Source organism: Camellia sinensis, chromosome 2, assembly GCF_055761805.1.
Source record: "Camellia sinensis isolate YWXY chromosome 2, ASM5576180v1, whole genome shotgun sequence".
Taxonomy (NCBI): domain Eukaryota; kingdom Viridiplantae; phylum Streptophyta; class Magnoliopsida; order Ericales; family Theaceae; genus Camellia; species Camellia sinensis.
In genome coordinates, this window is record NC_138962.1 from 198,635,115 (window position 1) to 198,779,293 (window position 144,179).

A 144,179-nucleotide genomic window follows, 5' to 3' on the forward strand; every position below is an offset into this window, starting at 1 on the left:
ACCAATACTAGGAGAGAAACTCTAAGGCAAGGCCGAATGTTTGCATTAGTGCTTGGTAATGTACAGAACACGAAGTCAGTGGTGTCAGGTATGATCTCTATTTGTGCTCAATGTGCCTATGTGTTGATAGATTCTGGTTCTACACATTTTTTTGTATCACATGCCTTTTCTCAGAAATTAACTCGACCCTTAGAACCATTGAATTATCTACACCATCTGGGGGCTCTATGTTATGTGCTTATGTGTATCCTACGTGTGAGATTATGGTTGGGGATATGTTATTATATGCTAATTTGTTACCGTTGGAAATTACTCATTTTGATTGTATTCTAGGTATGGATTGGTTGATGAAATACTATGCCACCATTGATTGTGTGAATAAATCTGTCATGTTTTAACACCCAGTATGCCTGATTTCATCTTTATTGGGAATGGGATAGTTCCTCTGCCGTACTTGATTTCATATATGAAAGCCAGAAAATTGTTAAAAAAAAAGGTGTCGAGACTATTTGTGTTGTGTACTGACTGTATCTTCAGATAGTGCTGATGTGGAAACTATTTCTGTAGTCTGTGAATTTCCTAATATATTTCCTAATGACCTACCTGGAGAGTTAATTGATAGGGAAATTGAATTCACCATTGATGTAGTATCCAGGACACAACTAATTTTTAAGGCCTTTTATAGGATGTCAACCTCTGAACTCAAAGAATTGAAAGTTCAACTCCAAGAATTGCTAGACAAGAAATTCATCCGACCGAGCACTTCACCTTGGAGTGCCCTAGTTTTGTTTGTTAAGAAGAAAGATGGGTCCCTAAGGTTATGTATAGATTACAGGGAATTGAATAGAGTAACTATCAATAATAAATATCCATTTCCCTGAATAGATGATTTATTTGACCAACTCCAGGGAGCCCAAGTATTTTCCAACATTGATCTTAGATTGGGCTATCATCAATTGAAGGTTAAGGTAGAAGACATTTAGAAAACTAATTTCTGGACTAGATACGGGCACTATGAATTTTTAGTGATGCCATTTGGGGTAACGAATGCACCTGCAACTTTTATGGGCTTAATAAACAGGGTTTTCAAACAATTTCTTGATGAATTTATCGTTGTATTTATTGATGATATACTGATTTACTCCAAAAGCAGGGAAGAACAAGAAAATCATCTAAGAACTGCCTTGCAAATCCTGAGAGAAGAGAAATTGTATGCAAAACTTTCCAAATGTGAATTTTGGTTTCACAATGTAACATTTATGGGACATGTAATCAACAAAGATGGCATATCAGTAGTCCCACAAAAGATTGAAGCCATTGTAGATTGGCTGTAGCTCGACTTTTTCCGCGCCCCCTTTTGAAAGGCGAAATAATTCCTACAGTTTGGACTCCGCGGTTCTGAATCTAATCACACAAGTGCAATGTGAAATTGATAAACACCAAAGAGTCTAAATCCAGTAAATCTTTTTGGAAAATCGATTTTAAACCAAAAATGCCAAAAATGGACTGTTTTGCCAGATACAGAGTCGCCACCTAAATATTTTTTGTTTTGGAAAAATTTAAGAAACTCATGACTCGTGCCAAAGGCCACGTGTCCATCATCACCAAGATTGCCTCAACTCGGGAACTTAGGTACGAGAGGGGAAGGTCGTGAATGAATTTAAGAACCCCTACTTGCCTGATCAAAGATCGGCCTCTACTAATTATGTTATGATTTTTATTTACATTATATGCTCTTATTCTGGTTTATTAGGCTAGCATTACTATGTGATGCGCACACACAAGCATAGACTAAATTTGCAAGAATTGGAACCCCAAGTCATGTTTGTTTTGAAAATTGTTTTGACAAGCATGCAAGAAATATGAACATTGCTCAAATTATTCCAATTCAAGCCACAAGCCTTCATCCACAGGCATTCAAGCAGTTATAGCACTTAAGCAATTAGCCTCATGGCAAGCATGCTAAACATGGAACAATCACACGCATGCAATATACTAAAACGAGTAAAGGCTCACCTAGTACTTCAAGCCAAAAAAGAAATGAGTTAGAAAAATGCATGATTCCTAACTATGCAATATGACTAATACAACACATGCGATATGCAATTTAAATAGGTACGGCTACTAATATGGCATACGAATAAATGAAATAGCATGTGGTCTAAACATGTATTCAAAGAAGTATTTAAACTAATAATGCAGTTAGAATAATGAACCGAGCCTCGGTGCATGTAATACAAATGGATGCAAACATGGATTATGCTAAACAAAACATAATGTCTCTAAACTAACCATCATAAGCTAGTAAATAAAAGAAAGAAAGACGTGGGATTGGAAGACATACACATTATTACAAGTTTGTGCTCTCACGAAGAAGAGTCCGAATAAATAAACTAACTAATTAACTAAAACAAATCCAAACTAATTAATTAATTATTACAAAACGAAATGAATAAACTAACTAAGCTATTTAACTAATTCTTACAACAACATATGAATTAACTAACTATTCTAGTGAATTAATGATTACAACATCACAACTAGCTAACTACTTTAACTAATTAAATAATTACAAGATAAGTGCATTTAAAAGAAGTAAGTAAGCTAAAAAATTAATTACTAAGCTAACTATCCCGCCTTGGGTAGTGAGGGATGTTCATGCGCATGCTCAGTTTTCACCCGAAAAGGCCACTGTTTTGCTTCCAAAGAGCCCCTGTTGCATAGAGAACACATACACTTTTGCCCACTTCCAGAATAACTCTGCCTTGCCTCACAAACACATTGCTAAATTTTGCATTAGTGGCCGGTCAGCCAATGATGAGGGCTGCCGTCTACCAATGATAGCTGGCCGGCCATCCATCAATGGTGGTCTGCCGGCCACCTGCCGGCCATGGAAAGTGGCCTACCGGCCACTGCTGCCTAGTTTATCTTGTTGCAACAGAGGACAAACAAAGCATGCACAGGATATATTCAAGGGTTTGTTTGCACAACTCACCCCTCCTTTTTATGAGCAAATCAAAGAAGTAATGAACTTGGTTCACAAACCACCAACTCAAGCAATTTCATTGCATGATGGCTTATGAACCAAAGTGTGCAATTTCAATAAATGCAACAAAATAAGACTCTAACCTCTCCCTTTTCACGAAAGAATCAAGGAAAGCGGTGACCTTGGAAACTTGAATCATTTCATCACTAATGAGTATGAAATGGCCCAAGCTTCCATGTGTTCAATTAGTGTCCGATTGAACACAACACTTTTTATTATCTTTGCACCATTTTAGTCCCAAGTTTTAATTACTTCCTTTTAATTACCTTTCAATTATTTAATTCAATTGAGTCCAATAGTGAGTTTAAGTCCTCTAAATGGAAAGAGGGCTCAAACCACAAGTTGTTTTAGGGATGAAAGAGACATCATACCATTGGTAATGAACTCCAAAGGGATTAAACCATTAAGCATGACACATCAATCTCATGCTTTAAACAACAAGTTATTTGAACCACTTTCAAAGAAAAACAAAAGCCAAGAAATAAGAGAGGTTGCAGAGATGATTAAGTGTGATCACAAATGTGGAAAGCCATAAATAAACGCAATTAACTCAAACAAGATAGTGTTTAAGGCGTAGAACACCAAATTCATGAGGACAATTACAATATAAGAATGCAAAACAAAGCTCAAATAGTCCTAAAACAATCCTAAAACATGCTAGAATTAAAATAAAAATAACTAGATTAATATGCCAAAATATAGTACAAACTGGGCTAGTCAGCAAGACATAAGGAGGGGAGGCTAACCCCTCCAAATTTGAACTTCAAAATATAATTTTGGCCACTGAAAAAGCTCTAAAAACAATGTTGAAAAGCTCAAAAACAGATAGTAAAAGAGTGGGAAACACAAGGGTAAAGGCCTCAAAAACAAGGTGCAAAGAATGGTGGAACACCCCTTAACCTTTAATGGCTTTAGAACCCAAGTTTCAGCACAAAAAATACAAAAGTTTTACAGCCTAAAAACACTTGGAAAATAGTAAGAAAAAGAGTAGTTAAAGCAAGCAAAAAGGTAAAGCCTTATACCTTTGAAGAGAAAAACCAATTCCAAGCAATAAAACTAAGCAAACACACCCTCTAGAGCTCCGACAAGGCTCAAAAATACCTCACCTCAAAAATGAAGAGATTTTGTTAAGGATGTATAGGCAAAGTTTAAGGATTTGTAGGCAAAAGTGTAAGAATTTGCTAGAGAGAGAGAGAGAATTGTAAAGAAAGAGGAAAAATTTTGTTCTAAAATGTTTCCAACCTTAAAACATGAGAAGGAGGTCTCCTATATATAGAAAACATGAATTCTTCTCAAGAATATCCAGCCCTACACGTGGGGGCAGATGCATGCATCTGTGTAAACAGCTGGCACAGTTGTCACAAAATATCTGCAAAAGAAACTGGTGGCCGGCTGGCCATCACTGGTGGCCAGCAAGCCACATCAATGGTCAGCAGCCAAAAGGTAATGGCTCACAGCCTAAAAAGGTGGCCGACAGGCCACCAGAAGCTGCAGGCTTAAAGAACCAAGGCTTGGTCCAAGAATAAAGGCAACAAAAGCTGTGGTATTCCGTTGAGGACTTCGAGCACTTTGACGAGCACATAAACTCATCATCGGGTGTGCATGCGATGACTTCCAAGTCATAAGGGCTGTAAAAAATGGGGTGTCTACATTGGCCAAGACCAACTAATGTGTCAGAAATTAGAAGCTTTCTAGGACTTGCTGGCTACTATCGCAGATTTGTGAAATATTTCTCAAAACTTGTCATGCCATTGACACAGTTGACTTAGAAAAATACACCATTCGATTGGACTGATCAAAGGAAGTCTGCCTTCCAAGAGTTAAAGACCAGGTTAATAACTGCACCAATTTTGACTTTGCCAAATGGTACTGATAGGTTTCAAATGTATAGTGACGCTTTGTACAAAGGTTTAGGGTGTGTGTTGATGCCAAATGGGAAAATGATTGCTTATGCTTCTTGGTAACATTGACCACATGAAAAAAAACTATCCAATCCACGACCTTAAACTTGCAGCTGTGGTTTTTACTTTGAAAATATGGCGTCATTATTTGTATGGTACAACTTGTGAGGTGTATACTGATCATAAAAGTTTAAAATATTTCTTTACCCAAAAAGAACTGAACATGAGATAGAAAAGATGGCTAGAATTCATCAAAGACTATGACCTGCAAATCCTATATCATCTAGGGAAGGCAAATACCGTTGCAGATGCATTAAGCCAAAAATCTATTGGAAATTTGTCGTGTTTGCTCACCGACCAAAAAGAACTGTTATGTGACTTGAAAAGAGATGGAATCGAAATTGTGTTGCGTGAACAAGGTGAAGTCTTAGCTGTTATTTTTGCGCATCCTGCAATTATTGAAGAGCTTAGAGAGAAACAACTACAAGATGCATTTCTGAAGAAGATTCTGGATGAAATTGACTCAAAACCGAGGCTGGATTTGTGTTTGACAATGATGTATTGAAATTTCAAAACTAACTTTGTGTACCAGAGTGTTTTGATTTGAGGAAACTAATTATGGCTGAAGCTCACAATTCAAAATTTGCTATGCATCTAGGTAATATGAAAATGTACAAAGATTTGAAGCAAAATTTCTGGTGGCCTGGAATGAAGAAAAAGTATTGCTGACCATGTGGCTAGATGCTTGTATTGCCAACAAGTTAAAGCCGAACATCAATGACCCACTGGATTGCTTCAGCCGCTTCCAATACTGGAATGGAAATAGGAACATATTACCATGGACTTCATCATAGGATTGCCTCGCTCTTCTTGAGGTATGGACTCTATTTAGGTAATTGTTGATCGATAGGCTAAATCCGCACATTTCTTACCTCTCAAAACTTTTTATAATGTGGATAAATTGGCTAACATGTATGTGAATAAGATTATGAGATTATATGGTGTGCTAGTGTCTATTGTATCTGACAGAGATCCTAAGTTCACTTCAAGATTCTAGCAGAGTCTACAGTAAGCTTTGGGAACTAAGTTAAGACTGAGCAGTGCATATCACCCACAGACAGATGGTCAATTAGAAAGAACAATACAGACTTTGGAGGATATGCTTAAAATGCATGTCTTAGATTTCTAAGGCAATTGGGAAACCTACTTACCATTGACCGAATTTGTGTATAACAGCAGCTATCACTCAAGTATTGGAATGGCTCCTTATGAAGCTCTGTATGGTAGAAAATGTCATTCTTCAATTTGTTGGGCCAAGGTAGATAACAAACCTTTATTGGGACTGGAACTTATGCAAGAAACGACAGAAAATGTGAAATTAATTCAACAAAGATTAAAAACTACATAAAGTCACCAAAAGAGTTATGCAGATGTCCGAAGAAGAGACAAAGAATATGAAGTCGGGGACCACGTGTTTATCAAAGTGACTCTAATGAAAGGTAAACTCGGTTTGGTGTGAAAGGGAAACTGGCGCCAAGATATGTTGGGCCATATGAAATTCTTAAGAAGATCAATCCAGCGACGTATTGGGTAGCTTTACTGCCGGTCATAGAACATATGCATAATTTTTTTCATGTTTCGATGCTTCGAGACTATTTACGAGATCTACTTCATGTCGTTGAGCCAACATATATGCTCTTAAAGGACGACTACACATATGAAGAGAAGCCAATTCAGATTGTGAATCGCATGATTAAAAGATTAAGGAACAAAGAAATACCCCTAGTGAAAGTTGATTGGCAAAATCATGGAGGGACATATGCAACATGGGAGACGAAAGAGGATATGATGAAAAGATAGCCAGACTTGTTTCCTTTAGATCTGGTATTCTTCCAAAATGAAGGTAATTCGAGTTTGGAGAACCAAACTCTTTAAGGGGGAAAAACTGTAATAACCTCAACCCGTGATTAGCTTAAAACATATGATTATGAATGCCTAATAAGTCATTAAAATGAAATTCTAAATTAATCACATGTGTATTGCATTATTTGTGCTTATATCTGTCCGCGTAAGAATATTCGTTTGTGTTCTACGTTGTTCTGTGAATTGAAGGCCTTATCAGCATCTGATCCCAAAATTGAATTGGTTTCTATGTTAGTTAGAATTTTTAGAATTTTATGGTAGGTTTCATTAAAATTTGATTCGGAACGAATAAATTAGAATAAATGATCCCACTTAGTTATCTTTAACTCCAATTAATTAAGCTTCATTAACTAAGCCTATATAAGACTAGTATGTGCTTAGACTCATCTCTTTTCATATCTTTGAACCTACTCAATCAAACAAAATGTCAGAGAGGGAGAGAAAGGAGAAGACTTGAGCTCAAGCTAAGGGGTTTGCTAGGAAGTAAAGGGCTTGGACTTCGAAACTCAAGAATTAAGCCTCTAGCCTTCAATTCGGAAAGCCTAGATAAGAAGTCAATCCTTAGATTGCACAAATATGATGTCTAGACCGCGAATTCAAGAAAATTTAGTTACGTAATACAAGAATTGAGCATGATTCATGCATGCATGCATTTTCATCACATTTTGAGTTTGAATTTCAATCAAATCTCACATGCATGTGTCTATCTTGACTTTGTTTTAAGAACTCATCACATTTTTTACCATTTGACCTTAATTGATCATGTTTTGGAGAGTTTAAGTTCATAACAATTCATGCATGTCATGTTCATATCATGTTCTTAAGTTTCAAGTTGAATTTTGAACGATTGGCAAGCTTTTGGGTCTTGATTTTGCGAAATGGTTTTGAATTCTTGATGTTTGACAAGTTTACAAAAGTTTCCTTAAGTTTTTTGGCCCAAAAGAAAAAACTTTATTTATAGCTTTGATTTTGAGCTTTCGACTTGATCCCAGAAATCTGTCTCTCCGCTTGAGCAACAGATCCTGTATTCGAGTGACCACTTTGTGTTTTGCACTTCCGCTCGAGCGACCAAAATTTGGCTCAAACGTAAAATGCATGCTCCTAGAAGTTTTCATGATTTGCAGACCGCTCGAGCGACAAAAGTTGCGCCCAAGCGAAGACCCTAGTCTCACGCTCAAGTGACTGTCAAGCAAAAAATTCACACCACCAGCGCTTTTGCAAAGTTTACAGACCGCTTGAGCGAAGGAAGTTGTGCTCGAGCTAAGGCCCTGTTTTCAATAAATTTTGTTAAGTGTTCAAAGTGCATTTTGGCACCCTCATTTCATCATAGGCATTCTTAGGCCATAGTCAAGACACAATAATGAAGATAAGAAGTAGAAGCACACCAAGATAAGAAAGAGCTACGTTAATGATTTTGGGTGTGTAATTCAGTATGTATTCGCTCTGTGTCTGTATAGGTCATGTGCCACAAGTTATCTAATTTTTCTGCTCTGTCTAATTGCTTTAGAGCCATCTGTGAGTAATAACTTTGTAAAGCTATATTTACATTTAAGTATTTTCTTATATGATATGATATGACAAAAAATGCTCTATTCTCTGATATGTTACGTTCTGAATCAATGAATGATTGTCCATATATTGAAAAGTATTTGTGGCATCCTTTGCACAAAGCCCTTGCCCAAATGTAATAATACTGCGGTCTATGAGCACAAAGCCCTTGCCCGGGGGTAACAATACCGTTGTCTCATGGCCCTCGCTCGAGGGTAACAATACTGCCGCTCAAGTATGTTATCTGTTCCCGATACCGGAGGTTCCTTCATGGAACTGGTCAAGTATGACTCTTTATGCTCTGTATCTGATCTGTTAGCACTAATGGGTGTACCACGTATGATTATCTATGAATCTGGACAAGTACATGCTTCTGAATTCTGAATAAGAATATGAATTTGTTTCGATTTTCTGAATCTGATATGAGACATCATTTATTAACCTTTTACTTTGTTATTATTCACGAGGCTTCCACTCACTATTTATATTATATATGTAGGTGAGCAGGCGCGTGACTAGGCCTAAGCTGCTGCCTAGAGAGTTTTGGATTAGCCAGCCACCATGCCTCCTGGGGAGGTTCCCATTTAAAAATTCAAGTTTTGTGAACCATGTCAATGACGTTTTGTTATCTTTTTTTTTTTTCTTTTTTTTTCTGTTTATCTGTATGCTCAGCTAAGTCCCTTATGATATTACTTGTACAGTGATGCAAGACTTAAGGAAGTTTGACGTTACTTATGTATGTATAAATTTTAGTTTTGAAGTTTCTGTTCCATGTATGTCTACACAACTCAATGGACTATGTATATTTCATATATTTGCTTCTGCAACACCTTATTATGTTAATCTATTCATAGGCCTTTAGTAATCCAAGGAATACTAGCCGGTTATGACACTAAACATATAGGGACGGGTTTGGGTTATGACAGCACGTGCGAAAATGCCTCTACATGTGCAATTTTTGAAAAATGTTCAGCTTGCTTTGCTCTGTTTTCCGCACTTAAGAAAACCCCTTCCGCACATGTAGTTTTGGTCCAAAATCTGTTTGAAAATCTACCCTGTTTTTGAAATCCAATTTTCCAAGAACCAATTCCATTTTCATGAAAATCAAGACCAAAAACACTTTAAAAACATATGAAGTAAAACATCTTCATCTTCCAACAAACAATCAAAGCTCAATTCTCATATAAGAAGACAACACCTTAAAGTAATTCCCAAAATCATGACACAAACACTTTTGGGTTCTAATCCTCAAAGCTATGGTGTTTCCTCTTTAAATTTCAAGAACCATGCAAGAAAATAAGTATAGAAAGAAGAAATTCATGAACTCATGTCATACATATGAGAATTCTTGGATGACAAACTCAATGGAATGATATGTATACATGCATATATGTAATGATCATCTTCTCTACTTCATTTACACCATTCATGATTTGTTCCCAAAGTTTAAGAGAAGTTTATGAGTGCAAAACTCACCTAAAGTTTTGAATTGGCAAGAATCCTAAGTTGCCTCTTTCAATCCTCATGCCTTTAGCTAGATTTCAAGCCACTTCCTTCAATTCTTACTCCCCTAAAGTATTGATCTCAAGTCTCTCTCTATCTCTCACTCTCTCTTTACGTTTTTCTTCTTCAAGATGAAGATGATTAAAATTCTCGAATGTTGGTGAGGCAATATAGGCTCATATGTATATATATAATATTGAATTAAATTAATTTAATTCATTTTGAATCAGATTTTTATAAAACTTCATATTTGGTCCTAAAAATCATTCTGATTATAAATATGCATTTCGTTCTGGTTTCTGACGCTCCTAAGGTCTTCAATTTGCAGTGTAAAGTTGCAATTCCAATGAATTTTTCCATAATCAACAGATATAGATTCAAATTCTTATAAGTCACATCAAACTCATAAGTAATTTAGACAAAAAGATGCAATTAGACGTTTATTAAATCAAATACATGTCCAGGTCGTCACATTGTCCCCACCTTAGAAAGTTTGGTCCTCCAAACTTAGATCATCACGTCACAAATTAAATTTGGGTTCCATTTCTCATGTCAAAACTCAAATTTCGGTCATATAGAAGTTCAATCAAATTGTTCCATAGTCAAAACCCAAAAGTTCAATATTCCAACAAGCAAACAAACAACATTTCTTAGTCCTTCCCAAAATTCAATAACATGAGGCGACGCATTTCAATACATGTCATACGCACAAGTCATTTATGTCGTTCACAATTTTCCTTTCCTATAGTCTCAAATTCTAATTTCAATAACATAGAAGCAGCCATTTTCTAAACGACCAATCCCATGATAGTAAAAGTCGTACCCAAGCAATCATTCTTCAACAATACATGTATTCCCCAATCAATCGGAGGTATAATCCAAGTACGGTCCATATCATAATTACATAATTTGCCATTAATATTTCACATAAGGTCAAGGTTAATATTCAACTAACGGCATCCAATCAGATACATGTTCGGTTCCATCATTTGCAAATAAACTTTGTTCCAAGGGTTAGAATCAATCCATTCAGGTGAACAGTCAACAGTTTTCTAATTGTTCTGGATTTATCTATTCTCATGGTTATATCAGAATCATAGCATAATGGTTCCAAACGTACACAATAGCACTACACCTCAGTCAATCACAATATATGTTCCCACGTCTATTCATTTATGTATAACGGGTCACATCAAATCATCTAAATATTGTATAAGGGACCAATCAGTAGGTTCTCAATATTCACAAGTTTCAACACTTTCTATAAAGTTCTATCCCATCAGTTCTAATAACATTTCACACATCAGTAAGGTCAGACATGAAGCATAGATTCATAATTCCGCAAGTTCTATACGTTGAATAATTCAAGGTATATCATGCAAGTTCTTTGTTCTAATCATGCAGTGAGTTCCCAACTATATATCCAATCAAAGAGCATATAATGTCACATTAATGTTCACATAAATATTTTGCACATGATTAAGATAATAGCTACATCAACTTTCTCATTATTTTGGGTCTTTTCTGCAACTAGGGTATAAACCCTTCCTTGTCTAAGGTTACTCCCCTCCGCAGTAGCAGTTGCATTTGTTCTTGGGGTCATTGTTGATCCAATCCCACTGGTAACAAGTCTTTCATTGCTTGGGTGGTCTTTGTGGACAAGATTTTGCTAAGTGTTCTTTTTGTCCACACCTGAAACAAACTTCAGATAGGCGGCGACAGATGCCCCAATGTTGCTTCCCACACTCTTTACAATTTAGTATATCTTTGCTCCTTTTACTTTCTCGGCTTGTCGTGTCAAAAGTTCTTGAATTTGATTTTTCATTTATGGAGGCTGTTGAATCACTGATCATTTCAACTTTTTGTTTCTTACTCTCACATTCGGATGTTGATGTTGACTTGGACATTTTGAATGCGGCAATATTTGCCTCAGACATCAAAGCTTTATCAAGCACATCTACATACCTTGACAATTTCAAAATATTGACCCCGATCAAGTACTTCAACATTAAGCCCACCCTTAAATTTTCTCACCTTTTTATAGTTGGTGTCAACCATATGAGGTGCATAACAGGCTAATTCGGTGAATTTGGCTTCATATTCAGCCACAGTTATTTTTCCCTTGATGGGCCATTTCACACACCAAAATTAAACACTAAACTATACCAAATTTCTTAGAATAATAGTAAGTCCAGGTGTCGATCCACAGGGACAATTATGAAATTAAACTAATTTAAATACTAAATTCCTAAATTAATTTTGATAAAAAGATTGAAGGATTTATAAACTAATAATAATTAGATTAAACAAAGCGAATAAACTAGCAATCATAAATGAAGATGAATTTATTGATTTGGAAAAAAACTTAGGGCAATGAGTTCACCACTAATTATGTAAATAAGGTTTCAATTTGAAATCAATTATGCTACGGTTCAAACGGGATAATGCTTCGCAACTCTAAGTTCGAAGCATTTATCAAGAAAATCATTACGTTCAATGTACGTGCATGAACCATCTCAAGTAGTACGAATCATTCGCTCTAAACTACGGTAGCGACACGACTCGGCCCTCGTAGTATGGTTCGTCTCATACCTTGAATATGAAAGAATAGAAAACTATTGTATGGAAAGCATTCAACAATCACAGAAAGCCGAATGCTTGAAGAAATAGTGGAAAATATATATATGAAACTTGTAAAACACCATACAATTGTTCAAACCTTTACATAATCAAAAACCAAAAAGAAAACCGAATTACATAGCTAGGGTTTCATCAAAACCCTAGAAAAGAATAGTATAGTCATTCATGGAGGAGTGGGAAGAGGTGGAAGAGATGGAACCCTCCATGGAAATTTGGTTTGAAAATTGAGAATCACCTTTTTCCAAACCCTAGCCTCCTCTTTCTCTTGGAATTTTCAACCCCTAATCCAGCCTTTTTTTCTATCTTTTTATACCTCTATAATTTTTTCCCACATTCAAAATATTAAGAAAACTTCCTGAGATAGGGCCGCACAGCGAGAATTGCCACTGCACGTGCGGCGAGGGTTCTGTACATGAGGGAATGGGCCTCCATATGTGCAATTTCTTTAGGGCACTAGGTGTGAAAACACCCCTACAGGGTTAATAACTTGAGCTGAAAAGGCTACAAATTCGAACAAGTCATTTTCCTTATTTTTCTTTAACTAATGCAATGTCTAGGTTCATTAAGCTTTCTAATTAACCCTTATAGCAAGTATTGGGCCAATGACTCCCAAACTAGATAGTTTTAGGGCACTGGGTGTAGAGACACTCCTACGGGCTTAATTACTCGAGTTAAAGAGGCTACGAACCCAAAATAGTTAAGTGTTTTTTTTTTTATTATTGGGCTAGGCCACACGTGCGCCGGAGATGGCCGCACGTGCAGTGGGTCTGTTGGGTTGGTACATGCCCAGTTTTTTTTTTTTTTTTATAGTTATTGTTGTTGTATGAAAGGATGACAATGATGAACATGACGTTGAATGAATCTCAAAAACAACCATTAAACTACTAGATTACAAGTGAAAACTAAGAAATCTAAAAAAAAAGAGGGTGATTGCCTTAAAATATATATATATATATATATATATATATGAAGAAAAGAAAGGAAGAAGATGACATAAATCCGCTAGAAAAAATAGCTACTGGAAGGTCGCCAGTTGGAAAAATATGGTGATGTGCCGGTGCAAGGTGGTGGTGAGTGAAAGTGGAAGAAAAAGTTGGTGACGGTGAGGTTAGATGGAGTTTGTGTGTGGGGGGGTTAAGAGAGAGAGAGAAAGAGAGAGAGAGAGAGAGAGAAGAAGAAGAAAAAGAAGAGGATAAGGGGTAGAGAGAGAGTGTAGTTAGGAAAGTGAGGAGGGTCAACAAGTCGGTCTAGGGTTTTCTCAAGGAAATTTTCATTATTTTTTTATTTTTTTTAAGAAATAAATAAAAAAAATAAGTAAATAAAAATTTTAAAAATAAATAAAATAAAATCTACTGGTTTTATTATTATTATTATTATTATTATTTATAGAGAAATCAAATAAGTAAAAATTAAATAAATAAATAAAAAGTAAATAAAGAAACTACACAATTATTTATTTATTTATTTATTTTATTTTTTGAAATAAGTAAATAAATAAAATAAAATAAAATACAATCTGCAGATTTTTAAATTTTTTTTTGGAAACAGGCCGCTCGTGCGCCCATTTGGGCCACACAAGTGCTGATTTTTGGGTTGGGCCGCTCCTGCGACTCTTGCACAGAATTTTTTTGGCCTAGGTCGCTCGTGCGGTGGAACCCCTTTTTTTTATTTATTTTTATTTTTTGAATTAGGCCGCTCATGCACCCAATGGAGTTGCACGAGCGTTGAATTTTGGCCACTCCAACTGGATTTGCGTAGAATGCTTTTGAGCTTGGACTGCTCATTTGCCCAGTCCTTATGCTCATGCGCCCGTGTGGTCTGCTGCAAATTTTTTTTTTTTTTAATAAAAACTCAATCGCAATCCAAATAAAAATTTAAACCATTTATGCCTTCAATGCTAGGGGTGGGTGCGGGTCAGTTGCGGCCACGAAACCTCCAATCCGCCATCCGTTCGCCAGATTGGCGGATTGGAGAAAATCAATCCGCATCCGTCTGCCAATCCAGCGGATGTGGATTGACCGGATTGGCGGTTTGGCGGATGGATGCGAATCGGTTTGGCGGTTTGAAATTTTATAAATTTTCAACATAGTTTAATTTGTGCACTTCCTCAAAAAAAAAAAGTATTACAGTCAATGACTTAAAAAAGTATTATAATTACTGCATGCATCATCCAAATAAAGAAAGTTTGAAACTTTAGAATATCGCAATCACTGCATGCCTCATCCACATAAAATATTACAATCTGTGGTTCTTAAAATATAAAAACAATTCAAACCATCAAAACCATGAGCAGAGCAATAGTAGAGATTGCATGTCTCTGTATTGTTACATTTATATATGTTTTTTAAAACAAAAACCAATCAGCATATGTTATATTTTCTATTTATTACTTTTAGAGTTAGATTTAAAAACCAAAAAATATAGATAAATAATATTTTTATTTTTTTCAATTCAAAAAATATATCCAAGTTGAAAACTTTTTTTAAACAGAATATTTGAACTCTTTTTCAATTGAAAACACAAACAAAATATTTAAACAAATTGAAAACACAAAGTCTTATAAATTACTAAGGGTGCTCACGGTTTGGCGGTTCGGGCGGCCAAAGGAAGTTCAAATCCACCATCCGTCCGCCAAATTGGCGGATTGGAGAAAATCAATCCGCAACCGTCCGGTCATCATCACGTATCCGTCCAAAATACGGTGGATCGGTATATCCACTGCTCACCCCTATTCAATGCACATCTGAAATAAAAAATATAACATCAAAAATATCAAAATGCGTAACAAAAGTATAATCTTCACGCGAAAACCACGGGTAGTACTTTTCTGCCTAACAGTGTTTGTAACTTTTCCTATTCTCCAACAGGGTGACAGACTAGGATGATTCGGTTTCCAGAATTGAGGCGCGTAAAGCTAACTCGACCTATGGGTCTGCCATACAGAGTCCAAGCCGGGGTGGTTTTGAAACGATCTCCACACCCCTAGGTATTTAAACCAGACTCTAGTCTCGGAAATTCCAAACCTTTACGTTCTAGGCTTTGCCATTCGAACTCTAGTTCCCACCGTCTAAGTTGGCCTCCTAGGAACTCACTACAAACACAGTTAGGTGGCTATGCCAGACCGTCAGATGCCGTTTGGGCACGGAAAACACAAAAGGAATTACACCTGTAGGGGATTTAAAGTCTTCTAGACTCCAAACAACTACTATGGAAGATATATTGGGTCTGTCAAGTGGACGACGTTAATCATCTCCCCTTTCTCAATACCATCCACATAGTGTTTCAATCTTTGGCCATTGACCTTGAAGGTCATACCACCTTGTGGATTTTCAATTTCAACCGCCCCATGCGGAAAGACTTCCATAACCTCATATGGGCCATCCCACCGTGACCGAAGTTTACCTGGAAACAACGGCAATTTAGCATTGAACAGCCACACTTGTTGGTGAGGCTCGAAGGACTTACGAGAAATGTGTTTATCATGAAATTCCTTAGTCTTAGCCTTGTAAATTTTGGAACTCTCATACGCATCATTGCAGAGCTTCTCTAACTCATTAAGTTGGAGTTTCCAGTGGTCACCAGCTTTGGCCATATCAAAATTAAACTTTCTAATGGCTCACAAAGCTCGGTGTTCTAACTCGACAGAGAGATGGCACGATTTTCCAAACACAATCCTATATGGGGACATCCCGATGGGTGTCTTATATGCAGTGCGATAGGCCCAAAGTGCATCAACCAACCTAGGGGACCAATCTTTCCTATCGGGCCTCACAATTTTCTCGAGGATGTGTTTAACCTCCTTATTAGAAACTTCTACCTAACCACTAGTCTGAGGATGGTAGGGAGTGCCAACTTTGTGTGTAATGATATATTTGCGCACTAATGCCTCGAAGAATCGGTTACAAAAATGTTTGCCACCGTCACTAATTATGGCATATGGAAACCCAAAATGACAAAAAATGGTCTCATGGAGGAATTTAACCACAACTTTGTGGTCATTCGTTCTGGTGGCCACTGCCTCCACCCACTTAGAGACATAGTCCACAGCCACCAAAATGTATTCAAATCCAAAAGATTGTGGAAAGGGACCCATAAAGTCGATGCCCCAAGCATAAAAAATCTCAACAATCAAAATAGGGGTCATCGGCATCATATCTCTCCGTAACATAGAGCCCATTCGTTGACAATGCTCACAAGCTCTACAGAAGTTACGGGCATCTTTGAAGATAAAGGGCCAGTAGAACCCACATTGTATAACCTTGGCGGCCATTTTTTGCTCACTAAAATGGCCACCACATGCATGAGAGTGACAAAATGTGAGAATTCTATGGGTTTCACTCTCAGGCACACAACACCGAATCACTTGATCCAGACGATACTTGAACAATTCTAGGTTTTCCCGGAAATAGTGCTTGACTTGTGAGAAAAATCGGTCTTTGCCTTGCTTAGACCAAGTTTTCAGAATTTGACCAACCGCCAAGTAATTCACTATGTGGGCAAACCACGGGAGGGTTGCATGTGATACCGCAAGAAGTTACTCGTTAGGAAATGAGTCGTGCAAGGCTAAGGGATCACTTGTGTGCTCAATAAAGATGCGAGATAAATGATCCGCAATTACATTCTCGAATCCTTTTTTGTCTCGGATTTCTAGGTCAAACTCCTGAAGGAGTAGAATCCACTTAATTAACCTAGGTTTAGTCTCTTGTTTAGACAATAAGTACCGCAAAGCGGCATGGTCAATGAACACATTGACTTTAGACCCTAGGAGGTAGGACTAGAACTTATCAAGTGAAAAGACAACAGCTAGTAACTCTTTCTCAGTGGTAATGTAGTTTAATTGAGCATCAGAAAGAGTACGACTAGCATAGGATATAACATGGGGCACTTTATTCACCCTTCGGCCCAAGACGGCATCGAGGGCATAATCAGATGCATCGCACATGATTAAAGAAAGGGACCACTCCGGAGATTGCATGATAGGGGTAGTAGAAAGGGCCGCTCGCAGTGTTTCAAAGGCTTTAAGACATGCCTCATCAAAGACAAAAGATGCGTCCTTAGTAAGTAAACTACACAAAGGATGGGATATTTTACTAAAATCCCTAATGAATCGATGGTAAAAAACTGCGTGCCCTAGGAAAGACCTAACTTGATACACATAAGTGGGTGGAGGAAAGCCTACAATGAGGTCAACCTTAGCTTTGTCAACCTCCATACCTCGAGGGGACACAATGTGTCCTAACACTATACCCTTGCAAACCATAAAATCGCTCTTCTCCTAACTCAAAACAAGGTTTGTCTCCACACATCGAGTAAGTACTTTAGTTAAGTTCTGAAGACGTTCCTCAAAAGACGACCCAAACACGAAAAAGTCATCCATGAAAACCTTTAAAAATTCCTTCACCATGTCAGAGAAGATAGCCATCATGCACCGTTGAAAGGTCGTTAGTGCATTGCAAAGCCCAAAGGGCATTCGACAATAGGCAAAAGTGCCAAAAGGACGTGTGAAGGTGGCCTTTTCTTGGTCAGCGGGGTACACCGGGACTTAATTATACCCCAAGTAACCATCAAGAAAACAATGAAAATCCTGCCCTACTAACCTCTCAAGAATTTGATCAATAAATAGCAAAGGAAAATGGTACTTCCTAGTCATAGAATTTATTTGCCTGTAATAAATGCATACTCGCCACCCAGTAGTGGTTCATGTGGGAACTAACTCTCCTCATTCATTCTCAACAACAGTGAGACCCGATTTCTTGGGCACCACTTGCATGGGACTCACCCACTTGCTATCTGAGATGGGGTATATAATACCCGCATCCAACAATTTTAATACCTCATTTTTCACCGCCTCTTTCATATTGGGATTAAGCCTCCGTTGCATTTCATGAGAAGGTTTGGTGTCCTCCTCTAAATGTATATAATGCATGCACACAGAGGGATCTATCCCTCGTAAATCAGCCACCAACCACCCTATAGCACTCCGATGTGTCATGAGAACACTCATTAATTGACTCTCCTACTCTGCAGTCAAGTTAGATGCAATGATGACAGGTAAAGTATCCTTAGGCCCTAAAAATGCATACTTGAGTGTGGCCGGGAGTGGCTTCAACTCAAGTGTAGACGGTGTGACTAAGGATGGTATGGCAGGCTCTCTAGAGAGAGGATGAAGGGACTCAAACCGGGCTTTCCAAGGAGGAAAATCCGGTGTAGAAGAAGAATTAAGTAAAGCATTCACCTCCCTCACTAACCCGTCAATATCAAAATTTTCAAACCCAAAATAAGCTAAACAAGCGTCTAGAGGGTCCTCGACAAGAATGGAGTGTAAAGCCTCCTCCACAATCCCATCCACAAGATTCACAAATAAACACTCCTCTCTCTCATGGGGCTGTTGGGATGTTTGTAAAACATTAAGTTTCACTTGCACATTCCCAAATGAAACTTCCATAACCCCGGTACGACAATTTATGCATGCATTGGCCGTAGCCAAGAAAGATTGACCTAAGATCACCGGGATTTGCTTCCTAGAGCTGACTACCAGTTCCATATCTAAGACCAAAAAGTCAACAAGAAAATAAAACATATCGACCTTTACTAGCACATTCTCAATCATGCCACGTGGCACTTTGAGGGATCGGTCAGCCAATTGGAGAGTAACAGTAGTGGGCTTCAACTCGCCAAGCCCAAATTCCTCGTACACAAAGTACGACAACAAATTGACACTAGCCCCTAAATCTAACAAGGCCCTATCAATGAAATGGTCCCCTATAGTGCATTCAATGGTTAGGGCACCTAGGTCTTTAAGCTTAGGGAATGTGTCATTCAACAAGATAGAGCTTACTTGCTCCGTGAGTACGACCTTTTGGGACACGTGTGTCCTAGATTTACGCTTTTGCATACAAAGGTCCTTCAAAAATTTAGCATAGAAGGGTACTTGCTTAATCGCCTCCAACAAGGGGAGGTTGATTTTAACTTGTTTAAAAACCTACATCATCGCTTCCATGGATGTCGCCTTCTTATTAAAAGGGGACGGTATATCAAGGCATTGGGCAAAGGGTGCCTTAGGCACATATGGTGCCTTAGGCTCATGTGAAGTACTAGGGATTAAGTCATCCCCCTTAAGTGTTTCTCCCTCACCCTTGCTCTCATTGAGTGTACCACCGTGGTCACCCTTCTTAGCCCTAGTTGCATCAGACGCAACTGGCTGAGGATCTAACTCCCTCCCACTTCTCAAGGTAATCGCCGCTATGATAGTGTGTTCATGTAAATTAAGGCGTACTCATGATAAGTGTACTAATACTATAACCACAAGAAACTTTCCTAGTGCAAACATCACATGCGAGTATTTACCCAATAAACCCTTTTCATACAAGTCTACTATGTTCTCCAATTAACATATGCTTATATCACCATCTTACTAGCAACAAGTCAACATCAAGTGAAGTAATGCAATCAAGTGAAGCAGGTATAAACATGAATTATGAATTAGGAACCAAGTAGAAGTACACAAAATAAACTACCCTCATCCCCCAACTTGAATATGACATTGTCCTCAATGGAAACAAATGCGAAATAAATAGGAAAGAGAGAGAGAATATTATCAGAGATTGTAGGTACACATCTAGCTAGGCAATTATTAACATAACACACACAATTTTTTCTTTTTTGAAGAGAAATAAATAATAATAATAATAATAATAATAAAAACATTAAAAATTTACAATAAAGAAATCTTTTTTTTTTTTTCGACCTGCCGCACATGCAGGAGAACACACCGCACGTGCGGCGACACATGCGCACCAGCCCCTGCTCGTGCATATAAAGCATTAACAAACTTTGTTTTAGGAATTAACCCGCACGTGTAGGACCCAGGCCACATGGGCGGGTTTTTTTTTTTTTATAAAGAAATTTATTGTCTTCAGCCAAATATCAACACAAACTTATTTTTGCCTTTTCTTCCAATTTATGAGATATGGATCCTTATAATGAAAATAAACCAACTTGTCCAACAGTGCGGGACTAGGTTGTAAATGACTTATGGGAAGAAGATTCACAGAGTGGAGAAATATGTGTGTGAAAAGTATAGTGTGTAAAGAAATCTCATGAGTGGACACAATAAGATCAAAACCAAAAATAAAATCCCATCCATGCTAATTTACTTTATCACTATAATTTTCTACAGTTAAATTCCTTTTAATTTCTTCCACATGAGAGGCCAAAACTATGGGGAGAGTTTCTGTCACATCTATGGGTGCAACGGTAGGCTCAAATGACAAAAATACTAACTTCATATCAGTTGTTGGATCATTGGATAGATGTGTTGTGGCTTCACTATGTTCAATTTGCAACTCTTTTTCAAAATTATCACGACATGCACTCTTATGAAAGTCTTGAATGAGTTGGTCAAAAGAAATTCACACCTCAGCTAGGAACATCTAAAAATTTTCTCCTGACCACATTGTGTCTACAAATTGACTTGTTTGAGAGTTCAACCCATTATAAAAGAAAGCAATGAGTTGAGTTATTTTGTAGCCATGTTGTGGACAAACATCTACATAGCTCATGTATCTCTCCCAACAATGACAAAATAACTCATCCACTTCCTAAGTAAAATTTAATATTTTTCTTTTGAGAAGAGTGAGGTCAAATGGAGGTTGTGATTCTTTCCATTTAAAATAAGCCAACATATTTACCCAATTCGGGGTGGCAAGAATGGCGCCCGTGCATACACCACTCACACACACACACTAGGTTTCGACTCTTGTGCGCTAAGTTATGAAAGCAAAATACCAAAAGAGAAAATACTCACAGCGATTTAACGAAAATGCTTTACTTGTCTTAGGGGTGCTTGACATGTAGAACGTTGTCTCCAATCTCCACTTGAGCTCTCTATATTTAGCACTTTGGTGCTTTGCTTGCAAGTATTTGTCCTTTTTTTTTTGACACTTTAGTGCTGTAGTTTGTTTTTAAAGCTTGGTTGGGTTCCGCTCGCACTTCGATGATAGCTCCAATTGCAAAAACTCTACACACTAAGCAACATGAAAGCATAAAATCCTAAACTAAAAATTAAAATAAGAATATAACTTTAAATTAATTAATTTCACCAGAAGTCCCCGGCAACAGCGCCAAAATTTGATGGGTCGTTTCATACACCAAAAATAAGTACTAAACTATACCAAATTCTTTAGAATAATGGTAAGTCCAGGTATCGATCCACTGGGACAATTATGAAATTAAACTAATTTAATTGCTAGATTCCTAAATTAATTTTGATTAAAAAAATTGATGGATATTATGACTAAACAAGAATTAAATGAAATTGAATAATTATATTGGCAATTAAAATTAGGGTTTGACATATTAATTTTTGAGAAAAATCCTAACGCAACGAATTCACCACTAACCACATAAATGAGATTTAACATCAACCAATAATTACAATCCGGTTTGAAATACCCAATATTTCACAACTACAAGTTTGAAATATTGATCAACAAGGTTGTTACATTCAACGTACAGGCACAAATCTCCCGAGTAGCACGAGGTGTTTTCCCTAAACTATGGTAGCAACACGACCCGTCTCTCGTAGCATGACTCATCTCATACTTTGAACACAAACACAAAGAAAACTAATGTATGGAAAACATTAGACAATCACAGATAGTAAAATACTTGAAGAGATGAAAGGAACAATTATTAAAAACTTATAAATCATCCATACATTGATTCAAACCAATTCACAATCAAAGCTTATGAAAAATCCTATTACATGCTAGGGTTTCATCAAAACCCTAGAAAAGAATAACTTAGCCACTCATGGAGGAGTGAAAAGAGGTGGAAGAGATGGAAAAGGTGGAAGCCCCCATGAAAGTTCTCTTTGAAGCTTGAGGAAAAACCACCTCTTCAAAACCCTAGCCTCTCTTTCTTTAGAATAATTTTTGAACCTGTTTATAGCCCTTTTTTTCTTCCTTTTTTTAACAGCAGAATAGACTAAAAATTTCACGCACTCAACAATAGGTGGGCCATTCAAGCGCCCGTGTGGGCCGCTCGAGCGGTGATGGGCTGCAAGTGCAGTAGGGCTTGGCCGCACATGCGGTGAGGTGGCAGGCCGAGGTTTTTCGTTCCTCGCATGGAGAATCTATTTTCGTGCATTTTTTGATTGAATTTGTGCGTATCTGCCAAATCTGTACAAGTGCACAAAACACATCATCTCCACTAAATAAACAAAATTGAAAGACTAAAAATGTAACTTAAGTGGCCTCAATGTGGTACTTTTCGGCCTACATCAGCCCTGCTTAAGTTGTTCAAATTCAGAAACTTTTCGATCTCAAATGCATCGTGGAAAGTATTTTTCAAAGAAAATCTCTTTGAACTAATCCCATGTCAAGTCTCTATTCCCGTCTCGAACAAGTATCCACCATTTTCTAACTTCTTCTTTCAAAGTAAAGGTCGCTAACAGAACTTTATGTATTTCGGTACATGGAAATACTTCGAAGATCTATTCAGTTTCCAGTATCCAGGCCTCTACTTTTAATGGTTCAATACCTCCCAAAAATTCTGGCAGCTTCATTTTCTTGTATTTCTGTGCAAGAGCTATAATGTCATCATTATTTAGCTCAATTTGGACCGGAGGTGGTGGAAGAGGTGGAAATTGTTGTCTCTGTTGTTGTTGTTGTCTCACCAGTTCAGTTAAAACCTCCACCATTCTTTTTAACCTATCTATTCTTGCATCTATACATCTTGCATTCTCCATCGGTCTATGCATAACCCAAGGTAACAATAAACATAAGGGAAAGTTCTCACAACTTCCATTTTCATGGTCAGTTCCAGATACGTTCATAGTATTCAGTTTCATTTCATTTTATTACATTACATTTTGCTTCAGATATGTTCATATAATTCCACACACACTCACACATGTTAATGCAATGCCCTAATTTCTTTTCTAGGACAGCCTATAACTCAATTGGACACGTGCGTGGGTAAATTAACTCATGCTTTGATACCATTATGTCATGACCCGTACCCTACTGTAGACACCCCATTTTTGACCGACCTTGAGACTCAGACGTCACCAGTTGAGTGCTTGGTGATATTACATAAAGTGCTCGTTCAGAAGTTTCAGAGTCTCGGCTGCGAGCCCTGCCTCCGGACTTCCGAACCCTCTTCTGTGCCTTGCCTCGGTTTGCGAACCAGGCTCGGTTTTCTCTGTTTCTTTTCCTGAGGGGAGGGAGAGGTCCCGTAGACCATCTCTCAGTGGCTGTGGGCTACATTTTGTGGCTGTAGGCCATTTTGCCCATTTCGGAGCCCGGTTCCCGGTTTTCGGAGCCGTCAGCCCGTGTGCCTCGGTTCGGGACCGCTTAACCACCTCCGTTTGCCCCATTCTTTGGCATACTTCTTATTTGCTCCCTTTTGAGGGACACTGAGGTCTGAGAGGCCCACTTTGTGCTCGAGTGCCACTTTCGGTGCTTAACAAGCAGTTTTTGGGGCCTCGAACTGCGCGTTTTGGCCCCCGAACATTCGTTTTGCATCGGTTTTCATTCATTTTTGGCAAGTACCTTTGTTTCATCACCAGGAAGGCCGTAGAAGGGTGGGAGGCCAGCAATTGTTTTAGCAACCAGTTATATATCCTCCGGCGCCCTCCGACGCCCTCCGACGCCCGTTTTTCTCACTTCCAAGCCAATGTTGAACACCCTTGGGCCTTTTTCTTGAACTTTTAACCACATATTTGTGATGTACACACATGGGAGGACACCAAAAGTTGGTGCCCGGCTAGTAATTCCACCTGACCCTTTTGAACCCTTCCTAAAATTGGCCTATTCTCTCTCCTGTTTTACAGTTGACAATTTTGAACCACAGGGTTGTGTTGAGGACACTTGGGAGGACACCAATCTGGGGTGGCCGGCCATTAATTCACCTTGACCCTTTTGACCCTTGGCCGGCCGGCCATGGGGGGTAGCCGGCCAGCCACCTGAAGCTCCAAAAACTAGCCGGCCACGATCCTTACAATGTGTACATTACAGCTGTACACTTTTTTCCCCCAAAAAACCTGTATCCAGGGGGACAACTTTTGGGGGGAAACTTGGCTTGTTTTCCTCCCACTTTTTCCCTCCATTTCTCCCCCTATTTGGTGTATATACTTGGCTGGCCAGGTCTGTGATAAGGGTTACAAAAAATTCCTTTAAGAGCTTTGGCATCATAGCTCCCTGTATCTCTCTCATTTCCTCAAAAATTCCTAAGTCCTACACCTCATTTCTTCATCACCAACAAGCACCACCACCACTACTCCATTTCCAGCAGCTTGGAGAGCTTTCTAGCAGCTAGGAGACATCACTTCTCAAGCCAAGAAGCATCCAAAGACTTGTCTTCAAGGGTAAGCATCATTTCCCCTCTTTTGAGCTCAATTTTGCAACATTTTCTAGCCTCTTTTCTTACTGTTTTGAGCTCCGACCAAAACTGAAAAGGTCATTTTCTTGAGCTCATTTTCTTATTTCATTAAGGGCTCAACACTTTTTGAGCCCCCCCATATTGCACTTGCTTCAATACCCTCTTGAATGCCATTATCTTGCATAATATTTTTGGCCTATGTGTGATCTGTTTTGGAGCATGATGTAAACTGTAAGTGAGATTATTTTGAGCCCCTCTTCAACATTGGAGAAGGGATCATCATTGTTTGGGACCTCCATGTGCCACTTGTCATTATACCCCTCTTTGGTCCCCATTTTTGCATGCTTTGGAAGCCCACTGTGCTTCTGTTTTTGGTCTTTTTACAGAACTTAAAATAGTCTTATTTTGGCCCATTCTTCATGTTTCATTAAGGGCCTTTCATGGTTTGAGGCATCTTTTATACACTTCATGTTATATCTCTCATTTGGTCCCCATTTTTGCATGCTTTGGAAGCCCATTGTGCTTCTGTTTTTAGGTTCTTTTTAGAACTGAAAATAGTCTTATTTTGGCCCATTCTTCATGTTTCATTAATGGCCTTTCATGGTTTGAGACATCTTTTATACACTTCATGTTATATCTCTCTTTTGGGCCTCATTTTTGCATAGCATTTTGGACATATTTGCATACTGTTTTGGGTCCGGCCATCAACTGTAAAATGCTTTATTTTTGGCCCCTCTTCAACATTGTTGAAGGACCCATTTGTGTTTAAGGCCAGCAACCACTACTTGCTTCTTTGGCCATCTTTTGGCCCATTTCTTGCATGAGAATTTAGCCATACCTGTGCTGGTTTTTGTGGTTTTCCATAAACTGTAAAAGATCATATTTTGGGCCCCTCTTCAACTTTGTTGAAGGGCCTTAATCTGTTTGGGGTCAGCAGTTGTGAGTTGTTTCATTATCTCACATTTAGGGCCATTTTTGCATGCTATTTTTGCCCTATTTGTGTTTGCTGTTTGGCCATGCTTTGAACTGTAAAAATGCTTATCTAGGGGCTTCCTTTCTTCTGTATTTTCATCTCATGTTCAAATTGTGCATGCATTGCATAGCTATAGGCCATTTCATGCGCCAAAATCCATGTTTCGGGGCTCGTTCCATGTATCGGGTTTCATTTTACCGGGTTTCGGGGCTGTTTTGCATCTCATTTTACCTCTGGTTTTTGCATTATCATATATCATATTCCATGTCTTTGCCATGTCTCATTAGAGTGGCATTTCGGTGCCTAAAGGTCGGTCCTCGGTTTGCGTGCACGCATTTCGAGTTGTCTTGTTTTCATCTGATGGCCTCCTGTGTGAGTGTGGCTGAGGCTCTCTCATGTTGGTGTAAGCCCATTATTGCATTGCGTATGCCATTTCATCCATAGCATTGTGTATGCTCGGTTGTGTATTACCTTATTGCATTGCGTATGCCATTTCATCCATAGCATTGTGTATGCTCGGTTGTGTATTACCTTATTGCATTGTGTATGCCATTCCATAACATTGTGTATGTTAGGATTGTATCTTAGTTGCATTTCATGCATGTCATGCATATTGCATCATGTTCGGGATAGGAGTTAGCCCGGGCACGGGAAACGAGGTGCGTTTCGTACTCCGAGTGACGGAACGTGTCTCAATTCCCTAGTCACCGACACTCCGGATCATCCATGATGGAGTTAGGTTCTTGTCGTGTTTATATATGCATTCATTCTACATTGAATTGCACAATTCTACCCCTCGGCCATCATGCATCGATATGCGTGATTGGTGGCACGAGGATCGAGGCATGCATATATTTGTGAAAATACATTGCCATGCCCCTTTCTTGCTCTCTGTTGCAGCAAAATGAAGAATCGGCAACTTTTCGAAGCTTGGCATGCATTTCAAGAAAAGGTGTAAACAGAGGCTAATTGGGGCATCGTCATGGATTTCCGCCCAAAGGCAACCCGGGCATGCATCATTCATCATCCGGAATGGAATCCAGGCAGTCCCTGGCTTGCATGCCAGTTTATTTATTTTCTTAGTTAATTTGTTAATTAATTAGGAATTTGTACATTATTTGGACTGTATTATTTGGACTGTAATATTCTTTTATTCGGGACTGTATATTTATTCGGACCCTCTGTGCGAGGGCATAATTGTAATAAGTGTGCGTGAGTGTGATGTATGTCTTCCAACCCTACGTCTTTCTTCCCTTTTATTTACCTGCTTATGATGGTTAGATTAGGGCATATTTCAATTAGCATACAGTATGACAGCATGTTTGCATCATTCATCTGTTTTGCATGTACCGGGCTCGGCTCATCATACTAACTGCATTTGTATTTCAATTCCAAGTTGAATACATGTTAGTTGTAGCATTCCATATGCCATGTTTAGAATAGCCGAGCCTGCTATAGTTTGCATTCTTGCATGTGTTGCATTAGGCATTTCTGTATACTTAGGATTCATGCATGATTTCTAATGAGTTTTTATTTTGGCTTGGAGTACTCGGTGAGTTTTATGCTTTAGCATCCTTGCATGCGTGTGAGTGACTGGCATGAATAGCATGCTTACCATGAGGCTATATGCTTATGTGATATAACTGCCTGAATGCCTGTGGGTGAAGGTTGGGTTACTTGGATTGGAATAAATCATCAACTGTTTGTTTTAAGCCCACTAGATAGTGGCAAAACCATCTTTTCTAAGCCCACCTGCGGGTGGCAAAATCTGCATCTTTAAGCCTACTTGCGAGTAGCAAACCATCTTTCAAAAACAAACATGAAATTTTTGTTCCAATTCAGGTGACCCAGTCTATACTTGTATGCTGTGCGCATCACATAGTAACCTAGGCTAATAACCGGAATAAGAACACATAATGTTTTCAAAAATAGATATCATGGTTAGTAGAGGCCGATCTTGGATCGGGCGAGTAGGGGTGCTCACGAAGTGACCTTCCCCAATCGTACCCAAGTTCCCGAGCCGAGGCAACTTTGGTGATGACGGACACGTGGCCTTAGGCAAACGAGTCAGGGTTTCCTAAATTTCCCCAAAATAAAACATTTAGGTGGCGACTCTGTATCTGGCAAAGCAGTCCATGTTTGGCACTTCTTTCAAAAATCTGTTTTCTCAAAACGATTTGCCGGATTTGGACTCTTTGGTTCAGACTTAGAACCGTGACAATTTTAGAGTCCTGAGCTGTAGTGACCCCAAATGAACAGAACGGGAGCTCGTTCTTCCCGGGGCGATCGGGGACGTCTACAGTTTCTGGCGACTCCGCTGGGGATTTAGAGAACTTGACTTGAACTCGTGATAGCTGTTTTTGACTACACTTGTGTGTTTCTTTGCATTGCATTTGCATTGGTGCGCCTAGGACACCGTGTTTGCCATCTGCTATTCCTGAACGGTTTGCCGGAGGCTTGTCTTTTCAAGGCATGACCATAAGGCTGACCGGTTGTGGGCTCTGCTAGTATGGGAACACAAACCCCGGTTTTATCGGGGCACCCTCTTTGACCATTCGACCTAGTGCATATTCGGATCCATAGTGACCATTACAAACTAGGACAGGTTGCTTACCCGTTTATAGGTTGTTTGAAAACCGCTGCGTGCGTAGTGAGACACTAGCTCCTGACAAAATAGGACAGAGAAACCCTACCCCAACATAGGGGTGTTTTGGCTCTCACTTACTTGTTATGTGCTTTTGGGGTGCGTCTCCATACGAATGCATGTATCAGTTTACAGGGTTTGGGCATCAGGCCTGCGGGCGTCAGTTCAGTATTGTGAGTATCAGGCCTGCGGGCATCAGTCAGTATTTGAGAATCAGTTATCTGCGGGTATCAGATTCAGATTTGAGGACAGTGATTCAGGGATAATAATCAGTGTTGGAGGACAGTGTGTATTCAGCTTATCGACTGTGTGTTGTTATGCCAGACTGTGTGTCATGCATTTATTTTAAGCTGTTATGCTGTCCGTTTATCTGTTTATTTATTTCCTTTTCGCTTTATTTATCTTTTGCTAGGGCAGTTCCAGCACAATTGCTTCCAACCCAGCAGACATTCCCCAAGCACTTTGGACACGAGGTCGTTGACTCAATCGATCCGAGGATCTAATTGACGGACAGCCAGTGTTCCATTCTCTACCCCCGATTATCAGGCAGAGACCGAGGAAGCACAGTGTATCCGAGCAGAGGACTACCCCGTCAGTGGACAGTCAGATTGGGATCCCAATTACTGCTATAGAAATAGACTTGGCAATAGTTCAGACGAACCAAGGCAGTATGGCAACACCGACAGGAGTCGAGGAAATGATGCGTCAGATGCAAGAAACCATGAGAGCCATGCAACAGGACGCCATTCGTCGGGATGAGTTTGCCAAACAGCAGGCTGAAATCATGGCCCAGCAGGCCGAACTGATTACCAGACTGCAACAGCAGAATGCGGCATCTGCTTCACATCAAGTCCCTCCTCCGCCAGGGGCTCCACTACCCGAGCAGGCACCTACTGTTCAGAACGCTCTCCCTACCACCCAAAACACTGTGCCAAATCTCCAAAACTTACAGGAGGACACGAATCTTCCAACGGGGCCAGCTCCGCCCCCGCTTCCACCACAACTGTCCAAGACCCATACACCCAATCACCCGAACTCTCCCTTCGAGTTCGAGGTTGATCATACAGCTCTGAAATTGAGCAAGCTTGAGAAGCTCTTCAAGAAATCCCAAGGGGTAAGGGCTATCCCGGACATTGAGGACGGGTACACCGACGTGGCCGTAACATTGCCCGATAGGTTCAAAATGCCGCAAATCGACCGTTTCGACGGGTTTGGCGACCCCATGGTCCATCTTCGGCTATTCTCAGACATCCTGCGGCCAATGGGCCTAACCCAACCACAGAAGCTTTCACTGTTCGGCCGAACCCTGTCGGGTGTGGCCGCCCACTGGTACGCGAAGTTAGAGGATGATGTGAAGAAGAATTGGGATGAAATGGCTGAGGCCTTCGTCGCACAATACTCGTACAACACTCAAATCGAGATTACAACTCATGATCTCGAAACGACAAGGCAAGAGCCCAAGGAAGCTTTCTCAGACTTTGTAACCCGATGGAGGGCAAAGGCGTCAATGATGACTTTAAGGCCCACTGACAAGGACCAAATCCAGATGATTGTGCGCAATCTCCAACCAAAGTTGATGCAGAGAATGATTGTAATCCCCTTTCCCACTTTCTCAGATTTACACGAGATGGGGGTACAAATCGAAGACGCAATGAAACAAGGTCTGTTTGACCAGGATAGGGAGCAACCGAGGAGGACCTTCAACCGTAACAACAATGCAGGCCCGAGTGGCGCTACAAACGCAAGAGCCTCGGAAGTTAGCATGGTCGCCACCATTCCCCCTCCCCTTCCAAGGCCCATGGCTGCCACACCCTTCTCCGGTGCATCCGGAAGCAATGCTCAAACCTCCAAATACCCCCCCAGAGGCCAAAGAACCTTTACCCCATTATACATGCCTTTGTCTAAGGCTCTGGGGGTCTTGATCAGAAAGGGGCATCTGAAACCCCTAGAGCCGAGGCCATTGCCGAACCCACTCCCTCCCTCTCACAACCCGGCCAAGTACTGCGCATATCACCAGCAGCATGGCTATGATACCGACCAATGTTATAGGGTGCGTCACGAGATTCAAGACCTCGTCGACAAAAATGTGATTTTGCCGCCAGAAAAACCCAACGTCACAACCAACCCCCTCCCTACACACAACCAAACTCCACCGCCCAAAAGAGTCAACTTTATCCAGACTGGGGTCGTATCTTACGATCCTAGCATCTATATCACTCCCACCCATCTACCCAAGCCAGAGGTGTACCTCCCCGACTGCACTGACTTTTTGTGCATGTTGGACATCTCCACAACCCAACCGGAGCCGACGGTGGTGGCCATCGAAGATGGGGAAAGGCAGACTTCAGGAGAGAATGGGGTTATTGAATCTGGGACTGGACAAAGTTTTGCCAGGGGAGCCTATGATCCAAGCGAGTACATCCTATCAACAAGCCAGATTGGGCTGGGTATAGAATTGCCAGAGACAGGAGAATTGTGTATGATCCGGGGGGATGGATCTGGGCTAGGGGCAGATAATCTGATAGCTGTAGAGGAGGACTTTGCCAACCTGCAATTTTTCGATGATCAAGAATCAGGGGATGCAGCAATCAACTGGTTCGACTATGAGGAATCGGCAGAGGCCACTGGATGGCTCGATGATCAACCAGATGTAGTGGGAGAATCCCAGCCAGAACAGGGCCCGGCAGGGGCGAGAGTATCAACTGTGGCCGGAAGGGCCGGAAGTCAAGTTATATTGCCGGAGAGCGCCGGTACAAAGAATTTCGCTCTAGACGGAAGCATTGTGGATGCAAAAAATACTGAACAACAAGCTGCACCGGTGCAGATAAAACAACAAGGTTCTGAGAGAACCGGAAAAGCTAAGATCCATGAAGGGATCGAAAGTTCTACGGGCACAAGAACGGAGAATGCTGTGGGCATACAGACTGAAAGTGCTGTGAGCACGAACATGCCCGAACCGGACGGGTGCCTTTTGAACGCCAGTGGAATGTGGTGGGAGGACGATGACTTATGTCTTGCCCACACGGATGAAGATTGGGGAAGTAATCAACCGGATAACACTTGGTACCTCGATGAGGTGGATCACATGACGAGAAGCGGGCGGTACTTCAAGCCCCCGCACCTAGACCAACCCGAGGCATCCGGGAAGGATAGAGAAGCGGAGAAACAGAAGGAGAAGCAGATTGAAGAGGAAGCTGTGCTGAAACAGCTAAAGAAGATACAAGCAGACATCTCCATCTGGGGACTGCTTATGGCATCAAGAGTACATAGGCAAGCTGTCCTATCTGCTATGGACAAGTCCAAACTCTCCATAGATACCACCCCTGAACAGCTGGTTGGGCTGGTTTTTCCGGGAGGAGGTTCCCCGGCATTAACCTTTTCGGACAAGGAATTACTTCCTGAGGGCACAAATCATAACAAACCCCTCTACATTTCCGTGGAATGTAGAGATAAGTGGATACCGGTGGCACTTGTTGATACTGGGTCTGCTATTAATGTCTGCCCGACTAGAACAGCGTATACAATCGGGTTGAAGCCCGCGGACTTCGTCCCGACCACTCAAGTAATCAGAGCATACGATAATACCAGCAGGGAAGTGATGGGGACTGTCAGAATTCAAACCAAGGTTGGTCCAGGACAACACAACATTGAATTTCATGTCTTGGACGTTCCCGTAACCTTTAACTTACTTTTGGGGCGACCGTGGTTGCACCAGGTCAAGGTAGTCTCTTCCACTCTACATCAGATGCTGAAATACCCTCACGGGAAGGGGATAGCAATTGTTTTTGGGAATTCATCAATCCATCCGCCGCTGGAAGTGTCCACACCTGTCTTGGAGATCGAGCACGGCACGGAGGATGTGTTTTTATCGGGGTTCACTTTGGCTGAGGCTCGAGTGGTACAGAATGTCATGGCTGTGAATGAGGGGGTGTACGTCAGTGCTCAATCTGTCTACCTCATGAACAAGCTACAGCACATCCCCGGAATGGGATTGGGAAGAAGCGGCCGGAAAGGCGTCGCGGCATTGGCCGAAGTGCCACACAACCCTCACACCTTTGGATTGGGTTATCTGCCCACCAAAGAGGACTGGGTGAGGAAGGGAAAAGAGATGGCTAGAAGAGCCAGAGCAAAGAAGGCTGGGAAGCCGTTTGAGTTAATGCATAGGCCCATTTGGGGTACCCTAAACGGACGCTTCGTCCAGGAGGGGGAAGACTTTCCATTTTGCGGCTTCCCAGAACCATGGCTGAACGCGGAGAGAAAGCGCGTGCCTGGTTTCGAGATCTTCTTCGACTTGCAATTACCTGGGGATGACATTGCCGAAGAGCAGACAGACCCACCAACTGAGGTTGAGCAGTGTAAAGCAGTGGATTCTGAGAGCACCGAACTTGAGATGGGGGTAGCACCGGCGTGTCTACTTTCAGATCCTTCGATCGACCAAAAGTGCTTGGGGGATAACTCCTCGGTTTCCATGATTGGAGATGAAACAGCTGCGGGCTTTCCAGCGACTATCTTGGATGCATCTATCGCACCCTCTCTCACTTGGCAGTACGAGGAGGGATTTTTGTCCAGCAACACCGGGTCAGGTAGTGAGCCGGAATCTGATTCCACCGAGTCCTGTGAGTCGGAATCAGGTTCCAGCTCGACTGAGTCTGAGTCTGGTAATCCTGGGGATGATAACCCGGATGCCACAGTTGTGTCCAGGTCGTCTTTTTCTTTCTCATTTGAGTCTGTTGTAACCGAGAATTCGGACGATTTGGTTGAGCTTAATGAGAATCAAGTAACTGTGGTTTCTGAGTACTTTTCTGTGCCCTTAATTTATTGCATAAATTCAGACTTTCAAAATTTTGATGAAAACGACGAGGACGAAGTTCCTCCGATTTTGCAACGTCTAATTGAACAGAAGCAAGAGAGATTTGTCAAACCCTTAACAGATGAAATCATTACCGTGAACATTGGTACTGAGGAGGACCCGCGGCTGGTCCAGATCGGGCCCACGCTATCTTCGGAGGAACGCGAGCGCTTAGTCGCTTTATTAAAAGATTTCAAAGATGTTTTCGCGTGGTCCTACGAAGACATGCCTGGGATCGATCCTGAGATTGTACAGCACCGGATCCCCCTTGACCCCGAAGCCCGACCTGTTAAGCAAAAACTCAGAAGGATCCGCCCCAACTGGGCTCTCAAGATTAAAGAGGAGGTCACCAAGCAGATCGATGCAGGCTTCCTGCTGGTATCCGAATACCCGACTTGGTTGGCCAACATCGTTCCAGTGCCGAAGAAGGATGGTAGGATCCGGGTATGCGTGGATTTCAGGGATTTGAACAGAGCTAGTCCGAAGGACGACTTTCCCTTACCGCATATTGATGAGTTGGTGGATTTTACAGCAGGGCATGCTTTACTTTCATTCATGGATGGCTTCTCAGGGTACAATCAAATAGTAATGGCACCAGAAGACAGAGAAAAGACTGCATTCACCACCCCGTGGGGGACTTACTGCTACAGGGTAATGCCGTTTGGGTTGAAGAATGCCGGAGCTACTTATCAACGGGCCGCGACCACGATATTACACGACATGATCCACAAAGAGGTTGAGGTGTATGTGGACGACATGATTGTCAAGTCCAAGGAAAGAGAGGGCCACTACACCGCCTTGCAAAAGTTCTTCCAAAGGATCAGGGAATTCCGGTTGCGGCTAAATCCTTCGAAATGTACTTTCGGTGTTACAGCGGGAAAAATGCTTGGGTTTCTGATTACACAAAGAGGCATCGAGGTCGACCCTTCAAAAATCAAGGCCATCTTAGAAATGCCACCACCAAGGACTGAAAAGGATGTGCGAGGCTTTCTGGGTAAAGTGCAATTCATAAGACGGTTTATCTTAAAATTAACCTTGACTTGTGAACCACTTTTTGGTCTCCTGAAGAAAGGCAAGAAGTTCCAATGGGATGGCCGATGCCAAGTTGCGTTTGAACAGATCAAAGAATATCTTCAGAACCCGCCCGTGTTGTCGCCACTAGAGCCAGGGAAACCGTTGATTTTGTACCTTTCAGTGACTGAGACTACGATGGGCTGCATGCTCGCACAAGAATCGGAGGATAAGGTGGAGAGGGCCATCTACTATCTAAGCAAGAAGATGTTGGACTACAAGACCCGCTACACTTCGCTCGAGAAGGCTTGCTTAGCTTTGGTATGGGCTACCAGGAAGCTGCGGCACTACTTGTTAGCTCATTCCGTCATGTTGGTTTCACGATTGGATCCCATCAAGTACCTTTTCGAGAAACCAGCACTTACGGGTAGGCTAGCTCGTTGGCTGCTGTTGCTCTCCGAATTCGACCTGAAGTATGTGACATGCAAGTCAGTCAAAGGAAGAGCAGTAGCGGAGTTCCTTGCTGACCACCTGGTTGAGGGGGATGAAGCAGTTGAGTACCTATTCCCAGATGAAGCCATTTTGCACATCGACGATGAATATTGGACGATGTACTTTGACGGAGCATCAAATCAGTACGGGTATGGGATAGGAGTGTTGCTGATAGCACCCGACAATTCCCGTATCCCTCTAGCCTTCAAACTCCGGTTCAAAGTCTCGAACAACGAAGCAGAGTATGAGGCGTGCATTGCCGGCCTAGAAGCGGCCTTAGAACTAGGGCCAAGACGTTTGGACGTCATCGGGGATTCAAACCTCGTTGTATCTCAAGCAAACGGAGACTGGAAAGTCAAGGAAGAAAAGATGATGATGTACCACCAGACCTTGGACTTGTTAATTCCTCGGTTTGAAAAACTAAACTTTGCTCATCTTCCAAGAGAGAACAACAGGTTCGCAGATTCTCTAGCAACTCTATCTTCCATGATAGACATCCCATTCGGAATCCGGATGCGTCCAGTCGTCATTGACCAGAAATTTGCGCCAGCCTATGAGTCGATCACCGCTATAGATGAAGTTCAAGACGAGAACCCCTGGTATTATGACATTTGGAATTTTCTAGAAAAGGAAGCATACTCGCCAGGGGTAAATGCCAAGGATAAAAGGGCAATCAGAAGAATGGTCGTCCAGTTCATCATCTGTGGGGATAAACTGTATAAGAGGGGTCATCTGGGAATGCACAAGCTGTGTGTTGAAGCCAAGGAATCGAAGCGCCTGATGGAGGCCATCCATGGAGGAGAATGCGGTGCGCATATGAACGGAGTAATGCTAGCACAGAAGATCCTCAGACAGGGTTATTACTGGTCCACCATGGAGGAGGATTGTATTAGTTTTGTTCGGCGATGCCACAAGTGTCAGATTCATGCAAACCGCATGAACATCCCGCCGTCAAAGCTGTACAACATGACTTCGCCATGGCCATTTTCAGTTTGGGGAATCGATGTGATCGGGGCTGTCACTCCGAAAGGGTCAAATGGGCATGAGTTCATCCTGGTTGCGATAGACTATTTCACGAAGTGGGTCGAGGCCCAATCGTATGCGGTGTTGAAGGCGTCACACGTTGCAAAGTTTATCAGGAACAACATCATTTGTCGCTATGGGGTCCCGAACGAGATAATTTCAGATAATGGTTCCCACTTCAAGAAGGAAGTGATAGACTTGTTGGAGAAATACAACATGGCTTTCCATAAGTCATCTACATACCGGCCGCAAACCAACGGAGCGGTCGAGGCCGCCAACAAGAATATCAAACACATACTGCAGAAGATGGTAGAAACCTACTGGGATTGGCCAGATAAGCTGTCATTCGCTCTGTGGGGCTACAGGACTTCAATAAGAACTTCTACCGGGGCCACTCCGTATTCATTGGTTTATGGGATGGAGGCTGTTCTACCTATTGAGATTGAGGTTCCGTCATTACGAGTATTGGCTGAGTGTCAAATAGCCGAGGCAGATTGGCAGCAGAGCAGATTTGAGGAACTCATGCTTTTTGACGAAAGAAGACTGAAAGCACTGTACCACATTCAAGGCTATCAACGCAGAATTGCACGGGCTTTCAACAAGAAGGTTAAGTACAGGAACCTAAAAGAAGGAGATTTGGTGCTCAAGGACAACCGAGCTCCCATCCACGACCCAAGGGGCAAGTTCAAGCCCAATTGGATTGGTCCTGACATCATCAAAGCTATCTGGTCAGGTGGAGCTGTGGTTCTGATGGATCTAGATGGCCTAGAGTTTTCCCAACCAATCAACATGGACAAGTTGAAGAAATATTACCCTTGAGAGGCTCGCTAGGCCGAAAACCCAAAAGGGCGACCTAGGCAAAAGTTAGAGCACAAAAAATTAGAAAATATAAAAACTGAGCTCGCAAGGTTGAAAATCCGCAAAGGGCGGCCTTGGCAAAAGTTAGAGCGCAAAAAGAGAGTAAAAATACTCGAGTGAACCTAAGCCTGAACTACGTAAGGCTTGATTCCCATCTTTGGGATACGTAGGCAACTTCACCTTGAAGTTCAGCCATAAAATTTTCCCCGATCAACTTTGTCCATTTTGACCATCTCGGTCATCTTTATCCATCAGCATTTATCGCGATCTCCGGTACAGTGCTATTCAGACTAGGGGCAACTTTCCGTTGCCGCGACGGTGCAAAAGCTATTCAGACTAGGGGCAACTTTCCGTTGCCATGCAGTGCCGCGATACTCTTCAAACTAGGGGCAACTTTCCAGTTGCAGGGATCTGGGGTTGTGCATCTCAGTGCAGATCTTCGACGTGTCCAGTTCTGATCCATATCGAAAATGGTTTTGAAAAGTTTTAATAAAAGTTGACTTTGTTCAAATTAATCTCTTTACAACCAAGACCATTTTTTGACCAAAGCGGAAAATTTTCAGTACCACAACTTTCAATTTCATTGATTTCAACAGAGTTCTCCTGCTCTTGCATACAATCGAAGTTGCTTTTTATTAAATTCATAAAGAAAACTTGAAAGTACTACTAAAGCAATAAATTCGGGGCATAGTCAAGTCAAGTATCCCTGCGCCCCCTCCCAGGGCTGGTCGAAGCATCTGACGCCAAGCTAGGCCCAACCTGTGCCTCCTCGTTAAGCCAGTCCAAGCACTCGTCAGACAAAGTGCAACTGAAAGTGGGAGCAGGAGCCAGGAGCTCTCTAGTCCTCCATGTTGTGGCATATCGGGCAAGCTGTGCACCTCGGACCGGGAAAGCAGCCAGGTACTCAATCCCCTCTGGTGGGCAAATCTGATCATGACCGAACTGGCGCAGGAACCGGAACGGAAAGTAGAATACACAGTGGGTTAGACCAATCAACTGGATCCCAATCAGCCGGGACATGCTATAGCTCATTGCCGGGAGATTGAGCCAAGGACAACGCCAAGCAATATGATCTGCGGACAAGTTGCACATCCAGTCAAACCACCACCCTTCGTCAAGGGCATCGACTAGGCGCTGTCGAAAGAAATAGCCTAGAGCTGAGTAGGCTGGGCAAGAGTCCACAACCTGCAATTTGTCCATTAACCATACTTGGGGGAGGGATGGAAAATGAGAGAATAAAGAATAGAGAGATGTACGGTGAGAGAAAAGTGAGAAAAGGGTTTTGTGAGAAAAACCGAGCCTGAGGGCCGAGTGATGTGAGCAAATACATATGTGAGATTGGGTGGGAAACATTACCTGCAGCAGCAGTGGACTCCCAGCAAATCTAGTCGTCTCCCGGCGATAGACAAAATCCAAACCCATCAGCGTCTCGGCCAAGGTCATGGCGATACAACTCTTTCCTTCTCTCAAACCTTGGGCAACTTCAATCAGGCGAATGCTAGCTCCGCCGAAGCCCGAGGAAAGCAGAAAGTGAGACAGCAAGCACAAGCAAAGGGCATGTTGCCGAAAACCTTGCCAATAATGGTTGCTGCGGTCACCGGCGTCAGAAAAGCGATGGATCAAGCCAAGGATATCCAGTTCCCCGCTACAGATCAGAGATCGAGCATCATGCGCGGTGAGTCCACACATCCGCCCTAAAGCCTGGGCATGGCCAAAGCGGAGCTGGGGCAAGATCTCTTCATGACTTTCAGACTCCATCAAAACCTGAAAGTCTTCAAAAGTTGGACATACCTCTTGACCACTGAAGCTAAAGACGTGCGTCACCGGGTTCCAAAACCTCGCCGCGGCATGGAGAAAAGGGAGATGTAGCCGAGTACGGCTCAGCGTGAATAGTACATTCAAGCCGAAACCCCAGAAGTTCAGCTTTTCCGAGCCGTCTAGAGAAGAGATCCAAGATGTGAGATTTTCTGTAAGAAACGCCTCCATTTCTTGTGCAAAGTAATGATGAAATGAATGTTCCCGAAGTTAAGGCTTTTATAGAGGGAAAAACACAATTCAGGAGGACACGTGTCGAAAATTGGACGGCTGCAGGGATAAGTGGCCGGCCGGCCACCTTTTCTAGCTGGCCGGCCACATTTCTCCTTTCCTACACAAAAAACTGGCCGGTGGCCCCCCTATCTGCAATAAAAGTGGCCGGCCATGCTCAGTGTATGCCTTTGGCCCTGTTTTACCCTCCGAGGGAAAGTTTCAAGCATTTCCGTGCAACGGATGTGTCAAAAGCCTCTATTTCCCTCTGTCTCGGATGCGTTCCGGTGCCCAGATCGTCCGAAGTACACTTCACTTTGTTTTTCGAGTTGTTATTTTGCTTATCGAGTTGTTGTTTTGTTTATCGAGTTGTCGTTTTGCTTATCGAGTTGTTTGTCGAGCTGTCGTATTTCATGTTTTTGAGTTGTTACTCTTTGTTTAAGCTTTTTGTTTAAGTCTTGCTTATCGAATTGTCAACATTATTGCATTTTGTTTATCGAGTTGTAAACTTGCTAGGGTTCTGTTATATCTTAGTAAGTTGAGTTGCTTAGTTTGTTGCGTCGGTTCACTACCTGAGTTGGTGATTACACAATGCACATTCCCATTCAATTTCATTTTTTGTGCAAAATAAAACGATGCGATACGATGTTAAAAGTCTAAAATACAAATACCTTTTCAAAAGTTGTTTCATTCCATCATGATTTACAACAAACAAAGGCATAAGTTTTACAGAAAATGAAACTGTCTAACAATATGCAAAGTGCTACAAACTACTAGCAAAAAGGAAAATAAAGCAGGAAACAGCAGTATCAATGCCCTCGGGAGCGGGAATGGGAGGCACTCCTTATCCTCTTCTGCGGGACAACCTCTGCACCATCATCATCATCCGGGTCGGAGCTGTCGTCCTCAGGATCCTCCTCAGCCTCGCCTCCGCTCCCAGAACCAAGACCGGAGTCCCCCTCCTCAGCAGATGTCTCTGACTGACGGTCTGTAACCTCCTCCTCCTCCTCCTCATCGGGCTCCGCCTCTACAACAGGTGCCCTGCGTCTACGAGAGGACCCTCCTCGAGCTCCTCGGAAAGGCCTGGGTGGCCCAGCTCCATGAAAAGGCCTGGATGGCCCAGCTCCCTGAGAAGGCCTGGATGGCCCAGCTCCCTGAAAAGGCCCAGATGGCCCAGCTCCCCAAGAAGGCCCAGGTGGCCTGGCCCGCGGCTGAGCGTACACAGGAGGCATCTGAAAGTGAAGAGTTCAATACATCAGTCTCAATATGTACATCAGATGCAGATGCAAGCAAAAAAGGGCTACATGAAGTGAGTGCATGTAAACACAGTGTACAGGTGGGGTGTGTGTCAGATGTGCTCTACACAAATAGCCTACCAATGCAGTAGAAATCAGCATGTCATCAGAAGTATGATAAATGCCAGATAATTGAAAGGTACCTGAAAGCCCATGACAGACAACTGTGCCTCCCTCCGCAAGACCATGCCCTTGAGTGAGGTTACCAATCCGACCACCTCCTCCACGTACTCTCTAGGTGGCTGCAAATACAAGCTCAAATCATCAACGAATAAAAGAGTGTCTAAAGCATTTGAATAACAGATGAAAAGCAGTAGAACATACCAGCGGTGAGTCGGGATCAATGGCATATCGATGACCGGGCATCGGAGGCTCAATCGGGATCGGAGTCGGAGAGGTAGCCCCTAACTGCCACCCCATCAGCTCAGTCGGCATATCCGGCCACCCAAGATGAGAAAAAGTCGGTGGAATCGGGGGAACCGGTCTACCCCCACCTCTAGATGTACTAACCCTACCAGTGGAAGGGGCGTCTGCAGCCCGAGCCCGAGCCTGGCTCGAAGATGGCATACCAGTAGGCCTCGTCATCGGGGTGCGAACTCCTATCAATGGAGGCATCAGGTATGTATGACGGTAAGTGGCGTAGTCCCCCTCCTCGAGGTGTAACAAAGCATCAGTACCTAGCATGGCACTGACTACATCCTGGGAAGAGAACCTATCAGCAGTCCATATACTGACCGGGGGTGCTGTGGGAGGGTCCTGAGAAAGGTACCCCACACCTGACGTAAAAAGCGTTCCCCCAGAAACCATGCTCTACCAACCGGTCCTTCGAGCAGGAGCCTGTACTGGGAGGTGCCCGATCCTCCGGCATACTGAAATCGGAGACCATCACCCAAGGGTGCCCAGGGCTGCCATGTGATCTGCGGATAACAAGTGCATAAACCAATCAGAAATCGAGAATATGCGTGGCAAATCAAAGATGAAACTGGAAGGGACTGAGATTCTGAAGTACCTCCGATGGGCGCACAGTGTCAAAATACTGCCACAGATGAAGGAGAGTCTCTCGGGGTCTCGGCCGGTGCTAGCCCTCGAACACCAGTGAGTATGGGGTCATGAGGGGCCCTGCCACCTCCAACTCTGGGGCTAACGTCGGAAAATACACGTAGACCCACAACTGAGAAAAGCAGTGCAGAATGTAAATACAAAGTGCTGAAGGCAAAATACAGACTGTAAAGTGCGTTGTGTGTGCAATGTACAAGTAATGAGGAGCAGAAATGCAAATCAAGAGGACAGAAAGTACCTCCCAGGCTCTCCAATAACCGCCAAGTAAGTCTCCCTGCCCGCGGGAGGTCGCGCTCATATAGCAGTAAAGGGTAGCTAGGCCGACGCCACCCCAGTCGTAACGACTAACCTGTGATAGGTCAACCAGGGCGCTCAACAGATACAACCCAACCGTGTTCCCTCTATTGGCGAACAGAGTAGTCCCGAAGAGGAACATAAGAAAACCGCGGGCATACTGCTCTGTCTCCTCAGGAGTCCCAGGCTCCATCTCCGCCCTCTGAAAATGGGAAGAGAACCAAGTGTATCGGACTCTCCCAGAAGCCCTGTCAATAGGCGGGCGGACCCCCAGCAAATGAATCCAAGCGGCCTCCCATTCGCCCATGTCCTCGTCATAAGGAATGGACCAACCTCCTATGTCCAGGCCGGTCAATACAGCGAAGTCTAGCGGGGTCATAGTCAAATCCCCAGTGGCGGAAAAATGAAAGGAGTTGGTGGTGTCCCACCATCTCTCCACCAAGGCTGCCATCAGTGTCCTCCTGGCAGGACAACGCGATAATCCCATGCAGAAGGCCCCGAACCCCGCCAGGTCTACTAAATCCCGGACAGCCTCCGGGAGCTCTGTATACCAATCTCTCGCGGCGGTGGAGCCATATCCCCGCACATTGCGAGCACCAACCTACATTCAGAATGGATACATGTGTCAGTATAAAAATGAATGAGCTGTGTGCCAATGAAATGAATGAGCTCTGTGCCAATGAAATGAATGAGCTGTGTGCCAATGAAGTGAATAAGCTGTGTGCAAGTAAATGGGCTGCGTGTTCAGAAAATCAGAGTTTGGGCGGTGTGTTCTACTCTCAATCTGTGTGGGCTGTGTGTTCACCATCAATTTGGGCTGCGTGCTCAGAAAATCAGAGTTTGGGCTGTGTGTTCTACTCTCAATCAGTGTGGGCTGTGTGTTCACTTTCAACTTGGGCTGCGTGTTCAGAAAATCAGAGTTTGGGTTATGTGTTCAACTCTCAATCAGTGTGGGCTGTGTGTTCACCATCAATTTGGGCTGCGTGTTCAGAAAATCAGAGTTTGGGCTGTGTGTTCTACTCTCAATCAGTGTGGGCTGTGTGTTCACCTTCAACTTGGGTTGCGTGTTCAGAAAATCAGAGTTTAGGCTGCGTGTTCTACTCTTAGTCAGTGTGTGCTGTGTGTTCACCTTCAAATTCGGGCTGTGTGTTCGACAAATCAGTGTTTGAGCCGTGTGTTCACTTCTTAACTAATGTGTGCCGTGCGTTCGCAATCAATTAATGAGCCGAGTGTTCAGAAATTCAAGTGTTTAAGTACTATGTCATAGGCTAAACTGTGTGTTCAAGCATGGCAAAAGCACAAAATGCACGAAAAATGCAGAAAATAAAGTAAATACCTCTCGTGCCTCATAGGAGAGGTGATGCTCTGGCTCTCGCAGAAGTAGATCTCCGGGTGCTCGATCATCAAAATCAGTAAAGTGACGAAAAGTGGCCCGAGGAAGAATATGTGCCGGCGGGGCATACCTCTCGGGAATAAAGGGTCGAACCCTCGGAGGCAAAGTCATAACATCAAAATCATCCCCGGCACCCGGAGAGCCTCCACCACGAGGAAAATTACCCGCCATTTCAACAAATCTGCAAAAGGAGCAAAAATGAGCCAAAATTGGAAAAAGTCAACAAAAGTCAACTCTCGGGAAATGAAAAAGTCAACAAAAGTCAACTCCCGAGAAAATCTTCTAAATATTGAGACAAACTCACCTCAAGTGGCGAAAATGAGAAAAGAAGCCCCGAAACCAAAATTTAATCAGTTCAAAGTGCTTGAAACTGAATGTCTTCGTGAAAACAACTTGCGTGGGGCGTTGGAAAACACGTATAGGACCCGGATCTGAGAAAGAAAATGGTTTGGGAAGCAAGAGGAGAAGATTACGTGGCTGATGTTATGAGCTCAAAACGTTTGGGTGAGAGGATATATATAGAAGAAAGGGAAAAGATCAAATTACCCACGGATTTGGGCAGATGGCCGGCCGGCCACCTTTTCTAGCCGGCCGGCTATTCTCTTTTTGAAAAACTAGCCGGCCACCTCCCCTTGGGAAAATAACTAGCCGGCCATGTTTCCCACATGCTCACCTAGCTCTCTGCAAATTTTGAGGAAGATTGGAGTTCCCGGGACCTGAAAAAGTTCAAGAAAAGAGCACTTTCTGTCGCGAAATTGCTCCGCCGGAACCCTAGCTTCAAGTTCTGACATGTGTCTCATCATTATTCATTGAAATCAAGATGTATCCTTTTTGAATGTGTTGTAGCCTTTCCAGGAAGTGAATCGGAGGCAGTGATCGAGTCGCCTTCGCCGAAACACGCGTTTCCTTGCTCGTCATTTCGTAACAAACAGGCACCTTGATTTATGCTCGTTTTGCACTATCATGCACATAACTTGCATTCTCATGAGCATACTTGCATTATTATGCACATTTCTTGATATTGCCATACCTCTGTGCTTGAGCATGCGTTGTCACGCACGTTTCCTTTCTCGCATCGCGATGCATTCACTCGCCGGCACTGCGTGTGTCAAGCTTTCGAAATCGCATTGAATATATGTTGTTAGCATATCGTGCTTGTTGAATTTCTCTCTTTTGCAGGCACGATATTGTATATACGGTTCATTTGAGACTAGTGCGACCAGACGAATCGCGCAGGTATCGTATCCTCTCCGTGTGAGACGCGACGAGAATTAAATAATTCTCCGCATTCTTAACTGCATGAAATGTAGTTGTTGCTTTGTATTCTTGCTTAAAACTGTTGCATCTATTTGCGAATATTTGCTTCATTACAGCTTGCTGCATTTGCATGATCATTGAGTTACCTCCGGCTCTGTGCATATCGCTTTGCATCTTGCCCCCTTGCCTGCGGGCACATCTCTGTTTATCTTGTATGTTTGTGTAAGTCTTCGGCCTTGTCAAAAATGGGTCGTCTCCGGGCTTTGACATTCACTCCCGTCACTTATGACTTTCGAGTTCTGTCAAAGAGGGGCAACTGTAGACACCCGATTTTTGACCGACCTTGAGACTCAGACGTCACCAGTTGAGTGCTTGGTGATATTTCATAAAGTGCTCGTTCAGAAGTTTCAGAGTCTCGGTTGCGAGCCCTGCCTCCGAACTTCCGAACCCTCTTCTGTGCCTTGCCTCGGTTTGCGAACCAGGCTCGGTTTTCTCTATTTCTTTTCCTGAGGGGAGGGAGAGGTCTCGTAGACCATCTCACAGTGGCCGTGGGCTACACTTTGAGGCTGTAGGCCATTTTGCCCATTTCGGAGCCCGGTTCCCGGTTTTTGGAGCCGTCAGGCCGTGTGCCTCGGTTCGGGACCGCTTAACCACCTCCGTTTGCCCCATTTTTTGGCATACTTCTTATTTGCTCCCTTTTGAGGGACACTGAGGTCTGAGAGGCCCACTTCGTGGTCGAGTGCCACTTTCAGTGCTTAACAAGCAGTTTTCGGGGCCCCGAACTGCGCGTTTTGGCCCCCGAACATTCGTTTTGCATCGGTTTTCGTTCATTTTTGGCAGGTACCTCTGTTTCATCACCAAGAAGGCCGTAGAAGGGTGGGAGGCCAGCAATTGTTTCAGCAACCAGTTATATATCCTCCGGCGCCCTTCGACGCCCGTTTTTCTCACTTCCAAGCCAATGTTGAACACTCTTGGGCCTTTTTCTTGAACTTTTAACCACATATTTGTGATGTACACACATGGGAGGACACCAAAAGTTGGTGCCCGGCCAGTAATTCCACCTGACCCTTTTGAACCCTTCCTAAAATTGGCCTATTCTCTCTCCTGTTTTACAGTTGACAATTTTGAACCATAGGGTTGTGTTGAGGACACCTGGGAGGACACCAATCTGTGGTGGCCGGCCATTAATTCACCTTGACCCTTTTGACCCTTGGCCGGCCGGCCATGGGGGGTGGCCGGCCGGCCACCTGAAGCTCCAAAAACTAGCCGGCGATGATCCTTACAATGTATACATTACAGCTGTACACTTTTTTTCCCCAAAAAACCTGTATCCGGGGGGACAACTTTTGGAGGGAAACTTGGATTGTTTTCCTCCCACTTTTTCCCTCCATTTCTCCCCCTATTTGGTGTATATACTTGGCTGGCCAGGTCTGTGATAAGGGTTACAAAAAATTCCCTTAAGAGCTTTGGCATCATAGCTCCCTCTATCTCTCTCATTTCCTCAAAAATTCCTAAGTCCTACACCTCATTTCTTCATCACCACCAAGCACCACCACCACTACTCCATTTCCAGCAGCTTGGAGAGCTTTCGAGCAGCTAGCAGACATCACTTCTCAAGCCAAGAATCATCCAAAGACTTGTCTTCAAGGGTAAGCATCATTTCCCCTCTTTTGAGCTCAATTTTGCAACATTTTTCTAGCCTCTTTTCTTACTGTTTTGAGCTCCGACCAAAACTGAAAAGGTCATTTTCTTGAGCTCATTTTCTTATTTCATTAAGGGCTCAACACTGTTTGAGCCCCCCATATTGCACTTGCTTCAATACCCTCTTGAATGCAATTATCTTGCATAATATTTTTGGCCTATGTGTGATCTGTTTTGGAGCATGATGTAAATTGTAAGTGAGCTTATTTTGAGCCTCTCTTCAACATTAGAGAAGGGATCATCACTGTTTGGGACCTCCATGTGCCACTTGTCATTATACCCCTCTTTGGTCCCCATTTTTGCATGCTTTGGCAGCCCACTGTGCTTCTGTTTTTGGTCTATTAACAGAACTTAAAATAGTCTTATTTTGGCCCATTCTTCATGTTTCATTAAGGGCCTTTCATGGTTTGAGGCATCTTTTATACACTTCATGTTGTATCTCTCCTTTGGTCCCCATTTTTGCATGCTTTGGAAGCCCATTGTGCTTCTGTTTTTAGGTTCTTTTCAGAACTGAAAATAGTCTTATTTTGGACCATTCTTCATGTTTCATTAAGGGCCTTTCATGGTTTGAGACATATTTTATACACTTCATGTTATATCTCTCTTTTGGGCCTCATTTTTGCATAGCATTTTGGACATATTTTCATACTGTTTTGGGTCCGGCCATCAACTGTAAAATGCTTTATTTTTTGCCCCTCTTCAACATTGTTGAAGGGCCCATTTGTGTTTAAGGCCAGCAACCACTACTTGCTTCTTTGGCCATCTTTTGGCCCATTTCTTGCATGAGAATTTAGCCATACCTGTGCTGGTTTTTGTGGTTTTCCATAAACTGTAAAAGATCATATTTTGGGCCCCTCTTCAACTTTGTTGAAGGGCCTTAATCTGTTTGGGGTCAGCAGTTGTGAGTTGTTTCATTATCTCACATTTAGGGCCATTTTTGCATGCTATTTTTGCCCTATTTGTGTTTGCTGTTTGGCCATGCTTTGAACTGTAAAAATGCTTATCTAGGGGCTGCCTTGCTTCTGTATTTTCATCTCATGTTCAAATTCTGCATGCATTGCATAGCTATAGGCCATTTCATGCGCCAAAATCCATGTTTCGGGGCTCGTTCCATGTATCGGGTTTCATTTTACCGGGTTTCGGGGCTGTTTTGCATCTCATTTTACCTCTGGTTTCTGCATTATCATATATCATATTCCATGTCTTTGCCATGTCTCATTAGAGTGGCATTTCGGTGCCTGAAGGTCGGTGCTCGATTTGCGTGCACGCGTGCACGCATTTCGAGTTGTCTTGTTTTCATCTGATGGCCTCCTGTGTGAGTGTGGCTGAGGCTCTCTCATGTTGGTGTAAGCCCATTATTGCATTGCGTATGCCATTTCATCCATAGCATTGTGTATGCTCGGTTGTGTATTACCTTTTTGCATTGCGTATGCCATTTCATCCATAGCATTGTGTATGCTCGGTTGTGTATTACCTTATTGCATTGTGTATGCCATTCCATAACATTGTGTATGTTAGGATTGTATCTTAGTTGCATTTCATGCATGTCATGCATATTGCATCGTGTTCGGGATAGGAGTTAGCCCGGGCACGGGAAACGAGGTGCGTTTCGTACTCCGAGTGACGGAACGTGTCTCAATTCCCTAGTCACTGACACTCCGGATCATCCATGATGGAGTTAGGTTCTTGTCGTGTTTATATATGCATTCATTCTACATTGAATTGCACAATTCGACCCCTCGGCCATCATGCATCGATATGCGTGATTGGTGGCACGAGGATCGAGGCATGCATATATCTATGAAAATACATTGCAATGCCTCTTTCCTGCTCTCTGTTGCAGCAAAATGAAGAATCGACAACTTTTCAGAGCTTGGCACGCATTTCAAGAAAAGGTGTAAACAGAGGCTAATTGGGGCATCGTCATGGATTTCCGCGCAAAGGCAACCCGGGCATGCATCATTCATCATCCGGAATGGAATCAAGGCAGTCCCTGGCTTGCATGCCAGTTTATTTATTTTCTTAGTTAATTTGTTAATTAATTAGGAATTTGTACATTATTTGGACTGTATTATTTGGACTGTAATATTCTTTTATTCGGGACTGTATAGTTATTCGGACCCTCTGTGCGAGGGCATAATTGTAATAGGTGTGCGTGAGTGTGATGTATGTCTTCCAACCCCACGTCTTTCTTCCCTTTTATTTACCTGCTTATGATGGTTAGATTAGGGCATATTTCAATTAGCATACAGTATGACAGCATGTTTGCATCATTCATCTGTTTTGCATGCACCGGGCTCGGCGCATCATACTAACTGCATTTGTATTTCAATTCCAAGTTGAATACATGTTAGTTGTAGCATTCCATATGCCATGTTTAGAATAGCCGAGCCTGCTATAGTTTGCATTCTTGCATGTGTTGCATTAGGCATTTCTGTATACTTAGGATTCATGCATGATTTCTAATGAGTTTTTATTTTGGCTTGGAGTACTCGGTGAGCTTTATGCTTTAGCATCCTTGCATGCGTGTGAATGACTGCCATGAATAGCATGCTTACCATGAGGCTATATGCTTATGTGATATAACTGCCTGAATGCCTGTGGGTGAAGGTTGGGTTACTTGGATTGGAATAAACCATCAACTGTTTGTTTTAAGCCCACTAGATAGTGGCAAAACCATCTTTTCTAAGCCCACCTGCGGGTGGCAAAATCTGCATCTTTAAGCCTACTTGCGAGTAGCAAACCATCTTTCAAAAACAAATATGAAATGTTTTGTTCCAATTCAGGTGACCCAGTCTATACTTGTATGCTGTGCGCATCACATAGTAACCTAGGCTAATAACCGGAATAAGAACACATAATGTTTTCAAAAATAGATATCATGGTTAGTAGAGGCCGATCTTGGATCGGGCGAGCAGGGGTGCTCACGAAGTGACCTTCCCCAATCGTACCCAAGTTCCCGAGCCAAGGCAACTTTGGTGATGACGGACACGTGGCCTTAGGAAAACGAGTCAGGGTTTCCTAAATTTCCCCAAAATAAAACATTTAGGTGGCGACTCTGTATCTGGCAAAGCAGTCCATGTTTGGCACTTCTTTCAAAAATCTGTTTTCTCAAAACGATTTGTCGGATTTGGACTCTTTGGTTCAGACTTAGAACCGTGACAATTTTAGAGTCCTGAGCTATAGTGACCCCAAATGAATAGAACGGGAGCTCGTTCCTCCCGGGGCGTTCGGGGACGTCTACACCTACCCCGTAAGGGCTGGTGAGGTGACTAGGAGGCACCAAAACTCGTAGGGCTTTAAAGGATGGCTCGACTCTCTCCTTAAGTTGGTTCTCCATATTGCTCACATATACATATATATAAAACAGCGAGGTAAAGCGCAGTGAATAACATTAACGTAAAGAGGTTAGTAAACGAATACCATATATCTCTTAAACATAATACAAATCGTATCAAAATCATTCTCATTATCAGAACATAATAGTGGTATATCCAGTAGAACATATCACATATTGTCTTCTGACTAGAGTAATCGGTTCTGAATACCAATTAAACACAAATCACCACAACGAAGTGGCTAACGAGGTCTCGTAATTACATATCTGTCATGGACCCTGTAGACACCCCATTTTTGACCGACCTTAAGACTTGAACGTCATCGACTAAGCGCTCGGTGATGGTGCATATTGTGCTCGTTCTGAGGTTACAAAGTTTCGACTGAGAGCCTTGCCTCCGGACTTTGGGACTCTTTTGTGCTTCGCCTCAGTTTGTGAACCAGGTTCTATTTTCTCTTCCCGAAGGGAGGGAGAGGTCTCATAGACCATCTCTCAATGGCCGTAGGCTACGTTTCGTGGTCGTGGGCCATTTTTCCCATTTGGAGACCAGTTTCCAGTTTTCGGAGCCGTCGGCCGTGTGCCTTGGTTCGGGACCGCTTAACTACCTCTGTTTGCTCCGGTTTTTGGCACACACCTTGTTCCCTCTCCCTAGAGGGACACTGTCACCCGGGAGACTATCTTTGTGGTGGCACGCCACCTTCGGTGCATAACAGCCTGTTTTTCGGGGCACCCGGCTGCGCGTTTTGGCCCCTGAACCTTCGTTTTGCATTGGTGTGGGTTCATTTTTGGCATGGACCCTAGTTTCTTTGTTATGAAGGTGGTACTATGGTGGGAGACCACCTTTCTCTTCACCGCCCAATTTTCTTGTTAGAGAGGTGGTCTCCCTCACTTTTGGGCCATAATTTCTGGTCTCCCATACCACCATTGTCTTGCATTCATCTGGGAAGCCACCTATTTGGTATGGCCGACCACCTTTGGTGCTTGACCCTTTTGACCCCTTGGTCTCCCTCACTTTTGAGCCACATTTTCTGGTCTCCCATACCACCACTGTGTCGCATTCACCTGAGAGGCCACCTTTTTGGCATAGTCGACCACCTTTTCTTGTTGACCCTTTTGACCCCTAGTTGGCCGACCAGGGGAAGTGGTCGGCCGACCACTTGAACTGGTTCAAGTGGTCGGCCAGCCATCTCCTTTTTGGCCTTCCTGAGTTGCATACAGTTGTGCCAGCTGGGAAGCATTTGCCCCATCCTCTGAGATTTAACCCTTTTGTTTGTCTTCTTAAGGAAGCTTTGGCCCTTTTTGCTTAGCTTCTAAGAGAAGCTTGACCCCTTTGGTCTAGCTTTCTCAAGAAGCTTGCCCCTTTTGGTTTAGCTTGTTTTAGAAGCTTGGTCCCTTTGCTTGAGGCTTCTCCAAGAAGCCTTAGACCTCTTCTTCTATAAGAGAGGCTCTCCTCTCAATTTGCAAGGGTTGAACATTTTTGGCTAAGGCATACATATACTCTCCCTCTATATCTCTACATCCAAGCTCCATAGCTCCATGGTTCTTGGCCATTTGCACTACACCTCTAAGCACAACACCTCCACTACCATCCTAAGTACCTTGGAGCTGTTTTTTAGAGGTTGAGGGCTCACTTTCTTGTTTCATATCTTGCTGCATTGCTGTGCTACAAGGGTAAGTCACCATTTTCCTCTTTATAGTTTTATTTTGCTTCATTCTTTAGCCTTATTTGCAAGCATTTTTGGGTTTTGTCATAAACTGAAAAAAGTTTTTTTTTGAGGTTATAAACATGTTTGTTTAAGACATTTTTTCTGTTTGGGGTCATCTTCCCCTTTACATGCTTCATTTCCTCATGTTTAGGGCTATGCATTAGAGCATTTGTGTTGGCCTTGGTTTGGCCTTTTAGCCACTGAAATCCAATGGATTTTCAGTGGCTAACATGTGTTTTTGAGCCCTAAAATCAGAGAGGGGTGACCCTCTCACCCCTTGATTTGTTTACTAGCCTTGTTGGCCTTCCAAAGGGGCTCCTACTTGCATGTTTCAAAGCCATATTTCAGGCCCCATTTGGTGAGTTTTAAGGTCTGCATAGGCTCTGTCCAGAGCCCATTTTTCCATATAAAGTGTCTATTATGCATGTGTAGAACAATCATATTCAAGGCCTTGCAAAGGGGCTTTTACTTGCATGCTTCCTAGACTAATTTCAAGACCTTTTTGGTGGGTTTTAGGACCCTCATAACCTCTTTCCAGAGATGGTTTTGCCATTTTGTGTGTCCATCATACATGTGTAGAATAACCCCTTGCATGGCCTTCCAAAGGAGCCTATCATTCTTGCATGCATTGACTGAATTTCAGTGGGTTTGGGGACATATTTTGGCATGGCATAGTTCTGTTTTTGGCTGGTTTGGTGAGCTCTCATATGCTTCATATAGTTGTAGTACAACTCATGGTTCACTAGCTTTCTTTGCATGCTTTGTTGACCCTTGATTTTAGCACTTTTTGGCCATGCCTTAAACTGATTTTGTGCATATTTTGGACTGTCTTAGCTCTGCTTTTGGGTCTTATGGTCGAATGATGCTTGTTTTGCATGCTTGTAGTTCAATGTCCATACTTAGCTTTGAGTTTTGAGGTCCACTACATGCATATACTGAGATGTTTTCATGTTTTGGGGCCATTATACATCATATTTCAGAACTTATGTGAATGCCATATTCCCTTGTTTTGTACTCTTTAAATGCGTTTGAGAGTCGGGCTTGTATGCCTCATTTACTGACCATTGAATGAGCTCCATTTCTTTGCATTCCAAGCCATCATTTTAGGCCATTTCCCCATTGTTTCAGACCTGCCTAGGGCCTATTTGGGGTTGGTTTTGCCATTGGTGCATTGCTTTGTATACCTCTAGTGTAACCCGCTTCACTAGTTTCGGTACACGGGCCATCCAGCATGCATTGTGTGACATATTCGCATATTTCGGGATCATCTTTTATGCCATTTCAGAGCTGTGTCATGTGTGTTTGTATGCCATACTTCATCCCTTGCCATGCTTTGGTAGAGTGGCATTTGATGCCTTAGGATCGGTCCTTTGCATTCGTGCACGTTTGCATGTATTTCGGTTGTCTCATTTTCATCGTATGGCCACTGATTTGAGTGTGACTGAGGTCCACTCATATTGGTGTAAGTCCATCGTGCATTGTGTATGCCATTTTAGTCCATTGTATTGCGTATGCTAGATTGCATGTTAGTCGCGTTGTGTATGCCATCTCATTGCATTGTGTTTGGGATAGGAGTTAGCCCAAACACGGGAAACGAGGGACGTTTTGTACTCAAAGTGACGAAACGTGTCTCAATTCCCGGTCGCCAACACTCCGGATTACTCATGATGGAGTTAGGTCTTGTTGTGTTTTCATGTGCATTCATTTCACATCGAGTCGTGCAATTCGACTCCTCGGCCATCATACATCGAGATGCGTGATTGGTGGCACGAGGATCGAGGTGTGCATACATATGTGAAAATACTTTGCCATTCTTGCTCTCTGTTGTAGCAAACCAGAAACCAGTAGCCTTCTAGAGCTTTGCACAGCATTCCAGGATTAATTGCAAATAGAGGCAAATCGGGGCATCGCGAGGAATTTTCCGACGAGGCGACGTGAGCATGCATGCATCTTTCATCATTCGAAACAGAGCTGAGGCGATCCATGGATTTGCATACTAGTTTATTTTGTTTTCCTAGTTAATTTGTTAATTAATTAGGGTTTTGTAATATTTAATTAGCTAGAGTAGTTAATTGTTTATTCGGACTGTATTATTTATTCGGACGGTATTATTTATTTGGACCCTCCGAGCGAGGACACAATTGTAATAAGTGTACGTGCGTGTGATGTATGTCTTCCAACCCCACGTATTTCTCCCTTTTATTTACCAGCTTATGATGGTTAGATTAGGGCATGTTTCAATTAGCATATTTATGCTCGCATGATTGTATTCATTCATTTGTTTTGCATGCACCAGGCTCGGCACATCATACTAACTGCATTGTATTTCAATTCCAAGTTGAATACGTGTTAGCTGTAGCATCTCATATGCTATTCTTAGGATAGCCGAGCCTATTGTAGTTGCATTAGCTATTTTAACATGAACTAGGATCATACATTGATTACTAACTAGTTTCTGTTTTGGCTCGGAGTACTCGGTAAGTGTTTATGCTTTAACATCCTTGCATGAGTGTGAGTGTTGCCATGATAGCATGCTTACCATGAGGCTAACTGCTTATGTGATATAACTACCTGAATGGCTGTGGGTGAAGGTTGGATTATCTGAATTGGAATAATGCATTGACTGTGAGTTTTAAGCCCACTTGAGAGCGGCAAACCATCACGTTTTCTAAGCCCACCCGAGGGTGGCAAATCCACGTCTTAGCCTACTTGCGGGTAGCACCATCAAACCATTTTCAAAATAAACAAATATGCGATGCTTTGTTCCAACTTAGGCAATCCAGTCTATACTTGTTTTTGCTGTGCGCATCACGTAGTAAATCTAGACCAATAATCGAAATAAGAGCACATAATGTTTTCAAAACTCGATATCATGTTTAGTAGAGGCCAATCTTTGATCAGGCGAGCGGGGGTGCTCACGAAGTGACCTTCCCCAATCGTACCCAAGTTCCCGAGCTGAGGCAACTTTGATGATGATGGACACGTGGCCTTAGGCACAAGTCAGGGTTTCCTAAATTCCCCAAAATAAAATATTTAGGTGGCGACTCTGCATCTGGAAAAACAGTCCATGTTTGGCACTTCTTTCAAAAAAATCTGTTTTCAAAAATGATTTGCCGGATTCGGACTCTTTGATGATTCATCGGTCTTGCATTGCACTCTGCAAGATTAGATACAGGACCGTGACATTATGTCCTGAACTGTATTAAGCCCATACGAACAAAACGGGGGATTTCCCTCCCGGGACGTTCGGGAACGTCTACAGACCCACATTAATATGTTCTCCTCCATGACTTGGAACCATTCTTTGGATGCCACAATAGATTCAAAAATAAGACATTCGTTCACATTCAAATAACATTTTAGAAAACATAATATATCAAATAGCATTGCATATATCTCCCATATGAACATATCTTTACAGTAATGTTACTCACAGTGAACTTCTATTAACGATTGATCGGTCCTTGATGCATGGCCTACAATTACAATGCACATAACACAACACATGTCTTATCAATACACATTCAATTCATACAGTCAGTTGTTAACTTATTCAGTTCATCCTTTACTTGATTATTCGATTATTTTTATTCATTCTTTAATTTCCATCATGTCCACGAAATGCATATGAATGTCAAATACATGTGAAAACCATGCAATCGGAGCCCAAAAGTTGGAAAAACGAAAAGAAAACAAATTTGGACCTACCCTGAAAAATCGCACATGCGAGAGCCCTGGCTGCACATGCAGAAATGTCTATACACATGCGCCCGCACGTGCAATTTTTTGTAGAATGTTCAGCTTGCTTTGCTCTGTTTTCCGCACATGCAAGAACCCCTTCCACACATGTGGTTTTGGTCCAAAACCTGTCCGAAAATCTGCCCTGTTTTTTAAATCCAATTTTCTAAGAACCAATTCCATTTCCATGAAAATCAAGACCCAAAACACTTTAAAAACATATGAAGTAAAACATCTTCATTCTCCAACAAACAATCAAAGCTCAATTCTCATATAAGAAATTAAAGCACAAAATCATGACACAAACACTTTTGGGTTCTAATCCTCAAAGCTGTGGTGTTTACTCTTTAAATTTCAAGAACCCTGCAAGAAAATAAGTATAGAAAGAAGAAATTCAAGAACACATGGCATACATGTGAGAATTCTTGGACAACAAACTCAATGGAATGATATGTATATACATCTATGTAATGATCATCTTCTCTACTTCATTTACACCATTCATGATTTATTCCCAAAGTTTAAGAGAAGTTTATGAGTGCAAAACACCTAAAGTTTTAAATTGGCAAGAATCCTAAGTTACCTCTTTCAATCCTCAAGCCTTTAGCTAGATTTCAAGCCACTTGATCTCAACTCTCTCTCTCTCCCTCTCTCTACGTTTTTCTTCTTCAAGATGAGGATGATGAAAAGTCTAGAATGTTGGTGAGGCAATTTAGGATCATATGTGTATATATATATAATATTGAATTAAATGAATTTACTTCATTTTGAATCAGATTTTTACAAAACTTCATATTTGTGACACCCCAAATTTCTAACATAATAATAATACAACAATCACGGCTCCTTAGAAGAAATCCGGAATAACTTCCCAATACTTGCATTACATGAATCTAAACATATAGAACAGTAAATCAAAAAAATAATAATAAATACCCTCAAGGGTTTACAAGTTTCTAAGGCTTAAGCCTGGTTACACAAAATGGTTATTCAAATCCACACAAATACAACCCTTGGCTTACAGATAGAGTCACAGCAGAATAAGAGTTTTGTACTCTTAACACACACATTTTCTCGCCTTTAGTTTGGCGGAATCACCACATCCTTTCCAGTACAAAAATCCCGTAGGGTGAGTATAAAGCCCAGTAGGAAAATCCTTAACAAAGTATATACATTTTATACAAGTCTCAAAACATGAAATGTACATGCCATTCAATGCCATTTTTGAAAGTAATTCACATCTTCATCTTTTGAAAATCATCGTGCTCAATGATGTTATGCAATTTCAATAGTTCAAAACTTAATAATTTACTTCAAGGACGGTAAATACGACTCTGGTAATCCCTAGGTCAGTGTCTGCAAGTAGACTATACTAGTACTACCAAATTGTTATTTTTACCGGTATTAACCGGAAGGCTCGACACCTATCCGCCCAGTTTTCGGTCTTTCACCCCAAACCCTCAGACCAACTTATTCAATTTCATCTACACCACATATCAAGACTTACCAACGTATTTACCCCAAAACCATTCCATGAAAACTTGTTTTCTCAACATTCCTTTCTTAATGCAAGTTTTTAAATGGACTTTCAAAGTTTAATGTAACCAAATGAATTGGTATGCCAACACAACAACAATCAATACAATGTAACAATTTTTCCATTTCCAATTCTTGCACATAATATTGCTATTGTAATCAAAATTCTCATTTCTCATTTCAATGAAATTTCATAAGATAAATATAAAGACTTTTATCCCAATTCATCATCTAGGGAATAGTACGATTCCCTCTTCTCAGGTATCCTCAACGATTAGTCATTTCTAGACTACAGTAATATTCTGAACAACAATTTTCATATTTCGTGAAACTAATCATTTATATAGATAAAAACAAGAAATTTTCCAAACATTCATTTATTTTGCCATACAAAATAAATATAACAATATCATCCATGGATTTTTCAGTCTTTTTTAAAAAAATCCCCAAATTCTAGGTTTTCTCACCAAAACTATACAACCCAAATCCTTTGAAAGAAAACTCTCCAAAATCATCTTTTCTTCAATCAACGAAGATTAAAACCCATAAGATCATTTTAAAAGAACAAGAAAAAAACTCACTTTCAAAAATCTCTCATCTTCTTGAATCAGCAATCAATTTTCAGAGCTATCAAACGATGATGTCGAAAATCATCTACATCTTGCAATATATATATATATATATAACTCTAAGAAAATTCCTACCTCAAGTTTTGAAGAATAAATTATATGAATCCCCAAAATCAACGGTGTCAAAACTTGATCTTCACCGCACACAACGAAGCCCTCGAGAAGTTAACCAACTTTGATGAAAAAATTATGGCAGAACTCTAATGGATCTTGAGAAATCAAGGTTTTGATCCAATTTGGCGGAGGGAAATGTAGAGAGAAGCGAGAGGAAAGGGTTTTTAGAGAGAGAGAGAGACCTAACAAGAGTGAGATACACTCAGCCTAAAAAGAAGAAAAGACCGAAATTTCAGACTCACCTACCACCGCACTTGCGGCGCTTCTCCCGCACTTACACTCCCGCACCTGCATTTATTGCAGTAGCCACACAAGTCCTCCCCTGTTTTTTGCATGTATGGCTCAAGCAACTTCGAATGCATTTTGTATTTTTGTTTCGGGGGCGCTGCCTCTCGACCCCGCGCAAGGCACTACCCTCGAACCCACCAAGGGGCGCTGCCCCCTCGACCCTCATGAGTTGATCGGGCAACTCGATCCCCGACAAACTCAACGAAGTGGCAAAACATAAAAAAATTAACTTCCGGTACAACTCTGCAAGGCACAATTCGAGTTGGATTCGCATCTAAAGGTTTGGAGACATTACCTGTTCCAAACACACCACTACAACTCGATAACCAAAAATAAAGGGAATACAAGGGAAACTAAGATACGTAACATCGTTCAAAACCATACCAACCCATGCCCGGAACACCACAAGAGATGGGTCAAAATCGGGTTCGCTACAACCTCCCCTCCTTAAAGAATTTCGTCCTCGAAATTTCAAATCAAACTACCCAAACAAAGGGGGTTTCTAGTAATTAAAACCGCACTATTTCATTTTAAAATCACAATATTAACTCTCAACCAATTTTTTTTTGCCCTTTCCACCATGGTTATCTCATTAACAACAATTGTCCACATTAACCTAAACATGAAACCAAGAAATGACAATACGTAACTACTTCATGCTTAACATAACAACATAAATAACAACATGTGGTCAACAATTTAACACATTTCCCTCAAACATTAGGGAAAATTACAAGGGAAAACAACTTAAGCATTTTTAAACAAATTCGGATACTTAGAGAGGACTTCCGCCTCCCGTTCCCACATCACTTCTTCAACCCCATGGTATCTCTACAACACCTTAACCAACGGTATAGTTTTGCCCCGTAGCACTTGAACCCGGATATCTAATATTTGAACCGGTCGTTCTTCGTAAGAGGCATCCTCATTTACCTCCAAGTCAACACAATCAAGCACATGAGAAGGGTTGGGTTCATACTTCCTAAGCATAGATACATGAAATACGTTGTGAACTCTCGAAAGTTGTGGCGGTAAAGCTAACCGGTATGCCACTTCCCCAATTTGCTCTAAGATCTCAAAAGACCCAATGAACCTTGGAGATAGTTTGCCACTCTTACCAAATCTCATCAAACCCCGCCTTGGTAACATTTTTAGAAATACATGGTCACCAACTTCAAAAGATAAAGGTCATCTCCTCTTATCGGCATGACTCTTTTGTCGGCTTTGGGCCATAGCTACCTCTTCCGAATGAGAACAACTTTCTCGATTGTCTCTCTAACAATTTTCGGACCCAATAATGGTGCATCACCCACTTCGGCCCAACAAACCGGTGATATACAAGGTCGGTCATACATGGCCTCAAATGGTGTCATCCCAATACTAGCTTGATAACTATTGTTGTAAGCAAACTCAATCAATGGTAAGTGCCTCTCCCAAGGCCACTTAAATTCAAGGGCACAAGCTCTAAGCATGTCCTCTAAAATCTGAATGGTACGTTTCGACTGTCCATCGGTTTGAGGATGATAAGCGGTGCTAAGAGTCAACTTAGTTCCCAACGCCTTTTGAAGGCTTTTCCCTAATCGAATAGTAAAATAAGGATCCCTATCCGACACAATAGTCACAGAGACTCCATGAAGTCGGACTATCTCTCTAATGTACAACTTTGTCAAGCGTTCAACTGAGTCACTGGTGCACTTTGAAATGAAATGGGTAAACTTAGTCAACCTATCAACAATCACCCAAATGGCATCATTGCCACGTTGTGTTCTAGGAAGTCCAACTACAAAATCCATGGTGACACACTCCCATTTCCATTCAGCTATCGGTAAGGGTTGTAATAAATTCGCTGGCCTTTGGTGTTCGACCTTCACTTGTTGACAAGTAAGGCACTTCGATACAAATAAAGCGACATCTCGCTTCATACCCCTCCACCAAAATTGGTGACTAAGATCATGATACATTTTGGTGCCTCTCGGATATACCACAAGGTGTGAATAATGGAACTCCCGAAGTACTTCCTCTCTACAAGATTCTGTTACAAACAAACGGTTAAGATAGCGCACACTCAGATCCGAGTGAATGTTCAAACCTTTCTCTTCCTCTTTATTGGAAATTTTAACCCGGATAGACTCTACTTCATGGTCCCCTTGTTATGCCTCTATGACCTTACTAATCAAGGTAGGTTGTGCAGTCAAAGTAAACAAAGTAGCACTCTCGCTGGACTCACCCAAGTGTAAATCAAACTTGCCAATTTCACCTAGCATAACCCATTCCCGAATGGCTACACTTGCCAAACTACTCATAGATTTTCGACTCAAAGCATCGTCTACTACATTAGCCTTCCCCGGATGATAGTGTAACTCAAAGTCATAATCCTCCATAAATTTTATCCACCTCCGTTGATGTAAATTCAAGGCTTTTTGAGAAAACAAATACTTTAGACTCTTATGATTGGAGAAGACTTCAAACTTCTCACCGTACAAGTAATGTGTCCAAATTTTTAAAGCAAAAATCACCGCTGCTAATTCTAGATCATGGGTGGGGTTATTTTTCTCATGAGTTTTCAATTGTCGTGAACCATAGGCCACAACTTTTCCCTCTTACATCAAGACACAACCAAGTCCATCCCCGGACGTATCACAATAAACAGTGTAATTCAAACCCCTTTCCAGAATTATCAAAACCGGTGCGGTAGTCAATCTAGTCTTAAGTTCTTGGAATAATTTTTCACAAGCCTCACTCAACACAAATTTGATACCCTTTCTAGTCAACCTAGTCAAAGGTGCAACTAGTCTAGAGAAGTCCCTTACAAAACGTCGATAATATCCCGCTAATCCCAAGAAACTCCGGATTTCAAAAACATTCTTGGGTTATTCCCAATCATGTACGGCATCTATCTTTGAGGAGCCACAGTCACTCCCTCTCTTGACACTACATGCCCCAAAAACTTCACCTCTGTTAACCAAAACTCGTATTTTTCAAATTTTGCATACAATTGGTGCTCACTAAGTAAACCCAGCACTACCCACAAGTGAGTCTCGCATTCCTCATCGGGGGTTGAATAAATCAATATGTCGTCCACAAAGACGACCACAAAACGGTCCAAGTATTCCCGAAAAATTTTGTTCATCAAATCCATAAAGGAAGCAGGCGCATAGGTTAACCCAAAAGGCATTACAAGGAATTCATAGTGGCCATAACGTGTACGAAAGGCCGTTTTCTGAATGTCCTCCTCCCGGACTCTCAATTGATAATCTATTTTTGAGAAGTAACGAGACCCTCTAAGTTGGTCAAACAAATCATCTATTCTGGGTAGAGGATACTTGTTCTTAACTGTAACTCTATTCAACTTACAGTAATCAATACACAACCACAACGATCCACCATTCTTCTTCACAAAGAGAGCCTGTGCTCACCAAGATGATGTACTAGGACGAATGAAGCCCTTATTTAAAAGCTCTTGGAGTTGAATCTTCAACTCATGTAATTTGGCAAGTGCAAATCTATACGGTGACATGGAAATCGGTGCCGTGGCAAGCATTAATTCAATGGAGAACTCGATCTCCCAATGAGGTGGTAAACTAGTAAGATCTTCTGGAAAGACATCCAGGTATTCACAAACTACCCTTGGTAACTCAACATGAGCCCCGTCACTCTCACTATCCAAGAGAGTTACAAGAAGGCCACTAAGCTTGCTCATACTACAAGGGTCAACAACTGGGGACAAAGTTCTATCAACTCGGTTCCCCATAAAATAGAAACGATCACCACTCGAAGTGCACACTGTAACTCTCTAACGGTAACAATAAATCACAGCTTGATAAGAACACAACCAGTCCATGCCAAAAATGACATCAAAACTCGACATATCTAGCAACACAAAAGCAAATGGAAGTCGATGCCTGACAACTTCTATTTCACAATCACGACAACCCCGGTCTAAATCAACTATACCCCCAACAGGTGACTTTACTCTGAGTGGAGGCACTAACCGTGCCTACCTCTAACCCCAATGTAGAAGTAAATGCAGTAGATATAAATGAATGAGACGCATCCGTGTCTATCAATACATTAGCCAAAGAATTACACACAACGAAAATACCTCTCACAACTAAGGATTCTAGCAACTACTCTAGCACAAGGGCGCCCCTAATTATCTTGCTCCCCTCTCGAAGCATAGGCTTATTGTACTGACTGAGCCGAAGCTGCTCCCTGATTAACTCACGAAGCTTGGACTGATTGAGCTTGTTGGTGGCTCTGAGTCTACCTCGACCCAGATGCGCCATATGCGCCTCCCAACTATGGGCAAATTCTCTTCATATGCCCCGTCTAATCACACTAATAACAATTAAACCCTTGACTTTTATTCTAAGATTGAGACTGACTTTGAGATCGGTTAGGTGGTGGAAACATTAACTGCCCTCCTCCCTTCTGTGGGCATGAGAAGGCTTTGTGACCCAGTTGGCCACACTTGAAACACGAGAAGCTACTCGATGCACTTTTTCCCAAACCCGCACTAGGCAAAGGAAAAGTGGATCTAGACTGCTGTGGTTGGGACTGGGATGGATAGGTGTTCCTGCTGTTCTAGTTCTGCCCACAGTCTCCTTGAGACTCTTAGCCCCTAAACCTCGAACTCCGAAGCCTCTCCTCCTCGGCTTGTATGGAAATTTCTACGTGTGTCGTCGTCTCCACAAGGCAGTCATATTCCCGAATCATATTTCCAACAAGCTTGAACATAATTTTTGTTTTCAATTTTTTTTCAAATTCAATGCAATGACGCTCTTCCGTTGCCACCAACTCTGGTGCAAATCTGGACAAACTAGAGAAGACCGCCTCAAACTTGACCACAGACATGTCGAGTTGTTTGAGGTCTTTAAACTCTTGCCTCAATCTCTCCCTAGCAGTGGGAGGTATGTACTTATCTTGGAAAGCAACCGCAAAGGCTTCCCATGTCGGCTCCACTCTACCCTTGGCATATTTCCACCATTGACCTGCGTCTCCCTTAAGGTAGTAACTTGCTAGAGTCACTCTTAGTTCACTATCTTCGATGTGAAGCATTTCAAATGTCTTCACAGTTTGTTCGAGCCACTCATCCGCTTTCTTGGGCTCGGGGCCACCATGGAACTCATCCGGTTTGGCCTGCAAGAACTCTCTAGTAAAGAAACTCGCCTTTGACTCAGCGGCGTTCTCTTGGGCTTGATTCTCCCCCCCCCCCCAACAAGTTCATAGACTCTTTTAACGCCCCTGCCATTTCTCGAGCTAGGGTCCCCATTACAATTTGACCCGCTTGTCTTGGGATTCCCGCCTGCCCCACTTGTTCGGCTACAGTAGCTTGGCCGGACTCTTCCTCTTGCACCGGAACCTCATGGACCAGTACCTCATGCACACCTCGGCGAGCCCTACCACGCCTCCCGCCTTTACCACCACGGACTTGACCTCTTCCTGACATCCTATTCAAGGACACAAGAGAAATAATTTAGCACACTAACTTATACGTACTCGTAACTTAACTCACATATTTGACCACAACAATGCTATATATTCCTCTACCATATAACAATTAAATTTCACCCTACATAAGTACTTAGTCATGTAAACACATATGGATTATACTCTTATGATGAGATTCGTCCCACGAAAAATCAAGAATTCTTAGTAGAATGAGTATTGATCAAGTACCCTTCTAATAAGACCTCAAGGAACTTAACAAGCACAAACAACATCCCAAAAGTCCAATCTCATACCCATTTAGTTACATAAGCAGGTTATCACATAGTCACAAAATACATAACACTTCCTAAGCATGCTAAATGAACCCATTGTGGTTAAACAACCACTTCCCACAAGCTCCAAGTATTCAAACCCGGTAGCTCTGATACCAAGTTGTGACCCCCCAAAATTCTAACATAATAATAATAATACAACAATCACGGCTCCTTAGAGGAAATCCGGAATAATTTCCCCATACTTGCATTACATGAATCTACACATATAGAACAATAAATCAAAAATAAAATAATAAATACCCTCAAGGGTTTACAAGTTTCCAAGGCTTAAGCGTGGTTACACAAAATGGTTATTCAAACCCACACAAATACAGCACTTGGCTTACAGACAGAGTCACAGTAAAATGAGAGTTTTGTACTCTTAACACACACATTTTCTCACCTTTAGTTAAGCGGAATCACCACATCCTTTCCTGCACAAAAATCGGTAGGGTGAGCATAAAGCCCAGTAGGAAAATCCTTAACAAAGTATATACATTTTATACAAGTCTCAAGACATGAAATGTACATGCCATGCTATGCCATTTTTTAAAATAATTCACATTTTCATCTTTTGAAAACCATCATGCTCAATGATGTTATGCAATTTCAATAGTTCAAAACTTAATAATTTATTTCAATGACGGTAAATACAACTCTAGTAATCCCTAGGTCGGTGTCTGCAAGTAGACTATACTAGTACTACCAAATTGTCATTTTTATCGGTATTAACCAGAAGGCTCGACACCTATCTGCGTGATTTTCGGTCTTTCACCCCGGATCCTCATACCAACTTATTCAATTTCATCTACACCACATATCAAGACTTACCAACGTATTTACCTCAAAACTATTACATGAAAACTTGTTTTCTCAACATTCCTTTCTCAATGTAAGTTTTCAAATCGACTTTCAAAGTTTAATGTAATCAAATGAATTGATATGTCAATGCAACAACAATCAATACAATGTAACAATTCTTCCATTTCCAATTCTTGCACATAATATTACCATTGTGATCAAAATTCTCATTTCTCATTTCTCATTTCAATGCAATTTCACAAGATAAATATAAATACTTGTATCCCAATTCATCATCCAAGAAATAGTACGATTCCCTATTCTCAAGTATCCTCAACAATTAGTCATTTCTAGACTATAGTAATATTCTGAACAACAATTTCCATATTCCCTAAAACTCATCATTTATATAGATAAAAATAAGAAATTTTCCAAACATTCATTTATTTTTCCATACAAAATAAATATAACAATATCATCCATAGATTTTTCAGTCTCTTTTAAAAAAATTCCCAAATTCTAGGTTTTCTCACCAAAACTATACAACCCAAATCCTTTAAAAGAAAACTCTCTAAAATCATCTTTTCTTCAATCAACAAAGATTAAAACCCATAAGATCATTTTAAAAGAATAAGAGACAAATCCACTTTCAGAAATCTCTCATCTTCTAGAATCAACAGTCAATTTTCAAAGCTATCAAATCTATATCTTGCAAATATATATATATATATATATATAACTCTAATAAAATTTCTACTTTAAGTTTCGAAGAAGAAATGAGATGAAACCCCCAAAATCAACGGTGTTGAAACTCGATCTTCACCACACACAGCGAAGCCCTTAAGAAGTTAACCAACTTTGATGAAGAAACTATGGCAGAACTCTAATGGATCTTGAGAAATCAAGGTTTTGATCCAATTTGGCGTAAGGAAATGTAGAGAGAAGGGAGAGGAAAGGGTTTTTAGAGAGAGACAGACCTAACAAGAGTAAGATACACTCAGCCTAAAGAGAAGAAAAGACCAAAATTTCAGACTCACCTACCACCGCACGTACGACGCTTCTCCCGTACTTACACTCCCTCACCTACATTTATTACAATAGCCAAACAAGCCCTCCCTTATTTTCCACACTGCGGCTCAAGCAATTTCGAATACATTTTGCATTTTTGCTTCGGGGACGCTGCCCCTCGACCCCGCCAAGGCACTGCCCTCGGACCCCCCAAGGGGCGCTACCTCCCGGACCCCCACAAGCTAACTGGGCAGCTCGATCCTCAACATACTCAACGAAGTGGCAAAACATGAATGAATTAACTTCCGATACAACTCTGCAAGGCACAATTCGAGTTGGATTCGCATCTAAAGGTTTGGAGACATTACTTGTTCCAAACACACCACTACAACTCAATAACCAAAAATAAGCAGAATACAAGTGAAAATAAGATACGTAACATCGTTCAAAACCATACTAACCCAAGCCCGGAACACCACAAAAGACAGGTCAAAACCGGGATTGCCACAATATTAGGTCCTAAAAATTATTTTGATTATAAATATGCATTATGTTCTGGTTTTGACGACCCTAAGGTCTTCAATTTGCAGTGTAAAGTTGCAATTCCAACAGATCTTTTCATAATCAACTGATATAGATTCAAATCCTTATAAGTCACATTAAACTCATAAGCAATGTACACATAAAGATGTAATTAGACGATTATCAAATCAAATACATGTCTAGGTGTAGACGCGCCCGCGCGTGGGGCCTCGCTGCTACAGTTCGGACTCAATTTGTGTCACGGTTCTTAATCTGAACCAAAGAGTCCAAATCTGGAAAATCGTTTTGAGAAACAGATTTTTGAAAAAGTAGTGCCAAACATGGACTGCTTTGCCAGATACAGAGTCGCCACCTAAATATTTTTTATGGGAGAATTTAGGAAACCCTGACTCGGTGCCGAAGGCCACATGTCCGTCATCACCGGAGTTGTCTCGGCTCGGGAGCTTGGGTACGATCGGGGAAGGTCAGCTATGAGCACCCCCTTTCACCCGGTCCGAAGACCGGCCACTACTAACCGTGATATCCGTTTTTGAAAACTTTATGTGTTCTTAAACCAATTATTAGCCTAGAATTACTATGTTATGCGCGCAGCAAACAAGTATAGACTAGATTGCCTAATTTGGAAAGAAACATTGCATATCCGTTCGTTTTGAAAATGCTTTGGAATTTGCTACTCGCAAGTAGGCTAAAACACGGATTTCAATGAGTTTTTCCAACTCAAATAATCCAACCTTCACCCACAGGCATTCAAAACAGTTTATAACACATAAGCATCTAGCCACATGTTAAGCATGCTGTCATGTTAACATTCACACGCATGCGAGATGCTAAAGCGAAAATACTTACATTGTACTCCGTGCCAACAAGGTAAACTAGTTAGCAAACATGCATGTCCTAGTTCATGTTGAATTGCCTAATGCAACACATACAGGATGCAATTAAATAGGCTCGGCTAATCTAAGTATGGCATATGAAATGCGATCAACTATCACATAGTTAATTTTTGAATTGAAGTACAAATGCAGTTAGCGTGATGTACCGAGCCTAATGCATGTAGTACAAATGCATGGATGCACGCATGCATAGCATAAGGTATGCTAATTTAAACGTGCCCTAATCTACCATCGTAAGCAGGTAAATAAAAGGGAAGAAAGAAGTGAGGTTGGAAGACATACACACCACCCACACACACTTATTACAGATTTGCCCTCGCTCGGAGGGACCAAATAAATATTACAGATTAATTAACTACGCAGGCTAATTAATAATTACAAATTAATTAATTTAATTAACAAATTAAATTAAGCTAAAGAAAAACAGTAAACCGCCTCGGGAAACGCGCCGCCATGCATAGGCTGCCTCTGTTTTCCTTCCTTCACTCCTCTGGAGGCTGTCAAAACCTCAGGACTGCATCCCCAGACACTGGGGAGTGCCACCGGCTGAATGGAATCACCACCGGCACTGGTGTGTAGCCATCGGCACAAAATGAAGCTGTCGGCAGAGAAATTGTTGCCGGCCGGCACCTTACACTGCCGGTCGGCAGAATGTTCCTGCAGAATCTGCAAATGACAGCAACAGAGGGCAAGGCAAAGCATGGCAGCACAATTCAAGGCATATATGCACCAACCATGTCCCTTATCATGATAATGACTCAAAGGGGCATGTGCCTCGATTCTCGGACCACCAATCACGCATTTCCATGCATGATGGCCCAAAGAACCAAGTATGCAACTTTGATTTCAAATGCAATGCAAACCAATCAAACCAAACAAGGCCCAATTCCTATCATCAAGTCAAGGAACAAGGCATGCATGCAAGATGCAATGCAACCTAAGCATACAAACTAAGGATGCAACATGGCATGGTGACAAGCTTATGCAAGCATACAAACAAACATATGGCAATGCAAATAGATGGAAAGATGGACTTATGCATGAATTAGGCAGCTCCAAATAGGCCTAAAACAGTAGCCATTAATGCCCAAAGGTGGAGGCTAAACACACATGCACACATACGTATGTTGGAAGGCCAACACTTAGGCACAAATTAGACAACCCTCAAGCACACTTGAAAGGGACAATCATGGACTAAAAGCATGCAACATAAGCTCTGAAAATCGTGCTAATACATGGTGCCAAACCAAGCAACAAGATAAGCTAACATTCACATGCAAAATGATCCAAATGTTGAAAGCAAGCCAATGAGGCATTGAACTACACTTAACAAGACCAAACATGGCATGAAAGGAAGGACCAAAATCAGAGGTTTAGCATGTTAAAACAAAGCTAAAGGACTACTTAGATGGCATCTAAGTGACTCAAATACAAAGGCATGCATAAACACCGAAACATGGAGCATTGCTACACAAGCTTAAGAGGCATTAAAGATGCATGCAAGGCAATCAAACAAGCATGGAAATGGGACTGAAATAACATATAAAGTGACCCCAAATCACCAAATCGATGCAAAGATGTCATGCTACACATGCACATACTCAAGGCCAAGAAGCCCAAATACAAAGGAGCTATATCAAGCATGCCAAAATCAACCCAAACACTTATGGACAGACCTAAAACATGGCAAAATATGCACATAATCTTCACAAGACTAAGCCTAAAACATGCTCCAACAAAGGCTAACAACCTAAGGCATATTAAGGCATAAACAAGGCATTACATGGCAACTATGCTAAGCATGCATGGAGTACCAAAACCAACTTGAAATCATGTTATATTATGGATATATAAGCATGAAAAACAGCCTAAAAATGTTCAACACACACTCAAGCATAATGCTCTCTCAAGAGGCCAAAACATGCCCTTTTCAAGGACAACAAGGAGAGGGGGTGGCCCTCTCCTTCTTGGGACTTCAAGGCATCATCTTCACCACTAAAATCCCTCAAGATTTCAGTGGTGAAGAGACCCCAACACCAAAATCCCGGAGCTAGCACAAAATGGCTCAAAATAAGGCCTTTCAAGGCCTAAGGGGGGTCAACCACCCTCAAACAACAAAACACTCTTAATAAACAATAAAAAGGGCCTAAAAACAGAACTTTTTTATGTTATACAATAAGCACAAAAACAGCTCTAAGATAGGTAGAAAATCAATACAAAAATGAGGAAAAATGGGACTAGATTCTCACCCTTGAAGCCTTCTTCACAAATGGTGCTCCAATGGCCTCCTTTAGCTTGAATCCAATGCCAAAACTTCAAAACCAGTCCTTTAGAACCTCAAGAGCCAAAGGAAGGTGAAACACTAGGTGTTTGTGTGCAATAGTATGAACTAAACACTATTTTACACACACAAGAGGAAAAAAAAAAAAGAGAGATAGGATGTGTATCTAATCCTAACCCTAAAACCAGAGCTTGGTCTGTATTTTTCTCTCCCTCCAATGTCTAAAATCTCTAACCTAAGTCCCTCTTTTTTGCCCTCAAGAGAGAGCCTCTCTCTATATGTCTTGTAAAGCTTACAAGACAAGCTTTACAAGAGGGAGATCCCTCCATACACGTGTATGGAGGGATGCAAAAGCAAGACAGCTGTCTAAAAATATCTGCAAAAGCAGATGAACAGCAATCGGCCGGCCAAAAATGCCATCTTGGCCAAAAAGAGTGCCGGCCGGCACTAAATAGTGCTGACCGGCAACAAATAGTGCCGGCCGGCAATAAAAATTGCCGGTGGCAGCAAACACCAGTCGGTGGCCTCTAGTCACTGCTGGTGGTGGGTGGGGATGGTCTACAAGCCCCACCTTGCCTCTTAAGGGCAAGATGCAAGTGTTTGGTGCAAAACCAGACACTAAACGGTCGAGTTCAGAGATCCTGAGGCAAGGCACGCGAGCCGAGGCCTCCAGGAACTCCAAACGAACACAAACATGGATAATCACCGAGTGTTCAAACGGTGACGTCCAAGTCTTGAGGACGGTCAAAAATGGGGTGTCTACAGTTGCCCCTCTTTGACAGAACTCGAAAGTCATAACAATGACGGGAGTGAGTGTCAAAGCCCAGAGACGACCCATTTTTGACAAAGCCGAAGACTTAGACAAACATACAAGACAATCAAGATATGCGCCCGAAGGCAGGGGCAAAATGCAAAACAATGCACGAAGCCGGACATAACTTATGATCATGCAAAGAAAGCTGTAACGAAGCAAACATGCGACAGTTTTAAGCTATCATACACCAAGCTACACTACAATGCAGAAAGGATGTAAGAGAATTATGCAATTCTCAATACGTCTCACTCGGGAGATACAATACCTGTGCGGCTTGTCTGGTTGCACCAACCTCAAATGAACCGTACATACAATATCGTGCTTGAAAAGAAAACAAACTTAACAGGTACAATATTGTTAGCAACATGCATGACAATGCAAAATGGATGCAAAACGAAATGCAATGTATACAAAACAATGTATAAACAATGCAAATGAAGATGCAAAGTAATTGAAACAATGCAAGCTACATGCAAAGCATTTGAATCATGATCCAATCATGAGCGGTTCGAAACCACACCTATGTCAAATAGATTGATGGAGATAACAAGTCTGTCTACCATAGAACGGTCAACTGAACTATGAGCATTGTAGACAGACGCAAGAACAAGTATTGGGTGGAATTGACATAAGTGGGGAAACAACCCGCTGGAGAAAGGACTACGATCCTAATGCCGGATGCAAAAATTACACTACAATGTAATATGTATGGATATGCTAGGAAGATGGCAATGGATATGGCACGCAGGCCAAACCAAATCTGGCCTAGGAAAGGTATGTACACATACAGGTCGTGTGTAACACAGAAAAGGTGCCGCAACCCTCAACCAACATATCAGCGTGGAATCGGCGCGATACACATGCAGAACTGTGTTTTAACATGAAAAGTAAGGGCACATACCAGACCAAGCTCAACCTGGAAAGGCACAAGCCATAGGCGGAAGGTGATGCAATGAATGCATGCAATCTACAATGCAATATCTACAAATATGCAATGGAGTGGATATGGATACAATGGATATGGCACGCAAGCCAAACCAAATCTTGCCTAGGAAAGGCATGTACACATACGAGCCATGTGTAACACAGAAAAGGTGCCGCAACCCTCAACCAACATATCAGCGTGGAATCGGTGCGATACACATGCAGAACTGTGTTTTAACATGAAAAGTAAGGGCACATACTAGACCAAGCTCAACCTAGAAAGGCGCAAGCCATAGGCGGAAGGCGATGCAATGAATGCATGCAGGCTACAATGGAAATGCATGACAATGCACTATGATGCAATGACTATGTTTGCAGTTTTCCCTATCTTACCAATAGGGCGATATACTAGGTTGGTTCAGTATCCAGAACTGAGGCGCAGACAAGCTGCCTCAATCTATGGGGTTTCCATACAGATTTCAAGCCGAGGATACACCCCTGGGTATTTAAACCAGACTTTAGTCTCGGAACTCCCGAACCTTTGCGTTCTAGGCATAAGCCATTCGAACTCTAGTTTCCACCATCCCAGTTGGTCTTCTAGGAACTCACCGCGAACATAGGCAGGTGGCTTTACCAGACCACCAAAAGTCGTTCGGGCACGACGAACACCAAAGGAAATGCACCTTTAGAGGATTTAAGGTCTCCTAGACCGGGATGCAAAATGTATGCATGACTATGCATGTTTTTTTTGTTTTTGTTTTTTGAAATGCAAATGATGCAAGTGATGCATGTTGCATGGAATGCGCGACAACACGCGGCTTAAGACATGTACAAAGCAATAGTGTGCACACCAATGCATTAAAGGTCTTGCACCTTCCAAGGATTTAAGGTCTCCTAGACCGTACGTGTTTAAGGTCTCGCCAGACCGTGCGCAAAATGTAAGTGTGACACACATGCCACACGGAATGCAAAATGAAACAAATGAGACACGTGTGCCTCATAAGATGCAAAAAAGATACAAGTGGACTTACACGCTACGCGAAGCCGGTTTTGAAAGTTGGACTTATACGCTACGCGAAGCCGGTTTTGAAAGTTGGACTTATACGCTACGCGAAGCCGGTTTTGAAATTTGGACTTATACGCTACGCGAAGCCGGTTTTGAAATTTGGACTTATACGCTACGCGAAGCTGGTTTTGAAAGTTGGACTTATACGCTACGCGAAGCCGGTTTTGAAAGTTGGACTTATACGCTACGCGAAGCCGATTTTGAAAGTTGGACTTATACGCTACGCGAAGCCGGTTTTGAAAGTTGGACTTATACGCTACGCGAAGCCGGTTTTGAAATTTGGACTTATACGCTACGCGAAGCCGGTTTTGAAAGTTGGACTTATACGCTACGCGAAGCCGGTTTTGTGTTCAAAACAATGCAATGTACTAACAAGTACAAGCGAGATGCGCAAGATAGCGCGAATGGATGCATGCAAGATGCAATTGAGGTGCACAAAACAGTGCGATGCGCAAAACAGCGCGAGTGAAATACAATGCACAAAACAGTGCGATGCGCAAAACAGCGTGATTGAAATACAATGCACAAAATAGTGCGATGCGCAACACAGCGCGATTGAAATACAATGCACAAAACAGTGCGACGATTTGAAATGCACAAAACAGTGCGACAATTTGAAATGCACAAAACAGTGCGATTGTTTGAAATGCACAAAACAGTGCGACGGTTTGAAATGCACAAAACAGTGCGATAGTTTGAAATGCACAAAACAGTGCGATAGTTTGAAATGCACAAAACAGTGCGTCAATTTGAAATGCACAAAACAATGCGATTGTTTGAAATGCACAAAACAGTGCGATGGTTTGAAATGCACAAAATAGTGCGATGGTTTGAAATGCACAGAACAGTGCGTCAATTTGAAATGCACAAAACAGTGCGATTGTTTGAAATGCACAAAACAGTGCGATAATTTGAAATGCACAAAACAGTGCGACAATTTGAAATGCACAAAATAGCGCGTCAATTTGAAATGCACAAAACAGTGCGATTGTTTGAAATGCACAAAACAGTGCGATGGTTTGAAATGCACAAAACAGTGCGACGGTTCGGAATGCACAAAACAGTGCGCCGTTTTGAAATGCGATACACATGGGGCAACTTTCGGACCTTGCAAATGCCAAAAGGATACGAAAAGGATACACCTTGCATGGGTTGAAGTGCTACGCACGGCAGATGCAGTCCGAAGTCAGAACGGAGGCCGGTTGAGCGTCGGGAATGCACTTTCTTGCACTTTCTTGAGCTATGAAGACCAAAAACTCCTCACATGGCCTAAACAAGGCTGTGGGAACATCACCGGCCGGGAGGGGAGGCCACCGGCTGGCCGCCGGCATCAAAATAAGTCCATTGGCACAAAAAAGTGTCGGCCGGCACAAAACATTGCCGACCGGCAAACAGTTGCTGGTTCGGGGCAGTTTCGACTTTTCACCTTGGGTGTTTTAAAATAGGGTTTTAAACCCTATTTTCTCATTCCTCCTCCGCCGAAATCTCTTGCTCTCTCTCTCTAGAGCGTTTCTCTCTCCCTTTTCGCCCGTTTCTTCGCGTTCTACGCCCGTTTCGTCGTCGGATTCGCGATTTCCTTCGCGTTTCGGACATTTTCAACCGATCACATTCTTGTTTCGGTGCCTCGTTTGGCGTTCTCGCCTTTTTGGGGTTTGTTCCCCCCACTTTCCTCTTCATTCCTGTGCCTTTTCACATTCCGGCCTTCCCGGCCATTTCCGACCCTCTTGGGAGTTGACTTTTCAGTTGACTCTTCGCATTCCGGCCCGGTTTTCCTTTTCCCGGCCATTTTCTCATCATTTTCGATATGGCAGACGACATTCCACGTGGCGGGACTCCCCCGAACCACGAGATGGATCCCGGGGTCGAGCTCCTACCACTGAGCGAACGCCCGTTCGACCCGGCGACCTACCGGCCGGCGATCCATGTTTTGCCCCCCGACGGCCTGCGTCAGTTCCGGAGCTTCGAGAGGCATGTGGCTCCTGAGCTACTACTGCGTGAGCCTACCTCCCACCTTTCATTCAGCACTTCCGAGGTAACCCTCTTTCTTCTGCTTTACTTTCCGTAATGTAGGATACAAAACTGTCATAGTTAGTTGTATTCTTTAACTGCTGAAAACTGATATGCTGTAGACTGTAGTTGACTGTAAACATACATACAACTGATATCTGCTTGAGACTGACACATGCACACACACTGCACTAGCCCCGAATCATTCAAACACACTGCGCTCACTGTATTTGACTGCATACACACTGGCACCCAGTATTTGTCTGAATCTGTTAGATTTGCACACAATGCTATATCTATTCTGAAACACCCAAACGCGCTGACACAGCACACGTATTTCACTGCAAGCGCACCGGCACCCGGTATTTGCCTGAATCTGTCAAACTTGCATACATGCTATATCTGTTCTTTCAAAACTGCATTTTGAATGTTGTCTTGCAATTGTTATTTTCTGTTTACAGGAGGGTTCCCATACCATTCGCGGGTATGGGAATACTGGTGCTCGGGAGTGGTATGATGAGCTCCCTAGGGCGGTCCGACGTATCGTGGATCGAGCGGGTTTCGGCACCTTCTGCCGAGGACTCTCTAGGCTCTCCACTTGCAGGCCTCTCCTTGCTGCTCTGGCGGAGAGATGGTGGGACACCACCGATTCTTTTCACTTCTCTGCTGCAAGGGATATAACGATGACCCCTCATGATTTCTCGATGCTCACAGGCATCGGGGTGGGGGGTGATCCGATCCCTTTTGACATCGCGATGGAAGAGTGGACCGCCGCTCAGGTCCATCTACTGGGGGAGGCGCCACCCCTAGCTCGCCCAGGTTTCATGCGGTACTCCTGGTTTGAGGTCCAGTTTCGGGTCCAGCCCGCGTTGGAGGAGGAGGCGGAGATGACCCCTAAGGACGTGGAGAGGTATGCTCGCGGCTTCCTCATGTTCCTATTTGGGACTACCATCGTCGCCGATCGGGCGAACACCGTGCCTCTCTGTCTTCTCAGCGCACTGGTGGACGTCCGGGACATCTTGCACTATGATTGGGGCGGCGCTGCTCTGGCCACCCTTTATGGATACATGAGCTCGGCTTCTCGCGGCAGCGGCCAGCTGCTTGGAGGTTACTGGCGGGCTTGGGAGGTACACTTCTTCTCCGCTTTTTTCATTTCTGTCTCGTACTTTCTGTACTCTGTACACTGCACACATTGTAGTCTGCTTTACACTTGTTGTATACTGTACACAAGGCGCACACATACATTCTGTTTTACACTGACTGTACACTACTCACACTGTACACTGCACACAATACACTGCACAACACACGGCTCTGCTATTTCTGCTTTATTCTGCATTCTGCTTCAACTGATAAATGCACTGGTATTTATCTTGCAGTTGTGGGTTTACGCCTATTTCCCTAGGCTCGCTCCTGTGCCAGTTGTGGAGACTCCTCTGGCCATCCCCTTTTCGAGTCGCTTCGACGAGCGATGCACCCGGCGACCGCGGGAGACATTCGGCTTCTTCCGCCGATATTTCGACACCATCACCCCCGCGGAGGTATGCTTTACTTTCAGTTCATTTAAGCTTCGTTTTCCAACTGTATATTTCAATAACAGTAGATAACAAACTGTCTGTCACTTTCAGATCACTTGGCGGCCGTGGGCTCCTATGCCGGCGGCGATGCGGGGTCGGTTCCCTGGTGCGGAGGAGACCTCGCGTTTCCGGATTTTGCTTGAGGGCCCGATCTGTCGGGCTTGGTACTTGGGGGAGCATTTTCTACGCCAGACCCTGAGATTACCTGAGCAGATAGTCCCGGTTCCCCCTCCTGCAGATATGAGGGAGACCGAGAGGCTCACCACTGAGTAGCTGGATGATTACTGCATCGACTGGGTGGAGGCCCGCTTCCGGGGCACCGGAGACTATCGGGAGTACGTGCAAACGTACCTGATGCGGCCTCTGAGTGGTCGTCGAGCAGAGGGGGCCAGGCCTGTGGCATCGGCGGCTGGGGCCGGAGCGGGGGTTGGAGTAGGGGCTGCGAGGAGGGCCCGGGTCCGTGGCAGGGGCGGAGTGCAGGGAGGACGAGGAGCTGGCTAGCCTGCCCTGCCCGCTGTACTTACTTTCCAGGGGCAGGGTGGGTCGACCTATCAGATCCCCTTCGCCCCTCCACCGGCTGGTCACGAGTTCATTGACGTCCCCGACTTACCTCCGGTATGTTCTACTGCATTTTGTACAGTTATTCATTTCAGTTTACTTGATATTCCACAGAATATTGATGCATCTGATACTTTTGCAGGCTTCTTCTGAGTACACCCGTCAGTCGTTGGCGATGAATGCCTCGATGATGGGGATGCTCCAGCGGACATTTGATCTCCTAGCCCTCTACAGCATACCGGTATGTCCTTCTGACACTGGCCTCAAACCATTCATATACCGATTCACATAATCTGATGCACGGCACAACACCCGATACACTGATCTCATAGCATCTGACACACTGCATACACTGCATTCTGCACTGTACTCTGTACTGATAAACTGCTCACGGCATTCTCATACTGTACTCATATACTGCATTCTGCACTGTTAAACTGCTTACGGCATTCATACACTGTACTCACACACTGCATTCTGCACTGATAGACTGCTTACGGCATTCATACACTATATTCACATACTGCATTCTGCACTGATAGACTGCTTACGGCATTCATACACTATACTCGGCATTGCATTCTGCACTGATAAACTGTCTACAGTATACTGATGCATTTCCCTTTTGTGTACTTTTTCAGCCTCCTTTCTAGATTTCCATGGCAGGAGGCGCTCCAGCTAGGCCTTCTGTCCCTGCTCGGGGGAGAGATGAGGGGGGCAGGATATTTCCCCGTACCAGGGGAGGGCGTACTCATGTCGGGAGTAGCTCGCGAGCTCCAGTCCCGGATGATGACGATGACGAGGAGTCAGAGGCGGAGGCAGAGGCGGAGTCTGAGTCATCGGAGGAGGAGACCGGAGACGGTTCTAGCTCGGGCTCTGACGACGACGCTGATGATGCTCCTGGACCCTCGTCCAGGAAGAGGACTAGGACGGACTGACGGCCCCCCGGAGTGCTTGACATGGATGCAGATTTTTGCTATCTTCTTCTTTCTTGTACTTTTCTTTTTGTTGGTAGATAGATTACCTTGTACTGCCGCAGGCAGATTTCTGTTTCCAAAACTTGTACATTTGAAAAGATAGTTAAATGAACAGATTTTTGCTTAAAAAGTGTTACATTCACATATCTCATGTATTGCATTGCATCTCATCATGTTACACCTCAATGTAAATGAAATTGATTAGCTGTCTGAAAATTGAACACTTGCACTGCAATAATCAGATAACTTAAACAGCCAACAGCAAAATAACCCAAGCAGCCCACTGCCTGATTCTGGACACACAGCCCTTGCTCTACTGGGGATTAATCTGCATACAGCCCTTAGCACAGCATTCGGTTCATCCTGCACACAGCAAATTCTAAACAAAACAGCCCAATCTGACAAGACGGCCTACAGCGGTGAAACCAGCTAGGGTTGAAACATGCTCAAATGTAGAGAATGGCACAGCATTCCGAGTGTAAGTGATTTTTGAAATCGAATGAGGGTTTTTCAAACCGGGATATCGAGCCTACAACTGAACACAGCGGGAAGGACTCAAATATAGGTACACGACCTAAACACAACGAGACACGCTCAGAAAAGACTAAAAACAAAAGACGAGACCGTCAAATCAAAGAGACACGACACACAGACGCGTAAACGAAGATGGGGGACCTCGGACCACGAGGAGCCAGTTCAAACTGGGTATTGTTTCCCACCCTGTCTGATTTGTGATTCTCACATCACTCGGCTCTCGAGCTCGATTTTTTTTTCTCAAAAAACCTTTTCTTCACTTTTCTCTCAACTTACACCTCTTTATTCTTCATTCTCTCATTTTTCATCCCTCCCCGGGGTGATTGATGGATAAATAGAAATGTGTGGGTTCATGCTCAACACCGTTAGCTCACAGCTATTTCTTCTGACGGGTAGAGCGCTCTTCTGGCAAGTACGTTGATGACGGGGGAAAGACAGAACGCCTGGCTCGACTGTGCCCCTAGTTCATCATTTTAACCGTTCTTTTCATTTTGGTTTTCTGCTAAAACAAGTTTGATCAAAATGAGAGTCGGATTAACGTACTTGTTCAATTTTTGATTTGAAAAGCATGCAAGTCAGGCTACAAGTACTGAAAATTTTCCTTTTTTTGGGTCCAAAACAATGGTCCAGTTTTGGAAAATGGAATAGTTTTCGAGAAAATAGTCAACTTCAGTAAAAATTTTCAAAAACTATTTTTCAAACAGCTGATGCTCAACAAGCATGGAACTTACTCTTCGAGATGCGCAACCTCGGATCGGAGGCAATGGAAAATTGCCCCTGGTTTGAAGGGAGTGGGAGGCAACGGAAAGTTGCCCCTGGTTTGAATGGCGGCTCACGGCGGCTCGTGGCAACGGAAAGTTGCCCCTTGTTTGGGATGGTGCTGCAGCAATCTGTAAACAGTCTTCATTGGCGATGGTCGAACTCTCAGACACAGAGATGACGAAGACGGTCACAACACATATATGGACACAATCACCTCAAAGGGTGTTGGCCACTGGACTTTGGGATGAAATCGAAACCATTGCATGGACTGAGACGCTATGAAAGCGTTGGGGGCTGGACTTCATGATGAAGTTGCCTACGTATCCCAAACATGGGAATCAAGCCTCACGTAGTTCCTGGTTAAGGTACACTCGGGTATTTTAACCTTCACTTTGTTTGGCTCTCACTTTTGCCAAGGCGCCCAATGCGGGTTTTCGACCTTGCGAGCTTCTTTTCATTTTCTATTTCTTTTTCTTTTTTTTCTTTTTCTTTTTTTTCTTTCTTCCTTTTTTTTGTTCTTTTCTTTGCATTTTTTTTTTCTTTCTTTTTGTATTTTTCTCTTGCTCTAACTTTTGCCTGGGTCGCCCTTCCGGGTTTTCGGCCCAGCGAGCCTCTCAAAGGGTAAAAGTGCAGCAAGTCCATGCCAAATGGTTTTTTGAATTGAAGCCTCTCTGTGTCTAGGAGAACGGCTATTGCACTGATTTACGGAGAATCCATTCCGATTACTCCACAAGCTTCTTCCGGTGAGATCTACTCCTTCTGATTCGGTCTCGGTGCCTCTTACTCGAGGGCTGCTTCGATACTGGCCATACAGACCTTTCACGGCGTTTGTCCGTTGAACTTTCTGAACGTTCTGAACGGGTTCAAAGTCGGAAAACAAATAGGTTGAATCTTGAGGCTGAGAGCGATCCTAGGTTGCGCAACCTCAAGAGGGATTCCACACAAGTCTTCACAGGGCCGCGTAAAACATTTGCTTTTGAAAGTTTTTAAGAAAGCGACAAATCACTCGCGCCGAAGATAGTGTGGAACCAATCTGGATCAGGCCAGGATCCTTCTCAGTACTCACGCCGACAAGCATGATCTCACTCATTAAAAGGCTTAGCACGCCTCTCTTTCTCTCAAAATGATCAAAATTTTGCAAAACCCAAGGAATTCCTTCCTCTTCGTTTTCATCACCGCGGTGTTCAAAAAGTTTATTTTTTGGAAAACTTAGGTTAATGCAATGAGTTTGGCGCGCAGGAGAGTAGGCGAGATGTACTGTCAGCCCAATCAAATTCTCTGGCACTTATGCTGAAAGCGAGCATGAAGTTGAGATAGCAACAGCTATTTCATCCGAATCTGTTGGTGCAACTGGCCCCTTGGCAGAAACAGACTCAAAACAAAAATAGATAATTACAAAACAAGACGGTGTTCGAGGCAACAACCCCTGAATCACCTGGTATTATATACAACGGGGACTGACTCGATACAACCAGACAGACCCTTAAGCAAAAAAGACTGACTCAAGACAAAGAGACAGACTCAAAACAAAAGACTGACTCGATATCCAAGCCAGGATTTACAAAACTCGGTTTCACCGATGCTCAAAAATGCGTGCCAGACGCTTCAAAAATACACCAAATGTTGCCCGCAGGCGGTTCGCTTTACATACTCGCAGTATCTGAGCCCCCGAAATCCAATAACTGAGTGGTGACGGGCTTGCCTGAGGTGGGTGGTAGGATAACCTTGTTATCAATCAAATCCTGCACTTTATGACGAAGGCGGGAACATCCATCGGTACTGTGACCGGACTGTTGATGGTACGCGCAGTACAAGGTAGCATCATGAGTGGCGGGGAGATTCTTCGGGAGTGGCCGGGGCTCCAAAGGCTTAAGATGCCCATTCTTCGCCAATATTAGCAATGCCCTAGACAAAGGCATGTGGAGGTCGTGAAAGACCCTGAGCCCTCGGGGCAGGTACTTTGAAGTTTGAGGATTCTTGCCAGATGCGCTAGCGAAAGGATCGGCTGGCGCTGCCTTGGCTTTTTGAACCTTCCCCGGTGCAGGGTTGGGAACTACAGGCATTGTCTGGGCATGACGGGGCCCATCCCGATTTTCTACCTGGCTTGAACTGCCTTTGATTGGAGCGGGGAAAGCATCATCCACAGCTTTGATCACGATTGCAGATGTTTGTTGCTTGTTCATCCCTCTGACTTTCAGAGCCTCGACTGCCCACAGCAGTTGTTCAATAGGGTCGGCGTCTACCTTTGCCTTGTCTTTTCCTCTGGCCTCAGCCTGATCAAGGGTCGGGGTTGATGCTGGCATGTCGCGGCTGTAGCTGGAAGCCACCTCTGGCTGGCTGAGCTCTATCACAATCCGCCCCAGTAGCGGGGGCTCCTGTGGTACGAAATTCCCGGCATACGACGCCGCTGGCGGTGAAGCCGACATTCCATAGGCGAGGTCTGCCACAGACCTTTGGAGATCGCCTATCATCCCCATCAATTCGAAGGTGGTGGGCTCACGAGCCTGATATAACTGGCGAGCCCAGACCGGGTGCACAACGGGCGACCTGGGTGGGTGTGACATACTGATGCTGGCCTCACTCTGCGGGGCGGTCCCCTGCTCCAATGCAGCCCTCATAACCACAACTTCTTCTGAATTTTGTGCCGCCATAAATCCTGCCTCAGCAAAGGGGAGACACTGGCTATTCTGTATCAACTCTGCAACTTTCCGAACTGAAAGGAAAAACAGACAGCATTTCAGCCCAAACTGATCAAACACGGGTGTAGCCAGACAACTGTACCCTACTGCTGATCACTGTTCCCAGAAATCACTGTTCCCGAAAACTGAACCGATACCCGCGGATAACTGATTCTCACAACTGATACTGATACTGGTGTCCCCAGGTTTGATACTCAAACTTGCAAACTGACATGTGCTTTTCCTGTAGAAACACATTCTAGAAGCACATAGCAAGTAAAGAGAGCTCAATCACCCCTATGTTGGGGTAGGGTTTCCCTGTCCTATTTTGTCAGGAGCTAGGGTTTCACTACGCACACAGCGGTTTCAAACAACTTAGCATCGGGTAAGCAACCTGTCCTAACTTGGAATGGTCACTATGGATCCGAATATGCACTAGGTCGAATGGTCAAAAAAGGTGCCCCGGTAAACTGGGGTTTGTGTTCCCATACTGTCAGAGCCCATAGCCGGTCAGCCTTATGGACATGCCTTGACAAGACAAGCCTCCGGCAAACCGTTCAGGAATGACAGATGGCAAACACTGTGTTCCTAGGCGCACCAATGCACATGCAATGCAAAGAAACACATAAATGAGATCAAAACAGGATATCATGAGTTCGAGTCAAGCTCTCTAAAAATCCCCAGCAGAGTCGCCAGAAACTATAGACGCGCCCACGCGTGGGGCCTCGCTGCTACAGTTCGGACTCGATTTGTGTCACGGTTCTTAATCTGAACCAAAGAGTCCAAATCTGGAAAATCGTTTTGAGAAACAGATTTTTGAAAAAGTAGTGCCAAACATGGACTGCTTTGCCAGATACAGAGTCGCCACCTAAATATTTTTTTATGGGAGAATTTAGGAAACCCTGACTCGGTGCCGAAGGCCACATGTCCGTCATCACCGGAGTTGTCTCGGCTCGGGAGCTTGGGTACGATCGGGGAAGGTCAGCTATGAGCACCCCCTTTCGCCTGGTCCGAAGACTGGCCTCTACTAACCGTGATATCCGTTTTTGAAAACTTTATGTGTTCTTAAACCAATTATTAGCCTAGAATTACTATGTTATGTGCGCAGCAAACAAGTATAGACTAGATTGCCTAATTTGGAAAGAAACATTGCATATCCGTTCGTTTTGAAAATGCTTTGGAATTTGCTACTCACAAGAAGGCTAAAACACGGATTTCAATGAGTTTTTCCAACTCAAACAATCCAACCTTCACCCACAGACATTCAAAACAGTTTATAACACATAAGCATCTAGCCACATGTTAAGCATGCTGTCATGTTAACATTCACACGCATGCGAGATGCTAAAGCGAAAATACTTACATTGTACTCCGTGCCAACAAGGTAAACTAGTTAGCAAACATGCATGTCCTAGTTCATGTTGAATTGCCTAATGCAACACATACAGGATGCAATTAAATAGGCTCGGCTAATCTAAGTATGGCATATGAAATGCGATCAACTATCACATAGTTAATTTTTGAATTGAAGTACAAATGCAGTTAGCGTGATGTACCGAGCCTAATGCATGTAGTACAAATGCATGGATGCACGCATGCATAGCATAAGGTATGCTAATTTAAACGTGCCCTAATCTACCATCGTAAGCAGGTAAATAAAAGGGAAGAAAGAAGTGAGGTTGGAAGACATACACACCACCCACACACACTTATTACAGATTTGCCCTCGCTCGGAGGGACCAAATAAATATTACAGATTAATTAACTACGCAGGCTAATTAATAATTACAAATTAATTAATTTAATTAACAAATTAAATTAAGCTAAAGAAAAACAGTAAACCGCCTCGGGAAACGCGCCGCCATGCATAGGCTGCCTCTGTTTTCCTTCCTTCACTCCTCTGGAGGCTGTCAAAACCTCAGGACTGCATCCCCAGACACTGGGGAGTGCCACCGGCTGAGTGGAATCACCACCGGCACTGGTGTGTAGCCATCGGCACAAAATGAAGCTGTCGGCAGAGAAATTGTTGCCGGCCGGCACCTTACACTGCCGGTCGGCAGAATGTTCCTGCAGAATCTGCAAATGACAGCAACAGAGGGCAAGGCAAAGCATGGCAGCACAATTCAAGGCATATATGCACCAACCATGTCCCTTATCATGATAATGACTCAAAGGGGCATGTGCCTCGATTCTCGGACCACCAATCACGCATTTCCATGCATGATGGCCCAAAGAACCAAGTATGCAACTTTGATTTCAAATGCAATGCAAACCAATCAAACCAAACAAGGCCCAATTCCTATCATCAAGTCAAGGAACAAGGCATGCATGCAAGATGCAATGCAACCTAAGCATACAAACTAAGGATGCAACATGGCATGGTGACAAGCTTATGCAAGCATACAAACAAACATATGGCAATGCAAATAGATGGAAAGATGGACTTATGCATGAATTAGGCAGCTCCAAATAGGCCTAAAACAGTAGCCATTAATGCCCAAAGGTGGAGGCTAAACACACATGCACACATACGTATGTTGGAAGGCCAACACTTAGGCACAAATTAGACAACCCTCAAGCACACTTGAAAGGGACAATCATGGACTAAAAGCATGCAACATAAGCTCTGAAAATCGTGCTAATACATGGTGCCAAACCAAGCAACAAGATAAGCTAACATTCACATGCAAAATGATCCAAATGTTGAAAGCAAGCCAATGAGGCATTGAACTACACTTAACAAGACCAAACATGGCATGAAAGGAAGGACCAAAATCAGAGGTTTAGCATGTTAAAACAAAGCTAAAGGACTACTTAGATGGCATCTAAGTGACTCAAATACAAAGGCATGCATAAACACCGAAACATGGAGCATTGCTACACAAGCTTAAGAGGCATTAAAGATGCATGCAAGGCAATCAAACAAGCATGGAAATGGGACTGAAATAACATATAAAGTGACCCCAAATCACCAAATCGATGCAAAGATGTCATGCTACACATGCACATACTCAAGGCCAAGAAGCCCAAATACAAAGGAGCTATATCAAGCATGCCAAAATCAACCCAAACACTTATGGACAGACCTAAAACATGGCAAAATATGCACATAATCTTCACAAGACTAAGCCTAAAACATGCTCCAACAAAGGCTAACAACCTAAGGCATATTAAGGCATAAACAAGGCATTACATGGCAACTATGCTAAGCATGCATGGAGTACCAAAACCAACTTGAAATCATGTTATATTATGGATATATAAGCATGAAAAACAGCCTAAAAATGTTCAACACACACTCAAGCATAATGCTCTCTCAAGAGGCCAAAACATGCCCTTTTCAAGGACAACAAGGAGAGGGGGTGGCCCTCTCCTTCTTGGGACTTCAAGGCATCATCTTCACCACTAAAATCCCTCAAGATTTCAGTGGTGAAGAGACCCCAACACCAAAATCCCGGAGCTAGCACAAAATGGCTCAAAATAAGGCCTTTCAAGGCCTAAGGGGGGTCAACCACCCTCAAACAACAAAACACTCTTAATAAACAATAAAAAGGGCCTAAAAACAGAACTTTTTTATGTTATACAATAAGCACAAAAACAGCTCTAAGATAGGTAGAAAATCAATACAAAAATGAGGAAAAATGGGACTAGATTCTCACCCTTGAAGCCTTCTTCACAAATGGTGCTCCAATGGCCTCCTTTAGCTTGAATCCAATGCCAAAACTTCAAAACCAGTCCTTTGGAACCTCAAGAGCCAAAGGAAGGTGAAACACTAGGTGTTTGTGTGCAATAGTATGAACTAAACACTATTTTACACACACAAGAGGAAAAAAAAAAAAGAGATAGGATGTGTATCTAATCCTAACCCTAAAACCAGAGCTTGGTCTGTATTTTTCTCTCCCTCCAATGTCTAAAATCTCTAACCTAAGTCCCTCTTTTTTGCCCTCAAGAGAGAGCCTCTCTCTATATGTCTTGTAAAGCTTACAAGACAAGCTTTACAAGAGGGAGATCCCTCCATACACGTGTATGGAGGGATGCAAAAGCAAGACAGCTGTCTAAAAATATCTGCAAAAGCAGATGAACAGCAATCGGCCGGCCAAAAATGCCATCTTGGCCAAAAAGAGTGCCGGCCGGCACTAAATAGTGCGACCGGCAACAAATAGTGCCGGCCGGTGGCAGCAAACACCAGCCGGTGGCCTCTAGCCACTGCCGGTGGTGGGTGGGGATGGTCTACAAGCCCCACCCTGCCTCTCAAGGGGAAGATACAAGTGTTTGGTGCAAAACCAGACACTAAACGGTCGAGTTCGGAGATCCTGAGGCAAGGCACGCGAGCCGAGGCCTCCGGGAACTCCAAACGAACACAAACATGGATAATCACCGAGTGTTCAAACGGTGACGTCCAAGTCTTGAGGACGGTCAAAAATGGGGTGTCTACACTAGGTCGTCACATCTGCCTTAAAAAACATGCATAGAGAACTTACATTGACATTCAAAACTCCAATCCTATGCATAAAATCTACAGTCTTTTTCTCCCTCTCCAAGCTAACCAACTGAAAAACTAAACCTTCAGAGGTGCTGAATTTCTCCACAGGAACTTTGAAATGTTGAGCATGCGCCCATGAACTGAATCCAACCTTTTCCATACCGAAGCCATAGAGAACACACTTGATGTATTAGCCATCCATGAAAAGGAATCCTCAGCCATATGATTTAGATTAGGTGCCTCTGGCAACAATACATTTAGCCTTTGACCTCCTCTTCCTCCCAAGCTAAGAGTGATCTTCTAAATGCCGGATTCCAATCTTCGTCCTACCCTTTTCTTTGACGGAAAAACTACAATGAGCCTTTCTTCCCAATTGAGAGATTGAACAATTTTGAAAATTCATTCCTAAGACTTCTATTATTAAACCACCTATCAGTCCAAAAATGTATCCTCTCCCTATTCCCTATGATCTTGAAATTTTGTGAGAAAAACTCAGCCACAACAAGATTTGATGAAACAGAGGATACAATATCCTTCCACACAGTAGACACCATGTTAGATTCCACTAGTGCTGGGTTCCACGTTATCCCAAAACCACCATATCTACTACAGACCACATATTTCCATAATGACTTATGCTCTCTACTATATCTCCACCACCATTTTAACATTAAACAAACATTAACATCACTCAAATTTCACACACCCAACCCCCCTTGGACTTTACTTTTGCATACCTCCTTCTAATTTACTAGATGAACTTTCATTCTAATTTCAGAACCTCCCCATAAGAGGTTAGATTGAATCCTATCGATTTTTTTAGCAACTCCAATAGGCATTTTGAAAATGGATAGAAAATACAGTGGTAGACTTGACAAGACTGATCTAATCAGGGTCAATTTACCCACAAAGGACAAGAACCTCCTCTTCCATAAGGCTAATTTCTTCTTAAACTTTTCCACTACCGGTTGCCATGTACTTCTTCTCCTTCGATTTGCCCCTAAGGTAAGACAAGATAAGTAAGTGGTAATTTCTGACTGAGGCGATTGAGCTTTTTAGCAAACTCCTTGACCATATCCTCTTCTACACCAATCCCATAAACAATAATTTTATAAAAATTAATCCTGAGACCTGACAGTACTTCTGGCAATTAATCTTACGCCTGACTGAGGCAATTAATCTTATACTTGTACTATTGGCATTAAATGTCAATTGAATGTTAGATTTAACAAACTAAACTATTTAATCACTTTTTCTACTATTCCAAATTAAAAACAAATATTTTTTTACAAATTGTTTGGGATATGCTATATAAGTGCACTTTTTGACTTTTTTGGTAAAAAAAGTAGAGAAAAAATATGTATATCTAGAATAACTTTTTGAATTTTTTCGAAAAGATGTGTAATAAAATATTGTGAAAAAATTAAAATAATCATTCTACCTTATTGACTTTTTTGCTTTTAACTTTTTGACTTTTGGGTAGTTGAATTCAAAGAACAAAATAATAATTTTACCCTGTAGGTGTAGACGTCCCCGAACGCACCGGGAGGAACGAGCTCCCGTTCCGTTCGATATTGGGGTCACTACAGCTCAGGACTCTCAAATTGTCACGGTTCTAAGTCTGAACCAAAGAGTCCAAATCCGGCAAATCATTTTGAGAAAACAGATTTTGAAAGAAGTGCCAAACATGGACTGCTTTGCCAGATACAGAGTCGCCACCTAAATATTTTATTTTGGGAAATTTAGGAAACCCTGACTCGTTTGCCTAAGGCCACGTGTCCGTCATCACCAAAGTTGTCTCGACTCGGGAACTTGGGTACGATTGGGGAAGGTCACTTCGTGAGCACCCCCGCTCGCCCGATCAAAGATCGGCCTCTACTAACCATGATATCAAGTTTTGAAAACATTGTGTGTTCTTATTCCGGTTATTAGCCTAGATTTACTATGTGATGCGCACAGCATACAAGTATAGACTGGATCGCCTAGATTGGAACAAAACATTTCATGTTTGTTTGTTTGAAAATGGTTTGATGGTGCTACTCGCAAGTAGGCTAAGACGTGGATTTGCCACCCTCGGGTGGGCTTAGAAAAAATGGTTTTGCCACTATCTAGTGGGCTTAAAACACACATTTGATGAATTGTTCCAATTCAGATAACCCAACCTTCACCCACAGGCATTCAGGCAGTTTATATCACATAAGCACATAGCCTCATGGTAAGCATGCTATTCATGGCAGTCACTCACACGCATGCAAGGATGCTAAAGCATAAAACTCACCGAGTACTCCAAGCCAAAATAGAAGCTAATTAGAAATCCATACATGACCCTAATTATACAGAAATGCCTAATGCAACACATGCAAAAGTGCAACTATAGCAGGCTCGGCTATTCTAAACATGGCATATGAAATGCTATAGCTAACATGTATTCAATTTGGAATTGAAAATACAATGCAGTTAGTATGATGCGCCGAGCCCGGTGCATGCAAAACAGATGAATGAATGCAAACATGCTATCATACTGTATGCTAATTGAAATATGCCCTAATCTAACCATCGTAAGCAGGTAAATAAAAGGGAGAAAGACGTGGGATTGGAAGACATGCATCACGCACACGCACACTTATTACAGTTGTGCCCTCGCGCAGAGGGTCCGAATAATATACAGTCCCAAATAAATAGTACAGTCCAAATAAATAATACAGTCCAAATATGTACAAAAAATCCTAATTAATTACCCAATTAACTAAGAAAACAATAAACTGGCATGCAAGCCAGGGACTGCCTTGATTCTTCTTCAGATGATGGATGATGCATGTCCAGGTCGCCTTTGCACGGAAATCCACTGTGATGCCCCAATTAGTCTCTGTTTTGCAATATTTTTTGGAAAACATGCCAAGTCCTGGAAGACTGCTGATTCTTGATTTGCTGCAACAGAGAGCAGGAGAGGGGCATAGCAATGTATTTTCACAGATGTATGCATGCCTCGATCCTCGTGCCACCAATCACGCATACCGATACATGATGGTCGAGGAGTCGATTTGCATTACTCAATATAGAATGAATGCACGTGAAAACTCAACTAAAACCTAACTCCATCATGGATAATCCGGAGTGTCAGTGACTGGGAATTGAGACACGTTCCGTCACTCGGAGTACGAAACGTACCTCGTTTCCCGTGCCTGGGCTAATTCCTATCCCAAGCACAATGCAATATGCATGACATGCATGAATGCAACTAATACACAACCTAGCATGCACAATGCTATGAAATGGCATACACGATGCACGAGGTAACATGGCATACACAATGCGCTAACATACAACCTAGCATACGTAATGCTATGAAATGAAATGGCATACACAATGCATAACTGGACTTACACCAACATGAGCGGACCTCAGCCACACTCACATAAGAGGCCATAAAATGAAAATGAGACAACTCGGAATGCGTGCACACATGCACGCAAACCGAGGACCGAACCTAAGGCACGAATGCCACTCTACCAAAGCATGGAATATGGCATACTAGCATGCAAATTTCAGTGCTAAAATATGACCCAAAACAGTCCCGAATCATGGAAACATGGCACCCGATGCATGAAATGAACCCGAGACACAAAACTAGGCACATGCATTGGCCTATAGCTATGCAAAACATGCATTATTTGATCATGAAGCATGAAGACAGATTCAAGGCAGTCCCAAAATAAGCACGTTTACAGTTTTAATCAAGACCAAACAATGAACACAAATAGGGCTAAACCAATATGCAAAAATGGCCCTAAATGTGAGACAAAGAAGTAAGTCACAGCTGCAGGCCCGAAACAAGAGAGGACCCTTCAACAATGTTGAAGAGGGACCCAAAACATGGCATTTTACAGTTTATGATCAGACCCAAAACAGTGTACAAGCATGCTCAAAATGCTATGCAAAATAAGGCCAAAAAGAGAGCTATAACACAAAGTATAAAAAGGATGCCTCAAACAGTGAGAGGCCCTTAATCAAACATGAAAAATAGCTCAAAATAAGCCTAGTTCCAGTTAGGGTCAGAGCCCAAAACAGCAAGCAAGTATGGCTAATGTATTGAACAAAATAAAGCACAAAAAAGGAGAATAGGGACTCACCCTTGAAGACCAATCTTTGACAGCTCCTTGGCTTGAGTTTGGTGGCTCCTTAGCTCCGAAAAATAGCCCTGAAGCTGCTGGAATGGATGATGGTGATGTGGTGCTAGGTGCTGGTGTGGAAATGGTGTAGGGCTTGAGGGTTTGGAGCTTGGAAATATAGAGAGAGAGAGAGAGAGAGAGAGAGAGAGAGAGAGAGATACAAGGCAAGAGGCTTGGGGGAAATTTTTGTAACCCTAAAACATGTAGCTGGAGGGCCTATTATATAGGCAAAAGAGGGGGGGAAAGGGGGGGAAATGGAGGGAAATGAAGCCAAGTTTCCCTCCAAAAGTTGGCCCCCCCCGGATACAGAATCTGGGGGGAAAAGGAGGGTGTATCTGCACTGTACTTGATGCAAGGATTCTGGCCGGCCAGTTATCTTGGGTTTAGGTGGCCGGGTAGCTACCTCCCATGGCCGGTCGGCTAGGGGTCAAAAGGGTCAAGAAGTATTAGTGGCCGGCCACCTCAAAAAGAGAGCCTCTGATATGTGCCCAACACAACCAAGTGGTTAAAAACTGGAGACAATGAACCAGGAGAGAGAACAACCCAATTTTCAAAGGGGTTCAAAACGTTCAAAAGCAATTACTGGCCGGCCACCAAATATTGGTGGCCTCCTAGATGTGTACATCACAAATATGGCGTTTAAGGTGCAAGGAAAAGGCCCAAGGGTGGTCAACATTGGCTTTGAAGTGAGGAAAAACGGGCGACGGAGGGCGATGGAGGCATAAAACTGGTTGTCTGAACAATTGCTGGCCTCCCACCCTTCTACGGCCTTCTTACCAATGAAACAGAGGTCCCTGCCAAAAATGAACCCAAACCGATGCAGAATGAAGGTTCGGGGGCCGAAATGCGCAGCCCAAGGCCCCGAAAGCTGATTGTTAGGCACCGGAAGTGGTGCTCGACCATGAAGTTGGTTTCTTGAGCCACAGTGTCCCTCAAAAGGGAGCAAATAAGATGTATGCCAAAAACTGGAGCAAACAGAGGAGGTTAAGCAGTCCCGAACCGAGGCACACGGCCAACGGCTCCGAAAAACTAGAAACCGGACTCCAAACGGGCAAAATGGCCTACGACTACGAAATGTAGCCTGCGGCCGCTGAGAGATGATCTACGAGACCTCTCCCTCCCTTCGGGAAGAGAAAACAGAGCTTGGTTCGCAAACCAAGGCAAAGCATGAAAGAGTTCGGAAGTCCGGAGGCAAGGCTCGCCGCCGAGACTCTGAAACTTCTGAACGAGCACAATATGCAGTATCACCGAGCGCTCAATCGGTGACGTCTGAGTCTTAAGGTCGGTCAAAAATGGGGTGTCTACAGTTGCCTCTCTTTGACAGAACTCGAAAGTCATAAGTGACGGGAGTGAATGTCAAAGCCCAGAGATGACCCATTTTTGACAAGGCCAAAGACTTAGACAAACAGGCGAGATAAACAGAGATGCGCCCGCAGGCATGCCCGCCAGCAGGGGCAAAACGCAACTGATAATGCAAGAAGCCAAAGGTAACTCAAGGTCATACAAATGCAGCAAGCTGTAATGAAACAAGTATACGCAAATAGATGCAACAGTTTTAAGCAAGAATGCAAAGCAACAACTACATTTCATGCAGTTTAGGAATGTAGAGAATTATTCAATTCTCGTCACATCTCACACGGAGAAGGTACAATACCTGCGCGATTCGTCTAGTCGCACCAGCTTCAAATGAACCGTACATACAATATCGTGCCTGCAAAAGAAAGAAACTCAACAAGCACAACAGATTTAACAGCATATGTTCAATGTGATATCGAATGCAGACAATTACGGTGTTGATGAAAAAGTGCATCGCAATGCGGGAAGAAACACGCGTTTCGGTGAGGGCGACTCGATCGTGGCCTCCGGTCCACCTCCCAAACATGTTCGAAAGGATACATCTCACTTTTGACGAGTAATCGATGAGACATGCATCGGAAGTTGAAGCTGAGGTTCCGTCGGAGCGATTTCGCGACAGAAAGTGCACTTCTCTTATACTTTTTCAGGTCTCGGAGACTCCAATCCTCCCCAAAATTTGGAGGGACCTTGGAGGGCATGTGGGGAACACCGCCGGCCAGTTTTATTGGGAGAGGGAGGCCACCAGCTAGTTTTTGAAAAGTAAATAGCCGGCCTGCCAGAAAAAGTGGCCGGCCGGCCACTTTGCCAAATCTGGGGGCAGTTTTGTCTTTTCGGCCTCTTTTCTTTAAATACATCCATCCAAACACTTCGGGCTCACAAGTGCAGCTCTGAAATCTTCTTCTCTAGCTTCCCAAACCATTTTCTCCCTCAGATCTGTGCTCTATACGCGTTTTCCAACGTCCCACGCAAGTTGTTTTCGCGAAATCTTTCAGTTCTAAGCACTTTGAACCGATTAAATTTTGATTTCGGGGCTTCTTTTCTCATTTTCGCCACTTGAGGTGAGTTTGTCTCAACATTTGGAAGATGTTCTCGGGAGTTGACTTTTGTTGACTTTTTCATTTCCCGAGAGTTGACTTTTGTTGACTTTTTCCAATTTCGGCTCATTTTTGCTCATTTTTTTGCCCTTTTCGCAGATTTCTTGAAATGGCGGGTCAATTTCCCCACGGTGGAGGTTCTCCAGGTGCCGGAGGCGAGCCTGACATCATGTCTTTGCCTCTGAGGGTTCGCTCCTTCATTCCTGAGAGGTATGACCCACCAGTACACATCCTCCCGCGGGCTGTTTTCCATCATTTCACCGATTTTGACGAGCGAGCGCCCGGGGATCTCCTTCTGCGGGAGCCAGAGTATCATCTCTCCAATGAGGCACGAGAGGTATTTACTTCGTTCCTACCTTTTCTGTAACGTATTATGAATTTTTCTTGCATTCTGCTTGCACTCTGAACACATGGTCTTATCACTTGAATTCCTGAACACTCAGCCCATAAATTGATTGTGAACACACGGCACACATCGGTTGAGGGTTGAACACGCAGCCCAACACATTGATTTTCTGAATACACAATCCAAATTGAAAGTGCACACGCAGCACACACTGATTGAGAGTTGAACACACAGCCCAAAACATTGATTTTCTAGACACACAGCCCAAATTGAAGGTGAACACACAGCACACACTAATTGAGAGTTGAACACACAGCCGAAACACTGATTTTCTGAACACACAGCCCAAATTGAAGGTGAACGCACAGCACACACTAATTGAGAGTTGAACACACAGCCCAAACACTGATTTTCTGAACACACAGCCCAAATTGAAGGTGAACACACAGCACACACTGATTGAGAGTTGAACACACAGCCCAAAACATTGATTTTCTGGACACACAGCCCAAATTGATTTTCTGAACACATAGCCCAGACTGATTTTCTGAACACACAGCCCAGACCGATTGAGAACACGCAGCCCACTTACTTTACTTTGCACGCAGCCTGTTCATTTTATTTGCACACAGCTTATTCATTTCATGCTGAAACATGTGTTCATTCTGAATGCAGGTGACTTCTCGCACTGTGCGGGGGTATGGCTCTACCGCGGCGAGAGACTGGTATACTGAGCTCCCGGAGGCCGTTCGGGATTTGGTTGACTTGACGGGGTTTGGGCCCTTCTGTACTGGGCTATCTCGTTGTCCTTCCAGGCGGACGTTGATGGCTGCCTTGGTGGAGAGATGGTGGGATACCACTAACTCCTTCCATTTTTCTGCCACGGGGGACTTGACTATGACCCCGTTTGACTTTGCTGTGCTGACTGGCCTTGACGTGGGAGGTTGGCCTATCCCTTACAACGAGGACATGGGCCAGTGGGAGGCCGCCTGGATATATCTGCTGGGGGCTCGCCACCTGTTGACAGAGCTTCGGGGAGAGTCCGATACACCTGGTTCTCTTCCCATTTCCGGCGGGTGGAGATGGAGCCCGGGACTCCTGAGGAGGCAGCTCAGTATGCCCACGGCTTTTTGATGTTCCTCTTCGGGACCACCTTGTTTGCAACACTGTTGGGCTTTATCTGTTGAGTGCCTTGGTAGACCTGTCACAAGTCAGGCGGTATGACTGGGGTGGCGCTGGCTTGGCTACCCTTTATTGTTATATGAGCGCGACCTCCCGCGGACGGGGGGACTTACTTGGCGGCAATTGGAGAGCCTAGGAGGTACTTTCTGCCCTTTTGATTTACATTTCTGCTCCTCATTACCTGCACATCGCACACACGGCGCACTTTATACTCTGTATCGTGCATTTTGCCCTTAGCATTTCATATTCTGCTTTGTTTTCTACAATTGTGGGTCATATGTATATTTCCCGACATTGGCCCTGGAGTTGATGGTAGCGGGACCTCTCGTGACCCCGTACTCACTTGTGTTTGAAGGCCAGCATCGGCCAAGACCTTGGGAGTCTCTCCTTTACCTGCGACAGCATTTCGACACGATGCGCTCATCGGAGGTACTTCAGAACTCTCAGTTCTTTTTGTTTTCATCTTTGATTTGTCCTGTACATCTTCGATTTCTGCTTGGTTTATGCGCCTGTTATCTGCAGATTACATGGCAGCCCTGGGCGCCCTTAGGTGAGGGTATCCGATTCCAGTTTGCCGGATGGTGGGGTGCCTCCCGGTACAGGCTCCTGTTCGAAGGGCCGGTTAGTAGGTCCTGGTTTTTGGGGGAGCGTTTCTTGCGTTAGGTCTGGGGGTACACTTCTCAGGACCCTCCCTCAGCACCCCCAGTCGATATGCGGATTACTGATGTGCTCTTTTCCCGGGATGTTGTTAATGCTATGCTGGGTACTGATGCTTTGCTACATCTTGAGGAGGGGGATTACGCTACTTACCGTCACACATACCTGATGCCTCCGTTGACGGGAGTTCGTACTCCAATGATGAGGCCTGCTGGTATGCCCTCTTCGAGCCAGGCCCGGGCTCGGGCTGCAGACGCCCCTTCCACCAGCAGGGCTGGTAAATCTAGAGGTGGGGGTGGATCGGTTCCCCCGATTCCTCCGACTTTTCCTCATCCTGGGTGGCCGGACTTGCCGACCGAGCTGATGGGGTGGCAGTATGGGACTACCTCTCTGATTCCGATCCTGATAGAGCCTCCGATGCCCGGTCATCGATATGTCAGAGACCCCGACTCACCACCGGTATGTTTTACAGCTTTGATTTATCACTCAGATATTTGGACGTTCATTCCTTTACTGACACCTTTGCCTTTGCATCTGCAGCCCCCTGTTGAGTATATGGATCAGGTGCTCGAGATGGTAGCCTCACTTGAGGGGATGGTCCTGCGAAGGGAGGCACAGTTGTCTATCATGGGCTTCCAGGTACCCTTTAGTTTTCTGGCATTTATCATACTTCTGATGACATGCTAATTTCTGCTGCATTGCCAGGCTACTTGTGTAGAGCACATCTGACACACACCCCACTTGTACACTGTGTTTACATGCACCCACTTCATGTAGTTTTTGCTTGTATCTGCATCTGATGTACATATTTGGACTGATGTATTTAAATTGAACTCTTTGTTCTCAGATGCCTCCGGTATATGCTCAGCCGCAGGCCGGGCCACCTAGGCCTTCTCGGGGAGCTGGGCTATCTAGGCCTTTTCACGGAGCTGGGCTATCTAGGCCTTTTCACGGAGCTGGGCCATCCAGGCCTTTCCGAGGAGCTGGGCCCTCCAGGCCTTTTCGAGGGGAGGGCTCGTCTCGTAGACGCAGAGCACATATTGTGAAGGAGGAGCCTGGTGAGGATAAGGAGAAGGAGGTTGTAGACCGTCAGTCGGAGACATCTGCTGATAGAGAGGACGGCTCCGGTCTTGGTTCCGGGAGTGGAGGCAAGGCTGAGGGGGATCCCGAGGATAACGACTCCGACTCAGATGATGGCAATGGCGACGGTGGCGGAGAGTCCATTCCGCAGAAGAGGACGAAGAGGGCCTCTTATTACTGTTCTTGAGAGCACAGATGCGGCTGTTTCCTGTTTTATTTATCTTTTTGCTAGTAGTTGTAGCACATTGTACATTATCGGGCAGTTTTATTCTCTGTAAAACTTGTGCCTTAGTCTGTAAAATGTTGTAACAAGCGAGGCATGATGGGATGAAACAGTTTTAGAAAAAAGTATTGTATTTTAAATATTTAGCATCATATCGCATCATTCTGCATCATAATGAGATTGAATGGAAATGTGTATTGTGCATTTTGCCCAGTCAGGTAGTGAACCGACGCAACAACTTAACTTTCTAAGATATAACAAAACCTTAGCAAGTTTATAACTCGATAAACAAAACACAATAATGTTGACAACTCGATAAACAAGACTCAAACAAAAAGCTTAAACAAAGAGTAACAACTCAAAAACACGAAACACGACAGCTCGACAAACAACTCGATAAGCAAAACGACAACTCGATAAACAAAACAACAACTCGATAAACAAAACTTAACAAAACGAAGTGTACTTCGGACGATCTGGGCGACGGAACGCATCCGAAACAGAGAGAAATAGAGGCCTTCGACACATCCGTTGCATGGAAATGCTTGAAACTTTCCCTCAGAGGGTAAAACAGGGCCGAAGACACACATTGGAGCATGGCCGGCCACTTTTGGGAGCCGGCCAGCCAGATTTATTGTAGGGGGAGGCCACCGACCAGTTCTGAAACAAGAAATGGCCGGCCTGCCAGAAAAGATGGCCAGCCTGCCACTTAGCTCAGCAACCGCCCAATTTTTGACACTTGTCCCCCTGAATAGTGTCTTTTCCTCTTTAAAAGCCTTAGCTACGTGTTTTGATTCCATTCATCTTAGTTTTGCACAAAGATGGAGACGTTTCTCGTTGAAAATCTCACAGCTTGGATCGCTTCTCTAGATGGCTCGGAAAAGTTAAACTTCCGGGGTTTTGGCTTGAATGCACTATTCACGCTGAGCCGCACTCTGCTACATCTCCCTTTCCTCCATGCTGCGGCGAGGTTTTGGAACCCGGTGACGCATGTCTTTAGCTTCGGCGGTCAAGAGGTATGTCCAACTTTTGAAGATTTTCAAGTTTTGATGGAATCCGAAAGTTGTGAAGAGATCTTGCCTCAGTTTCGCTTTGGCCACGCCCAAGCTTTAGGGCGGATGTGTGGACTCACCGCGCACGACGCTCGGTCTCTGATCTGTAATGGGGAACTAGATATTCTCGGTCTGATTCATCGCTTTTCTGATGCTGGTGACCGCAGCAACCATTATTGGCAAGGTTTCCGGCAACACGCCCTTTGCTTGTGCCTGCTGTCTCACTTTCTGCTTTCCCCGGGCTTTGGTGGATTTAGCATTCGTCTTATTGAAGTTACTCAAGGCTTGAAAGAAGGAAAGAGCTGCATCGCCATGACCTTGGCCGAGACGCTGATGGGCTTGGATTCTGTCTATCGCCGGGAGACGACTAGATTTGCTGGGAGTCCACTGCTGTTGTAGGTAATGTTTCCCACCCAATCTTACATATGTATTTGCTCACATCACTCGGCCCTCAGGCTCGGTTTTTCTCACAAAAACCCTTTTCTCGCTTTTCCCTCACCGTACATCTCTCTATTCTTTATTCTCTCATTTTTCATCCCTCCCCAAGTATGGTTAATGGACAAATTGCAGGTTGTGGACTCTTGCCCAACCTACTCAGCTCGAGGCTATTTCTTTCGACAGCGCCTAGTCGATGCCCCTGATAAAAGGTGGTGGTTTGACTGGATGTGCAATTTGTCCGCAGATCGCATTGCTTGGCGTTGTCCTTGGCTCAATATCCCGGCAATGAGCTATAGCATGTCCCGGCTGATCGGGATCCAGTTGATTGGTCTGACCCACTGTGTGTTCTACTTTCCGTTCCGGTTCCTGCGCCAGTTCGGTCATGATCAGATTTGCCCACCAGAGGGGATTGAGTACCCGGCTGCTTTCCCAGTCCGAGATGCACAGCTTGCCCGATATGCCACAGCATGGAGGACTAGAGAGCTCCTGGCTCCTGCTCCCACTTTCAGTTACACTTTGTCTAACGAATGCTTGGATTGGCTCAACGAGGAGGCACAGGTTGGGCCTAGTTTGGCGTCAGAGGCTTCGACCAGCTCTGGGAGGGGGCGCAGGGATACTTGACTTGACTATGCCCTGGATTTATTGCTTTATTAGTACTTTCAAGTTTTCTTTATGAATGTAATAAAAAGCAACTTTGATTGTATGCAAGAGCAGGAGAACTCTGTTTTGAAATCAATGAAATTGAAGGTTGTGGTACTGAACATTTTCCGCTTTGGTCCAAAAATGGTCTTAGTTGTAAAAAGATTAATTTTGAACAAAGTCAACTTTTATTAAAACTTTTCAAAACTATTTTCGATATGGATCAGAACTGGACACGCCTAAGATCTGTCACTGAGATGCACAACCCCAGATCCTTGCAACTGGAAAGTTGCCCCTAGTCTGAAGAGTACCGCAGCATTGCATGGCAACGAAAAGTTGCCCCTAGTCTGAATAGCGCTGCACCGTCGTGGCAACGGAAAGTTGCCCCTAGTCTGAATAGCACTGCACCGGAGATCACGATAAATGCTGATGGATAAAGATGATCGAGATGGTCAAAATGGACAAAGTTGATCGGGGAAAAGTTTATGGCTGAACTTCAGGGTGAAGTTGCCTACGTATCCCAAAGATGGGAATCAAGCCTTACGTAGTTCAGGCTTAGGTTCACTCGAGTATTTTCACTCTCCTTTTACGCTCTAATTTTTGCCAAGGTCGCCCTTTGCGGGTTTTCAACCTTGCGAGCCCAATTTTTATATTTTCTAATTTTTTTGTGCTCTAACTTTTGCCTAGGTCGCCCTTTCGGGTTTTCGGCCTAGCGAGCCTCTCAGGGGTAATATTTCTTCAACTTGTCCATGTTGATCGGTTGGGAAAATTCCAGGCCATCTAGATCCATCAGAACCACAGCTCCACCTGACCAGATAGCTTTGATAATGTAGGGACCAGTCCAATTGGGTTTGAACTTGCCCCTTGGGTCGTGGATGGGAGCTCGATTGTCCTTGAGCACCAAATCTCCTTCCTTTAGATTCCTGGACTTAACTTTCTTGTTGAAAGCCCGGGCAATTCTGCAATGATAGCCTTGAACATGGTACAGTGCTTTCAGTCTTCTCTCGTCAAAAAGCATGAGTTCCTCAAATCTGCTCTGCTGCCAATCTGCTTCGGCTATTTGACACTCAGCCAATACTCGTAATGACAGAACTTCAATCTCGATAGGTAGAACGGCCTCCATCCCATAAACCAATGAATACGGCGTCGCTCCGGTAGAAGTTCTGATTGAAGTCCTGTAGCCCCACAGACCAAATGGCAGCTTATCTGGCCAATCCCGGTAGGTTTCCACCATCTTTTGCAGTATGTGTTTGATATTCTTGTTGGCAGCCTCGACCGCTCCGTTGGTTTACGGTCGGTATGTAGATGACTTATGGAAAGCCACGTTGTATTTCTCCAACAAGTCAATCACTTCTTTCTTGACGTGGGAACCATTATCTGAAACGATCTCGTTCGGGACCCCATAGCGACAAATGATGTTGTGTCTGATAAACTTTGCAACGTGCGATGCCTTCAACACCGCATACGATTGGGCCTCGACCCACTTCGTGAAATAATCTATCGCAACCAGGATGAACTCATGCCCATTCGACCCCTTCGGAGTGACAGCCCCGACCACATCGATTCCCCATACTGAAAAAGGCTATGGCGAAGTCATGTTGTACAGCTTCGACGGCAGGATATTCATGCGGTTTGCATGAATCTGACACTTGTGGCATCGCCGAACAAAACCGATACAATCCTCCTCCATGGTGGACCAATAGTAACCCTGTCTGAGGATCTTCCGTGCTAGCATTACTCCGTTCATATGTGCACCGCATTCTCCTCCATGGATTGCCTCCATCAGGCGCTTCAATTCCTCGGCTTCAACACACAGCTTGTGCATTCCCAAATGACCTCTCTTATACAGCTTACCCCCACAGATGATGAACTGGACGACCATTCTTCTGATTGCCCTTTTATCCTTGGCATTTACCCCTGGCGGGTATGCTTCTTTTTCCAAGAAATTCCAAATGTCATAATACCAAGGGTTTTCGTCCTGAACCTCATCTATAGCAGCGATCGTCTCATAGGTTGGCTCAAATTTCTGGTCAATGACAACTGGACGCATCCGAATTCCAAACGGGATGTCTATCATGGAAGATAGAGTTGCTAAAGAATCTGCGAACCTGTTGTTCTCTCTTGGAAGATGAGCAAAGTTTAGCTTTTCAAACTGAGGAATTAACAAGTCCAAGGTCTGGTGGTACATCATCATCTTTTCTTCTTTGACTTTCCAGTCTCCGTTTGCCTGAGATACAACAAGGTTTGAATCCCCGATGACGTCCAAACATCTTGCCCCTATTTCCAGGGCCGCTTCTAGGCCGGCAATGCATGCCTCATATTCCGCTTCATTGTTTGAGACTTTGAACCGGAGTTTGAAGGCTAGAGGGATACGGGAATTGTCGGGTGCTATCAGCAATACTCCTATCCCATACCCGTATTGATTTGATGCTCCGTCAAAGTACATCGTCCAATATTCGTCATCGATGTGCAAAATGGCTTCATCTGGGAATAAGTACTCAACTGCTTCACCTCCTTCGACTGGATGATCGGCTAAGAACTCTGCCACTGCTCTTCCTTTGACTGACTTACGTGTCACATATTTCAGATCGAATTCGGAGAGCAACAGCAGCCAACGAGATAGCCTACCCGTAAGTGCCGATTTCTCGAAAAGGTATTTGATGGGATCCAGTCGTGAAACCAACATTACGGAGTGAGCTAACAAGTAGTGCCGCAGCTTCCTGGTAGCCCATACCAAAGCTAAGCAAGCCTTCTCAAGCGGAGTGTAGCGGGCTTCGTAATCCAACATCTTCTTACTCAGATAGTAGATGGCCCTCTCCACCTTATCCTCTGATTCTTGTGCGAGCATGCAGCCCATTGTAGTCTCAGTCACTTAAAGGTACAATATCAACGGTTTCCCCGGCTCTGGTGGCGACAACACGGGCGGGTTCTGTAAATATTTCTTGATCTGTTCGAAAGCAGCTTGGCATCGGCCGTCCCATTAGAATTTCTTGCCTTTCTTTAGGAGACCAAAAAGTGGTTCACAAGTCAAGGTTAATTTTGAGATAAACCGTCTTATGAATTGCACCTTACCCAAAAAGCCTCACACCTCCTTTTCAGTCCTTGGTGGTGGCATTTCTAAGATGGCCTTGATCTTTGAAGGGTCAACCTCGATGCCCCTTTGTGTAATCAGAAACCCCAGCATTTTTCCTGCTGTAACACCGAACGTACACTTCTGAGGATTTAGCCGCAACCGGAATTCCCTGATCCTTTGAAAGAACTTTTGCAAGGCGGTGTAGTGGCCCTCTCTTTCCTTGGACTTGACAATCATGTCGTCCACGTACACCTCAACCTCTTTGTGGATCATGTCGTGCAATATTGTGGTCGCGGCCCATTGATAAGTAGCTCCGGCATTCTTCAACCCAAACGGCATTACTCTGTAGCAGTATGTTCCCCACGGGGTGGTGAATGCAGTCTTTTCTCTGTCTGCTGGTGCCATTACTATCTTATTGTACCCTGAGAAGCCATCCATGAATGAAAGCAAAGCATGCCCTGCTGTGAAATCCACCAACTCATCAATATGCGGCAAGGGGAAGTCGTCCTTCGGACTAGCTCTGTTCAAATCCCTGAAATCCACGCACCCCCGGATCCTGCCATCTTTCTTCGGCACTGGAACGATGTTGGCCAACCAAGTCGGGTATTCGGATACTAGCAGGAAGCCTGCATCGATTTGCTTGGTGACCTCTTCTTTAATCTTGAGAGCCCAGTTGGGACGGATCCTTCTGAGTTTCTGTTTGACAGGTCGGGCCTCGGGGTCAAGGGGGATCTGGTGCTGTACAATCTCAGGATCGATCCCAGGCATGTCTTCGTAGGACCACGCGAAAACATCTTTGAAATCTTTTAATAAAGCGACTAAACGCTCGCGTTCCTCCAAAGACAGCGTGGACCCGATCTGGACCAGCCGCGGGTCCTCCTCAGTACCAATATTCACGGTAATGATTTCATCTGTTAAGGGTTTGAGAAATCTCTCCTACTCCTGCTCAATTAAACATTGCAAAACCGGAGGAATTTCGTCCTCGTCGTTTTCATCAAAATTTTGAAAGTCTGAGTTTATGCAATAAATTAAGGGCACAGAAAAGTACTCAGAAACCACAGTTACTTGATCCTCATTAAGCACATCCAAATCGTCCGAGTTCTCGGTTACAACAGACTCAAATGAGAAAGAAAAAGACGACCTGGACATAACAGTGGCATCCGGGTTATCATCCCCAGGACTACCAGACTCAGACTCAGTCGAGCTGGAACCTGATTCCGACTCACAGGACTCGGTGGAATCAGATTCTGGCTCACTACCTGACTCGGTGTTGCTGGACAAAAATCCCTCCTCGTACTGCCAAGTGAGAGAGGGTGCGATAGATGCATCCAAAATAGTCGCTGGAAGGCTTGCAGCCGCTTCATCCCCAATCATGGAAACCGAGGAGTTATCCCCCAAGCACTTTTGGTCGATCGAAGGATCTGAAAGTAGACATGCTAGCGCTACCCCCATCTCAAGTTCGGCGTTCTCAGAATCCACTGTCTTACACTGCCCAACCTCAGCTGATGGGTCTGCCTGCTCTTCGGCAACGTCATCCCCGGGTAGTTGCAAGTTGAAGAAGATCTCGAAACCAGGCACGCGCTTCCTCTCCGCGTTCAGCCATGGTTCTGGGAAGCCGCAAAACGGAAAGTCTTCCCCCTCCAGGACGAAGCGTCCGTTTAGGGTACCCTGAATGGGCCGATGCATTAACTCAAAAGGCTTCCCTGCCTTCTTTGTTCTGGCTCTTCCGGCCATCTCTTTACCCTTCCTCACCCAGTCCTCTTTGGTGGGCAGATAACCCAAGCCAAAAGTGTGAGGGTTGTGTGGCACTTCGGCCAATGCTGTGACGCCCTTCCGGCCGCTCCTTCCCAATCCCATTCCGGGGATGTGTTGTAGCTTGTTCATGAGGTAGACGGATTGAGCACTAACGTACACCCCCTCATTCACAGCCATAATATTCTGCACCACTCGAGCCTCAGCCAAAGTGAACCCTGATAAGAACACATCCTCAGTGCCATGCTCGATTTCCAAGACTGGTGTGGACACTTTCGGCGGCGGATGGATTGATGAATTCCCGAAGACAATAGCCACCCCCTTCCCGTGAGGGTACTTCAACATCTGGTGTAAAGTGGAAGAGACTGCCTTGACCTGGTGCAACCACGGTCGCCCCAAAAGTAGGTTGAAGGTTGCGGGAACGTCCAAGACATGGAATTCAATGTTGTGTTGTCCGGGACCAACCTGGGTTTGCATTTTGACAGTCCCCATCACTTCCCTGCTAGTATTATCGTATGCTTTGATCACTTGAGTAGTCGGCACGAAGTCCGCGGGCTTCAACCCGATTGCATACGCTGTTCTGGTTGGGCAGACATTGATGGCGGACCCGATATCAACAAGTACCACCGGTATCCACTTGTCTCTACATTCCACGGAAATATAGAGGGGTTTGTTGTGATTTGTGCCCTCAGGCGATAGTTCCTTGTCTGAAAAGGTTAAAGCCGGGGAACCTCCTCCCGGAAAAACCAGCCCAACCAGCTATTCTGGTGTAGTATCTATGGAGAGTTTGGACTTGTCCATAGCAGATAAGACAGCTTGTCTATGTACTCGCGACGCCATAAGCAGTCCCCAGATGGAGATGTCTGCTTGTATCTTCTTTAACTATTTTAGTGCAACTTCCTCTTCGATATGCTTCTCCTTCTGTTTCTCAGCTTCTTTATCCTTCCCAGATGCCTCGGGTTGGTCTAGGTGTGGGGGCTTGAAGTACCGCCCACTTCTTGTCATGTGATCAACCTCATCGAGGTACCAGGTGTCGTCTGGCCGATTGTCTCCCCAGTCTTCGTCTGTGTGGGCAAGACATAAGTCATCGTCTTCCCACCACATTCCGCTAGCATTCAGAAGGCATCTGTCCGGTTCGGGCATGTTTGTACTCACAGCACTTTCATTCTGCATGCCCACAGCATCCTCTGTTCTTGTGCGCGCGGCACTTTCGATCCCCTCATGGATTTTGGCTTTCTCGGTTCTCTCAGAACCCTATTGTTCTACCTGCGTCAACGCAGTTTGTTGTTCAACTTTCCCTGCATTCACAATGCTTCCGTCCTGAGCAAAATTCTTCGTACCGGCGCTCTCCGGCAATGTAACCTGACTTCCGGCCTTTCCGGCCACAGCTGATACTCTCGCCCCTGCCGGGCCCTGTTCTGGTTGGGATTCTCCCATCACATCTAGTTGATCATCGAGCCATCCAGTGGCCTCTGCCGATTCCTCATAGTCAAACCAGTTGACTGCCGCATCCCCTGATTCTTGATCATCGAAAAATTGTAGGTTGGCAAAGTCCTCCTCTACAGCTGTCAGATCATTTGCCCCTTGCTCAAATTCATCCCCCCAGATCACACACAGCTCTTCCTTCTCTGGCAATTCTATACCCAGCCCAATCTGGCTTGTTGACAAGATGTACTCACTTGGATCGTAGACTTCCCCAGCAAAACTCTGTTCAATCCCAGACTCAACAATTCCATCCTTTTCTGAAGTCTGCCTTGCCCCATCTTCGATGGTCACCACCATCGGCTCTGGTTGGGTTATGGAGATGTCCAACATGCACAAAGAGTCGGTGCAGTCGGGAATGAGCACCTCCGGCATAGGTAGATGGGTAGGAGTAATATAGATGCTAGGATCGTAAGACACAACCCCGGTCTGGATAAGATTGACTCTTTTGGGAGGTGGAGTTTGGTTATGTGTAGGGAGTGGATTGGTTGTGACGTTAGGTTTCTCGGGGGGTAGAATCATATTTTTGTCAACGAGGTCTTGAATCTCGTGACGCAGCCTGAAACATTGGTCAGTATCATGACCGTGCTGCTGGTGATATGCACAGTACTTAGCTTGGTTGTGAGAGGGTGGAAGTGGATTTGGTAATGGCCTCGGCTCCAGGGGTTTTAGATGCCCCTTTCTGATTAAGACCCCAGAGCCTTAGACAAAGGTATGTACAGTGGGGTGAAGGTTCTTTGGCCTCTGGGCTGGTATTTAGTGGTTTGGGTATTACTTCCGGATGCACCGGAGAAGGGTGTGGCTGCCATGGGTCTTGGAAGGGGAGGGGGAATGGTGGTGACCATGCTCACCTCTGAAGCTCTTGCAGTTGCAGCGCCACTCGGGCCTGCATTGTTATTTCGGTTGAAAGTCCTCCTCGGTTACTCCCTATCCTGGTCAATCAGACCTTGCTTCATCGCATCTTCGATTTGTTTCCCCATTTCGTGTAAATCTGAGAATGTGGGAAAGGGAAGTACAATCATCTTCTGCATCAATTTCGGTTAGAGATTGCGCACAATCATCCTGATTTGGTCTTTATCAGTGGGCCTCAAAGTCATCATTGATGCCTTCGCCCTCCATCGAGTTACAAAATCTGAGAAAGTCTCTTTGGGCTCCTGCCTTGTCGTTTCGAGATCACGAGTTGTAATCTCAATCTAGGTATTGTACGAGTACTGTGCGACAAAGGCCTCAGCCATTTCATCCCAGCTTCTTTTTACCTCATCCTCTAACTTCACGTACCAGATGGCGGCCACACCTGATAGGGTTCGGCCGAACAGCGAAAGCTTTTGTGGTCGGGTTAGGCCCATTGGCTGCAGGATGTCTGAGAATAGCCGAAGATGGACCATGAGGTCCCCGGACCCGTCGAAGCGGTCAATTTGCGGCATCTTGAACCTATCGGGCAATGTCACGGCCACGTCGGTATATCCATCCTCGATATCCGGAATAGCCTTTACTCCTTGTGATTTCTTGAAGAGCTTCTCAAGCTTGCTCAGTTTCAGAGCTGTATGGTCTATTTCGAACTCGAAATGAGAGTCCGGGTGGTTGGGTGCATGGGTCTTGGACAGTTGAGACGGAAGCGGGGGCGGAGCTGGCCCCGTTGGAAGGTTCGTGTCCTCTTGTATGTTCTGGATATTTGGCACGGTGTTCTGGGTGTTTGGCAGAGCATTCTGGACAGTAAGTGCCTGCTCGGGTAATGGAGCCCCTGGCGGAGGAGGGACTTGATGTGAAGCAGATGCCGCATTCTGCTGTTGCAGTCTAGTGATTAGCTCGGCCTGCTGGGCCATGATCGCGGCCTGCTGTTTGGAGAATTTCGCTTGACGGGCGGCATCCTCCTGTATTTGTCTCATGCTCTCCTGCATTTGGCGCATCAGGGCTTCCATCCCTGATGTATTTTGCTGATCCATCCGACTAACTGGTATGTCTATTTCTATAGCAACAATCGAGACCTCAGTCCTATTGTCCTCTGATGGAGTAACCCACTGTTCTGGCAACCTCTGTTCTGACACACTGCGCTCTCTTGGCCTTCTTCTGACAACGGGGGGTAGAGAATGGAACACTGGCTGTCTGTCAATTGAGTTGACGACCTCGTGTCCAAAGTGCTTGGGGAATATCTACTGGGTTGGAAGCAATTGTGCTAGAACTGTCCCTAGTAAAAAGATAAATAAAGCAATAAATAAACAGATAAACAGACAGTATAACAGCTTAAAGTAAATGCATGACACACAGCCGGGCATAACAACGCACGGTCGACAAGCTGAATAAACACTGTCCTCCAACACTGATTATTATCCCTGAATCACTGCCCCCAAAACTGAATCTCTGATACCCGCAGATAACTGATTCTCAAATACTGACTGATGCCCGCAGGCCTGATGCCCCAAACTCATAAACTGATATATGTAACCCCCTATAGAGACACACTCTAAAATCACATAACAGATAAGTGAGAGCCAAAACACCCCTATGTTGGGGTAGGGTTTCCCTGTCCTATTTTGTCAGGAGCTAGGGTTTCACTACGCACGCAGCGGTTTCAAACAACCTATAAACGGGGTAAGCAACCTGTCCTAGTTTAGAATGGTCACTATGGATCCGAATATGCACTAGGTCGAATGGTCAAAAGGGTGCCTCGGTAAAACCGGGGTTTGTGTTCCCATACTGGCAGAGCCCACAACCGGTCAGCCTTATGGTCATGCCTTGACAAGACAAGCCTCCGGCAAACCGTTCAGGAATAACAGATGGCAAACACGGTGTCCTAGGTGCACCGATGCAAATGCAATGCAAAGAAACACATAAGTGTAGTCAAAACAAGATATCATGAGTTCGAGTCAAGTTCTCTAAATCTCCAGCAGAGTCGCCAGAAACTGTAGACGTCCCCGAACGCCTCGGGAGGAACGAGCTCCCGTTCCGTTCGATATTGGGGTCACTACAGCTCAGGACTCTCAAATTGTCACGGTTCTAAGTCTGAACCAAAGAGTCCAAATTCGGCAAATCGTTTTGAGAAAATAGATTTTGAAAGAAGTGCCAAACATGGACTGCTTTGCCAGAAACAGAGTCGCCACCTAAATATTTTATTTTGAGAAATTTAGGAAACCCTGACTCGTTTGCCTAAGGCCACGTGTCCGTCATCACCAAAGTTGCCTCGACTCGGGAACTTGGGTACGATTGGGGAAGGTCACTTCGTGAGCACCCCCGCTCGCTCGATCAAAGATCGGCCTCTACTAACCATGATATCAAGTTTTGAAAACATTGTGTGTTCTTATTCCGGTTATTAGCCTAGATTTACTATGTGATGCGCACAGCATACAAGTATAGACTGGGTCGCCTGGATTGGAACAAAACATTTCATGTTTGTTTGTTTGTTTGAAAATGGTTTGATGGTGCTACTCGCAAGTAGGCCAAGACGTGGATTTGTCACCCTCGGGTGGGCTTAGAAAAGATGGTTTTGCCACTATCTAGTGGGCGTAAAACACACATTTGAAGAATTGTTCCAATTCAGATAACTCAACCTTCACCCACAAGCATTCAGGCAGTTTATATCACATAAGCACATAGCCTCATGGTAAGCATGCTATTCATGGCAGTCACTCACACGCATGCAGGGATGCTAAAGCATAAAACTCACCGAGTACTCCAAGCCAAAATAGAAGCTAATTAGAAATCCATGCATGACCCTAATTATACAGAAATGTCTAATGCAACACATGCAAAAGTGCAACTATAGCAGGCTCGGCTATTCTAAACATGGCAAATGAAATGCTACAGCTAACATGTATTCAATTTAGAATTGAAAATACAATGCAGTTAGTAAGATGCGCCGAGCCCAGTGCATACAAAACAGATGAATGAATGCAAACATGTTATCATACTGTATGCTAATTGAAATATGCCCTAATCTAACCATCGTAAGTAGGTAAATAAAAAGGAGAAAGACGTGGGGTTGGAAGACATGCATCACACACACGCACACTTATTACAGTTGTGCCCTCGCGCAGAGGGTCCGAATAATATACAGTCCCAAATAAATAGTACAGTCCAAATAAATAATACAGTCCAAATATGTACAAAAAATCCTAATTAATTACCCAATTAACTAAGAAAACAATAAACTGGCATACAAGCCAGGGACTGCCTTGATTCTTCTTCAGATGATGGATGATGCATGTCCAGGTCGCCTTTGCACGGAAATCCACTGTGATGCCCCAATTAGCCTCTGTTTTGCAATATTTTTTGGAAAGCGCGCCAAGCCTCGGAAGACTGCTGATTCTTGATTTGCTGCAACAGAGAGCAAGAGAGGGGCATAACAATGTATTTTCACAGATGTATGCATGCATCGATCCTCGTGTCACTAATCACGCATATCGATGCATGATGACTGATGAGTCGATTTGCATTACTCAATATAGAATGAATGCACGTGAAAACTCAACTAAAACCCAACTCCATCATGGATAATCCGGAGTGTCGGTGACTGGAAATTGAGACATGTTCCGTCACTCGGAGTACGAAACGTACCTCGTTTCCCGTGCCTAGGCTAATTCCTATCCCAAGCACAATGCAATATGCATGACATGCATAAATGCAACTAATACACAACCTAGCATGCACAATGCTATGAAATGGCATACACGATGCACGAGGTAACATGGCATACACAATGCACTAACATACAACCTAGCATACGCAATGCTATGAAATGAAATAGCATACACAATGCATAAATGGGCTTACACCAACATGAGCGGACCTCAGCCACACTCACATAAGAGGCCATAAAATGAAAATGAGATAACTCAGAATGCGTGCACACATGCACGCAAACCGAGGACCAAACCTAAGGCACGAATGCCACTCTACCAAAGCATGGAATATGGCATACTAGCATGCAAATTTCAGCGCTAAAATATGACCCAAAATAGTTCCGAATCATGGAAACATGGCACTCGATGCATGAAATGAACCCGAGACACAAAACTAGGCACATGCATTGGCCTATAGCTATGCAAAACATGCATTATTTGATCATGAAGCATGAAGACAGATTCAAGGCAGTCCCAAAATAAGCACGTTTACAATTTTAATCGAGACCAAACAATGAACACAAATAGGGCTAAACCAATATGCAAAAATGGCCCTAAATGTGAGACAAAGAAGTAAGTCACAGCTGCAGGCCCGAAACAAGTGACGGTCCTTCAACAATGTTGAAGAGGGACCCAAAACATGGCATTTTACAGTTTATGATCAGACCCAAAACAGTGTACAAGCATGCTCAAAATGCTATGCAAAATAAGGCCAAAAAGAGAGCTATAACACAAAGTATAAAAAGGATGCCTCAAACAGTGAGAGGCCCTTAATCAAACATGAAAAATAGCTCAAAATAAGCCTAGTTCCAGTTAGGGTCGGAGCCCAAAATAGCAAGAAAGTATGGCTAATGCATTGAACAAAATAAAGCACAAAAAAGGAGAATAGGGACTCACCCTTGAAGACCAATCTTTGACAGCTCCTTGGCTTGAGTTTGGCAGCTCCTTAGCTCTGAAAATAGCCCTAAACCTACTGGAATGGATGATGGTGATGTGGTGCTAGGTGGTGGTGTGGAAATGGTGTAGGGCTTGAGGGTTTGGAGCTTGGAAATATAGAGAGAGAGAGAGATACAAGGCAAGAGACTTGGGGGAAATTTTTGTAACCCTAAAACATGCAGCTGGAGGGTCTGTTATTAGGCAAAAGAGGGGGGAAAAGGGGGGAAATGGAGGGAAATGAAGCCAAGTTTCCCTCCAAAAGTTGGCCCCCCCCGGATACAGAATCTGGGGGGAAAAGGAGGGTGTACCTGCACTGTACTTGATGCAAGGATTCTGGCCGGCCAGTTATCTAGGGTTTAGGTGGTCGGCTGGCTACCTCCCATGGCCGGTCGGCTAGGGGTCAAAAGGGTCAAGAAGCATTAGTGGCCGGCCACCCCAAAAAGAGAGCCTCTGATGTGTGCCCAACACAACCAAGTGGTTAAAAACTGGAGACAATGAACCAGGAGAGAGAACAACCCAATTTTCAAAGGGGTTCAAAAGATTCAAAAACAATTACTGGCCGGCCACCAAATATTGGTGGCCTCCCAGATGTGTACATCACAAATATGGGGTTTAGGGTGCAAGGAAAAGGCCCAAGGGTGGTCAACATTGGCTTTGAAGTGAGGAAAAACGGGCGACGGAGGGCGATAGAGGAATAAAACTGGTTGTCTGAACAATTGCTGGCCTCCCACCCTTCTACGGCCTTCTTACCAATGAAACAGAGGTCCCCGCCAAAAATGAACCCAAACCAATGCAGAATGAAGGTTCGGGGGCCGAAACGCGTAGCCCGAGGCCCCGAAAGCTGACTGTTAGGCACCGGAAGTGGTGCTTGTAGACACCCCATTTTTGACCGACCTTAAAACTCAGACGTCACCAGTTGAGCACTCAGTGATTTTGCATATCGTGCTCGTTCAGAAGTTTCAGAGTCGCGGCCGTGAGCCCTGCCTCCGGACTTCCGAACCCTCTTCTGTGCCTTGCCTCGGTTTGCGAACCAGACTCGGTTTTCTCTGTTTCTTTTCCTAAGGGGAGGGAGAGGTCCAGTACACCATCTCTCAGTGGCCGTGGGCTACATTTTGTGGCCGCAGGCCATTTTGCCCATTTCGGAGTCCGGTTCCCGGTTTTCGGGATCGTTGGCCATGTGCCTCGATTCGGGACCGCTTAACCATCTCCATTTGCTTTGATTTTTGGCATACTTCCTATTTTCTCCCTTTTGAGGGACACTGGGGTCTGAGAAACCCACTTCGTGGCTGAATGCCACTTTCGATGCTTAACAGCCCGTTTTCGGGACCCCGAACTGCGTGTTTTGGCCCCCGAGCATTCGTTTTGCATCGGTTTTCATTCATTTTTGGCAGGAACCTCTGTTTTATCACCAGGAAGACCGTAGAAGGGTGGGAGGCTAGCAATTGTCTCAACAACCAGTTTTTACTTCTCCGACGCCCTCCGATGCCCGTTTTTCACACTTCCGGGCTAATGTTGAACACCTTGGAGCCATTTTCTTCAAACCCAAACCACATATTTGTGATGTACACACATGGGAGGACCCTAAAAGTTCATGGCCGGCCACTAATGTTTCTTGACCCTTTTGAACCCCTCCTTCCAAGCCATTGTTGAACACCCTTGGGCCATTTTCTTGAACTTTGAACCACATATTTGTGTTGTACACACATGGGAGGACCCTAAAAGTTCATGGCCGGCCACTATTTCCATTTGACCCTTTTGAACCCCTCTTGAAAATGGCTTGTTCTCTCTCCTGTTTTAGAGTTTCCAAATTCGAACCACAGGGTTGTGAAGAGGAGACCTGGGAGGCCACCAATATGTGGTGGCCGGCCACTAATTGAACTTGGCCTTTTTGACCCCTAGCCGGCCGGCTAGGGGGGGTGGCCGGCTGGCCACCTGGAGCTCCAAAAAGGGGCCGGCCATGTTCCTCTCTCCTTCCACTTTACAGCTGTACAGCTGTTTCCCCCAGAAAATATCTATATCTGGGGGATATTTTGTGGGGAAAAGAGAGCCTCATTTCCCTCCACTTTTGCCTAGACTCTTCTCTCCCTCTCTGGCCTATATTGCTGGCCTCCCAACTCAAGAAAAGGGGTTACAAGGATTGGTTGGAGCATATACATACATATCACCCCATTTCCTTCAAGTTTTGGGCTCCATTTCTTCATCATCTTCAAGCTCTACCATCACCACTCCATTTCAGCAGCAAGGGGAGGAACTCCAGCAGCTTAGAGTCATCAAAGTTGGTCCAAGAAGCAACAAAAGTGTTGGTCTTCAAGGGTGAGTAGTATTTCCTCCTTTTTGGTCCATTTCTTGCACCATTTATAAGCCATACATGCTTATTGATTTGGGCTCCGACCAAAACTGAAAAGGTCATTTTTTTGAGCTCATTTTCTTGTTTCATTAAGGGCTCAACCCTGTTTGAGCCCTCCATATTGCACTTGCTTCAATATCTTCCTTGAATGCCATTTTCTTGCATGCTTTGGCAGCCTATCATGCTTCTGTTTTTGGTCTTTTTACAGGCCTAGAAATAGCCTTATTTTGACCTTCTTAACATGTTTCATTAAGGGTCTTTGGTTGTTTGGTGAATGCTTTGCATACTTTGTGTTATAGCCTCTTTTGAGCCTCATTTCGCATTGCATTTCTAGCATATTTGTATATTGTTTTGGAGTTTTTATAGTTCTGTAAATATGCTTATTTTTGGTCCCTCTTCAATGTTGTAGAAGGGAATTTTTCAGTTTGGGCTTTGCATATACCACTTGCCTCTTTGGCCACCTTTTGGCCCTTTTCTTGCATAAGAGCTTAGCTATATCTATGTTTGTTTTTGAGGTTTTTACAGTTCTGTAAAGTGGCTTATTTTTGTCCCCTCTTCAATGTTGTTGAAGGGCCCTAACCTATTTGGAGTTAGCAGCTGTGAGTTGCTTCATAACCTCATATTTAGGGCCATTTTTGCATGCCATTGTTGCCCTATCTTTGTTTGCTGTTTGGCCATGCCATAAACTGTAAAAATGCTTATTTTGAGGCTGCCTTGCTTCTGTCTTTTCATCTCGTGTACCAATTATGCATGCTTTGTATAGCTGTAGTTCATTCTATGCGCCTAATTTGCATTTCGGGAGAGATTCCATGCATCGGGTGTGTTTTCGCCTCATTTCGGGGCTATTTTCCCCCACATTTCATTGCTGAAAATCCATTAGCATGTTTTCATATCATTTCCATGCCATTGCATTGCATATGCCATTGCCTCGGTTTGCGTGCCCGTGTGCACGCATTTCGAGGCACTTCATTTTCATCCATCGGCTTCTTATGTGAGTGTGGCTAAGGCTCTCTCATGTTAGTATAAGTCCATGTTGCATTCTATATGCCATTTTAGCCCTATTGCATTTCGTATGCCATTGCCTCGGTTTGTGTGCCCGTGTGTACGCATTTCGAGGCACTTCATTTTCATCCATCGGCTTCTTATGTGAGTGTGGCTGAGGCTCTCTCATGTTAGTATAAGTCCATGTTGCATTCTATATGCCATTTTAGCCATATTGCATTGCGTATGCCATTGCCTCGGTTTGCGTGCCCGTGTGCACGCATTTCGAGGCACTTCATTTTCATCCATCGGCCTCTTATGTGAGTGTGGCTGAGGCTCTCTCATGTTAGTATAAGTCCATGTTGCATTCTATATGCCATTTTAGCCATATTGCATTGTGTATGCCATTGTTTCGGTTTGCGTGCCCGTGTGCACGTATTTCGAGGCACTTCATTTTCATCCATCGGCCTCTTATGTGAGTGTGGTTGAGGCTCTCTCATGTTGGTATAAGCCCATATCATGTTTTCATGTCATTTGCATTGCGTATGCCATTGCCTCGGTTTGCGTGCCCGTGTGCACGCATTTCGAGGCACTTCATTTTCATCCATCGGCCTCTTATGTGAGTGTGGCTGAGGCTCTCTCATGTTGGTATAAGCCCATATCATGTTTTCATGTCATTTGCATTGCGTATGTCATTGCCTCGGTTTACGTGCCCGTGTGCACGCACTTCGAGACATCTCATTTTCATAGCATTGTGCATGCTAGGCTGTACCTTAGTTGCATTCATGCATGTCATGCATATTGCATCATGTTCGGAATAGGAGTTAGCCCGGGCACGGGAAACGAGGTGCATTTCGTACTCCGAGTGACGGAATGTGTCTCAATTCCCCAGTCACCGACACTCCGGATCATCCATGATGGAGTTAGGTCTTGTTGTGTTTTCATGTGCATTCATTCTATATTGAGTTGTGCAATTCGACTCCTCGGCCATCATGCCTCGGTATGCATGATTGGTGACACGAGGATCGAGGCATGCATATATTTGTGAAAATACATTGCTATGCCCCTTTCCTGCTCTCTGTTGCAGCAAAATGAAGAATTAGCAACTTTTCGGGACTTGGCACGCGTTTCAAGAATAATTGCTAAACAGAGGCTAATTGGGGCATCTCGGTGGATTTCCGCGCAAGACAACCCGGACATGCATCATCCATCAAAAGTAAGGCAGTCCCTGGCTTGCATGCCAGTTTATTTATTTTCTTAGTTAATTTGTTAATTAATTAGGAATTTGTATATTATTCGGACTGTAATATTTGGACTGTAATATTCTTTTATTCGGGACTGTATATTTATTCGGACCCTCTACGCGAGGGCACAACTGTAATAAGTGTACGTGTGTGTGTTGTATATCTTCCAACCCCACGTCTTTCTCCCTTTTATTTATCCGCTTATGATGGTTAGATTAGGGCATGTTTCAATTAGCATACAGTATGACAGCATGTTTGCATCATTCATCCGTTTTGCATGCACCGGGCTCGGCGCATCATACTAACTGCATTGTATTTTCAATTCCAAATTGAATACATGTTAGCTGTAGCATTCCATATGCCATGTTTAGAATAGCCGAGCCTACTATAGGTTGCATTTTTGCATGTGTTGCATTAGGCATTTCTGTATACTTAGGGTCATGCATGATTTCTAATGTGATTTCCATTTTGGCTTAGAGTACTCGGTAAGTTTTATGCTTTAGCATCCTTGCATGCGTGTAAGTGACTGCCATGAATAGCATGCTTACCATGAGGCTAAATGCTTATGTGATATATCTGCCTGAATGCCTGTGGGTGAAGGTTGGGTTATTTGGATTGGGACAATTCATCAAATGTTTGTTTTAAGCCCACTAGATAGTGGCAAAACCATCTTTTCTAAGCCCACCTGCGGGTGGCAAAATCTGCATTTTAAGCCTACTTGCGAGTAGCAAACCATCTTTCAAAAACAAACACGAAATATTTTGCTCCAATTCAATCGACTCAGTCTATACTTGTATGCTGTGCGCATCACATAGTAACCTAGGCTAATAACCGGAATAAGGACATACAAAGTTTTCAAAAATAGATATCATGGTTAGTAGAGGCCGATCTTTGATCGGGCGAGTGGGGGTGCTCACGAAGTGACCTTCCCCAATCGTACCCAAGTTCCCGAGCCGAGACAACTTTGGTGATGATGGACACGTGGCCTTTGGCACCGAGTCAGGGTTTCCTGAATTTCCCATTAAAAAATATTTAGGTGGCGACTCTGTATCTGGCAAAGCAGTCCATGTTTGGCACTTCTTTCAAAAAATCTGTTTTTTTCTCGAAACGATTTGCCGGATTTGGACTCTTTAGTTCAGACCTAGAACCGTGACAAATTTGAGAGTCCTGAGCTGTAGTGACCCCAAAAAGAACAGAACGGGAGCTCGTTCCTCCCGGGGCGTTCGGGGACTTCTACAGTGCTCGACCACGAAGTTGGTTTCTCGAGCCACAGTGTCCCTCAAAAGGGAGCAAATAACATATATGCCAAAAACTAGAGCACACGGCCAACGGCTTCGAAAAATCGAAAACCGAACTCCAAACAGGCAAAATGGCCTACGACTACGAAATGTAACCTGCGGCCGCTAAGAGATGATCTACGAGACCTCTCCCTCCCTTCGAGAAGAGAAAACAGAGAAAACAGAGCTTGGTTCGCAAACCGAGGCAAAGCATGAAAGAGTCCGGAAGTCCGGAAGCAAGGCTCGCAGCCGAGACTCTGAAACTTCTGAACGAGCACAATATGCAGTATCACCGAGCGCTCAATCGGTGACGTCTGAGTCTTAAGGTCGGTCAAAAATGGGGTGTCTACAGTAGGCTTCCCCCACAAGCTTTTCCCAAATAATATGGATTTTTTAACTTTTTTAGTAACTTTTTTGACCTTTGTAGCTTATCCCAAACAAACCTGACTACTTTTTTTGTATTTTACCACGTCGACATTCTCATATCGTACCAATACTAATACTCATACATGTACCTGTGCTTCATAGGTCTCACATTATCTTGAGTTGATCTTGGAGAAACTTATCCTAACTCATTTATGATCCAAATTAATTTCAATAGAATTTATCGACTAATAATAATTCTAAAATTGAGTGGGAAAATTTTTTTAAAATTCGGTAAGTACTCGGTACGAGTACGATATGTTTGTTAAAATACCTACATGTTTCATAGTCTGAAGATAATTATTCTAAATAAGAAATTTTATATTTTTTTATTTTGCAATGTATATATTATTTAAAATTTAATTTATTTAATTTTTTTCATTATTGAGATAGAAATTATTTATTAAATATTTAAATTTTATTTTTCCTTATTTGGGGAGCAAATTGATTTTTCAAATATAATTTGGGAGGTAAAATGAAATTCCAATTGAAATTTGGTGTCACGTCAGCACAATCCGTCGAATTGTAGACAAAATGTGACGGCAGGAGCCAAATTGATCAAAATTTTGAAAGTTTGAGTGTCAAATTGATATTAATTGAAGTCTGTGGGTCAAATTGAAAAACACATGAAAGTTTAGGGGGCAAAATAATATATTCTATTAATTTTTTTAATTTTTTTGGATCACATCACTTCTTTAATTTTTTGTATGCCTTTTTAAAAAAGCGAAAAAAATTAATTTTTAACATACTCCTCAAAATAGGCCGTAGCAACTTTAATATTAATGTTATCCACAAAATCCTCTCAAATGGTTCCTCCTTACTCAATTTTTAAAATTTAACTTTCTTCAATATATTTAAATTATTTCTATCTAATAAGTTATGAGCGAAAGTTACACCAAGCAAATTGGCACAGAATTTCAAAATAAAAAATGTGTAAATTACTCTTTTTATGTGTAGTCACTTTCTCACTTTAGCTCTTAAGGGTTGTTTTTTTCTACTTTGACCCTTCATGTTTCAAATTTTTTTTCAATTTACTCCTAAAACTAAATTTTGTAAAAAATTAGACAGAAAATGACACATTGACAGTCACGTAATATAAAAATATTTTATTATATATAACTCACATCTCTAGTATAAACTTAAATCTCAATATAATAATATATTTTTTATGTTATGGGACAGTAATTATAATATTTTCTATCTAATTTTAAACATAAATTAGTTTTAGTAGGAAGCTAGGAAAAACTTAAAATATAAAAGTTCAAAGTGAAAAATAAATAAATTTTAAAGGACAAATGAGAAAATTGTCAAACGCAATTTACTCATAAAAAATAATAAAAAAAATTATAAGAAATTAAGCAGTACCAGCTACATATACTTTTGGAATATAAGTCAGAATCAACTTTGTATGTAAACAGCTTATAACAAATGAGTTGTACCCTCCCATTTTTAGGCTTAGGTTGTTTACAAATATTGAACAAAAGCAAAAGAGTAGGGCAAACTAAAAGATAAATTCTAATTATATATATAAATATGTATGTATAAGTTTGTTTTGGCTTTGAATTGAAAGGATATGAATAGGTTTGTTTGAAAACCACTCTGTCTTTGTACTCCCACTCTACGGACGTCCGAAAAACACTCCTCACTCAGTCACACTCCTATTTTTCTCTCATGCACTACAAACCATTACTCTTAACTAAAAACTAGGACTAACCCTTTTCACACCATTCAACAACCCTACAACTTCAACTCCCCATCATAAATTTAACTCCACCCCTTTTCTATTCTCTCTCATCTCTCTGTCTCCCTCTCTCTCTCTCTCTTATTTTCTCGATGCACTGAGTACTTTTGTCTATTTTTCTCTCATTGATTCTTATTATCTCGATGTACTTCTGAATTTCGAGTTAATAAGGCTTATTTATTTTTTATTATATAGCATTAATGGTAGATCAAGATCAACAAACCAACTTTAAGCACTTTTGCAGGGTTTGCAAGAAGGGATTTATGTGTGGGAGAGCTCTAGGAGGGCATATGAGAGCTCATGGCATCGGAGACGAGAGCGGTAACGTTGATGATGACGATGACCCGGAAAGTGACTGGGAGGAGAGAGGGAATGTGCCGGCGAACAAGCGAATGTACGCGTTGAGGACAAACCCTAACCGGCTGAAGAGTTGTAGGGTCTGTGAGAATTGTGGTAAGGAATTCTTTTCTTGGAAATCTTTCCTTGAGCATAGAAAATGTAACTCCGAGGATGCTGAGGATGCCGACGAGTCACTCATGTTATCGCCGCCACGATCGGATGGTGAGGAACGGAGGGGGTGTAGGTGGTCTAAAAGGAAAAGGTCATTTAGGGCTAAAGTGGGCAATTTCAATTCTACATGTCATTCTAGTGAGGAAGAAGATATGGCTGCAACTTGTCTTGTGATGTTATCCAACGCTAGGGTTGATCCGGTGGCAGATCAGGCGGAGGAGTCTTGCTCCTCCGCGATCAAGGAGGAGGAGCGGCGACACCACCACCACCACACGGCGACATTCATCGGTCCTCTCACAACCCAGGCACCTCTAGAAAAGGCCAAAGGGGTTGCAAAAGGAATGTTTGAATGCAAAGCTTGCAAGAAAGTATTCAATTCCCACCAAGCATTGGGAGGACATAGGGCTAGTCACAAGAAGGTTAAAGGCTGCTTTGCTGCCCGGCTCGATGAACTCGCTGGAGATGAAGATGTGAGCACACATGAAGAGTTTTTGCTCCTCCCATCAAAACCCACATCAAGTTTTGGGATCCACCACCACGGCCCGGGCTCTCCGGTCCCCGGAGAAATTTCCAAGAGGAAATCAAAAGTTCATGAATGCTCAATATGTCATAGAGTTTTCTCATCAGGACAAGCTTTGGGAGGGCACAAGAGGTGTCATTGGCTCACTTCGAATTCTCCAGAGACCTCTTCGCTTGTTAGGTTTGATCAACACAATCAGATACAACAAGGACCTAAGTTTAGCAAATCTGACACACTGGATCTCAATCTTCCGGCCCTGGCAACCGACGATCTCGCCGGAATAAGGAGGGATCCTAGAAACCCATTGAGCTTTGAAGTGTCTACTGAAATAAATTTACAGTCATGGGTTGATGTTGATGAAGAAGGAAAAAACTATAATAATGATCATAACAATGGTGATGATGATGATAACAATAAGAAGATTGAAAATAATAAGAAGAAGAATAGTAGAATGGAAAATGTGGATGACGATGAAGCAGATAGTAAGGTGAAGTTAGCAAAGCTGAGTGAGTTGAAGGATATGAACATGAGTGGTAATTCTTCTCCCTGGTTGCAGGTTGGGATTGGTTCAACTAGTGGTGTGGGTGTTGATTCTGCTGACCCATAAACTCTTTCTTTTTTGTCTTTTTTCTTCTTTCTTTTTTTGACATGTTTGTAAGAAACTGTAATTAAACATTCATATTCAACAAGGACATAATTATTATTATTTTTATTTTATTTTTTTGTATTGCGACAATTGTTATGGGAACTCTCATGTGGCCTGCATGGGATAATTTGTTCCATTCTCAATTTCATATACATATATATATATATAATTTTATTTTGATGTCGTGACACTATAACAGAATATGAAACTGAAAATAAGACAAATTATAGGATAGAATTATGATTTATTTCATCGCATAATTTTTATTATTATTTTCTTAATTTGTTGCATAAAGATTCTGACAAGCATCAGAGTGTGTTTGGCCCTTGAGGCTTTTCTTTTTTTGGATACACAATTCTTTTATTGGCCATGAACCCAACTTCTTAAGCATCCTTCAATTCAATCCATTGGTTTTGATTTCCTGAAGCCATTCACTAGATTTTGAGGTAAAAAATTAGCCTAAGGTGGTTGGCTGGCACTAGTGATACAATGTCCACTCGGTGCCAAGGGACCTGGTACATAGACGTGTGGGTTGTCTCGTAACTCAAATTTTGTGGCTCAAAAGTGGCTCAAATGGCCAAAACGACGTCGTTTTGGCCATTTTTATGTTGTTCTGTACTCAAAACGACGTCGTTTTGGCCATTTGAGCCACTTTTGAGCCACAAAATTTGAGCTACGTAGCATTGTCGATTTTTTTAACAGTTAAGGTGCTGGACTAACAACTTCACCTAACACTACTAGAAATATGGCTTTTTATATTATTGTTTTTGTGACCGATTATTTAACTGTTGCAAAAATATTCTTTCTATACCAAAATCCCGTTTTACTTAACCCCTCAATTATGTTCTTAACATTAAAAATATAAATATAAATATAAAAAAACTCATAAAACTTGTCCTGGGTTTCACTCTTATTTCCCAAACAAATCTCTCTCTCTCTCTCACAATTTCGCTCTATTTTCTCTCTCATTAGCCATGGTCATTTGAAAAAGAGATCTCCAATGGTGTGAACTCTCTCCATCTCTCTCTGTCTTTGTCAATCTAACTCTCTCTTAGCTACGAAGCTTTGATTAGAATCAATACTTTTGCTATATTTTTATATATGTGTGTATGCGCGCGCTCGTATTCATTCATTGCTGAGTAACTTTGATTTATACTAAGATTAGCATATCTTTCTGATCTACTTTTAATTTTGGCCAAATTACACAAATAATCCCTATAATTTGAGACCCGTGTCACTTTAGTCCTTGACTTTTCAATTGTGGCACATTTGACCCTGAATTTTGAATCTTGTTCCAAATAAAGATAGTTGAAGATACCATTGTTTAATTTTAAGGATAAAATCGTCAATTTAATAAAATATAAACTAATTTGATAAAAATAAATATCAAAAAAATATTTTTAATTTTTTAAAAATTATTTTTATCCACCAATGATAAAATTATGTAAAATTGATAAAAATTAATAAAAATTACATGATTAATTTTTTAAAAATAATTTTACATGATCATCATCCAAACACATAATAAAAATTTATTTGGTAAAAAAAATTAAATTTCTAAAAGATTTATCAATTTTACATAATTTTATTTTTAGTGGGTAGAAATAATTTTTAAAAGTTCAAAAATATTTGTTTGACATTTATTTTTGTCAAATTAGTTTATATTTTATCAAATTAATGATTTTACCCTTAAAAAATCTAAGGGTTAATTACACTAATAGTCCCTATAGTTTGAGACTTGTGTCATTTTGGTCCCTGATTTTTCAATTGTGACACATTTGATCCTGAATTTGAATTTTGTTTCAAATAAGGAAAATTGAAAACATCATTAGATTTTTCAAGGGTAAAATCGTCAATTTGATAAAATATAAACTAATTTGACAAAAATAAATGTCAAAAAAATATTTTTAATTTTTTTTAAATTATTTTTATCCACCAATGATAAAATTATGTAAAATTAACAAAAATTACATGATTAATTTTTTAAAATTAATTTTACATGATCATCATCCAAATACATAATAAAAATTAATTTGGTAAAAAAAATAAATAAATGTCTAAAAGATTTATCAATTTTACATAATTTTATTTTTAGTAGGTAGAAATAGTTTTTTAAAATTCAAAAATATTTGTTTGACATTTATTTTTGTCAAATTAGTTTATATTTTATCAAATTGACAATTTTACTCTTGAAAAATCTAATTATATATTCAATTGTCCTTATTTGGAACAACATTCAAAATTCAGGGTCAAATGTGTCACAATTGAAAAGTCAGGGACCAAAGTGACACAAGCCTCAAACTATAGGAACTATTTGTGTAATTTGTCCAAAATCTAATGATATCTTCAATTGTCCTTATTTGGAACAAGATTCAAAATTCATGGTCAAATGTGTCACAATTGAAAAATCAAGAATCAAAGTGATACAATCCCTAAACTATAAGGACTATTAGTATAATTCACCTTTTAATTTTTGTTTATATATCTTTACCGTAAGTTCAATAGTCATGATCAGTGATGGATTTATGTTGTTTTGCATGTATAGAAATTGGATCATCATGTGCTGTGTTTTAAGTTAATCGAAGTTTAGTTTATAATTTCGTTTTGTTTGTATTCATGTGATTTTGTAGTGATTGCTCATGGAATCAATGTTGGATATGTGAAGAAGCGTCAGAATGCTGGGATCTACACTTGAAATGGCTTGATGATGCACACGAAGAAGGTACATTGATTTTCAGTTTCGATTATGTGAAGTTTTTAAGTATTTGAAATGTTTAACTAATTAGTTGAATTAATACCTACTGAAAATTTGATCAAATTTGTTTGCTATGTTAAATCTAAGATTTGGACTTTTGAATTAGTCATGCTAGCAAAAAGCATCTACATTTATTTGTTAGTTATTTTAGATTTTCGACCACTTGATCAAATTCTCCTAAAACTGAACTAATTGGTACATGGTGCAATGCATTTTGAACAAATCAAACAAATCAGACTTTGGTAGCCAAAACCATTCTCTCATGTAACTTTGTTTTCTAAATTTATTCAAACATTCTAATTTGCTATATTTTTTGTTAAAGGCACTTTGTGATTGATAGTCTGATTTGTATTTCTGGTACATTGTGTTTGTTTTTGTATTGTTGTTTGTTATTTGCTCCATAGTCGTAGTTGATTTCTTTATTACTCTGTTTAATTTTGATTTCAAACTCTCTCTGCAGTTTTCAATTTCAATTTAGTTTGATGAAGCTTGGAAGCCTGGTATCATGGTTGGACTTCAAAAGCTGGTCCGTGAGTAACCTTTGGAGGTTATAAAGCGTCAAAAAGTGAAAAATAGGAAGGTACCGATTTATATTATTGTGCAGTTTCTGCTGAAAACGAGATTATGGATATCTTCAAGATTTAAGATTGGCTTTGTTGCTAAAATCTGTCAAATGAATTTGTTAATTTGTTTGAAATTTGGTGGTGTTACTAAATTCACAATAATCTCCATGAATTTGAATTACGTTTTAACATCACAATAATCTCCATGAATTTAGAAATACATAATTGAAAAAGTGCTTTGTGCTAAAATCCGTCAAATGGATTTGTTAATTTATTGCTTGGATGGCATTTCAGATGAGTCTTGTGAATGATTCTCCGGTCAAATGGATTTGCTAATTTATTGCTTGGATGGCATTTCAGATGAGTCTTGTGAATGATTCTCCGGTCAAATGGATTTGCTAATTTATTGCTTGGATGGCATTTCAGATGAGTCTTGTGAATGATTCTCCGATACATTCGCCAAGCAGCGAGGACTTTGTTGCGTTTCTTGATGCAGAGTTGAATTCCACTTTTGACATATCGCCTGACCTAGATGACGAGGTCGAGGACAAGGGCGAGGATGATGAAGATGATTCTAAGCCCGAAATTGAGAGGTACCAGTTGTTTCTTCTATTAGGTCTAAAGTTGTACCAGATAAAGCTATTTTATTTTATTACTTTGTTGGGTCAAATTTAATGTGGTTCTAGCCATGGCTTAGGGTCGTGGTCTTAGACACAAGTCTCAGTTGTCATCAAAGATTGGTTTTTAGTATCTTGTTTGTGCTTGTTAAGACACAAAGATGCACCACAAATACAATTATACGAATAAAAGACAATAAGAAATCAAAAAGAAGGATAGCATGGAACAAAGAAACAGCAAAAACACAACACTTCAAAGGTGTAATATAGTATGTATGGTTTGAAACTCACAAGCATCCATTGCAGTTGATAGTTGAGACAGAAATTGAAGGTGGAGTTGCTGAGCTAATTGAAGGATCTCAAAGCTGAGCTCTCCCTTTTTCGTGTCGCCAAGGTCACTGGCGGTACTCCCAACAAGCTCCAAGATGTACTCTCTCTCTCTCTCTCTCTCTCTCTACATATATTGATCTCATTCCACTTTAGATCTCATTCATAATATTGGTTCTCTCTTTTTAGACACCCCATTTTTGACCGACCTTAAGACTCAGACGTCACCAATTGAGCGCTCGGTGATGTTGCATATTGCGCTCGTTCTGAGGTTGCGGAGTCTCGATTTGCGAACCGGGTCTTGTTTTCTCTGTTTTCTCTTCCCAAAGGGAGGGAGAGGTCTCCTAGACCATCTCTCAGTGGTCGTAGGCTATGCTTCGTGGTCGTAGGCCATGCTTCGTGGTCGTAGGCCATTTTTCCCGTTTGGAGCCCAGTTTCCGGTTTTCGAAGCCGTCGGCCGTGTGCCTCGGTTCGGGACTGCTTAACTACTTCCGTTTGCTCCGGTTTTTGGCACATCCCTTATTTCCTCCCTTTAGAGGGACATTGTGGCCCGGGAGACCACCTTCGTGGTTATACGCCACTTCTAGTGCCTAACAGCCTGTTTTCGGGGCCCTAGACTGCGCGTTTTGACCCCCGAACCTTCGTTTTGCATCCGTCTTGGTCCATTTTTCGTAGGGACCCTATTTTCATTGCTAGAGAGGTGGTAGTATGGTGGGAGGCCACCTTTTCCCCTTGGAAACCATTTTTCTTTTTTTCTCTCTCCAAAAGCCGATTTTCCTGACAGAAAGTTGGTTTTTCTCACTTTTGAGCCACAATTTCTGGCTTTTCATACCACCATTGTGTTGTGCTTATCTGGGAGGCCACCAATATGGGTAGGCCGACCAATAATTCTTCTTAACCCTTTTGAACCTTACTGAAAAGCTGGTTTTCCTCTCTCTTGGGTCACTTTTTCTGGTTTTCCATCATACAGCTGTGTTACACTCATCTGGGAGGCCACCAATCTAGGGTGACCGACTAGCATTTCACCTTGAACCTTTTGACCCCTGGTCGGCCGACCAGGGGGAGTGGCCGGCTAGCCACTTGAACTGGTCGGCCTGCTTCTTGCTTTTTGCTCTCTCTGAATGCAATCCAGCTGTGCCAGCTGGGAAGCATTTGGACCATCCTCCATACACGTGTATGGAGGATATTTGAAGCTTCCAAGAGAAGCTTTAGAGCCTTTCCTCTATAAAGGAGAGGCTTGTCTTCATTTGCAAGGGTTAGAAAAAAACCAGCTAAGGCATATACATACAACTCTCCATATCTCTCTCATCCAAGCTCCAAAACACCCTTGTTCTTGGTCATTTACACTACACCTCATAGCCTATCACCCCCACCGTCCATTCTGGCATCTTGGAGCTGATTTGCAAAAGGTTAAGGAGCTCCCATCTTGGTCTAAAAGTTGCTGGAAACCTGCTCTTCAAGGGTAAGTCTCCATTTCCCTTTTTCTTGCATTATTTTGCTCCATTGATTAGCCTTATTTGCAAGCATTTCTGGACTTTGTTATAAACTGTAAAGTACCTGATTTTGAGCTCCTCTTGAAGTTTGATTAAGGATACTTTTCTTTTTGAGGTCTCCTACATCTTTGTATGCTTTATCTCTCTTTTAGGGCTTATTTTGCATGATGTCTTAGCCTTACTTACAAGCATTTTCGAGATTTTCAATAAACTAGAAAAAGTCTTGTTTTGATCTTCTAAACATGTTTGTTTCAGGACTCTTTTCTGTTTGAGGTCATCTTCCCCTTTCCATGCTTCATTTCCTCATGTTTTGAGCCTTGTGTTTGAGTATTTGCTTTGGCCTTGGTTTGCCCTTTCAGCCACTGAAATCTAGTGGATTTTCAGTGGCTTAGATGTGCTTTTGAGCTTCAAAATCAGAGAGGGGTGACCCTCTCACCCCTTGTCCTCTTTACTAGCATTGTTGGCCTTCCAAAGGGGCTCCATCTTGCATGTTGTGAAGTCACATTCCAAGACTTATTTCGTGAGTTTTATGGTTTGCATTAGCTCTATCCGGGGCCCATTTTGCCATATTTTATGTCTATGATGCATGTGTAGAGTAATCCTATTCAAGGCCTTTCAAAGGGACCTTTCATTGCATGCTTCCTAGACTAATTCCAGGGCCTATTTGGTGAGTTTTAAGGTTTTCATAACTCATTTCCAGAGGTGGTTTTGACCTCTTATGTGTCCATCATATAGGTGTAGAGTAACCCCTTGCATGGCCTTCCAAAGGAGCTCATCATTTTTGCATGCATTGACTGAGTTTCGGTGGTTATTTAGGCATATTTTAGCATGAAATACTTCTGTTTTTGGCTGGTTGGGTGAGCCCTCATATGCTTCATATAGTTGTAGAACAACTCATGGTTCACTAGCTTTCTTTGCATGCTTTGTGGGCCCTTGATTTTAGCACTTTTTGGCCATGTCATAAACTGATATTGTGCTTATTTTGGACTTCCCTAACTCTGTTTTTGGGTCTCATGATTGAATGATGTTTTTTTTGCATGCTTGTAGTTCAATACCCATGCTTAACTTTGAGATTTGAGGTCCATTGCATGCATGTGCTGAGGTGTGTTCATGTTTTGAGGCCATTTCACATCACATTTCAGAGCCTATATAAATGCCATATTGCCATGTTTTCATCTCTTTAAGTGTGCTTGAGAGTCGGGCTTGAATGCCTTGTTTACCGACCATTGAATGAGCTTCATTTTCATGCTTGTTGAGCCATCATTTTAGGCCAATTTTCAACTGTTTCAGACCTGCCTAGGGTCTGTTTGGGGTTGGTTTTGCCTTTGATGCATTGCTTTGGGTACCTCTAGTGTAACGCACTTCACTAGTTTCGGTACCCGGGCCCCCTAGCTTGCATTGCGTGCCATGTTTGCATGTTTCAGGACCATATTTCATGCTGTTTTAGAGCTATAATTTATGTTATTCCATGTCATGTTTCATCCTTGCCATGCTTTGGTAGAGTGGCATTCCATGCCTTAGGTTCGGTCCTTGGTATTTGTGCATGTGTGCACCCATTTTGGTTGTCTCATTTTCATCTAATGGCCACTGATGTAAGTGTGGCTGAGGTCCACTCATTCTGGTATAAGTCCATCATGCATTGTGTATGCCATTTCGGTCCATAGCATTGCGTATGCTAGGTTACAAGATAGAGCATTGTGTATGCCATGTTACAACGAGCATCGTGTATGCCATTTCATAGCATTGTGTATGCTAGGTTGTATGTTAGTCGCATTGTGTATGCCATCTCATTTGCATTGTGTTTGGGATAGGAGTTAGCCCAAGCACGGGAAACGAGGGACATTTCGTACTCCGAGTGACGGAACGTGTTTCAATTCCCGGTCGCCGACACTCCGGATTACCCATGATGGAGTTTAGGTCTTGTTGTGTTTATATGTGCATTCATTTCACATCGAGCCATGCAATTCGACTCCTCAGCCATCATGCATCGAGATACGTGATTGGTGGCACGAGGATCAAGGACTACACTCCCTGAAGAGTAGTCATGCATACATATGTGAAAATACTTTGCTGTGTCCCTTTCTTGCTCTCTGTTGCAGCAAATCAGAAATCAGCAGCTTTCTAAAGCCTTGCACAGCATTCTGGTATTAATTGCAAACAGAGGCGAATCGGGGCATCGCAATGGATTTCCGCACAAGGTAACTCAAACATGCATCATTCATCATTCGGAACAGAGCTGAGGCGGTCCATAGCTTGCATGCTAATTTATCCGCTTTCCTAGTTAAGTTGTTAATTAATTAGGATTTTGTACTTATTCGGACTGTAATTATTTATTCGGACTGTAATTATTCATTCGGACTGTATTATTTATTCGGACCCTCCGAGCGAGGGCACAACTGTAATAAGTGTGTATGCGTGTGATGTATGTCTTCCAACCCCACGTCTTTCTCCTTTTTATTTACCAGCTTATGATGGTTAGATTAGGGCATGTTTTAATTAGCATGCTTATGCTTGCATGTTTGCATCATTCATCTGTTTTGCATGCACCGGGCTCGGCACATCATACTAACTGCATTTGTATCTCAATTCCGAGTTGAATACTTGTTAGCTGTAGTATTTCGTCTGTCATTTTAGAATAGCGGAGCCTATTGTAGTTGCATTTTTGCATGTGTTGCATTAGGCATTTTTGTATAGTTAGGATTCATGCATGATTTCTAATAAGCTTCTGTTTTGGCTTGAAGTACTCGGTAAGTTTTATGCTTCAGCATCCTTGCATGTGTGTGAGTGACTACCATGATAGCATGCTTACCATGAGGCTATTTGCTTATGTACCTGCTTGAATGCCTATGGGTGAAGGTTGGATTATCTGAATTGGAATAATGCATTGACTGTGAGTTTTAAGCCCACTAGATAGTGGCAAAACCATGTTTTCTAAGCCCACCCGAGGGTGGCAAAATCTGCATTTTAAGCCTACTTGCGAGTAGCAAACTGCTTTCAAAAATAAACATGAAATGTTTTATTCCAATTCAGGCGATCCGGTCTATACTTGTATGTTGTGCGCATCACATAGTAAATCTAGGCTAATAACCGGTTTAAGAACGCATAATGTTTTTAAAACTAGATATCATGGTTAGTAGAGGCCGATCTTTGATTGGGCGAGCGGGGGTGCTCACGAAGTGACCTTCCCCAATCGTACCCAAGTTCCCGAGCCGAGACAACTTTGGTGATGACGGACACGTGGCCTCGAGCAACGAGTCAGGGTTTCCTAAATTTCCCAAAAAATAAAATATTTAGGTGGCAACTCTGTATCTGGCAAAGCAGTCCATGTTTGGCACTTCTTTCAAAAAAATCTATTTTCAAAAACGATTTGCCAGATTTGGACTCTTTGATGATTCATCGGTCTTGCATTGCACTCCGCGAGATTAGATACAGGACCGTGACACAAATTGAGTTCGAACTGTAGTGAGGCCCAAGGGCGCGTCTACAGTTTCTGGCGACTCTGCTAGGGACTTTGGAGAACTTGACTCGAACTCATGATATCTGGTTTTGACTACACTTATGTGTTTCTTTGCATTGCATTTGCATTGGTGCACCTAGGACACCGTGTTTGCCGCATGCTATTCCTGAACAGTTTGCCGGAGGTTCGCTTTGAGAAGCGTGCCGTAAGGCTGACCGGTTGCGGGCTCTGCCACGACGGGAACACAAACCCCAGTTTTACCGCGGCACCCTTTTTGACCATTCGACCTAGTGCATATTTGGAATCCATAGTGACCATTCCTAACTAGGACAGGTTGCTTACCCGTTTATAGGTTGTTTGAAACCACTGCGTGCGTAGTGAAACCCTAGCTCCTGACAAAATAGGACACGGAAACCTTGCCCCAACATAGGGGTGTTTTGGCTCTCACTTGTTTGTTATGTGCTTTTAGAGGGCGTGTCTATACGAATGCATGTATCAGTTTACAAGTTGGGGCATCAGGCCTGCGGGCGCCAGTTCAGTATTTTGGGTATCAGGCCTGCGGGCACCAGTTCAGTATTTTCGGAATCAGTTGTCTGCGGGTATTAGATTCAGCTTCGGGGACAGTGATTTGGGAATAATGGCCAGTCTTTGAGAACAGTGTATCAATTGCGTGTTAATTATACCCGACTGTGCGTCGTGTTTATTTACGCTGTTATGATGTCTGTTTGTCTGCTCGTTTATTTCCTTATTATTGCTTTATTTATCTTTTTGCTAGGTAGTTTAGCACAATTGCTTCAGACCAAGCAGATATTCCCCAAGCACTCTGGACAAGAGGTCGCCGACTCAATCGATCTGAGGATCTGGTCGACGGACAACCAGTGTTCCACTCTCCACCCCCGGTTATCATACGAAGGTCGAGAAGACGCAGTATATCCGAGCAGAGGTTGCCAGAGCAGTGGATTACCCCATCAGTGGACAGTCGGACTGAGATCTCAATTGTTGCTATAGAGATAGACCTACCAGTAGTTTAGACAGATCAGGGCAGTATGGCGGTACCGACAGGAGTTGAAGAAATGATGCGCCAAATGTAGGAGACCATGAGAGCCATGCAGCAGGACGTTGTTCGCCGGGATGAGTTTTCCAAACAACAAGCCAAGATCATGGCCCAGCAGGCAAAATTAATTGCCAAGTTGCAAGAACCAACCGGGGCATCTGCTTCACACCCAGCTCCTCTCCCACTAGGAATTCCGGCACCCGAGGAGGCACCAAATGTCCAGGGAGATACGGACATCTCGACGGGACCGGCTCCGCCCCCGATTCTACCACAGTTATCCAAGGCACCTACGCCTGTCAATCAACCGGATTCTCCCTTTGAGTTCGAGGTAGACCATACAACATTGAAATTGAGCAAGCTCGAGAAGTTGTTCAAGAAATCCCAAGGGGTGAAGTCCATCCCAGACATCGAGGACGGATATACCGATGTGGCTGTGATGCTGCCAGATAGGTTCAAGATGCCACAAATCAACCGCTTTGACGGATCCGGGGATCCCATGGTCCATCTTCGGTTGTTCTCAGATATACTGTGACCGATGGGCCTCACCAGACCACAGAAGCTTTCACTATTCGGCCGGACCTTGTCAGGGGTGGCCGCTATTTGGTATGCAAAATTATAAGATGATGTTAAGCGGAACTAGGACGAGATGGCCGAGGCTTTCATGGCACAGTACTCCTATAACAGTCAGATCGAGATTACAACCCATGATCTTGAGACAACAAGGCAGGAGCCTAAGGAGAGCCTTTCAGATTTTGTGGCCCAGTGGAGGGCAAAGGCCTCAATGATGTCCTTAAGGCCTATAGATAAAGATCAAATTCGGATGATTGTGCGCAATCTCCAGCCAAAACTGATGCAGAAAATGATCGTGGTCCCCTTTCCTACCTTTTCAGATTTGCATGAGATGGGGGTACAAATAGAGGATGCTATGAAACAAGGTCAGATTGACCAAGATAGAGAGCAACCCCGAAGAACCTTCAACCGCAACAACAACACAGGCACTAGCAATGCCGCAAATGCTAGGGCTTCAGAAGTAAGCATGGTCACCACCATTCCCCCTCCAAGACCCATGGCAGCTACACCTTTCTCCGGCTCGTCCGGAAGCAACACACAGACCACCAAATTCCAACCCAGAGGCCAAAGAACCTTCACGCCTTTATACATGCCCCGGTCCAAGGCTCTAGGGGTATTAATCAGAAAAGGGCACTTAAAGCCCCTAGAGCCGAGGCCATTGCCAAATCCACTCCCTCCCTCTCATAACCCAGCAAAATACTGTGCATATCACCAACAACATGGTCACGACACTGACCAATGTTTTAGATTGCGTCATGAGATTCAAGACCTCATTGACAAGCAGGTGATTGTGCCTCCAGAAAAACCCAATGTCACAACAAACCCTCTCCCACCGCACAACCAAGCTCCACCTCCCAAAAGAATCAACTTTATCCAGACTGGGGTCGTGTCTTACGATCCCAGCATATATATTACCCCAACCCACCTACCTAAGCCAGAGGTGCTCCTTCCTGACTGCACTGACTTATGCATGTTGGACATCTCCAGAGCCTAACCCGAACCATTGGTGATGGCTGTCGAAGACAGAACAGGGGAGATTCCAGGGGAGAATGGGATTGTCGAGCCAGGATCTAAGGAATCTGAGAGTTTTTTATACAGTCCGAGCGACTACATCCTATCAGTGGGCCATGTTGGGCCGAACTTTGAATTGTCGGCGGGGGCAAAGCTTTGTATGATACAAGGGGATGAATCTGGTCAGAGGATAGATGACCTGGCAGCTGTAGAAGAGGACTTTGCTAACCTCCAATTTTTCAATGAACAAGAGCTAGAGGGCATGGTAGTCAACTGGTCAGATTTTGAGGAGTCAGCAGAGGTCGCCGGGTGGCTTGATGACCTGCCAGACGTTATTGACGAAGCTCAGTTGGAACAGGGCCTGGCAGGGGCAAGACTATCAGTGGTGGCCGGAAGGGCCGAAAATCAGAATGAATCGCCGGAGAGCATCGGTGCTAAGAATTTCGCTCAAGACTTGGGCATTGTGAATGCAGGAATTGCTGAACAGCCAACTGTACTAACGCAGTTGGAACAAGAAAGGTTTGAGGATTCTGAGAGAATCAGGAAAGCTAAGGGCCCTGAGGGGACTAAAAGTGTTGTGTGCACGAGGATAGAGAATACTGCGAGCATGTGGACGGAGAGCACTGCAGGTGCAATTGTACCGGAGCCAGACAAGTGTCTGTTGGCTGCCGACGGAATGTGGTGGGAAGACGATGATTTATGTCTTGCCCACACGGATGAGGATTTGGAGAGCAATCAGCCAGATGATACCTGGTATATCGGCGAAGTCGATCATATGACCAGTAGCGGGCGGTATTTCAAACCCCTGCACCTAGACCAGCCAGAGGCATCTGGGAAAGATAAGGAGGCAGAGAAACAGAAAGAAAAGCAACTCAAAGAAGAGGTCGTACTGAAGCAGTTGAAAAAAATACAGGCAGACATCTCCATCTGGGGACTGCTTATGGCATCACGAGTGCATCGACAAGCTGTCTTATCGGCCATGGACAAGGCCAAGCTCTCAATAGACACCACGCCCGAACAGCTGGTGGGCTTAGTTTTTCTAGGGGGAGCTACCCCGATGTTGACCTTTTCTGATAAAGAACTGCCACCTGAGGGTGCAAACCATAACAAGCCACTCTACATTTTTGTGGAGTGCAGAAACAAATGGATACCTGTGGTACTTGTCGACACAGGGTCCGCCATCAATGTGTGCCTAGCAAGGACTGCATATGCAATCGGTTTAAAGACCGCAGATTTTGTGCCGACAGCCCAGGTGATTTGGGCATATGACAACACAAGCCGAGAAGTCATGGGAACAGTGAAAATCCAGACCAAGGTTGGGCTGGGACAGCACGAAATAGACTTCCATGTCTTAGAAGTCCCTGCAACTTTCAATATGCCTTTCGGGCGGCCGTGGTTACATCAAGTGAAGGCAATTTCTTCTACCTTGCATCAAATGGTGAAATACCCCCATGGAAAGGGAGTAGCCATTGTTTTTGGTAATTCATCGATCCATCCACCACCGGAGGTGTCTACACCAGTCCTAGAAATTGAGCACGGTATGGAGGATGTGTTCTTATCCGGTTTCACTTTGGCTGAGGCCCGGGTCGTGCAGGACATTTTGGCTGTTAATGAGGGGGTGTATGTCAGTGCTCAATCGGTATACCTCATGAACAAGCTTCAACATATCCCTGGAATGGGATTGGGAAAGAGCGGCCGGAAGGGCATCGCAGCATTGGCCGAGGTGCCACACAACCCACATACCTTTGGCTTGGGTTATCTGTCCACCAAAGAGGATTGGATAAGGAAGGGTAAAGAGATGGCTGGGAGAGCCAGAGCGAAGAAGGCGGGGAAGCCTTTTGACTTAATGCACTAGCCCATTCAGGGTACCCTAAACGGACGCTTCGTCCGGGAAGGGAAGGACTTTCTATTTTGTGGCTTCCTAGAGCCGTGGTTGAACGCGGAAAGGAAGCGCGTGCCGGGGTTTGAGATCTTCTTTGACCTGTAATTATCCGGGGATGACGTTGCCGAAGAGCAGACAGACCCATTAGCTGACGTTGAGCAGAGCAAGAAAGTGGAGTCTGAGGACGCCGAAAGTGAAATGGGGGTAGCGCTGGCGTGTCTACTTTCAGATCCTCCGACCGAACAGAAGTGCTTGGGGGATAACTTTTCGGTATGCGTGATCGGGAATGGAACAGCTACGGGCCTACCAGCAAACATTTTGGATGCATCTATCGCACCCTCTCTCATCTGGCAGTATGAAGAGAGATTTTTGTCAAGCAGCACCGGGTCAGGTAGTAAGCCGAAATCTGATTCCTCCGAATCTGTTGAGTCAGAATCAGGTTCCAGCTCGACTGAGTCTGAGTCCGATATTCCTGGGGTTGATAACCCAGATACCACAGTCCTGCCCAGGTCGTCTTTTTCTTTCTCTTTTGAGTCTGTTGTAACCGAAGAATCAGACGATTTGGATGTGCTTAATGAGAATGATATGGCTGTGATTTCTGAGTACTTTTCTGTGGCCTTGATTTATTGCATTAACTCAGACTTTCAAAATTTTCATGAAAACGACGAGGAAGAAATTCCTCCGGTTTTGCAACGCTTAATTGAACAAGAGCAGGAAAGATTTGTGAAACCCTTAATGGATGAAATCGCTACTGTGAACATTGGTACTAAGGAGGACCCGCGGCTGGTCCAGATCGGGTCCACGTTGTCTTCGGAGGAACGCGAGCGCTTAGTCGCTTTATTAAAAGATTTCAAAGATGTTTTTGCATGGTCCTACGAAGACATGCCTGGAATCGATCCTGAGAATGTACAACATCAGATCCCTCTTGACCCTGAGGCCCGACCAGTTAAACAAAAACTCAGAAGGATCCGCCCGGACTAGGCCCTCAAGGTTAAGGAAGAAGTCACCAAGAAAATTGACACAGGTTTCCTACTAGTATCCAAATACCCGACTTGGTTGGCCAACATTGTTCCAGTACCAAAGAAGGATGGCAGGATCCGGGTATGCATGGATTTCAGGGACTTGGACAGAGCCAGCCCGAAGGACGGCTTTCCCTTGCCCCATATTGATGAGTTGCTGGACTTCACAGCGGGGCATGCTTTGCTTTCGTTCATGGATGGCTTCTCAGGCTATAATCAGATAGTGATGGCACCTGAAGACCGGGAAAAGACTGCATTCACCACCCCGTGGGGGACCTACTGCTACAGAGTGATGCCATTTGGGCTAAAGAACGTTGGAGCTACATATCAACGGGCTGCGACCACAATATTGCACGACATGATCCACAAAGAGGCTGAAGTGTATGTGAACGACATGATTGTCAAGTCCAAAGAAATAGACGGCCACTACACCGCCTTGCAAAAGTTCTTTCAAAGGATTAGAGAATTTCGGTTGCGGCTGAATCCTCATAAATGTACGTTCAGTGTTACAGCAGGAAAAATGCTGGGGTTTCTCATTACACAAAGAGGTATCGAAGTCAGCCCTTCCAAAATCAAGGCCATCTTAGAAATGCCACCACCAAGGACTGAAAAGGAGGTACGAGACTTTCTAGATAAAGTGCAATTCATAAGACGGTTTATCTCAAAATTAACCTTGACTTGTGAACCACTTTTTTGTCTCCTGAAGAAAGGAAAGAAATTCCAGTGGGACGGCCGATGCCAAGCTGCTTTTGAACAGATCAAGGAATATTTACAGAACCCACCCGTGTTGTCACCGCCAGAGCCGGGGAGACCGTTGATGTTGTACCTTTCAGTAACTGAGACCACAATGGGTTGCATGCTCGCGCAGGAGTCAGAGGACAAAGTGGAGAGGGCCATCTACTATCTGAGCAAGAAGATACTAGAGTATGAGACTCGCTACACACCATTGGAGAAGGCTTGCTTAGCCTTGGTATGGGCTACTAGGAAGCTGCGGCACTACCTGTTAGGTCACTCTGTAATGTTAGTTTCGAGATTAGATCCTATCAAATATCTCTTCGAGAAACCGGCACTTACGGGTAGGCTAGCTTGTTGGTTGCTATTGCTTTCCGAATTCGATCTAAAATATGTGACGCGCAAGTCAGTCAAGGGAAGAGCAGTAGCAGAGTTCTTAGCCGATCATCCAGTGGAAGGGGGTGAAGCAGTTGAGTACTTATTCCCAGATGAGGCCATTTTGCATATCGACGACGAGTTTTGAACGATGTATTTTGACGGAGCGTCCAACCAGTACGGATATGGGATAGGAGTGTTACTGATAGCACCCGACAATTCCCGTATCCCTCTAGCCTTCAAACTCCAGTTCAAAGTCTCGAACAACGAAGCAGAATATGAGGCATGCATTGCCGGTCTAGAAGCAGCTCTGGAACTAGGGGCAAAACGGTTGGATGTCATCGGGGACTCGAATCTTGTTGTGTCTCAAGCAAAAGGAGACTGGAAAGTCAAAGAATAAAAGATGATAATGTATCACCAAACCTTGGACCTGCTGATTCCTCCGTTTGAGAAGCTAAACTTCACTCATCTACTAAGAGAAAACAACAGGTTCGCAGATTCACTAGCAACTTTATCTTCCATGATAAACATCCCGTTTGGAGTCTGGATGCGTCCAGTCATTCTCGACCAGAAATTTGTGCCGGCTTACGAGTCAATTGCTACTGTAGATGAGGTTCAGGATGAGAACCCCTGGTATTACGATATTTGGAATTTCTTGGAAAATGAAGCATATCCACCAGGGGTAAAGGCCAAGGATAAAAGGGCAATCAGAAGAATGGCCGTTCAGTTCATCATCTGTGGAGGTAAATTGTATAAGAGAGGTCATCTGGGAATGCATAAGTTGTGCGTTGAAACTGAAGAATCAAAACGCCTGATGGAGGCCATCCATGGAGGGGAACGCGGTGCGCATATGAACGGGGTAATACTGGCACGGAAAATCCTCAGACAGGGTTACTACTGGTCCACCATGGAGGAGGATTGTATCGGTTTTGTTCGGCGATGCCACAAATGTCAGATCCATGCAAACCGCATGAACATCCCGCCGTCGAAGTTGTACAATATGACTTCGCCATAGTCATTTTCAGTTTGGGGAATCGATGTGATCGGGGCTGTTACCCCGAAGGGGTCTAATGGACATGAGTTCATCCTGGTTGCGATAGATTATTTCACGAAGTGGGTTGAGGCCCAATCCTATGCAGTGTTGAAGGTGTCACATGTTGCAAAATTCATCAGAAACAACATCATCTGTCGTTATGGGGTCCCAAACGAGGTCATTTCAGATAATGGTTCCCACTTCAAGAAGGAAGTGATTGACTTGTTGGAGAAATACAACGTGGCTTTTCATAAGTCGTCTACATATCGGCCGCAAACCAATGGAGCGGTCGAGGCCGCCAACAAGAATATCAAACACATATTGCAGAAGATGGTGGAAACCTACCGAGATTGGCCAGACAAGCTGCCGTTTGCTCTGTGGGGGTACCGGACTTCAATTAGAGCTTCTACTGGGGCGACTCCGTATTCATTAGTTTATGGGATGGAGGCCTTTCTACCTATTGAAATTGAGGTTCCGCCTTTGCGAGTGCTGGCTGAGTGTCAGATAGCCGGAGCAGATTGGCAACAGAGCAGATTTGAAGAACTCATGCTTTTTGACGAGCACAGACTGAAAGCACTGTGTCGTGTTCAAGGCTATCAGCGCAGAATTGCCAGGACTTTTAACAAGAAAGTTAAGTCCAAGAATCTAAAAGAAGGAGATTTGGTGCTCAAGGACAACCGAGCTCCCATCCACGACCCAAGGGGCAAGTTCAGACCCAATTGGACTGGTCCCTACATCATTAAGTCTATTTGGTCAGGTGGAGCTGTGGTTCTGATGGACCTAGATGGCCTAGAGTTCTCCCAACCGATCAATATGGACAAGTTGAAGAAATATTACCCCTGAGAGGCTCGCTAGGCCGAAAACCCGAAAAGGCGACCTAGGCAGAGGTTAGAGCACAGAAAATTGAAAAATATAAAAATCGAGCTCGCAAGGTTGAAAACCCGTAAAGGGCGGCCTTGGCAAAAGTTAGAGCGTAAAAGGAGAGTGAAAATACTCGAGTGAACCTAAGCCTGAACTACGTAAGGCTTGATTCCCATCTTTGGGATACGTAGACAACTTCATCCTGAAGTTCAGCCATAAACTTTTCCCCGATCAACTTTGTCCATTTGATCATCTCGGCCATCTTTGTCTATTTTTTCATTCAAGAGTTCAGTTATGATCTCCGGTGCAGTTCTCTTCAGACTAGGGGCAACTTTTCGTTGCTGCACAGTGCTACGGTACTATTCAGACTAGGGGCAACTTTCCAGTTGCTGGGATCTGGGGTTGTGCATCTCAGTGACAGATTTCAGGCGTGTCCAGTTCTGATCCATATCGAAAATAGTTTTGAAAAGTTTTAATAAAAGTTGACTTTGTTCAAAATTAATCTTTTTACAACTTAGACCATTTTTAGACCAAAGCGGAAAATTTTCAGTACCCACAACCTTCAATTTCATTGATTTCAATACAGAGTTCTCCTGCTCTTGCATACAAATTGAAGTTGCTTTTTATTACAATCATAGAGAAAACTTGAAAGTACGAATAAAGCAATAAATCCGGGGCATAGCTAAGTCAGGTGTTCCTGCGCCCCCTCCCAGAGCTGGTCGAAGCCTCTGATGCCAAAGTAGGCCCTTCCTGTGCCTCTTCATTGAGCCAATCCAAGCACTCATCAGACAAAGTGCAACTGAAAGTGGGGGCCAAGAGCTCTCTAGTCCTCCATGCTGTGGCATACCGAGCAAGTTGTGCGCCTCGAACCGGGAATGCAGCAGGATACTGTATCCCCTCTGGCGGGCAAGTCTGATCATGTCCGAATTGGCGTTGGAACCGGAACGGAAAATAGAAGACACAGTGTGTCATGCCAATCAGTTAAATCCCAAGTTGACGGGTCATGTTGTAACTCATCGCCGACAGATTGAGCCAAGGGCAGCGCCAAGCGATGCGATTTGCAGACAAATTGCACATCCAGTTGTACCACCACCCCTCATCAAGGGCATCGACCAGGCATTGTCAGAAAAAGTAGGCGCAAGCTGAGTATGTGGGGCAAGACTCCACAATCTGTAACTTGTCCATCAACCACACCTGGGGAGGGATTGAAAAATAAGAGAATAAAGAATAGAGAGATGTACGATGAGACAAAAGTAAGAAAAGGGCTTTGCGAGAAAAACCGAGTTTGAGAGCCGAGTAATGTGAGCAATACATACGTGAGATGGGGTGGGAAACATTACCTGCAATAGTAGTGGGCTCCCCGCAAGCCTAGCCGTCTCCCGGCAGTGAAAAACGTCTAAGCCCATCAATGTCTCAGCCAATGTCATAGCGATGCAGCTCTTGCCCTCCTTCAAACCTTGGGCAACCTCGATCAACCGGACACTGGATCCTCCGGAACCTAAGGCAAGTAAGAAATGAGATAGCAAGCATAGGCAAAGCGCGTGTTGCCGATAGCCCTGCCAATGATGGTCACCGCGGTCACCAGCATCAGAAAATCGGCAAACCAAGCTTGGGATGTCCAACTCCCCATCATGAATCAATGATCGAGCATCATGAAAAGTGAGGCCGCACATTTGTCCTAAGGCTTGGACGTGGCCGAATCGGAATTGAGGCAAGATTTCCTCATTGCGCTCGAACTCCATCAAAACTTGAAAATCCTCGAAAGTAGGACACATCTCTTGCCCGCTAAAGCTAAAGACGTGTGTTACCGGATTCCAAAACCTTGCCGCGGCATAGAGGAAAGGAAGATGCAGCGGAGTACGGCCCAGCGTGAATAGTGCGTTCAAGCCGAAGCCCCGGAAGTTCAACTTTTCCGAGCCATCTAGAGAAGCAATCCAAGCTGTGAGATTTTGGGTGAGGAACGTCTCCATTTTGATGCAAAACTAAGAAGAAATGAAAGAGCCACGAGGCTGGAGCTTTTAAAGAGGATAAGGCACTGTTCGGGGGACACGTGTTGAAAATTTGGTGGCTGCCAAGCTAGGTGGTCAGCCATAGAGAGGAAGGTGGCTTTGGTCTTGTTCTAGCTTCTAGAAGAAATTTCCTAGCATTTCCATGCATTGGGGGTGTTGAAGGTGCGAGTTTTCCTCTGTTTCGGATGTGTTTCGTCACCCAGATCGTCCGAAATGCATTTGTTTATCGAGTTGTTGTTAAATCCTGCATATCGAGTTGTTATTTTGCTTATTGAGTTGTTGTCTTGCTTATCGAGTTGTTTAGTTTATCGAGGTATTAAGTTTTGTCGAGTTGACAAGTTGTGTATATGGAGTTGTTACTCTTTGTTTAATCAACATTGTTGTGCCTTGCTTATCGAATTGTAAACTTGCTAAGGTTCTGTTCTTTCTTGGTAAGTTAAGTTGCTTTGTTTGTTGCGTCGGTTCACTACCTGACTTGGCAATTTTCAAATGCACAATTCCATTCAATCTCATTTTGTGCAAAATGATGTGATGAGATGCAAGAACATAAAATGCAACATTTTTGAACAAAAGTTGTTTCATTCCATCATACTTCCTTTGTTACAACATTTTACAACAAGGGTACAGGTTTTACAGAAAATAAAACTACCTAATAAATGTACAATGTGCTACAACTACTAGTAAAAAAAGGTAAATAAAGTAGGGAACAGCTGCATCAATGCTATCAAGCACAGGAGTAAGAGGCCCTCTTTGTTCTCTTCTGCGGAACAGCCTCAGCACCATCATCGTCATCTGAGTCAGAGATGTCATCCTTGGGATCCTCCTCGGCCTCATCTCCACTACCGGAGCCGAAACCGGAACCACCCTCTCTGTCAGCAAATGTCTCTGACTAGGGATGCGCAGGCTCCTCCTCCTCGCTGGACCCCTCCTCTATGACATGCGCTCTGCGTCCGGCTCGTCTGCGAGACGACTCCCCTCTTCCAGCTCCTCGGGAAGGCCCAGATGGCCCGGTATGTAGCAGAGGCATCTGAAAAAAAAGAATGCAATACATCAGCCAAAGTATGCATATCAGATGTAGATGCAAGAAAACTACATGAAGTAGGTGCAGACAGATACAGTACATGAATGTGGTGTGTGTCAGATGTGCTCTACACATACAATTAGTCAATGCAGTAAGATGTTCAAGTTCAACATGTCATCAGAAGTATGATAAATGAGAGAAAATTAAAGAGTACCTGAAAACCGAGGATGGATAGCTGCGCCTCTCTCCGCAAGACCATGCCCTCGAGCGAGGCCACCAATTCGAGCATCCCGTCCATGTACTCTCTGGGTGGCTGCAAATACAAACTCAGATCATCAGTGACTGAATAAATGCCTAAGTATCTGGGTGATAAATGAAAACCAGTGGAGCATACCGGTGATGAGTCAGGGTCACTGACGTATCGGTGATCAAGCATAGGAGGCTCTATCGGAATCGGGTAGGAAGTCCCGTATCGCCATCCCATCAACTCAGTCAGGATATCTGGCCATCCAGCGTGATGATAAGTCGAAGGAATCGGGGGGACCAGCCCAGCCCCACCTCTCAACGTACCGGCTCTGCTAGTGGAAGGAGCACCTGCAGCCCGAGCTCGACTCGAAGATGGTATGTCAGCGGACCTCCTCGTGGGGGTACGAACGCCTGTCAGCGGGGGCATCAAGTTTGTGTGACGGTAGGTCACATACTCCCCCTCCTCCAAATGTAGCAATACATCAGTACCCAGTATGGCACTAGTAACCTCCTGGGGAGTGAGCCTCCCGGTAGTCCGCATGTCGACCGGAGGTACTGAGGGGATGTCCTGATGAGGGTAGCCCATCGTCTGGCGCATGAAGCGTTCCCCCAGGAACCAGGCCCTACCAACCGGCCCCTCAAACAGGATCCTGTACCGAGAGGCGGCCCATCCTCCGACAAGCTGAAATCGGAGATCCCCACCTAAAGGCACCCAGGGCTGCCAGGTGATCTACAGATAACCAATGCATAAGCCGATCAGAAATCGTTGATGTGCAAAATAAATCAAAGATGAAAACATGGAGGACTGAGAGTTCTAAATTACCTCTGTCGGCCGCACTGTATCAAAAAACTGCCGTAGGTAAGGGAGAGTCTCCCGGGCCCGCGGCCAGTACTGGCCCTCGAAAACGAGCGAGTAGGGGGTCATGAGGGGCGCCTCCACCTCAAGCTCTGGGGCTAGCATCGGGAAGTACGCAAAAACCCATAACTGTGGAAAACAGGGCAAAAGCCATCAGAATACAGAATGTGAGTACAGAATGTAAAGTATGCCGTGCGTGCAATGTACAGATAATGAAAAGCAGAAATGTAAATCAAGAGGGCAGAAGGTACCTCCCAGGCTCTCCAGTAGCCGCCAACTATGTTCCCCCGTCCGCGGGAGGTCGCGCTCATGTAGCAATAGAGGGTAGCCAAGCCGGCGCCACCCCAGTCATACTGACTGACCTGCGAGAGGTCTACCAGGGCACTCAGCAGATAGCCCAACGGTGTTCCCCCTATCGGCGAACAGAATGGTCCCGAAAAGGACCATCAGAAACCCTCGGGTGTACTGTGCTATCTCATTTGGGAGTCTCGGGCTCCCTCTGTCTGAAATATGAAGAAAACCAAGTGTACCGGACTCAGCCCGAGGATTGGTCGACCGGTGGGCGAGCTCCCAATAGATAAATCCAGGCGGCCTCCCACTCGCCCATGTTCTCATCATAAGGGATCGCCCAGCCTCCCACGTCGAGGCCTGTCAATACAGCAAAGTCGAATGGGGTCATAGTCATGTCCCCGGCAGCTGAGAAATGAAAGGAATTGGTGGTGTCCCACCACCTCTCCACAAGGGCGCCCATCAACGTCCTGCTGGCGGGATAGCGAGATATCCCAGTACAGAAGGGCCCGAACCTTGCCTGATCGACCCAATCACGGACGGCCTCTAGAAGCTCTGCATACCACTCCCTCACAGCAATGGAGCCATGTCCCTGTGTAACACGGGAGGACACCTGCATTCACAATGAACACATGTATTCAGTTTCAGAATGAAATGAATAAGCTACGTGCAAATGAAATGTATGAGCTGTGTGCAAATGAGATCAAATACAATGCTATGGACTGCGTGTTCAGTATGAGCTGTGCGTTCAGAATCGAAATGTGTGCTGTGTGTTCACAAACAAAGTTTAGGCTGAGTGTTCAACTTTCAACAAATATGGGCTACGTGTTCAGAAATTCAAAGTTTGGGCTGCGTGTTCAACTTTCAACAAATGTGTGCTGCGTGTTCACAAACAAAGTTTGGGCTGAGTGTTCAACTTTTAACAAATATGGGCTGCGTGTTCAGAAATTCAAAGTGTGGGCTGCGTGTTCAACTTTCAACAAATGTGTGCTGCGTGTTCACAAACAAAGTTTGGGCTGTGTGTTCAGATTTCAGAAATAGTGTGTGCTATGTGTTCACAATCAAGATATGGACTGCGTGTTTAGAATTGAAATGTGTGCTGCGTGTTCACAAACAAGTATGAGCTATGTGTTCAGATTTCAGAGATAGTGTGTGCTGTGTGTTCACCATCAAATATGAGCTGCGTGTTTAGAAACTCAAAGTTTGGACTGCGTGTTCAACTTTCAACAAATGTGTGCTGCGTGTTCACAAACAAAGTTTGGGCTGTGTGTTCAGATTTCAGAAATAGTGTGTGCTGCGTGTTCACAATCAAGATATGGGTTGCGTGTTCAGAATTGAAATGTGTGCTGCGTGTTCACAAACAAATATGAGCTGTGTGTTCAGATTTCAGAGATAGTGTGTGCTACGTGTTCACCATCAAATATGAGCTGCGTGTTCAGAAATTCAAGTGATTGAGCTGTATGTTCAAAATGCAAACAGAGTACTGTGTTATAGACTAAGCATTCAGAACAAGCTGTGTACTAGAATGAGTAGAAGTATGGTATGTGAATGTGTTCAGAGCGAGCAAATAAGCATGCGCAGCATGAAATACACGAAAAACGCAGAATTAAGGCAGAAAATGTAAAAAAAGTGAAGTACATACCTCCCGTGCCTGATAGGAGAGATGGGACTCCGGCTCCCGCAATAGCAAATCCACGGGAGCTCGATCGTCGAAGTCCGTAAAATGATAGAAAACTGCCCGCGAGAGGATGTGCGTCGAGGGGTCGTACCTCTCGAGAATAAAGGGGTGAATCCTCGGCAGCAGAGACATGATATCTGGATCGCCTCCGGCACCTGGAGAACCTTCGTCGTGGGAAAAATGACCCGCCATCTCAATAAATCTACAAAAAGGAGCAAAATGAGCCAAAATTGGAAAAAGTCAACAAAAGTCAACTCTCGGGAAATGAAAAAGCCAACAAAAGTCAACTCTCGAGAAAATCTTCCAAATGTTGAGACAAACTTACCGCAAGTGGTGAAAATGAGAAAAGAAGCTCCGAAATAAAATTTTAATCGGTTCAAAGTGAAGAGAACTGAAAGTTTTCGCGAAACAACTTTGCATAGGGCGTTGGAAAACGCGTATAGAGCGCAGATCTAAGAGGGAAAATGCTCTAGGAAGGAGGAGAAGGTGGTTTCGGATATGAAGTTGTGAGGAATCAAGCTTTGGCCGAATGTATTTAAAGAAATGAGGGTGAAAGTACCAAATGCTCTAGGTGGTAGGCCGGCCACCTTTTCTGGTAGGCCGACCACCCCCTGCACTCAAACCTGGTCGGTGGCCTCCAGTGAACCCCAAACCTGGTTGGTGGTGTTCCCAAGATGGTCTCTAAGGTCTCTGCAAATTTTGGTAGTGATCAGAGTCCCCGGCACCCGAGAAAGTACAAGAAAAGTGCACTTTTTGTCGCGAGATCCCTCCGCGGGAACTTCAACTCCAACTTTTGATGCGTGTTTCATCGTCACTCGTCAAGAGCAAAATGTATCCTTTTTGAGCACGTTGTGACCCTTCCGGGAGGTAAACCGGAGGTCGCGATTGAGTCGTACTCGTCAAAACTTGCATTTCTCTGCTCGTTGTTTCGTGTCAAACATGCATTTGAGTTTGCACTTATCCTGCGTTGTTATGCACGTCACTTGCATTCTTATGCATACCACTTGCATTGATGTGCACATTTCATGGGTATTGTCATACCCTCACGCTTAGCTTGCGTTGACACGCACGTGTCTCTCGCATTGCGATGTACTTTCTCATCGGCACCCTGTTTGTCTACGTTCGATATAGCGTTGAACATGTGTTGCTAACTATGCTGTGCTTGTTAAGTTTTTCTCTTTTGCAGGCACGATATTGTATGTACGGTTCATTTGAAGCTGGTGTAACCAGACGAATCGCGCAGGTATTGTATCTTCTCCGTGTGAGACGTGGCGAGAATTGAATAATTCTCCGCATTCTTAAACTGCATGAAATGTAGTTGTTACTTTGCATTCTTGCTTAAAACTGTTGCGTGTGCGCTTCATTACAGCTTGCTGCTTTGCATGATCATGAGTTACGTCCGGCTTTGTGCATATCATTTTGTATCTTGCCCCCTGCCTGCAGGCACATCCTTGTTACCTTGCCTATTTATCTAAGTCTTCGGCCTTGTCAAAAATGGGTCGTCTCTGGACTTTGACATTCACTCTCGTCAATTACGACTTTCGAGTTCTGTCAAAGTGGGGCAACTGTAGACACCCCATTTTTGGCCGACCTTAAGACTCAAACGTCACCAATTGAGCGCTCGGTGATGTTGCATATTGCGCTCGTTCTAAGGTTGCGGAGTCTCGGCTGCGAGCCTTGCCTTCGAACTTCAGGACTCTTTTGTGCTTT

The 144,179-nt window shown here is 43.6% G+C and overlaps 1 protein-coding gene across 1 annotated transcript; it reads left to right on the plus strand.

Annotated features, from left to right (window-relative positions):
- Positions 1-30,889: 30,889 nt before the first annotated feature.
- On the plus strand, positions 30,890-118,776 carry LOC114262598 (zinc finger protein ZAT9-like). The gene is made up of 2 exons (XM_082913334.1): positions 30,890-30,977; positions 117,142-118,776. The coding sequence occupies exons 1-2, from the start codon at positions 30,890-30,892 to the stop codon at positions 118,581-118,583; spliced, it is 1,530 nt and encodes a 509-aa protein (XP_082769460.1). The 3' UTR covers positions 118,584-118,776.
- The last annotated feature ends 25,403 nt before the right edge of the window (positions 118,777-144,179 follow it).

Excerpts from the sequence above, each read along its gene's own strand:
- LOC114262598 (XM_082913334.1), top strand. The coding sequence starts at position 30,890 with ATGGGGAAAGGCAGACTTCAGGAGAGAATGGGGTTATTGAATCTGGGA. Across the intron at positions 30,978-117,141 it reads GGAGCCTATGATCCAAGCGA|CATTAATGGTAGATCAAGAT; the intron begins GTACATCCTATC and ends TTTATTATATAG.